The 144179-nt window shown below is 32.9% G+C and overlaps 1 protein-coding gene and 1 long non-coding RNA gene across 3 annotated transcripts; both read right to left on the bottom strand.

The window, feature by feature from the left end:
• Nucleotides 1–42867: 42867 nt before the first annotated feature.
• Nucleotides 42868–99816, bottom strand: LOC143249219 (homeobox protein engrailed-1-B-like). Of its 2 annotated transcripts, none has more exons than XM_076498696.1 (2): nucleotides 99124–99816; nucleotides 42868–45915 (listed from the first exon to the last, which is right to left on the bottom strand). In XM_076498696.1, exons 1-2 carry the CDS (start codon nucleotides 99470–99472, stop codon nucleotides 45587–45589), a joined length of 678 nt encoding a protein of 225 aa, XP_076354811.1. In that variant the 5' UTR covers nucleotides 99473–99816; the 3' UTR covers nucleotides 42868–45586. The 2 variants fall into 2 exon arrangements, with proteins under 2 accessions (XP_076354811.1, XP_076354810.1); XM_076498695.1 differs by having other exon boundaries at nucleotides 99115–99815.
• Nucleotides 69985–74890, bottom strand: LOC143249220 (uncharacterized). Its single transcript, XR_013027638.1, has 2 exons — nucleotides 74566–74890; nucleotides 69985–70206 (listed from the first exon to the last, which is right to left on the bottom strand). It is a non-coding gene; the product is annotated as an uncharacterized LOC143249220 (long non-coding RNA).
• Nucleotides 99817–144179: the final 44363 nt, after the last annotated feature.

Here is a 144179-nt window from a genome sequence, read left to right as displayed (position 1 = left end):
AAAAAAAAGGTTGAAATTTAATTTCATGTATATCTTAATGGATTGCCTTGAATTGTCGTACGTAAAGTAAGGGTGTAACATTGGATATTCACTGAAAATATGTGGTAGTTGGAATTACCACAGTCTGATCTATGAGAGGTGGAATATTGTTAAACTATCACTCCTGTTATTATCGCACAATATATCCTGTAAGTTGTTTAGACAGCGCGACACACTACCTTGTGTCTTGGTAACGATAGGACAAACACCGTGGTACTAGAGTATATATTAATATTGATACCCTAACCCCATGTTACAAGAGTACGTTTTAATACTAATACTATTTCCAATGTTATTAGAGTACATTTGAATATTGATACCCTAACCTTTTGTTGGTACAGGATTTAGGTTGAATATAAGATAAATAATTTTGATACGGAAGAATTGCAGAGAAAATTAATTTATTTTAAATATATACAGGTTGACAACGGACTCCATATTACACCTCATTTTTGATCACGGTGTAGAGCGGTAGCTTCTCTAAATAATATTCTGAAAGCGTTTCTCCAAATAATTTGTTTTATTAGTATTTCCATACCAGAAAACAAAAAGGAAAACCATGGAAAAGATAATTTTCTTCTGTAACACTACAATGTTCCATTGTACTTGCTACACTGACAGATATAATGCTTCGTCATTTCCGTCACTCTATACAATATAGTATATTTTGCAACAAACGCGACTGATCAAAATAGCATTTCGTCAAAACCCCAATTACCCTGATGTTCTCTGTTATTGAGCGAAAGGCGTTGTTGGTGGTAGTTGGTGATAGATTCGTAGTACTTGAAATGCTAGTATACAATCTTCTTATCGGAAACTCGTTTCTAGTTAGTTTAGGGTTAAGTTTTTATAGAATATATTTTCAGTCACGTTATGATATACACTTAATACTCTAAGACAAAAATACTGCTTTGATTATCTTGGTACTGTACATTGTATACGAGTTAATACCTAGTACACTACTGGAATAGAATAGTGTTTCAACCAAGGTTTCACATGGACATTGTAATCCAGACGACCTGCTGAAGTCGGTTAAACCTCGTTTGATGACAAGTATTTATTCTTCTTGCGCTGCTCTCACCTGAAAATCGGTCACAAAGTTTTCATGAATTAATAATCTTATTCTTAAATCAGAAAAAAAAACAACCAGAAAAGTGATAGGCTCACATCTCGTCTTTCTTTTCACAAAACGATTAGACAAATCACTGAATTTTTTCTCAAGGATGTCCTGAGTAACTTTACACAGTATTAAGTTTACATGTAGTCTCTCTTAACCGTGAAAAGTCTTTATGCGCGAAAACGATCAGGTTTCTTCGGGTGTATATTTTGTAATGACTTTCATTCTTATTAGAAAACTCAATCTTCAAAAATCAAATATATTTTTAAGAAATCAATCATACAAAAAACAAAACAGAAAACATTTGAATACATGTAGTTAACTAGTTAAAACAATAAGCCAAACAGTAATGGTGAGAATTGAAAGAAAGAATGATGATGGCGCTTTTAATTCAGTAACGAATAAAAAAAAAAACAGTTGTGAGAATCCATGGAAGCTCTTATGTATTGTGGTGTTTAAGATAACATTCACCTCCCAAAGTAACAGCTGCAACATTAGCGTTATGAAAAGTCAATAAATAATACAAATTTTGGTTGTTATGTAGTTTAAGTATTGTTAATGGTATTAAAATGTGATCATAAAATTTACGTCAAACGATCGAGAGATGGGGTGAATTAAAATTAAGCCTCGAAGAATAAAAACAAAGCAACCCCTCTCCCAGCATTTATCAATACAAACTGTTCCAACATATATATATATATTTATATTATTTATTTGAATAGTTTTATAATATGTCAAACTGTTCTTTTTCGGTTTAGAAGGACGTTTCGGGTTTCGTGTTGTTGAGTCATTTTAGAATCTCATGAACCACAAAGGACGATTGATTGTTTTTAATAATTATGTGTTTTGGATGTTTATTTCCTTCCTTTATTCCTTTCGATATCGTTTCGTTAACACATAAATTTAAAGAACTTTTGTTGGGATTTAACGTTGTTAAACGAACTTTTTTGTGTCAATTATAAGCGATATAAAACACTAGTATGTTAGTGATAAGTTCCAATCACATTTTTTGAGCAATAAGAATAATGACAAGACAAAATAGATGTGCCTACGTTTTTACACTTTAATTTATTTTACATCTTTTATAATTTCTTCGATTTCCAAATAAAATACGAAGCCTCATCATCAGCGAATGGATGGGTGTTGTCTTAAAACCGTGCAAGTTTTTATTTTTGTTAATTACTTATATCTACTAGATAAGAATGCTTACGTCTAATAAATTCAAGACGTTTACCCTTTATATCTGTTACGGCACAAAGCTATTCAATGAGCTATGTGGGGCGAATCCGCGAATCGAACTTCGAATTTTAGAGTTGTAAACCTTCAAACTTTTCGCTAAGCCTTCGGAAGAGCATACATTTTAAAATAAACTAGTTTTTTTTTCATTTATAATTGAGTATAGTATTAAGCTTTAAGTTACTAGAAGTATATTATAACAGTCAAGGATGTGTAACATTTCAGCTGTCTTTTGGGATGTCTTTTGGTACGTAAACGGTTTATTTAAATTGTTTCTGTGATCGGACATTTTATACTTGAATTGGGCTTGTAGTGGGAACGTTGCAGAACACGTTATTATACGCATTCTTAAGGCTTTTAAAAGTATTAATTCTCAATGACTCTCATTAGTGCGTTTGTGTGTTTTCTTTTAGCAAAGCCACAACGGGCTATCTGCTGAGCCCAACGAGGGGAATCGAACCCCTAATTTTAGCGTTGTAAATCTGTAGACTTACCGCTGTACTAGCGGGGAGCGTCTCATTAAGAAAGCCAATCATTATTAACAGATCATTATCATTTTTAAACACGACTTTGAAACTGCTGCTTCGTGCACGTCATTTAAACTGTTTTATTATTTATTCTTTTATAAGCATCACATAAATCCGTAAACATACAAAAACTTTCACACATACACTATGTAAAGAACTTTGTTTAGCATTATTCACGAGTTCTAGGAACAAAGCAAAACATACTTTGTTATGAACTAATAATAATCAAGGAACTAGGCAGAAGACAATGAACCATGTTTGATAACAAAATATTTTATGAATCAGATTGGTATCCATTGTTTTCAGAAGTTTTTATGCTAGAAAAATATAACGTTATTTTCAAAAAGAAAAATGTTTATGTTTAGCAATGCTGTAAATATTTCACAAGTACACGTGGTTGTTTACAGAAGTATCTATATCAGGAAAAAATTATAGTGCTATTTCTTAAAGATTTCCTTTTGTAAATACTTAAATTACCTACCATTAGTTTCACTTGATTTTATAATAACTGCTCAATTACTCACGAAGTTTCTTTCAAGAAAATGGGTCGGCTGTGTATTGGAGCTGGTATACAGAGTATGAATCTGTGGATCCATGGTTCGCGTTCCGTGCCGTCAAAAGAAAAAAATAAGAAAGCTCTCATTACTTTGAAGGTGTTGATGCATTATAAGACAAATGGTCAAATCCATCTATTCAAAAAGTGTAACGTAAGAGTTTATGACCGATACTATTTACTAATATAGCAGTTTAAAAGGAGCACAAAGAAAACTGTCACAAAAATGACTATGTGAACGTATACTATAACGTAATAAGTGCCAAAGTGTGTAGGTATAAGAATGATTGATTTATTGTTTTAGAGCAAAGCTACACTTGGCAGTCAGCTTTGTACTCCGGGATTCAATTCTGCTCCCGATGTAGAAGAATACTCGAAGAGATTTAAAATGAAGAAAGACAGGAAAAAATAATGGAAATATGTTGTGTGGAAACGACAGAAAATGATTGAATAAAACATGTTTAGAGAGGGGTAGTGAAACTTTTTATGATGTGTAAAATTTTATTATATGAATTACTAATTTGATCAGAATATTAAGATTTCGTTAATGGTATAAATAAGAAATGAAATGAATTTTTGAAACACTGCTATAAATTAAAAAAATAAGAAATTAGAATGTTAGATGAATTAGTGCTATCTGTTGCGATATAATAAAAACGAACGAACAACGTTTCGACAGTAAAATCTTAATGATTTAGAATAACAGGTCGATAAAAAGTGCATTAATGGTATCAGTGTTGTTCATAAAGCATTTTAAATATTGGTACTGGTTCCAATCTAGATGCTAATGACATTAGTCAAATTAAAAATATATCAAGGTGTTATGCTATCGAGAAAAAAGTAATATATTGTTTTTCAGATTATTGTGATTGCGCAAAATTGTCACCTTTCGGAAGGAAAAATTAATATATTTATATTTTACGTCAAGGTATTGCGCTATAAAGGCGTTATTTGGTTTAGAGAAGTGAATTATTTTTATATCGAAGTTTTTTCAAGAAAAACTGATAATATTTTATACCAAGGTTTTGTGTTATCGAAAAAAAAACTGAATATTTTCTGTAAGACCTCTTTTTTTTTAAGACTTACAGGTGTTTAACACAATTTCCATTCATTATATTTTGAAGAACATGAAATATATAATATAAAGCAGAAAAACATTCAGTTCACGAGTTCAAATGTTATACCATATTGTATTTCATATAATTATTCATGTAATAGCTGTAATTTGTAAAAGTAATAATGACAACAAATTAACCATGATCAATACATGTTTGTAAAATGCCATGTTAAAGTATAGAGTATAATAAGATAATTTAGGTGAATATCTACATAAATATTAAGATTTGACGTAACATGTATTCAGGTTTGACTTTCTTTTTTTTTTAACCGATCAATATTAGAACATTTGCCTTTAAATGTTAATTGGACAGATAGCTACTACGACTCTTTTTCGTACTTTAGTGTCTTTTCAGTTTATAAGAAGTGTTGACACAAATGAAGTGATGACAAGAATTTGTGACACTTGACATCTAAAGCTCGGCAAACAAGGATGTGTTACTTTTTTATTTCTGATCTATACAGTTAAATTACGTTTGATCAGAAATTGCTGTTAATTAAGCATTTTAGTTTCAACAAAATTTACATAAAAAACAGTAATCTTGTGATTCCTAGACAACGATTTGAACAAAAAATTCAAAACAGCTTGTTCATTCACTGAAACTAAACGATATTGATAAAAATATTTTTTTCTAATATATGTTCATAATGCTACTGTAAAAACATTTGTAAGTAGAAACTTCTGTACACACCTAATTGTAGTATTAAATTATAGTGTTCTGCAAACTATATGTGTGCATCTATACTTAAATATGAAGAAAGAAAATATAATATTACATTTGAAATATATTACATTTTGTTTGTTGCCTACTTCTTGTTTGCAAAGTTAATAGTTTGTGTAATATGTTTAGATGAATCATCGTGCAACGCCATGTTACCTGTATTTGTTTCTACTTTGAATTACTTTGATGTTTAAAATTAAAATTCCTCCTTTAAATCTGTAATAACTATTTCAATTCAGAAATTCAAATTCACAAGGAAGAAAATTTTGAATATAAGATTACGTTTCTTTAAGATATCAGTTGATATAGTTTGCAATTATTGACATAATTACAAATGAAACTTTTTAATTTCAATTTTAGAAAATTATATTATATTACAAAATTTCTCACACAATTTTTGAAGCTTTTTGTTAATAAAGTCAAACTTTCTTGTTTATAATATTGGATTTCAAGAAGCAAAATACATTAGTTATAGTGACATAATTATATCGTCTATAATGGGCCAGATTATTTCATAGTATATATTTTCCTCTTACAGTGATAGCAGGTATAGAAACTACATGATTAGGTATTTCTTAACAATTCTTTTATAATTTTATAAGCAGCAATACCATTTGAAAAGTTTTTAGTTGTGAAAAAACAAGTGATATATTGCTATTGTAGGATGTAGCAGACTGGTCTTTTGAATTCTGTAAACTATCAATTTTAGATATGTATTCAGTATTAAACGATAGAATGAGAAATGTTACTTATACAGTATATATACGTACAGTACTTACAAAGAGACGATAACTTGATATATTTCTTGGGTTGCTTTATTCAATTAGTAAGAAGGAAGGGTTTGTATATTATCATATCATTTATCTTCACAAAGATAACAACGTATTGACAACTAAACAATATACTTTTATGAACAAACACAATTTCCTGTCATCTGACTGTATCTGATTAATAATGGCGTGAGGGCAGTGATGCCAGAATCCAGTTTGTTTCTTATCTATCTAAAGAGGAACAACTGATTACACCTTATACTAAACTGGGAAAATCAATACATGAGACAACAGAGTAGGAGGATTTTGGTAGTTTACGAATATCAACCAGGGTTGTGGAAAACAAACGACGATCTGTTTATATGGTGAAACCTCATTAATCAAGCACCTTCCTGGACTGTGAACTTCAATTAACAAAATTAACCCCAATTACTTCGAATGTCTTGTATGTTGTATCGTTTGCTTGGAGGCTGCATGGGGAGAACAGACTCCTTTCATTCTGTAATTATATACATTGAACACGAACATATTTCACTTAGTTGCAAATATTTCCTGTGTGAAACGCGATTGCTTTGCGATCGTTCTTATGTACGGATTGATTAAAATTCTGTCCAATTTAATTATCCTCTGATGCATTTTCATGGAAAACAGGCCTTGCCATTCTCTGTCACTCCTTTGAAACATTGGGCGATCTTATGTTGTCGGATTTCTTCATGTATAAGAAAAGCTAGACCTCCCACAAACTGCAACGTATAAAGCATCATTGTTGTCTGTTCGTGATGAACTTAAAGCTAATGTTCTATATGTTTTTGCACTTCTGTAATCCGCGGATAAACTTGGAATTATTCTTAGAACACAGTTACTGTGAATGCACAGATTATTCGTTTAAATGTTATAAGTTTATTCTTACGGGATAATAATTTTATCTTATAACTTTTTACTAAATGTTATTTTCTGTAATTTATGGAAATATTATTATTGAACTGCACAGTAAATACAAGATATGAGGTTTAAGTACATACTATAGACAAAGACGAAGAATAATCAAGCAATATGAGCATTTTGTATCAATGTTTTAGATTGCCTGCCAATGATAATAGTGTATCTCTTCCATGCTACCTGCTAATAATGTTTTGTTCTTCACAACTGTTAACTATAGTACACTTTAGCAACACTGCTCCAAACCATAAATACCAGCTAACCAGTTGACTTCTGTTGTAATATTGCTGTAGATTATGAGATACCTCCTATCCAGTAGACTTCAACCGTAAAACTGTTCTTGACTGGTGGTGCGTACCTACAGTATGCTAATCTCTCAGATCATAGATACACTTAACAGTTCTCTAAACCAGCTGATACCTACCTAATCTTCAATACACTTCTATTCTAATACTTTTCTAGATCTTTTGCTACTTGTTAACATGGATACATCTACTGTAACACTGCTGTGGACCGTAAGATACCTCCTTTCCAGTAAATTTTTATTGTAATACTTCTGTGAATCATGTGGTATCTGCAATACAACCAAGACACTTCTGTTGAAAACATTGCTGTAGACCATGTGGTACCTACTACCCGGTATACTCGTATATCAATATTGCTGTGTACTGATATTAATAATAAGTGTTTTTACTAAGTTAACGTTATAAATTATGTTAGCTAATATATATTTAACATTATTTTTATACCGTGAACTAACTGCAAACAAGTCTATTCTTGTAGTACTTCATAATCATATATAATTTTGTTGTAGCATTGTTATATAACATGTTTTAATTGTTAGCTACTATGCCAGTACTATAAAGCACGAACTAGCCGCTAACTAAGATAGTACTTTTGTTGCAGTCCACGTGAAAACTGCAGTATAAAAAGTTTACAATTAAACAATATTGTTTCATCTTTGTTAGTTCAAAGACCAAATATAAACGTATTTGTCTCCGAATTACTTCTAGTATATTTGAACTAGATGTTACCATTATCATTCCAAACTATTTTAAATTGAAGAGATTTGTTACAACTTAAACGGTCAGCGATCCTGCTAGCTATCTGACTAATAATATTAGCTCCTCAGTATTGTTGTTGAAGTTTGTTTTGTTTCTTCGTTTGTTATTAAGCACAATGTGCTGTGTCCACCACGGGAATAAAATACCGTTTTTATTTTGTTTTTTTTTTGTATTCTAAACTTTCGTTCTTGTTGCAGAACTGAGTGTTAACTTGTATATTTTTAATGTGTTTTTAATAGTAACGTTTATTTAATTAAAACGCCAAAATTTGTTACTTTTACTTAAATCAAGATATAATTTGAACTATATTACTGTAAATACCATCTTTGAAAGCATGAAATAACATAAGGTATACGTACAGACTGCGTTTCACTGAAATAAAATATTTTATGGTGTACGTTAAGTAAAACGGAGTTCATTGTGTTCTTTTATAGCGCAAACCTACACAACAGGTTATTTGTGTTTTAGCGTATCCAATCCGTTGAAATTTAAAATATCGATAATTTTGTGATTGTTAATTATCACTGCTTTAACTAAGTGTATTGGGCAAATTAAACTTTATATATTTTATATTTTTCTTTTATCTCCGTGTGTAAAGAAAGAATACGCCACGATGTTCTGTGTAATTATTCAACCGCGAAATAAACTATTTTGATGTGTTGTGAGATGCGAGGTTTTTGTTTCGTTTGAAATTCGAATCGTTTAGATGTTGTCATAGTTTGTTGTGGTATTGTAGTAAAATAACATTCACTTCCGTTGTTTGAAATGATAACAGATGCTTTTTTTTCGTAAAATAAGAAATAAATTACCGACATTAGGCTGGACAGCAGGGATTCTGAAACGTCTTGTATTCAACAGACTAGCAGCACGTATTTAAAGTAGTCCAAGTTCTGCTATTCTGTTCCGTTGGAAACAAAGGTCTCCAGGTAATAGTAGTTGAAAACTGGCGGCGCTGCGATCTACATATAATTAGACGAGCGCGGACTCCCTGTTTTTCCACTGTCAATAACGTTAATGAGGTACACGAAATCACATTTCATGGGAAAAGGTTTCTGCACAAAAGAACAAACTGGATGAGAAACATGACTCGGTCGATTTTACTGACATTGGGAATTAATTTTCGTCCCGCGGCGCTATTGGATGATTGGTTTCATACACCTTTTCTGTGGATAAAACACAAGAACTCGTGTAGAGGGCCAACAAATGACTGAAACCATCGCAAACAACAACTTAAAACATAATTTCAAACTTTCAATCTATACATATAATATGTTAATATTTCAGATTTCACACAGATCTAACTTACATTTCCAGTTATGTAAACGAGAAAAAAAAAGAAGTAAAAGAACCTGACACGAAACAAAAACAAATATGTTGATTGAAAATTGCTGATCATAAATTAGTACAATATAGGTAATAAGTACACGTAATATGAAGGGGATATACACTTATGTGTGCATTTGTTTTTTGAGTCAGTGTATAGTTAAGCTGGGTGTATTTAGTACTTTACGAACTGTATTATTAAGTGTATGGTTTGGATAAATTTCAAGTACGAATATGTATCCCTTGACACTTTGAAACGTTTTGTAGACATAATCTTGCAAAAATGGCGGCCATTTTGTTGGTTGTGGGAACAAACCCATCTGTTCTACGTATTTGGAACGGCTCTCTTCGAGTGGCGGCAACCATCAATATCTTTGCCCAGTCTGGAATCTCTCACCTCTTGAACGATCTAAATGACATCAAGGAAAACCAACCATTCTATGGTATTCTTCAACCACGCTGTCACCTTTTGTATTTGCTATTTTTTACTAACTGGGTAGAAAGTCCAGTGTTAAGAAACATTTCTTGAAATTGTTGTTCCACTTCAGTGATCTGTTATACAGACGTATGTAGTGACAGTTCCTGTTATACAGACGTATGTAGTGACAGTTCCTAATCGTGAATGTAGTGACAGTTCCTAATCGTGAATGTTATGTTTGTTAATCATCAGTGATCTGTTATACAGACGTATGTAGTGACAGTTCCTAATCGTGAATGTTATGTTTGTTAATCAAATATATATGAAAATTAATATTTGTGTTGTCTTCCACCCTTAAACACTGCATTCGGGAATTACATTAAGATTGATGTAGTCTTTAAACCACTCACATTTGGAGTGAAGTATTATAATTTATGATATATATATATATTACATAAAGTTATGTATATTATTTAAATAATTCGAAATCTGACATATATTATATTATCCTTTTCCAGCATATTGCATCTCACATTTAGTTTTAAAACAATTAAGGCTTGACATTAATTATATTACTGTTTTTAGGCACATGTGGCCTTTTAGCTTTAAAATAACTAGGATGTGGCATAAGTTATTTTATTCCTTTTTCGTGAATTGGATCATTTAGTTTTGTAATATGATTAGGGCTTTATATAAGCTATATTCATTTCTAGGTACATTGGGCATTTTCTCAATTACTCATCTTAATTTATAGTGAACAGTTAAATGTGTTTGTCATGAGGTGCAAGATTATTAAGAAATGAAAAATGTTTGAAGCTTTTAAGAGGCTTGCAAGTTTTTTACATTTCTAGAGAAATGTTAATCTTATGAGTGAAACATAATTTAGTTTGAAAAACATATAGATTCAATAAGAATTTACAGTATTAAGAAACGAACCTTCTCCTTTCCTGTGTGTACTCTCTGTTATTAGAGTAATGTCACGGCCATAAAAATACTGAAAACTTGTGTTACTTTTGTAGAAATTTGTGAAATGTTTTAAAAGTAACTGACAGACCTTTATATTTGAAATAATCTGTTCATTGTTCTATATAAAGGTGTTTCAGTTCCAACAAACGTTAGTTACATCACAAAAGAAATTGTATGTTAGTTAGTTATTTTCAAAGAAATTTATTTTTTTTCAACAATAAGTGAGATTTCATATTTGAATAAACTAGTTCTAGAATCTTTATTTCACTTTAGAAACTTAGTGACGTGAAAAAATAAAGAAACATCCGATATTTGTAAGAATACAAACTTGGAGTTACTAGTTGGTAAAAATGTAAGGTTTCAAAGAATTAGTTCGTGAGACCTTAGAGTTTCTGAAAACTTACTGGTAAGAGCTTGGGAGCTAAAAAGAATAGTTGGTATGAATTTAGGGTTTAGGACTACTATGTAATATTTTGGATTTCCAAGAACTAGTTAGTAAGAACTTGGGCTTGCAAAGAATTATTTTGTAAGAACTTAAGGTTTCAAAGAGCTAGTCCGTAAGAACATTTTGTTTCAGAAAACCAGTTTGTGATGAAGGAATCAGAACTCCAGATGGCATATGCTTTTGTTTGTTTGGAAAACAATAATTGTTTATACTTATAAGAAGTAACTGTAGGACTGTGGAATGTTTTTACATTTACACTGTAAGTAACAGAAAGCAATATATCTTCTCACGAACATCAAAGGTATCTTCAAAATTAGATGAATGAAAAATAATCTCATACAATAAAGATTTGTATGTTAGTATAAGTACCAAAGACGGAATAAACTATTTTTTATTATATAACTTTCATGAAGTTCTAAATGGATCAGCAAAGCATTACAGTTTATCGTTTTTGTGAAACACTCAATGTATACACTTATAATAACATCAACGTAAAACAAATTTGATTGAGCAACTTGCAGCCAGTTGTAAATAGATCAGTGAAGCATTACAGCTTATAGGTTTTGGGATAAAATTTAACTTGTAACCAGCACAAAGAAGAAAACCAACGTGAAATTGATTTAATCCATCATTGAAATTTTAAAATAATGTTAGAAAAACAACGTCGAATTATCCTGACGACAGAAATGCTAAGGGTGAAATGTCTTTCCTTGAATGTAATATATTTCTCTAAAAACGTGAAAACTGAGAATAGGTTAGACTTGAATCGAAATTATTACAATCAGATATCTGCTACGACGTACTTAATGTCACGATTTAGATTCCATCTCACTGTATAGTAACGGAATCAGTCAGTTTGTAAACTTAAAACTTATTTATTACTACTTTATGTCGATTTTAATTGTCAACATCCAAGAAAAGGTATACCACTCCCTGAAGTTTAGAAATACTGCCCTTACTGCTAAAAGCTGTGACACAGATAGTTTGTGAGAAAAAAATAATTAAATTATATGGTATAGCATGGCTATGAAACACACTCTACCATGCCCAGATGTCTCTGGATAAAATTTGTGATTCTCACTAGGTAAATCTGTAACCATTAGGTAAGTATCTTAGAAATACAAACAAACACGTGTTTGGGGTTTTCTTTATAATAGCTTTATATTTTCAAAACGAAGATACAGTAACGTTGCCAACTTGTATTTGATATTTTCTGCAAGCTCGATATTGACCTAAAAATGCTCGAAAGTTTAGAATTACTACATTTAAAAACGTTGTATAAATAAATGTGTATATGTATTGATAATGGATTTGACCTGGTGTTTCATTTTGTTAATTTATTGTTGTATTATTTGAATAACCTAAAACCAGAATATTCAAGTATGGTTTGATGCAGTTGCCATGGAAACGACAGTTTTCTCATTTATTTATTTTTTTCTCCATTGCTGACTTTGTTGTTATCTAATGCGTTTCTGAGTGGAGCAGCTGTGAGGCTGGCGACTTAGAGCTACAACATCTGTACCATTCATACGTACTCCTTGATTGTAGCTGCTCATCCCTCGTTTAGTAACCGATGTTATGCGTTTTTAACCTTCCATATCTACTTTTACAAATAACAAAGGATGTTCACAAGAGCCGTATCAACAGATCCACAGAAGTCCATCCAATTTGCCTCTTAATTCCATTTTAATATAGCTTCGCGATTGCGTGCCTGCTTTTCATTTAAATTTTTATTGACCTGGTGTACTTATATATATTTGTACACACAGAGAAACACTCTTAACGTATCAAGTCTCTAGCAGGTTTAATAAAAGGAACGTAGGCTAAAATGTTAGATTTCTTCATAAACTACCGTATTTGTGCAATAATAATGTTCAAACGTGTCTGTATTTATGCAATAGAACGTAACTATCGTCTTATATGACAATGGTTGAGACATATTTGTCTTCATGCGCAGAAACATAACTACCCTCTTACGCAACAATAGTGTTGCAATAAACAAACGCATAAATAAGTATTAGGATAACAAAATATTTTCAATTTCAATATATTTATCTTCTCGGACTAATACACGTTAAAATATCTGTAAGCTTAAAAAACTTTTAATATAATACTTAAGCTGAGTGGTTAGTAATACCAGGTCAATCAATTCGTATTAGTACATTTCTAATTTCTGTGACAATAACACGATATTTGAGTCTAATTTCTCCATAAAATTACATTTTAACGCGATGTATCTCACACCTGGTAAAATCTACGTCTATTTATTGGTACGTATTGCTTTGCGCATTCGTATTTTGGAGTTGACAAAATTAAAACATTCTTTCTTCGTAAAAGTAAGCACAGAAGATTGGGAAGGAGATAGTGGTCCTACAGTGTAAATGAGGTGAAGCGAGAAGAAACCGTAAGGTTTATTTAATAATTGACATTGCTAGCGTTGCAAAATGTCACAATAAGTACCCTTGCTACAAAAGCCTCTGCTGGACTTCTCTGTGAAAAACGAAACTTTTCTGCACGACTTGTTCGCTCACGTCGTGTTGTATGTCTTATAAAAAGCGCTTGTCAGGACGATCATTGTGGCTCTTATTTTGGAAAAGTCATGGTTTAACACTACTAAAAAAAAAAACCAAAAAAAAACGAGACTGACTAAATCTATTTCAACTCGCTGGGTCCGCTGGAACGGAACTCTTCAATATGTTCACAACGCGAGCCAGACCTGCGTCATTGAAGTTTAAGAACATTCGAATTAAGCAGCATTCATAAAACTTTTTGAATTACCTCCTTAGTGCGAGAGGTCACACTAAAACTACTTCAACGTGGGTGTTCTCTTTACCCGGTATATTTATGACTGAAAGAGGGAGTTGCCAACCAAGCCGTAGCAAGGCAAACCTTCCTTCTCGCCAATGAGAACTGCGGTGAGTACAATGGAAGCCCGCCCAACAGTTACCGTTGTGTTCACAGCAGTTCACGGTCATGGCCATGTTCTGTCAGCTGGAATGCAGTCGGTAAAATGTAAACCACGTTTTCGTAATGCTTAACATCTGATGAACCACAAAATTTGCAATTTACATAAGAGAAACAATTAACCAAGGATAAATAATTATGAGATTAAGTAACATATGACATAACTAAGATGAAGCGAAGGAAATACACGTTGTGCCTGCAAATTTCATAGTTTGACAATGTTTCACTTTTTGTACAGACCTACTGAATAGATATTTTGTTTATACTGTAGAAATATGTCCTAAAATGAAGACAATGTTCTCTTTGATGTCATATTGTTGAGGAATTAATTGCACGTATCATTGTAACGAAATGACAGATATCAGTCATTCCATATGCTCCCAAGAACGGTTATTAAACATTATCTACAACGTATCATAACATTCCTATAATTTATACCACTGCATAATTCATGAAGCAGGTGCCATGACTTCATTCTTGCAAGGTATTCATAAAACAAACACTGTTTGTAAAATATTCATAACAAGAGCACTATGATATCACCACGTGTTCAAAGGTCTTTGTAAACTAAATATATCCGTGTTCTCTTAATATATTCTACTTATAACATCAGTGTTATGGTGAGACAAGTATTTATGGTACAAACGCTGTGTTATTATATTAACGTTGGAATACATTCATAATGTAAACACTGTATTATCACTTAATGATGCAATGTTTCTATGAAGGTAAAATCTGTGTCACTGTCTAGTGATAAAACCTATGATTGTCCTCTAGTATAAAGAGACACCATATGATAATGTATTTATTAGAAAAAATTTTGTGTTGTTCGATTAGCTTTTCAGAATTTATTTTAAGGATTTAACTTTTAAACTGTCACACAAACGATTAGCCCTTTATATTTTTACCTTGAATAACGGTTTTTACATTCTTACATAATTGATTAATGTTACATAGAATACTTACCTTTTAAACTCTTACTGAAACTGTTTGGTTGTTAGGTAGTGAACATTGAGTAGGTTTACTCCTCTATAGATGGTTAAACACAATAACAATTTAGACAGATTATAGGATTTCACTTTCATACGTGCGTATGTGAAATAAAACTCTTGCAAGTCCTTATTTATGTATTAGTTTACGTGATAGAAAAGTCATTTTACTCTATGATTGATGGAATACGACGAAGATCGTATTCCAGCTGGCTTGATGATACCTAGTATTAAGAAAAAGCTTCGTCTACATTGGATATAACAGTTTTGTTCTGTTTGGCATACTTTTACACTATTCTTTACTTTCACCCATACGTTCTGGTAATTTACATGTTATAGATACGAAAATAGATTTTTGTAACAGTGCACACAGAGAGAAAGTTTGATTAATCGTTTGGATGTAACCAAAACTTACAATAAAAGAAACAACCAACTACCTGTAATGTGCGAAATATCAAGAGAAGAGTGGCTTAAGTTTGAAGCAATAATGTTTCTAATTGTTTGTAATCTGTGAAATGTTAATAAAAGAGTGGTGTAAGTTTGAAGCAGTAATGTTTCTAATTGTTTGTAATGTGCGAAACGTCAATAAAATAGTTGTTTAAGTTTGAAGCAATAATGTTTCTAATTGCTTGTAATGTGCGAAATGTCAATAGAAGAGAGGTTTAAGTTTGAAGCAATAATGTTTCTAATTGTTTGTAATGTGCGAAATGTTAATAAATGGATGACTTGAATCTGAATAATGTTTCTGATCTATACGTTATTAAAATACATACAAATATTTATTATTTTACGAAAATGTAATAAAATGATGAAACTGAAATACTGTTGTTTCAAAGTGTTAGGATAAAAATACCAAACGTCTTTCGAAGGTTGGACTTCTCTTCATAAGGATTGGCAAGTATGCCTTCAGTAAAAGATACGTCCACTCTTCGAAAACTCTCTGGTTATATGGCTTAGTATTATTGTCTTTACTTGATTTGGTTGAAGTCCCTTGCTGGTACAGCGGGAAGTCTTCGGACTTATAACACTAAAATCATTGGTTCGATTCCCCTGGGTGATCTCAGCAGATAACCCGATGTGGCTTTGCTTTAAGAAAAACACACATTTGGTTGAACCTAAGCGTTTCCCTAACATTATTAGATTTAAAGTTGCTATAAAATTGTTTTATTTGTTCTTAATTTCCTCAGTGAAGAGTAAGAGCTTTTCTGTGTGAAAAACGGAAAAAAGAGACGGTTATCGTTTATTTGTGATTTTTTGCTATGTTTAGCACTTTTGTTAATCCAACGTTTGTAGCTTACAAGGTGACTTAATTATTTGTTGTTTCAACTCTACTCAGTATTAGAGCGTAAACAGTTGTTATTTTTGTTTACTCAATTTACTCAGCTTCAGTGAGTAAAATTGTTAGAAATATCTTGGATAAATGCGTCTCTCTTATTTACTTTTTACTTATTTACCTAAATATTACTTTATGGCCCATCATGGCCAGGTAGTTAAAGTAGGTACTCGACTCGTAATCTGAAGGTCGCGGATTCGAATTCCTATCACACCAAACATGCTCGCCCTTTCAGCTTTAGAGACTTTATAATGTGACGGTCAATCTCACCATTCGTTGGTAAAAGAGTAGCCCAAGAGTTGGCTGTGGGTGGTAATGACTAGCTGCCTTCCTTCTAATCTTACACTGCTAAATTATGGATGGCTAGCGCAGATAGCCCTCATGTAACTTTGCTCGAAATTCAAAAACAAACAAACAGACTATTACTTTAGTTGACTAGTCTGAATATTAAATAAGTAAACAGTATTCTACAGTTATATGATGACCCTGCTTAAGATGTAAAAATTTTAAACTTAAATTTTTCACTGTTGTATGTTTTATTCTATTTTTAAAACATTATACTTTTTACTCACATTCGGTTTAAACGTTATAAGTATTTCAACTTTTTCACAAATTAGTTTCTTTGTTCTGATCTTTGCAGAATATTAATTGTCACAAAATAACCATATCAATTGAATATTTCAATCATTCCTTGTTTGCTTGTTGTGGTTAATCTTAATCAAATACTTTTAGAAATGTACTTCAAGCTTAACTGAAAATACCTGAGGAATTAATACATAAGAATTCCTTAAACCAAAATATAGTAAACAATATCCAGGAGGCAAATTTAGTATTAAGAGTAAAAAGTAGAATCCAGAAGAACGTGTAATAAATACAGTCCTCGATTGGCGGATTCGTTTTCCGCATGTTAACATCAACATGACTTGATAGTTTTGGAGATAGAAGAAACCAACGCTCTATGTTACTTTCTAATTTAATTCTTCTTCAAATGTTCACATGTTTAGAATGGAGTAATCTTACAATTAACTACAAGTTATGCGTAGGAAGTTACATCCTTCTGTACGTTTATTTACGTCTTTGTAAATCAAGTTGAGTATCATTCTAACTTTGTATTTACATAAAAAAAATCGCTATTTCAATACATTTCCATTTTAAGTGTACTCTGATAAAAGCAAACAAATATATACAGTAACCACGTTCACACAGATAAATTACTTCATTTGTCCCCAGTAACTGGAACTATGTTCGGTAGTAAGTTGAAAAATATATTATTGTAATTACGTATTAAAATATGTAATTATCTTTCGATTACACTATAGACTCTCTCATTGGTTGAAACTAAACTACATAACATTTGTAGATGTAGATACAATTATTGTTACGCACAACAATACACAATGGACTGTATGTGTTCTGCCCACTATAAGTATCGAATCCTTGTTTTTTCAGTATTATAAGTCTTTATATCTATCTCTGTAACACCGAGAGGCCGTACAAATGCATTTTCACCTTTTTATAAGTAAAGTATTGAAAAATATTTAGCAATCAACAAAAATAAATGAACTCTAGTCAGAAGGCATTTCCCGGGAAAACAGTCAATGGAATGTTTGTTACTTACATTCCTTGCACTGAAACTATAAGACATCAGCCCAAGGATTACAGATGAGATTTTATACACATGTTTCTAAACTATTTATATATCATATTACTTCTGGGACGATGAGATCAATTGGTTAGTTATGGGATCAATGATAGCATTTGAGTCACACAAGAAACCTAAACAAAAATACTGTGATTATTGCATTTACTTCTACTAATCAATACAAGGTGTTTATTTCATCCAGTTTTTGGATTAGGTTTTTATACTACGCGCTGTAACAGGCAAGATACAATGTTCTCTTTTGACTACACATATTTGGAATGGTACGATAATAAGTCGATAGTTTATGAATTACACATTACATCATCTTTGTTGTGAAGTCCAAAACTTAAATAATGCCTCCATGTTTGAGAGATGGTGACATTAGTTACAGTAATAACCACTTTAAACCTGTTACGTAACAGCTCACAATGGGACTAAATATGGCTCAGTTTTTACCGTTCTGGACTATGGATCTGCGACTTCCGTTATTGCAATAAATAGATTAACTGTGCCGTGGGTGCATTATATATATGACTGTTCGGTTAGACAACAGATGTCCATGAGTTGATGGTGGGTGAAATTAACTATATTGTTTTGTTTGTTTATTATATTTCTCGTAAAACTATACGAGGGCTATCTGCACTAGCCGTCCCTAATTTAGCAGCGTAAGACTAGAGGTAAGGCAGCTAGTAATCACCACCCTCCGCCAACTCTTGGACTATTCTTTTGCCAACGAACAGCGGGATTTACCATCAGTTTCTAATGCTTCAACGGCTGAAAGGGTAAGCGTGTTTGGTGTGACGGGGATTCGAAATCTTGACCCTCAGATTACGAGTCGAGTGCCCTAACCACTTGGCCATGCCGGGCCTTACTCTCGTTTATCGCTTCAAAATTAAGGGAAAATTTTGTTCAGATAACTTTTAAGTAACAAACAAATTTTATAAAATTTTTATATTCTACTGCTAGGCTCAAAAGAAGATCCAAAGATAATAACATGCTAATTCATTCGAGGTGATTTTTTTTTATTCTATTCAAGGTTTTAGTAAAATTTCTAAACTCTCTTTTAAAAGTATATGTAAAACGAATGGTTTACGTTAATAAAATTATTATAGTTTGGGGTCCCAGGGGGAATCTCAACTCTGCCAAGGAACTCTAACAAAATATCATTTAATCTTTCTCTTTGAACGTAGCACAACTAAGTAACCTCAACTGCCCACAAATGTTCTACTATTTTAAATTAAACTGTTTTTAGCTTTATTTTTGAGAGCTTTAAAGTTGTTTTTTTTTGGACATACAAATTTTCATCGAATGTTATAAGACTTCCACAAGCGAAAAAAAAAAAAGAAAATGGTTTATCAATACATATGCTCTTCAAGGTGTTTACTACTACTACGTTTGTTTATATTCACCAGCCTAACCTCATAAATAACCGAGAGGGCCGAGCAACCATCACAATCACGTGCAAATGCAGTGATGCTACTATACAAATATTTGTTTATGCTATAAAATATTTCTATGAGCAATATTAAATATTGTATTATAAATAAAGTATGTGTTTGAAATTCAGGACTCATGCTGTTAAGGCGATGAGTAATTAGCAAAACCTTATAAACTTAATTAATTGTTTATCGAGTCTTCATAAATTTCAGTTAACTTGTACTTGCTTATAGCAGTGGTGTGTATAAAAAGACCAGTAGTTCTCAAACTTTTCTGACTCGGGGACCGCTTTTTCTTTACTTTGTTTAAAATTACAAACAAAGGCTTAATTATAAAAGAAAGATAAAGACTCAGTAGCAAAAATTCTTATTTTTGAGACTTATCTATAAATTCGAAGGATACGATTGTTATTTCTGGCACGATTGAAGTATATGTGGTGCTATTTTTGTCAATTTGTAGGGAAGAAAATACTGGCATGTCAGTGAAAGTAGAGAGTAAAAAGTGAGAAGAGTATATATATATATATATGTATTACAAATTTGGTGATATCTTATATTAATTGTATTGACATTAGCTCCATGCACTACAGTTCGAGAGTCCCTGGCATAGACAATTTAACCAAACAACTATTAAGTGTAGATATTGTACGAAATTTAATACAACGTGAATATAATTTTACCTTTCTTGTTTAAAGTATTAGATCGTACAAAATAGAAATACCTATATCATAATTATTTCGTAATACATGTGGTATACAATGAAAGCTAGACATTCGATCTTTTTGTTTCACTGTTATAAGTAGTTAGTTAAACCTTGAAATGTTTTATTGCTTTTGAAATTGTGGATGTCAGGATGAAAATATTGACCATCAGGGTCAAACTAATATTGGAGTTAACGTTAAGCACGGTCAATATTCTAGTGACTTTTGGACAGTAACTCTATTTGAGATACATGAGGGTCATATATTAATGAAGTTATAGACGGCTGAAAGTTTCTTGTGTTTCCTCAAGTTAAAACGAATAATTACGGTCTAGTACTCAGAAGTTTTTATTAATAATTGAAATTCTTTGTTGCTTCAAGAAACAAACACAAGCAATAAATGCATAAAACTGATACTTTACTGTGAGACTCTAGGAATCTTATCCTGTCCCCAAGTTGTGGAAATTCATCTAAGTACGTAATCAAATAGAAAACTAAAAACTCACAAGTTTAACCTGACAACACATAAAAATACTTTGCAGCTGCAAGTCCAACTTTGTAAGTTAGAAGAAGGACCGAGATGTAACCATCCAAACCTTACAACATAATAACTTCAACTTATAAATAACAGAGAGGATCGAGAAGTCATCAACTTAGGTAATCAACAACTTAAACTTATTAGTAACAAGGACTACCGAGAAGTTATGGACTTAAGTAGCCGTCAGTTTAATCTTTTAAAAAACAAGGAGAACCGATCATTCACTAGTTTAAAACATAGAAAGAAAGGCTAAGTATCATCAATCTGGCCTTATAAATAACGGGAAGGACTGAGCAGCCGCCAGGCGAAACTTCACAGTTGATAAGTGCTTTTAAGTCACTGTAGTAAACATTTTAGCAATAGCGTTGGCCTTCACATCAATGGTCGACAAACCTTTTCACATCATAAACACCTGAGAAAATGTTTTTAGCTTTTTGGAAAAATAAAATAAAAATTGGTTAAGGTTCCTGGGAACCAAAAGATGAAAGTTTAATATAACATGCTCATCGTTCGTTCACCTCGGGGGTTTCTTGCAGAGCTACAAACTTAATGTTTCCGACTCCTGGCACCCTTGCATTAGGGGGGATACGGGCAATTACACGTCGCTTAAAAGAAGTGTTTGATTGGTGACTTTACATGCGTGAAAGGAGGACGTTAGAGATGCTATTAAGAGTGGCAGGTTTACTGACAATCGTTTAAAAGGAACATCAGTGTATTGTGTTGACCCTTTGTAGATCTGTACCAAGGTCATGGTGATACAGACCCCACTTTTTTCTGAGCAGCTAACTGTTAGACAAATTATAATAATTTCTTGACTTTAGTAATTTAATTTGTGATCGAAGGTGACGGTTATTTGATAATATACAGTAGTGTTTCCCAAGCTTTAAGCATTAGTGTTCCACTTTTGAGACCGGTGTTAAGCAGGCTATGTCCAACTGCTGTTACATAATAATATAATAATGCACGTAATGTATAAAAAGAAAAAGAAAAACATGTACAGAAGCTTATGGACGTTATCAAAATCGTCCATTAAATGTAACTTTAAAGTAATGATCATTACATTCAAATTTGTATATGTACCTGGGATGATTGTTCAGTTTGAGGGGTGGAACTGTTTGTGACCAGACAGTAGAATAGGGATATCCTTGGCTTAAGGCTAAAATTTGGCTCCACGTCAAACAGACAATTTTGGGCTCAGAGGCAAAACATTTTAAAGCGAGTATCCCTGTTTATTTTCTGCCCCTTCCACTTACCACCGGTGGTACATGTACCACAGTTTGAGAAATGCTGACATACTCAAGAAATACTCTTGAGTTACATGTAAGATTAAGTGTTATTTGACATGTTAGAAATATAAAATATAAATCTATTTCTTTTTCTATTTCTTATTATGGTTTGGTGATAAACAAATGTAAACATGATATAGGTTTAACATGACTACATACCAGCACCATAACACTGATATAACTTTTCTCCCATATACATGAGTACTATACATTAAGATTATCATTTAGGTAAATAACAAAGTTTTATAAATATAACCTTTGTCGTGATGACACTTGTTATCACCGTGCACAGAAATTCCTTTCAAAACCTCTGATTAGAAAAAGCAACTTGAAACGGAAGTCATGCAGGGTAGTTATAACGTCAGATAAAACATAATCATTTTGAGACTTTGTAGGAAAAACGATTTAATCATTTGATAAGATAAAATAAATGTGAATATGAAGTTTTGTTTGCTCGAAGACCAAGAGATTTATTTCCAGCCCTCATACTCTTAGTTTTAGTGATTAGAACATTGAACGATTTAGTTAAATGTCTTTCATTGGGAAAGTTGAGCAATAAGAGCGCCCATTTCAGATTAAATGGAAGAAGGCTTAAATTTTTTTATAGTGAAGAATATCAAAGAACAAATATAATACAATAACTTGCAGAGTCTTATTATGGCGTTGCAAATAATGCTGTGTTGTACGTTAACACAATTATTTCGTTATTTTACAACCACGCAAATTGTGTCTTAAACATAAATTTGTGTGAGCCGTTACACAACTGATTGTTGTAATGATATAGATACACAACTTTTTTTCTTAACAGCACAAACTAAATCGGGTTTACTAACTTAGAAGTGTCTTTATTGAAATGTATTTCTGTGTTGTGAAGTCATTCGTTAAGATAAGTTCTGGTTTGAATTGTTTACTAGTAGCACATGGTGGAAATAAGTCGCCATGCACCTGAAGTAATTTCATAAGTAGTTTTTATCTAGTATTTGACTTTTAACTTATTTGATGAAATACCTTAATTTGCTAACATTTTTATGAGTGTGTGTAAACTGGGTAAAATTCAATAAAAAGACTGGGCACCAGCCAACTTATTTGTGTTCTATTTTGTTAATTCAATGGTAGTGTTGTTTTACATTTAAAATTGTGTAGCCAAACAAACACGAACTTATTTATTACACTTTTTACAGTGTATTGAATTAACACGTTGTTAACCTGCTTGACCCTGTTTTAATAAACGCCAAGTTTTCACTGAATAAGTTGAATATAGAACTTACTTAACATTATTTGCTTTTTATTCATCAAGATTAATTAGACACTGACTTTTTAAACTTTACTAGTCATCAAATTGCCGAAAATAATTAAGAAGACATAAGTTATTTACGGTCGATGTTCAGTATAACCAGACTGTGTTTGTTTATACTACAGTTCAACCTTGGTGTAATAAAATATCAAGTCTTTAGTAAACTTTAACTCCCTGTCATAATCCAAGGAGTGGTAGCACTGTTGGAATGAAAGATGAGTGAAAATGAAATCATTTAAAAATTAGTCACGTTGTATAATGTCATACACATATTTCAAAACCGTTTAAGTCAGACATAAATTACATTATATTTCTACCTTTGTCATTTATATGCCAACAAAGTTTTCCTCCTTGGTTATGTGGTTGCAGTTTCGTTGTCCGAAATGCAAAATTCCAGGATCGGAAACAAACAGACCACACACGTTGCATGGAATCAATCACAGTAAAGAAGGTCCTCGTTAAAACATTCACAGCTGCAGAATATAATCATTAGTTGAAACTGAAGAAAAGAGTTCATACACTTATAGCAGGAATCCCACTATTGCGTCCATCTGGGGGGTGCCATTTCTCTCAGAGGCGGGGACTTAGACTCTAGCTGCGCGTGCACCAGGAGGTGCAGAGGTTGAGCCAGCAAGGAGCATGTAATTATTCAGAGTAAGCAAGGAGCCTGTTTTTGTACCTCGTGTAAGGCTAGGTGCGATGGAAAAACACCTCTTCTCCCTGCTTCTTTAGAGTGACCGCCGTGGGCGCTTGGTTTCTGTACACACATTTCTAACGAAGAAAATTAATGTTCTGTACGAAATAGTTTACCTTTACTATTTTGCTCACTTACTAGAAACTGTTTATTAAGCGGATAATTGTTAAAGAAGTAGCTACGCAGAGCGAGTTACTCAATGAAGAATACACATATTTGTATTATTGATTAGGTGATCATAACCTTTTGACCGGGAGTGAATCAAACAACCTTTTGACCAGGAGTAAATCAAACAACCTTTTGACCAGGAGTAAATCAAACAACCTTTTGACCGTGAGTGAATCAAACAACCTTTTCACCTTCAACTATTACCAACACCTTAAGGGGAACTTATACATATAAAGTAAATTAACTAAAACTTCATATTAAACACCATAAGTTCGTACAGACTCCTTTAACTATTACAAATGTCTTCAGACTCCTAATACAACAAATAAACTAGATCATGTTAGGTACCATAAGCTCACACAACCACGTTTAGCTATTACTTATGTTTTAAAAGTGTTAATTTAGAAAATAAATGAACTATAACTTTCATATCATATATAATTGATGCATTTCTTTAGATTTCTATTTAAAAATTATTAAAAAATTAAAACCTAAAAGATAATAAATGTTAATAATAAAGAGCAATACCGTCATACCGTTAGTAACAAAATAAAAATATGAACTTTTTTACATACTAACCTTTTAGCTGGTAACATGTTTAATGCGTGTACCCACAAGTTTCAGCATTAATTGTGACTTTTTATTAAAACTTTGATGAAATGCGTTGTTGTAATTAATTAAAAAATGTCGTTACATTATTATCTATACAGATACATTATTGAAAACGGTAAAAAGAGGCATGAATAACTCATGTTGTGTGTGAACTATTATGATATATTGGCAATAGGGAAGTAAAAATAAAACATTGGGTGTGTGTTTTTCTTATATCAAAGCCATATCAGACTATCTGCTGAGCCCACCGAGGGTAATCGAACCCCTGATTTTAGCGTTGTAAATCCGTAGACTTACCGCTGTATTAACAGGGGGCCTTTTTCAGTGGAGATTAAATAAGACTGATTACCAATATAACTTCAATAGCTTTCTTCTTTTCTAGGAATCGAAATAATCAATATTTATTCCGCGGTGTTTTACTGAAGTTTTTTTGTTGCGCAGAGCTACACAAGGGCTATCTGCAGTGTAAAACCAGAGGGAAGGCAGCTAGTCATCGCTACCCACCGACAACTCTTGGGATACTCCTTTACCAACGAATAGTGGGATTGACCGAACCTTTTACACCCCCGGCAGAAAGGGCAAGCGTGTTTGTCGCGGCGAGGATTCGAACCCGCGACCTTCAGATTATGAATCTAGCGCTTTAACCACCTGGCCATGTCGGGCCCGAAGTTTTGTTACGGTGTCTTGTGTGTGTGTGTTTGTGTATGTTTGTTTTTGAATTTCGCGCAAAGCTACACGAGGGCTGACTACGCTAGCCGTCCCTAATTTATCAGTGTAAGATAAAGGGAAGGTATCTAGTCATCACCACCTACCGTCAACTCTTGGGTTACTCTTTTACCAACAAATAGTAGGATTGATCGTTACATTATAACGCTGAAAGGACGAGCATATTTGGCGTGACGGAGAGTGTATTAGGATCTTCCTTATAAAGTCACATCGGGCTATTTGCTGAGTCCACCGAGGGGAATCGAACCCCTGATTTTAGGTTGTAAAATCCATAGATTTATCGCTGTACCAGCGGGGCACGTTATGGTCTTATGACCTTTTGCTAACACCTAATTTAAATGAATATCTTTCTAAGAATAATGACTGTAGCTGGTGGAAGCAAATACTGTACAAAAAAAAAAAAAAAACATATTTAAAGAAAATTTTCCATTACAAATGGAAATTTTAACTGTTTACTTTAAAGACTTCTTATCGTTACATTTCTTGGAATTAAATGAAAATATAATCCAAAATGTAACAAAACCACTCAAGCAATAAAAGTCTAGTAAATCAAAAATCTGAGAAAAGATAACAGAAATAAAAAAAACAAAGATAAACTCCCATGATGCATTATATCAAACTAGTAATAACTTTATAACGGAAACATCCAACTTTATTTACTTTCAATTAAACGTGACCTGGCATGGCCAAGTGGGTTAAGGCGTTCGACTCGCAATTTGAAGGTTGCGGGTTCGAATCCCCGTCACACCAAACATGCTCGCCCTTTCAACCGTGGGGGCGTATTAATGTGGTGGTCAATCCCACTATTTGGTGTTAAAAGAGTAGCCCAAGAGTTGACGGTGGGTGGTGATGACTAGCTGCCTTCCCTCTAGTTTTACACTGCTAAATTAGGGAAGGCTAGCGCAGATAGCCCTCGTGTAGCTTTGCGCGAAATTCTGCTTGAAATATCTGTATCTGCCGAAAAATGTATCCTGCTGGTACAGCGGTAATTTTACAGATTTACAACGCTAAAATCAGAGGTTCGATTACCCTCGGTGAACTCAGCAGATAGTTTGATGTGGCTTTACCATAAGAAAAACACACACTCGAAAAATATTATTTTTCAAAGGGAAATTTTAAAAAAAATAAAGAATTTACGGCGTTATTTTATATTACTTGAGGTGTTTTCGTTTTGAAATTTTATAACTGTATTGTCTAGTATTTTATAAGTTATATCGTGTAATATTTTGTTACTTTAGAATTACATTGTTTCTAAGTGTTTTATGTTTAAACAAAATATAATTTTAGACAAGAACATTTAAAAAGTTACACAAATGACAAATTATTGGCAAACAAAAACTTTTAACGGCTTTACCTTTTGAGTCCTAATATATTTCATTAATGACATTTTTAGAAATTTGTAATGAGTACATACAACCCCTGACAATGTCATAAGTGTCCCTAATATAAATAATAAATAAACTAGGATTTAATATAATTGACGTGTTTCATTGTGTTATTGAGTATAAAATAAAATAGGTATATTTCATTAAAATAGAAATTGTACACAATAGGATATATGCTGTGCATATTTAAATGCACATCTTACATCTTTATTGGTTTAGTCAGTAAAATATATATTATATATTTTAATCTCAATAGAATTTACTTCATATATGTTCATACACCACAAGGTAGTGTGTACTGTTTATACTGACATCAATCTCGATAAACTGAGTGATATGCGTATTGATATACCTTGATAATATGTATTTTATGTATATTGGTGAAACTTTATAGTTAAACAAGCACGTTTACATTCTTGTATCTCAGTTAAATTTAGGTTAAGTATACTGGTAAGGTACGTAACGTGTACATTATACGTTTTCGTGTATCTTAGTAAATTGTATACCTTGTGACGTATCTCATTGGAACATGCATTACGTATATTCGTACGTTACAATAAAGATGTATGGTAATACACAGTTAAATGTACACTGTGTACATCATTTCATCCTGGCAACATGTATACTATATATATGTATTAATGTATCACAATTAAATGTGCAAATGTACCTTGGTGTTTCTTTGTAAAAGCTACACTATGTAGATTAATAAATTTCAGTAATATGTAAACTGTGTATACTGATGTATTCCAGTAATATATGCAATAGCGTATTGATGTATCTGTACAATGTATACTAGGTATATTGGGGTACCTCGGTAAAATGTAAACTGTGTATACTTATGTATTCCAGTAATATATGCAATAACGTATTGATGTATCTGTAGAATGTAAACTAGGTATATAGGCGTATCTCGGTAAAATGTAAACTGAATTCATTTATAACCAATAGGCCCAAACTCACTTTCAGTGCAGGTATTTATATCTCTGCTTTTATATTACTTTATTTAAAACAAATTCAAAATCGAAAGCGTGTGAAATGGCATTTCGTATTTGTTTTGTCTTCTACACCTTACTGCTCGAGAGGTTTTTCGTAAAATATCAGAATGCGTCAGTTGTGCTAGACAATAAGAGACAAAATATTCTGCGAAATGCTATTTATATGTACAATATGATACTTTTAAAAGCCTATTGATTTCTAACTCTTCGTTGGTTTTTGGCATTTAAATCAAAATTTTCAAGCACAGTTATGTTTCTGAATATATGTTCACAATGTACCTTGCTGTATTCCAGTAAAATATACACTGTGTGCATTGGTTAATCTCAGTATAAGATAAACCACGTATTTTTTATACTATATGTATACTTGTGTATTCTTGTCAAATATATAATATATTTATTACATCATAATCTAGTTTTATGTCAGTCATAACTGAAAGTAATAATTATTAACAGTACATTTTGTAATTAACTTCAATAGAAATGAATACTTACACTATAAATGTTTTTGCAAATGCTTTAAAGTTGATTCAGATATACAGTTAATTTTGTTGGTGTTTCAAGGTATTACAGGGCTTGACAAACTTCCGGATATCTGTACTTATATATCTATATTTCATAAAATGCCGTTATTTATTTCAAATTAAGCTGCATAGCCTCAGCACATCAGGCTGTTTATCGAAATTTCTGAATATGTTATGCTGCCGAACACGCTTCGTATTTTCAAATATGAATGTCTTTTAAGAGTGATAATCAATGCCATCATTCGAAAGTCCTTGTGACGACAAAGTCTGCTGGTTGTCTTTCTTCTCTCTGATCAGTATTTCAAATTTAAAAATAAGGAGAAGATATACCCGAATTCTAAGGGCATCTGATTTTGCAGTTTAATCTTCGGGTACATAAGTTACAGTTCAAGTAGAATATTTAAATTATTTATTTATTTATTTTAGTTTTAGTATACATACGTTTGTGTTTTGCATTCTTAATGAAAACACAACTTACGATGACTTACGTTTATACATGAAGCAAACAAATATGACAATATACTTCTTTAATTATTACCTATAGATATTTTAGACTGCGGACAAAAATTTACTTGTCACAGTATATGAATTAATACGATGTGTTATAATATTGTTTTTGGTTTTTTTTTGGCGGATTCTTTTAAATTATCAGTGAAAATAATATAACACCGAGAGTACGTAACGATAACAAATTAGTTTATTGTCCCCCTTTAATAATCTTACAAGCTTTAAACTTTGTCGTAACTTGTAGACCATGTTCACACCCACTATAACTGTTTTGTGCTAACACAAACGTAAACTTACTTGTATATTTTCCTGGCTGATTGGCTGAGTATAAAACGCTGACTCATTCACCACTAGTTAAAATAAAAACGCCATCTGACTGATTCACATTTGTGAAGATTTTCGAGACTTCTGCGCATATTGTTAAATGGCTTGTCAAAATAATGCTTTTGAGAGTTATTTACGTGGTTGTAATAATAGTTATAATTAATAAGTACTAATACAATTTTAACGTGATGATCTTTTCTGTCGTGTATATATACATCTAGCCTAACGCTAATGAATTTTGGAAAAAATAGATGACTCTTCAACAGCAGATGGAGCTTTTGAATTTATTTATTATTTTTACAAGGGCTATTAGATACAGAAACAATATACTTATGTGAACTGAAACACAGTTGATGTATAGTTTTGAAATAATAGACTAGTGAGTAGGTAGAGATATAGTCAACACCATCCAAGCCAATTTGTTGGCTTCTCTCTATGAATAAATAGTAGAATTGTTTTTGTTTGTTTCTTTTTAATTTCGCGCAAAGCTACACGAGGGCTATCTGCGCTAGCCGTTCATAAGTTAGCAGTGTAAGGCTAGAGGGAAGGCAGCTAGTTATCACCACCCAGGGCGAGCATGTTTGGTGCGAGGGGGTTCGAACCCGCAACCCTTAGATTACGAGTCGAACGCCTTAACCGACCTGGCTATAGTGGAATTGACCGTCATGTTGTATTGCCCCTGCAACTGAAAGAGGGGATATTTTCGGCAACGAATTTCAGACCCGCAATACGAAGACTACAAGTGAAGTACCCTAAGCGCCAGATAATGACAGATGTGATTTTAAGTCTTAGCTACTGAATTAAAATCATATCTGATACTCATCCCCACGCCCTCCAATTCTTTCTCTATGTATATATATAAAAGTGTAATATATTTATGCAGTAACAAATTATAAACAAAGCTACTTAAGTACAATTTATACATGCTGTTATTCACTATGCAGGGATTTCGATCATAAAAACGTCCGATTAATTGAAATCTGTAAAACTACCCACAATTAAAAACATTAAGAATTAGCATAAGCTTATTCAATCAGCAAAGTGGCTTCATAGAATCAAACGACGCCCCTCGTGTATTACGTGTAGTTCTACTAGATCACCTCGCCCTTTTTAATAGCACACGCCCTCCCTAAATGAACAAACCATGAAGTTTTACGACCGTGCTTTGTTTGAATTGTATGTGTTCTTAATAGTGCCTTGCCTATTGATTACATACTTATAATTTTCTAAGTCACAGACTTTATTTGAAGCCAGAGAAACAAACCTACACCAACTTTAAATTCCTTGGTTTAAAATATAATAAACCAAAATATTCAAACACATAACAATACGTACACAGTGAAATAGTTTTTTTTTATATATTGACTTTTATATGCCCACACATCAACTGATATTATGTAAACTTTATTATCATACTACGTTTATATAAAATTATATTACAACAACAAAACAACTGATACTAATACTAGAGCTGAAAACAAAGCTCAACGACACCACAGTAAAAAAGTTTTATTGATATTGTAACACCGATAGCATTGACGTTAATTTAGCAACAAAACTTTAATGATACTTTGGCAACAAAAGTTTTAATGATTCTGCAACAGCAAAAGCTTTAATGGTACTGTAGCAATAACAATTACAAAGCTAGTACAGCGACAAAAGATTCGTTAATACTACCAGAACATTGGTTGACCATGTACTTTTAAACTTTACAAGCTTTTTGGTTTGTTTTGATGTATTTTTCAAAATGTAAGTAAAACCTTCGTTATATATATAATTTTATACTTTTAAGAATTTATTTGTCTTATTTTTCAAATCACGAAAGAAAGTTTATTGAAATCACTATAAAGTTGGTAATTTTAGAAATTTCCTTAGTTTTATATGTTCATATAAACCCAAATATTTAAACACATAACAATATATACACAATGAAATAGTTTTTTTATATGTCAACTTTTATGTGTTCACACCTCAATTGATGTTATGTAAACTTTATTGTCATACTACGTTTAGGTAAAATAATTTACTTGGAAACCTATACATAGACAAAATTATATATATATATCCACTTCGTTTATATCTGCTCACATATGATACAGTTTTAACTAACTTTTATTTCCATTTTGTGTTTACATAGACTCTCAAATGTACTTAGAAACATAATAATACATTAGCAATAAAATCATTAATCATATATTTTGTCACATATATGTTCACACATTAGCTAATGTTAAGTAAATTTACTTGGAAACCTATACATAGACAAAATTATATATATATATCCACTTCGTTTATATCTGCTCACATATGATACAGTTTTAACTAACTTTTATTTCCATTTTGTGTTTACATAGACTCTCAAATGTACTTAGAAACATAATAATACATAAGCAATAAAATCATTAATCATATATTTTCTCACATATATGTTCACACATTAGCTAATGTTAAGTAAATTTACTTGGAAACCTATACATAGACAAAATTATATATATATATCCACTTCGTTTATATCTGCTCACATATGATACAGTTTTAACTAACTTTTATTTCCATTTTGTGTTTACATAGACTCTCAAATGTACTTAGAAACATAATAATACATAAGCAATAAAATCATTAATCATATATTTTCTCACATATATGTTCACACATTAGCTAATGTTAAGTAAATTTCCTTTTCGTGCTGTGTTCATGTACACTTAGAAACATAACAATATTTATGTAAAACCGTTGTTCATACAAGTACTACTTTTAAGAACGTAAAAAAAAAAAAAAAGTTGTTTAGTCTTGCCTAAACTTTCCACACTTTTATAAATCTAATAAAGGTGTATTAAAGCGTTGTATAACAGTATAGCAATGTATCATTGGAAGCGGAAGTATAAGTGAATCAAATATGCAGTCAGTTTTCTGAAACTAAAATATTGTTATTTATACTTAATTACAAAAGAAATTGACAGATTTTTAATAAACATTTCTCAATGAGAAAAATCTGATAAATTAAACTTTCACGTTTCCTAGAAACAATGTCATTATTTCATTACTTAATATTTTCAAAAAGATGTATTTCAGTCGTTAATCGCTTTGTAATGAAGACTATTTTCTTAAGTTGTTTATTTTCATTAAATTCACATTCATACTATAATCGTATAGTATACCTCAACTATACCATATCCACTGTGAAATACAGAATTTGAAAAACTAAAATCGTTATTACTTTGACGGTATTTTCAGGAACATTTACCTAAATTTCAGTTTTCGTAGCATTTGATCTTAAGTTCAAAATATATTTAACAATTTCAAAGGTAAACAATTCATCTGATTAATTTTGTAATGAAACTGCTGTGAATAGTTAAGTGATAGAAAATCTGAAAACTTCAAAACAAGTGTTCCAATTTCTGATTTACGTAGCAATTCAATATATTTATTTTTATATTAGTAACCTTCACTGACGTGTATGGGATCCTCCAATAACACTATGTAACAAAATTTTTACTTTTTCTTGTTCCAGGACAGAAAGTGTTATTTCCCAATTGCTTATGCCTAAAGTAAATAGAAAATACCTATTTTTCTCTTCAAACTTTGCTTTTCTGACCTGGGAGCATATAACGAAAACATGATGGGAGGCTATATTTGGGGGCCGATACGTGAAAGTGATTTACATTACAGTTGCAAATCTCGAAAAACTACTCACTTCTAAACATCTTTGTATAACTTCAATATAAATACATGTAAATCTTGATTCATATGTTTTTTATTCAGACCTTATGTAAATGAAAATGTGCAAATTTGCCCGTTTTTACATAAAAAATAGGTGAATTTCTAAATTTCCTTATCCAGGTCACAAAAGCAAAGTTTGAAGGGAATAATGACCATTTTCTGTACTTTTACAACATAAGCAATGAAGAAGTAACACATGCTATCCAGGAACAAAATTTGTTTTATATAGTGTAATGAGCGTCACGGTCGGTTCTGTTTTTTACTGTGATTAGAAGTATTAAATCTAAATTATCTTATGGAGATAAAATGTTGCTAAACGATATTTTCTTTTTATTCTTTGGAGATTACCGACTAATACTAATGTATGTATGAAACTATTTAATCAGCTCATCTTTTTGAAAGATTATAGAAAAACTAATAGTAAGTAGGGTTTTCCAGACATTAATGGCGATTCAAATGTCTATTAATTTTTATTAGAATTCCATAATAACACAATTTATTGAGCCTTATTATAATTCTAAAATCATTTGCGTATGAAATAATCGAAAATCTTAAATAATTTTTTCAGGGTTAAATACAAATAATGATACCTGTATAAACAGTAGTGCTCGACAGAACTGATCAAACAGTTCTTTGAAACTTGAAATAATCATCCATGTAAATATTCTAGAAATGTTCTTTGAAATATGATATTCTAATTGAAAAGAGATAGTTTTTCTCCAGAATGCTTGTCACATCCACTTGGGATGTAAGAAGGTTTTGGATATGTCATAGCTCTAAGAAAAAAATATTAGTGATAGCTTCTGGTATGTTGTTCTTAAAAACAGCTTTGATGGCCGAAATAAGTTTCAAAAATAATTTTGCTCTAATAATAAATGTTTTTTTAAGAAGGAAAGCAACTAAATTTCTTACATATAAAATATGGAAGATAAAGATAAAATAAAGAAACACAAGTTGATGTTTCTTTATTAGCAGTTAAAAATATCTTGCTAGCGATAAGATATTAGAATTGTGACCGATTAGACAAGGTTGGTGACGGCATTGTGTACAACTAGGTACGTTCTAAAAATGGTTTTGATTTTTTTTTTATTTCGCGCAGAGTCACTCGTGGATTATCTGATCTAGTTAATCATTAGCATCCACTGCCAATTCATGGGCCACTCCTTACCAACGAATAGTTACATTATACATTGACCGTTACATTATAACGCCCTTATAGTTGAAAGGGCGATCACGTTCGTTGATGAAATTTGAACCTTAGATTACGAGTTCAGCACCCTAATTTCTAGGCCTTATCAGGCTGCTTCTTCATATTGAAAAACTTTTGAACACTCAGTAGTCAGGTGATGTTACGTTCTAAGAGTACATTCTAAATACATACGATACTTTTACAAAATCCCTAGCTGCATGTCGAAGGAATGTCTTGCCTAATTCTAAAAAATAGGTAAAAGATTCAAGCATACTTAAGAATACTAAGTAATCACATATTGCGTTAGATAAGATGGTGTGGAGCATACTTTAGATTACCAAATAATCAAATTTCGTGTCAGGTATCGATTTATCTAATGATAACATATACATCGATAACAAGAAAAACAAGTACTAAATTGTGACCCAGCTACCTAGTAGCTGATCGATATGTATTATGAGACAAAATATCGGGATTCGATACCCGCAGTGAGCACAGAATTTATATCCAATTGTGTACATGTATACGTAACCGAAACAAAGTCAGAAACATGGTCTTTTTGTGACGGGGAGGGGAGGAATGTAATGATTTGATTCGTTAAAAATGCTTCATAAATACTAGTCTGGTGTTCAAAATGTCTGAAGTTAATTTCCGAGGCGAGGAAGTATATCGTGAAAAGGGGTGATTATTATACTATGTACTTAAGAATAGGTTACCTTGCTAAGAACCATTATCACCAAGACCAGGAGGTCATAGCACTCCAGGTAACTAGTACTGAGACTGTACTTTTAAAGCAGGCCTACTGGATGGTTACCGGCTCGATAATGTTCAAGGTGATCTTACAACTTATAAAAACACTTATAACCTATTTCTTTCACAAAATATTGATCTAATACAAATACATTAAAAGAGAAAAACAAATGTTTTATTAATTTTCAATCACAGTAAAAGTATTATTAATACGCTACAAAAAAAAAACGATAATTAATGCGATAATATTAGAGTATTACATGCACATACCCGGATGCAATTCGCAATATACAAGTATGTACGTGCGTGTTTGGTATTTTAGTTTCTATGCTACTGTGATTTTCACGTAGATTTGTATTAATTCTACTCATATTCCACTGCCAAAAATTCAAATGAAAGATACTTGTTAGATATGCATTAATTATCCTCCTATTGCACTGCCAGAAATTCAAGTAAAAGATACTTATTGGATATGTATTTATTCTCCTCCTATTTCACTGCCAAAAATTCATGTAAAGACTTATCTCATCTTTCATACGTATGTTTTGTAGTTCTTAATACACACATCCAATTTGAGAATTATCTCGTTTCAAATGCTTATTAATAACTTAAAGTTTAATATGAACACCATCGTAAAAAATCTTCTTTTCTTTTGTAGCAGAATCTGTAGTTTATTATTGTGATAATGAGTCGAGAAGTCTGAGTCGTTGTCATTAGCGAAAAACAAAATTACCTAACAACATAACAGTGCACTAAGAATTATTACTAACAAATCTAAAAGCGTCAAGCTAAGAAGTTAGCGTTTCCAAATGTAAGGTTTTTTCATGTACGTATTACAGGCTGTAATAACCACAGTGTCAAACCGAATAATCGGGAAACAGTTTAATGGTTTTATGCTGTTTTGTTTTCCAAACACGGGAAAGAAAAGGATCTGTCTTGATTCAAAATTAGGAAACGATTGTTCAACAAAGATCGTTTGTTACATGCTATAAAGAAAACAAGTGAACGAGAAAAAAAAAAAAAGAGTAATTTTTGCAAATAACCTGTTGAGAGTTTTGTTGTTGTTGTTTTTTAATTTTGGGCAAAGTTACACGAGGGCTATCTGCGCTAGTAGTCCTTAATTTAGAAGCGTAAGATTAGAGGTAAGGCAGCTTCTCATGACCACCCACCACCAATTTTTGGACTACTCTTTACCAGTCCATAGTAGGAATGACCGTCACATTATAACGTCCTCATGGGTGAAAGGGCGAACACATTTGTTGGGACGGCGGATTAAAACACGTCTCCTTCGGACTGGAACTCATGCGCCCTAACCACCTGGCCATGACAGGCTCTTGTTGAAAGATTTGTCTACATGTTTCGTAATTGAGATGTCTTAATCATTTTAGTCACAATAATTAAAAACCGATGCTGTAAACTTGTGTTATGTGCAATTTTATAAAAAGTTTTAAATGAACAGTATAGTTTAAAATTATGTATTTTTATAACACGACAAATAACACTTATATTCTAAAGTTATTTTATATTCAACAATATTATGACACCTTTATAGAATTGTAATATTATGATGTTTAAAACATTTTGTTATAAATTTTCTTGTATTACGAAGTTTGTTTATTATGAATGGATTACTGCTAGTAATCGCATTGCTAATATAGTATTAATATAAATTAAAATATAAAAAGTTCACTATGCATATGGTATACACATTATAAGTACGAACCAAATTCTCACAATTTTACACAATAATTGATACGTACATTAGATATATAATCAAAGGCCCACATGTCACTTGGTCTATAGGAGGAACATTATAAATGTAGATTAAAATTCCACACTTTCACATGGCGATTAATATGAAAATTATGAATATAAGTCAACAGCCCACACTGTTATTCGATACATGGTATGTACATCAGTTATATAAACCAAAGGCCCAAATTGTCTCTCGGCACTGACATATACATTATGAATATAAATCAAAATTTGCACAGAGAACTCTGACAAAATGTAGAAGCCCAAACTGAAAGAAAAAGAGAGAGAGAGAGAATCTAACCAGACTACAGAGAGAGGAAGTAGTCTAAGTATACTAGTAATGAGAGACAGAAAGGTTTAGAGTATGTATACAAGTATACAGAAAGAGAAACACCTGATCCAAGTGTACAAGAAGCGTGAAAAAGAAGTCTAGTCTAAGGTTATGAGCACATAGAGAGAAGATTAGTCTAAGTACACTGGCTTTGAGAGACACAGAACTCAATACTAAATCTATGAACAAACAGGAAAGCAGATAATTCTAGTGTAGACGTAAGAGCAAGTGAAGTAAAGTTTGTTCTGATCGTTGCACGAAGAAACGAGACTTACATCCATTGACGTTTCAGTTTTCTGGATGATTTCCTTTTGTTTGACTTTTGCTAAAAAGAAAAGTGTTTTGTGTGCGACTTGTAAAAGTTTGATTATGACTTCACGAGTTATAGTCATTTACTTTCAGTAGTCATTTACTTCAATTTCTCGCTTTGAATCTCCTTATACTGTGACAGTAACTTCCCTGTCTGTCAGTTCTGTAACAGTGAACTGCATAGAGCCATGAAATTCACAATGAAATAATATAACTGATATATATATATATACACATTGTAGTTTTATATGTGTATGTATTTCAAGATAAACTTTTCTTAAATAAGTGGTGAAAGTCTAGTGCGTCTGGAAGAAATTCTATCATAAGAAGTACAGTTTTGTTATAGAGAGCATGAGTTATATGCACAAGAAAACAACGTTCCAAGTTGTAAATTCATAAAGCTTATATTAGCACTTGCACACAACTTACGTTGTCTCGTGTAAAGGCTTATTTTGTCGTAAGATAGTAAAGGTTAACATATTCGATTCATCTCTCCAGTAATGTGCATGAATGGGTCAATAATTTGTTATTATTATCACAATTTGATATCCCTGTGAACAGGACTATACAGACAAGTACGTTACTTCCATAAAAGAGGATGGCAAATAAAATAGGATTTTATTTATTACTTCTTACAAAATGGTTACAACAGATGACCTTTAAGATGTTATTTGTTACTTCTTACAAAATGGTTACAACAGATGACCTTTAAGATGTTATTTGTTACTTCTTACAAAATGGTTACAACAGATGACCTTTTAGACTTTATTTGTTACTTGTTACAAAATGGCTACAACAGATGACCTTTAAGGTTTTATTTGTTACTTCTTACAAAATGGTTACAACAGACGACCTTTTAGACTTTATTTGTTACTTGTTACAAAATGGCTACAACAGATGACCTTTAAGATGTTATTTGTTACTTCTTACAAAATGGCTACAACAGATGACCTTTTAGACTTTATTTGTTACTTGTTACAAAATGGCTACAACAGATGACCTTTTAGATTTTATATGCTACTTGTTACAAAATGGCTACAACCGATGACCTTTAAGATTTTATGTAACGAATTTTACAAATAAATAAAAACACTCATTATTCAACTATCACGTAATTACCAAGTAATAATCTCCAAGTAATTTTTGACATATGGAATATAACGACGGTGGTCTGCATTGTACAAAGGATCCAAACTAGATATTACTGTTTTATATTAGCATTTTGATAGAATTTATGGAACGTTGCAACAAGAACGTTATTGCAGCTATTCTTTCAAGTTGAACCAGTCAGAATACAGTTAAAATACAATGATAGCTATGTGTTCTGGGATTGACAAAGTAATGACCTGAAAGTCTTGTATAAGATCCATCAGACTAATATGAACGCAGAGATAATCTACACTGGTGGATACTACTTTAAAATTATCAACAGAAAATTATAAAGACAATGAATGTCTACAAATACGTAGAATATATTGATAATTAAAGTTTTATATTACCAACATCAATTTTTGACATGGATAAACGAAGATAAAAAGTTATTTCTATTTCATTTATCTAAATCACATTTTCATCTGAAGAAGCTGATAAAAGGAATTCAGTATATAGTGCAAATATTAACGTTAAAATAAAGAAATGTGAAACATTTTATTTGGAGGTTGTTGGTGCTGAATATTACCTATACAATAAAAGAAAATAAAGTATATTACAATTAACATTGAATGAAGCTGAGTATAATGTTATTTCTTGAAGCTTATTAAGAATAAAATCTGAATAGTTACATACAATTATCATCCAGACTTAAATCACATACTGGGGCGTTATCGTCTTAATCTGATGTAATTCTTTATCTACCCCCCACTCAAACCTTTTATTATTATATCCGTAATCCCACAATAATAAAGTTTTTTTTTTGTATTTTAGATAGATCTTATTGCACAGCTTCGTGACATCCTTCTCTTTTGATGTCATGAACTAATTTTAAAACATAAAAATTAAACCTTTTTGATATTACGCGCGAACAAACTATTTACTAAATCAAAATCATTAGCTGTTTTTATATCATTAAGAGCGCCTAATATGTATGAGGAAAAGTACTTAGACTACAGTATTTGTTTGTCTTTCACCTTCCAGCCCAGCAGACGTGTCCCAGCAGATATTCAATAAAAAGCCTACTGGAGAACTAGGAGACAAAAGATACATAAAAAATGCTATTTTACACACTCATAATTTGAGATAGGAAATGGACAAAGTAAAACAAATTAGAAAACTGGTTGCTGATTTAGTCTGCCGAACAATGAGTGTATTTGATCTACATGTGTAGTCAATTGTTAGTGTAACAATGTTGAGTAATAATTAGTGTAGAAGAGCGTCGTAACAAGTAGCACACCTGGACAATGTTTACAAATAGATGTTTTCAGTCTATTTGTGTGAGGCATAGCTGATTCAAAACCCATAGTTGCTTTCTTCAGCTGGCTTTTTATGATTTAAAATGCTATAATTTACCGTCAGATAATTATATGTCCAAATCTTATTGTAATTATCCTCCCTCTAGATATACTCTGGTTTATTGTAATTATCCTCCCTCTGGATATACTCTGGTTTATTGTAATTATCCTCCCTCTAGATATACTCTGGTTTATTGTAATTATCCTCCCTCTAGATATACTCTGGTTTATTGTAATTATCCTCCCACACCCTCTGGTTTATTGTAATTATCCTCCCAAACCCTCTGGTTTATTTTATGCAGATGTTTACTCTTTCTCTCTCTTTTTTGGGCGTTCAACTTTTATCTGTCATTTTCATTGTGATGAAACGAAGCAATCAAAATGTAAATGTTTTTAACTAGTATGTTGTATACAACAGACATGGTATAATTTTACTTCAGATTTAAACTAGAGTTAATATAATACGTAAATATCTCTTGAGCTCATTTCGGTTGGTATGTTATATTAATCTGTAGACACTGCATTAATTAAAGCCTCGATTCAATTACAGTCATGATATGTTAGTTAATAGATATTTTTCAATAAACTGGATTAACACATAAGTCAGCGACTGCAGACAGAATATTAAGACAATTAGAATGAACTATTATTTCGAAGATATCAACGATAACTGACTTTATGATATTTTATTGAGTTTTGCTATATCTAATGTTGACATAATATAGTTATTAATACTTATTGTTACTAAATTGGAGTTTAGCACTATTCATTTAACTTATTTTATTGTGAAGACAACTATTCTAAAAACAAAGAGCTCTATGCGTTAGTGAAGCGTTTACCTCTGTAAATAAGTGAACAAAGAAGTTTATATGATATGAAAATGTATACAAGTACACACACTGACCAATGCTTTTTTCGTAGATTGAACAAGGTAAAGAGGTTTTCTGTTATAAAAAAAAAAGTTTTACGATGCCGCTGTATCGTTTTATTTCCATGACCACGTGACGATAATAACGACGAGAAACATGAGCAGCTTCAGCTTATCGACGCTTGTCAACGTGTGAGGTCTGACGACATCAGCTGACTTCTTTAAACAAACTCTTGTCCCTTGATGAACTTCTAATAGAAGGCTTTTCCTGCGTAATGGAGAAGAATGCCGAGTTTCCCGCGTGAGCCTGGTTACTTTCAGAACTAGTGCTAATTAGCCGCAACTCCTGTAGCAGTAGTAGACTAAGAGACAGGACATGTTGGACAGTAATTTGACAAGCTTCTCTGTCTTGTGAAGTATGACACCATTAATAACATGGAGAAGTATGTGTTATAGGAAGGCAGAAGAAAATGCGAGTTCTTGATTTCACTACTATGACAGTAGAGACATCATGTTTGACTACATATGTGTCCTAGAGATAAAAAGAAACGTTTTCGGAACATAACTCAAGGAGGGGGGGGTGTAATTTTTCTTATCACCTATCAAGTCTAACATGACGTCGCTTCATTGTAAATAACATCTTTGTTCTATCCGATTTTGTCATCCGCTATGTCAAACACTAAGTGTCTCAAATAGCTTAAAATGAAAAAAAAAGTTGTCGCTTACTAAAGGATTTATTTCTCGTCATTATTGAAAAAGCAATAGTTGTAGTGATAAAGATGGAAGTAATGTATTTAAAAATTGTTTTAGAATTAGAAGTCAATATGTTCGACACTTACGACGAACAACATTATTTATTTAAAAACTAACAAAAATAAACCTCTTGAAATACTGCTTTTGTAGTGATCAAAACTAAATATATTGTATTTAAAATTAATATTGGAATTGCCTTTGTTTGTTTTATTAAGGTGCAATCTGCTATGTTTGAAACAGTGAATGTTAGCGTTGTCAGTTCTGAAACCAATCGAGACTTGAAAGTGTTCTATTACTTAGTAACCTAAAATTCTCAATTCAACATCACGTTTGATTTTACTTGTGATATCATTTGCAAAAATTCCACTTCATAGAAAACGTAAAAAAATGCATATCTTTTAAATATACGAGAGAACATAATGCAAGGTTGAGAATGCACGTAACATATTAGAGACACGTGCAATGAAAACTGCCGAAAATGAGTCGGGAAAAACTGGTTGACATAAAACCTATTTATATATTTCCTTTTACGAATTACATCTCATATAGAGTATTTCTCAAAGCGTATCCATAGATAAGTGGATACGTATTTAGTAACTCACTGAAATCGCACGAGTTATATATGTTTATAACTCATTATTTAACTCACATGTATCTACTTTGTAAACGCCATCAATATTATCGTAATTAATGTGAATGTGACTAAAGTTTACAGTTATTAGTGTTAGAGACCCTTGCTACACCTGAAAAAGAAAAGTTAACTATTCGAAAGCGTTGAAGTTTGTGGGTATTTTGAAATATCCTTGACTTTTTTGGTCAATCCTTTGAGGTAATTATTTTGTCATATCTATTATTTAAGAATGGCAAAATAAAAATAACCTTTTTTAAGGTATAGCGAATTATCTACACTAGTTCGTCTACCTACATCTCTGCTAATCCGACGTAATCTTTTCAGACATCTATTGTAATTTTATGGCATGTTACACTGAATGTAAATTAGCAACACGATGAATATTTATTAAGTGCAAGGTTAGAGAAAACAAATTCAGAATGTTTTCTGTGTTTATATACTAATTTTCGTACCATTAGCATTGTTTTCATTAATAAAAACCAAACAATACATATTTCGTAACACTTATCACGTATGCAGTTATTCATAAAAAATCATAAATGACTGCTTTTCACCTATGTGTTGAACGTTTAGTGTTACTGTATTAACCAGAACATTTCCGGATGTATAGCGAGCTAGAAATTGTTCTTTATTAAATAGGGTTAAGAACTTTTAATTTTTCTTCAAGTGAATTTTCTTGAGTTGATTTGAGCTAACGCGAATGATACTCAAATTACTAATTCCGATTATGCTCATTCGAAAAACACTTAAGTGAAAACGTTTTACAGCACTGAAAATAGTTTATTTCCATTTATCAGAACATTTTTTTTTTTACATAAAACTCATATGTACACTGAAACGTACAGAAGGTGACTGCTATACAACAGGTGACTTCGTTATAAATATCCGTAGAAACAAAGTGATAATAAGAATACAGGAAGCGTATATATCAGGCCCACATTTTTTTAGGTACTTCTTACTAGCTTCGTGGAACTTGGAGAAATAAACTCGTTTCTGCTTTAGATGCAGGAATATGCTTCATTTGAACTCAATTTAGAATGTGATAACAAGTATTTGAAACAGGCAAAGGTAACCAAGACTAAAAATTAATAAAGTTACGTGAACACATTAAATAACTATGTTTATCACCATACAAAAAATAAAAATGAAAACATAAAATTCCGTAACATTTCGGCAGAAATGTTTTGGAAATGTTTACAGCAGTCTATAGTTTAACGAATATTATTTTGAGAAGCCTTATAGAAAAGATGAAATATTTTCTATAATACTGAGTTATTTATTAGAGTGCACGTACATGTGTTTGTTTGTTTCAACCTTAAGTAAGTCGAGATGAAAGTCTTGTAGTGTAAATCAAAGTTTCACGTAGCATTCTTTTATTTAACTTTGAATGCTTTTCTTCCGTTATATATATGCTTGAAAAATATAAGGGGTTGTAAGTTTCTCTGTCTATATGTATTTATCCACTAAATATATTTTCATTTCTTCTTTTCTTTCTGATGTTAAAGTCCAGTTTATTTTTCGCTCCTGTTTTTGAAGACCTTTTGTGGTCCATTCATTCATTTTCATTATAATATACTTAGACCTCTTATACTGAGATTAATAACAAAACTATTATAATTTTTTTGAGTATTTATATATGACATCGTTGTCAGGTTGAATTTGAAATAAAGTTATCATACTTTTCTCGAGTATTTATGAGGCTGTCGTCAGTTTACTTTTTAGACTTAACTTCATTAATTACTTTATTGTATAATAAGAAAATATTAACAAAACTAAAACACTTCTTTTTTGAGCCGGTAGACATCTCAGGCTGTTTTTATACTTTCTGGTGGCTAGTCCGGTTACACTTATTGACAAGGAGACGAGGGCCTACCACTAACGTAAGTTGTCATTGTTTTGTATCTACCTTAAATTATGGCAATATTCTACGAAGAAGAGTGTTAATTTGTACCTGCAAGTTTTATTTCAACCAATTAATAAATATTCAGGTGTGATATTCTGTTTCAAAGTAACATAAAATAACAACAGTAGAGATAAAAGCTGGATGTTGTGGAAAAAAAGATATATTGTTGACACCATCAACAATGCAAAAAGACCTAACTGCTGGTGCCACACTCTCGGTCAAACTCTGGTATGTTAACTTACACTTCATTTGATCAGTAAATCAGTGTTAAAAATTGCGTTTTACTGCTTCATAAAACGTTTTGGATAACATAAGATTGAAATTTTTGCGAATGTGTTATCCTCAAGACATGTTTATTAGAGGGCCCGATTATTTTCTGATATAATTTGGTGGTTTTACAATAACATAGTAGCGCGCTTGTTAACCACGGAACTTCAAAATGTCAAATTATTTCGTTCCTTTAATGAGTTTAAAGCTAAAACGTCTACATAAGTGATTCAGTTTCTTGTCAAAAAATATAACCAATTAGTGAAGCTTAATATACTGAAGGCTAAATGTGCATGGCACAGAATAAAGACAGTGAAGATTAAGGTCAGGGAGGTTTAACACAAGCACTGATGAAAACAAACCAAACCAAGGAAGACTTGAAAAAAAATATGAACATAGAGCCCTTACACTCTTTAAACCAACTAATTCTGAGATTATTTAGAGATAAAAAAAATCTGAAACTCAATAAAGTAAAAGAAAATTTTTTCTTGTGCTTCAGATTTTTTGGACAAAGTTATGTGAAGAGTTACCTGTGGTTCCTAATTTTGAATTCATTAACTAAAACGAAGATAACCAGTCAACAGCAACCAAATCTAACTCTTTGTTTTTCCCTGTCTGACCGAACAGTGGAATTTATCTGACAGTCAGTCTTTTTGCAGAGCGCGTTTTTTACAGCAAGGGGACGCGAACTCTTAGCTTTACATCCCGACACGCTAATCTCTTTACCATATGCGAATCAATAAAGTGTAGCAAAATCTGCACACGAAATACGTATTTCACCAATTGACTAGCTCTTTTTATTTTTGGCCCAAACAGAGCACTAGTCAGCTTTTGTCATTTGGTGGATGCCAGTCGAGAGCTAGATAAGATAACATCTAATGGCAGTACAGTATTCCATATACAAAGAAGCTAAGTTCTTAAGAAACGTCAATATATATATTTGTGTGTATGTGTGTTTATAAGGTGCAAACTCTGCAGACACCTTAGCACTTAATGACTTAGATACTCGTAGTTATGACAACCGTGTCCTAATATACACTAATGGTTGTTAGTTAAAATCATGATGAAGTTATGGGACGTGCAGACTGGACGACGAATATATATAATTTGTTTTAAATAATCGTCACCAGTTTCAGTCCTGAGAAAATGTCAAAGTGCTGGAGGGCGGTGACGTCTTTTCCATGTCAAGCGACGAGTGCTGAGTTTATAACATATATGAGCAGAAGGCCAGTAAGCCAAGACGTCAAATCGTCTTCATAGGAATATGTACAATTAGGTATGTGAGATATACGGTATCTACTTCCCAGTCTATGATGAGTCAATGTCATTATCGTCCATGTCATCACGAACAGGGATTGTTGTATGGTTGTATAAACCTTGGGCCATTAGCTGGATAGCCAGTGTGTTCGGATGACCAATGGCCTTTTTGATCTTTGCACGTTTGTTCTGGAACCAAATTTTAATCTGAGACTCGTTAAGTTGTAGTTCACGAGCCAGGTCTTGTCGTCTTTTCTCTGTCAGGTAACGGTTTTCTTGGAACTCTGCCTTAAGTCGGACTAATTGGTCTGCTGTGAAGGCCGTTCTAGGCCGTTTCTCGTCAGGCCTCTTTTCCTTTTTCATCCTACGAGACCTGGGCCCTAGTTTGTATAATAAATAAAAAATCGGTTATATTAGAACTGATACAAAAGCAAGTCAAATGCTAACTTTTAAAAATATTCAGACGTTGTTATGATTCTCTGGGAATGCAAGAAAACGTTATGATCATTTTGACTAGCATTCCTCAATAAACAAAAGGCTAGGAACAGTTAAATCACAGAAGAAATAAAATCAATACGCGAAATTTTAATCATAAATCTAATTCTTAGAGTAGTATATTACTAAAGTTATTGTCTGGATGTTGTTAGCCAGCTAAGCTGACACTTAGAATAAAATGTTACCAAAGTTTATTTACTGTATGTTTTAGAATTGTAGATATTTAATCTGATTCTTAGAATGATGGAATGTTATGTTACCAATATTATTGGCTGTAAGTTATTAGTCAGTAAAGCTGGTGGCTGAATAGTTTGAAATAACACCCAGTTGACCTAATTTTTACATCTGCTATAAAGCTACAATGTAGGATAAGAGGGTTGTGTTATAACATAACCAGTTGAGCCTATTTTTACAATGTGGCGTTGCAATGACATGTTATTTAGCGATATACTGGATTGTACGAACTATTGTCCTGCTAGTTTTGTCGATTCTTATTCACGGGGCTATATTATTGGGACATTTACCTGGATTACTTCGAATATTATTATATTAATCCTATTCTCAGCTACAATGTGATGATATCCACAAATATTAACAGGAATATTAGAGAATGTTAGCACATTTAGCTCTTTTGTTTTCGTGAAATGTGGTATGATATTTGTGAATTCAATTATTTAAGCTATTAGCGTAAAATACCATGCATATACTTATTACCCTATAGTTCTTTCTTATATACGGTCATTCCTACTTATCTTAAATTACAAGTCTTTTGACGTATCATATTTTAAGTTTTTAATAGAAATAACATGAACATTTCTGTTTAAGAGCTCTGACTCTCCTCTTCCACTATTTGGTTGGTTTTTAAAGCTATCAATGTATTTCTGATATTAGTAGTACTTTTCTTCCAATTATATTGTTATTACGAAGAAATTATTTCATGTAGTCTTAACATTCAAATACAGATAAAACGACTTTTTACTTGTGATTGATTCATTTGTTTGCGAACCTTTGTTATTTCATCTATCATTCCATTCAATACTTCACACAATAAAAATAAACATTGTTTAGTGAACGAAATACATTTTGACAAATCCGCTGAAGAACAAAGATTGATTTAATTCCAATATAACTTTTAAATAACTAAGAAGAGCATTCAGCTTATCTTTATAAAACTAAAATCATTTTAATACGTTACTTAGATTTAAAATATCAACAGTTATTACGCTAAAATGTGATTTTATCAATGCATTTATAGAGAATAACTCTTATTTTTTGACCATTGAAGTCATTCTATGTAGGAACATAGCAACTTCGTTCTTCGAATGTGAATAAAACACTCCTCACCCGATAAAATTCTGATGGATTACTCTGTTACAGTGTCTCACTTTACACTGTTTGGTTTCATTTAAAGAGTTGAGGTGAAAAATATATATGGAAGAATCAATTCCATTTCTTTCTCCTAGGGTAATTGACCATACTCAAATTACCATAGAATAATAAAAAGAAGACATTATATTTTATTTACATAACAGTTTTATTAAGCCAAACTTAGAGACCTTGAGAGAAATGAAACACGAACTTCTTGTATTTGAAACGTGTCCACCAATAATTCGCTCACATGTAGCGGATAGTCTAATAGAATCCAACTTTTGTTTTAGCCACGCGAATAACAGAAGTTTCAATCTATTAGTTTTTATATTATTTTTAAAACAATATCTAACCAACATGTAAATTAACAAAAGCTAATGTCGTCTACAAGGAAACTCTTTCCGTTATATTCCCTATTGAATGTTTGTTTGTTTGTTTTTGAATTTTGCGCAAATCTATACGAGGCCTATCTGCTATCCCTAATTTAGCAGTGTAAAAATAGAGGGAAGGTAGATAGTCATCACCACCCACAGCCAACTTTTGGGCTACTTTTTTACCAACGAATAGTGGGATTGACCATATGTATATAATGCCCCCACAAATGAAAGAGGGGCGTGCTTAGTGTGACGGAGATTTGAACCCATGACCTTCAGATTACGAGTCGATCGCCTTAACCACCTGACCATGCCGGATGAATTGTGAGGTATACATATGCCCATTATAATGTAAATATACTTTGAAAACTAAATATGCTTTTGTTCAATTCGAGCAGGATGCGGTTTGTACACGAAGTAATTTGGGTTTAAAATTTGATATGTTAAGTTTGTAGAATAACATTTGTATTGTTTAATTTATGCATTTTGTGGGTTATATCTACAGCATACATGACATAAACAACATCAACCGTTATGCTGACAGGTAGATCTTGCAACACCATAAGTTATTTACTCCAGGGTGGGTTATAGCGTTCGACTCGTAATCTGAGGGTCACGGGTTCGAATCCTGATCGCACCAAACATGATCGCCCTTTCAGCTGTGGGGGCGTTATAATGTGACTGTCAATCCCACTATTCGTTGGTAAAAGAGTAGCCCAAGAGTTGGCGGTAAAAAGTGATGACTAGCTGCCTTCCCTCTAGTCTTACACTGCTAAATTAGGGACGGCTAGCGCAGACAGCCCTAGCGAAATTCAAAAACAAACAAACAAATTTACTGCAATGAAACTTACTCGGGTCCTTGTTCAGTTTTATCTTTCTTTACGTGGTGTTTTGTATGCGTATTCTACAATGATAATTAATGCAAACGTAATTCTAGTATAAACATTATCAATTGCAAAATAGAAATGATATTTAGATTATTAATATTAACTTCTGAACAAAGCATGCAACCTATATAAATCAGAACTAAATATATAAGCACCTACTAATAAGCATCGCTAATTAAATATAATGTTCAAATTATATTACTTATTATTATTAGAATGCATCATTTCACAAGTTGAGTACTTTCGGTATTAAAAAATATCTACAACTTTAAACCCGATAATATCTAAGAAGGTTAAGCCAGTCCAGGATGTTTAGATTAGTCCTGTTATTATGAAGAAATTATTTCAAGTAGTATTCACTGACATTAATAGTGTTGGTCCTCCTGCCCGATAAAGATACATATAGTTGAATACTAACACCCAGTATGTGTATTACATACTAAAACGAATGTCCTTTCCTGTGTTTGGAAGAATTTTTTTCTAGTAAACTAATCTCCCATTTGTAATCAGTTTATTAGTGTAGTTTGTCGATAGCTTCACCTCTTTGACACTGATGTCACAAACGAACATGATATAGCATAAAAGGAAAGATTAAAATATGCCATATAATAGAGTCGCATATGTGTTAGAAACAATACAAAACATGATAAACACACATAATATAATAATTGAATTTGCATTACGTTACGACAAAGATCAGAACGCTCATCTACTATTGAATATATAAATGAGTGAATGACTCTAACAAAGGGAAAGAAAACTGAATGTGCCAAATGTATTTAGTATACATCAAATTCACTGGAGAAAAGTTTGATTCAGCACATTTTGGTAGGGAACAAATGTGTCACATACTCTCCTATATGTGTTAAAATTTGCTGAATCAAAATTTCTGCAAAATTCAGAGATTCTTTAGGTTGTCTGTTGTCATTCATTACATGTAAGTGTACGTTACTCTATAAACATTGATGAACACGTAATCATTACATGTAAGTGTACGATACTCTGTAAACACTGATAAACACGTAAAGAGTAGAACTTTAAGTACGATTTTCAAACGTTAAGGGAGTAGCAAGGCAGCAGAGTTACGATCTGTAACACTAAAGATTATGTGTTTGGCTTCTCTTTCATGCCACAAGGATTGATGTTCATACGCCGAAGCTGCTAAACGTAAATGTAATTCTTCAAAAATTCATATTCTAAGTGAGGAAAAGTAAGGAGACCCTACCCCATAATAGCTAGAGTTACCCTCTTTGGCTGAAATTTGCCCCACTCCTCAATGCAGAATTATTTCAGCTGTGAGATGTTTGAGGGGTTTCTTGCATGTACAGCCCGTTTCAAGTCACCCCACAGCATCTCAATGGGATTAAGATCTGGGCTTTGACTCTACCATTTCAGGACTCTCCACTTCTTAGTTTTTAGCCAGATCTTGGTGGATTTACTGGTATGTTTTGGGTCATTGTCGTATTACAGGGTCCAGTTCCGCTTCAGCTTTAATTTTCGTACAGATAGTCTCACATGATCCTCAAGCACCCTCTGATACACAGTAGAATTCATGGTGGATTCTATGATTGTGAGCTGTTCAGGTCCTGCTGCAGCAAAGCAGCCCCAAACCATGACACTTCTACCTCCATGCTTCACAGTTGGTATGAGGTTCTTTTCCTGGAATGCTGTATTTGGTTTACGCCAAACATGTCCTCTGTTCTGGTGTCCAAATAATTAAATTTTGACTCATCTGTCCAAAGAACATTATTCCAGAAGTCCTGGTCTTTGTCTACATTCTATCTGGCAAACTTCAGTGTGGCCTTGATGTTTCTCTTAGAGAGCAAAGGTTTTCTCCTTGCACACTTCCCATGCAAGTTACACTTGTGCAGTCTCTTTCTGATTGTAGAGGCATGCACTTTCACATCAACAGTAGCCAGAGCAGTAGGTCCCGTGATGACATGTTAGGGTGTTTGGAGACCTCTTTTAGCATCTTGCGGTTTGTTCTCGGGGTGAACTTGCTTGGACGACCAGACCTGGGCATGTTGGCAGTTGTTTTGAAAGCCCTCCACTTGTTGACTATTTTCCGGACAGTGGAATGGCTGATTTCAAAATCTTTTGGGTTCTTTTTAAATCCCTTACCAGACTCATAAGCTGCTACAACTTTCTTTCTGAAGGCCTCACACAGCTCTTTTGCTCTCACCATGGTGCTCATTCTCACTTCAACAGTCAGGAGCACACCAAACTAAATGTCTGAGGTGCAAATAGGACAAGCTTAATTCAAAATGCTGAGTAACGATCTTCTAATCATGTGCACCTGGTGTGATACATCTGTGTGTGAGTTGAACCATTTTAAGTGGGAATAAATGTGGGGTGTCCTAACTTTTCCTCAGTTAGAATATGCATTTTTGTAGAATTAAATTTACAGAAGATCTTGAAAAGTCTTTTATTCAGTTTTAATTGTTTAGTTATATTTCTATAATCTCTCAGTATTGTTAAAATTGAGATTAAATATCTGTATATCCAAAAATGTTACAAAAATACAAGTGCTTTCATAGGGTGTTCTAACTTTTTCACATAACTATATAAAGACAGAGGACACAACATCTCAAAAAACGGATTCTTCAGTGTTTTCACTGGAAGAAGAAAAACCAGTTTACAGAGGTAATGAGCTCTGGAACCACATTAGAAATTAATCTGGAACACTGCTGTTATCCGCAAATAGTGACGGAAGAGAACCATTTAACTACAAAAAAAAAGCAAGATGCTCTCATTCGACTATTTACGTGAAAAATCTCCTAATACGTCTCCATAGCACTTTTTTGTGCTATTTAAATATTGTTTTGGAAGTGAACGCAGTGGACAGTTCATGGAAATATTTTCAAATTGTCTTGTCTCTCTTGGTCTCATCGTTTTTCTTAGAAGCTTGTTGCAGTAGCACGTGCTGTGCTATACAGTAATACTTAATCATGGCCATCAGATTGAGCAAAATCAAGTGGAAAAGAACTTATGAGAGCAGCTCGAGAATTTAAATATTGTTTATTTAATTTACATTTTTTCGACATCTTTTAATACGTAGTGATTTACCAAGCTATGCCTTCTGCATGGATTGAACCCTGATATTTGTTTTTATGTTATGAACCTTCAAAACACCTAACCTTCGGAAGAATAGTTCTTAGAAATTATGATTAACCATATTGTACCATGTGATGTACTCTACGATTGTTTACTTTAACTGTTTTCAAGATATATTTACCAATTAAATATGGCACGGCATGGCCAGGTGGTTAAGGCCAGGTTGTTTTTTTTTATTTCGCGCAAAGCTACACGAGGGCTATTTGCACTAGCCGTCCCTATTTAAGCAGTGAGAAGGCAGATTAGCAGTGTTAGACTAGAGGGAAGGCAGCTAGTCATTACCACCCACCGCCAACTCTTGGTCTACTCTTTTACCAACGAACAGTGCAATTTATCGTCGGTTTATAATGCTTCCACAGCTGAAAGGGCGAGCATGTTTAAAGTGACAGGGATTGAAACTCCCTCACTCCCTCAGATCAAGAGTCAAGCGCCCTAACCACCTGGCCATACTGGGCCCAGCGTTATGATATTGCAGTTGTTCCGTTGAATCATTGACAAGCACAAAAAAGGACCAACCAAGCAAAAACATTGTACTTTTAGATCAGAGTAAGACTTAATGGAAAATTGGTCCCAGCTTCAAATATTATTAGACACTCTATCTCTATAATTTATTTTTATTTTTACCGAAGATGTTGGTTTTCTAGAAAGGACTACTTTAGAACTGTAGATTAACAAGAGAGACGGTTATATAATACAATCTGAAAACACAAATAAAATATGGTTCAGACAAATTTATGTCAGAAGAAAAGGATGTAAGAGAAATGTATATCTATATACAGCAACTGGCATCACGCAAACAGTTACCATTTACACGCTTTATAATTAAAACGCAGATGTGCTAATGGTATAATATATGATATATACACTGTATAAGAACAAACCTAGATAAATGCAATAGTCATTATACTAAATTAAGGTATACTAGAAACAGATTTTCCGAATATTTATATGAAAAATATTTCAGAACCAAAAGTTCAGGTAATAATGTTTTTCCATACACATATGGTTTAACTACATTGTACATCGTTTCACCAGATATCAAGCAATTCAATATAATATGCTTGTGATAAATATTATATTTTGTTTTATTAGAATGTGAAATGTTAACTAGTTACTTTGATTTCAGACAGCCTGCACTTTTGAAACCAACCATTTGTTAACGGCTTATTAAATTTCTCACGTAATATGCCTCTTTTAGCGCAGAAACACGTTCGTTTTCAGCGCGATATTTTTTTTTTACGAAAGAAAAACGTATTTTTTTACTAAAATTATAGCATCGAAAAATATTGCGACTTATGGGCTTCGATAAAACTGACTATATGATAATTGTAATTTACTAAAATTAATTGGATTTATAGTTTCCTCTTTATTCTCAGTAGCTGTCACAAAGTAAGAATAAATACCATCTCAGAGAATGACATCGTATGGTATATTAGATTGATTTTAGTGAAACATGAAATGTTGACGATTAGGAGAGACATTGGTACGTATAATATTAAGTTATTTCAGCTGATAATTTGACCAAATTAGGTACATAATTGTGTACCTAATTATATAAGTATGAAACAACCCTTGGTTATATTAATCAATTTCCTAACTTTTGTGTATATGAAAAATTGTTTTCACATAATTTGTTAATTTTGTATACAACACAAAAAGATTACAATATAGCAATAATAAAACAAGTTGAATTATTATAAAAAAATAAGAAATGTGTCATGCATTCTTATAGAATGTGTATAAAACAATAAAATATTCTGCTAAGAATGTATTAGAACGAAATGGACGAATTCTAATATATCATCTTTGCTTTCACCGACTGGATCAAGTATAACATCAACCAATAACGGTTCAAATATTATAAAATACGAACACTAATACGTTTGGAGTAAATAGCGTCGACAGCAAGTCGTAAGTAACGCTTATAAAATTGTTTAATTGGGATTCAAACACTTCATGATATAACTTCCGGATATCTTGGACTTAAATTCCAAATAGGCATTTTTTTTTCTTATACTGGAAACTGTTACTGGATCAGCCTAAGTAGAAGTATTTAAAATATTCAAAATAATAAAAGTATGCTCCTACATTGAGAAAAATTACGTTCACTTATCTTTTACGATAGCACAATAGCCCTAAACATTCTTTACTCGGGTATATATATGAACATAGATTGAAAATGAGAATTATCACATCCGGGGTAAGGATTAGACGGATATGCTGAAATGTTATTTTGAAGTGAAGTTTGGGAACATTTACTTAGTAATGGAAAATGATGTGTTTAGATAATTGTAATAATACAGGTTCTATATTACTACTTTGATATCATCGCAATATAACTGAATGAATGTAATCAAATTATTTGTTAATTTTGATATACAATAATGTTATGTGATTATGTTGTATTTCAAATGTTCTGAAGAATAATTGTTAATGAAATATTTTCGAAAGTATTTTAATTTGTATTTCATCAGTAAGCCAACTGCCAGCTAAATTAAATTAATATATTATTATTATTATAGTTACAATACATACAAGAGCTCTCTTGGTACAGTAAAATAAATATTTGCTATAATTACTATGGATACGAGTAAACGTGTAAAGTTATGTATACGACTTTCCAAGCTGCTTTGAATTGATGACCAAATTTTTAAAACATTTCATGACTTAGAAAAATTTACTTCTGAAACAAACGGTATAGATGTAAAACGCTAACACACACACACATACACATACATATAAATATTGGTGTAACATGCTGATATATAAAATGATATATACACACATACACTATATTATAAACATGCCAAGAAAGTTACTTACATTGTAGTAAAATTACCTTTCACTTTTAAAGTGTACATTATTTCGACAGAAAATAAATGGGCACAAAGTATTGTTACGCAGCACTGATCTGACCATATAGACAATACGTATATATTAAACATTCCTTTCTCTTTACTTCTAACTACAAGCAGATGTTTAATAATTCCAGTGGACGAACAAGAAATACCCATTCATCAAGTAAACAGCTGCCAAACGAACTATTCTCCAGTGTCACCCAAGTTCCGCGGCTGTTTCTGTCTGTCTCCATCAGATAAAATGGTAGTTTGCGCCATTTGACCCCACCACCCAAGCGGGAGTCCATCAGCGGTAAGCCCACCCGGCATGATGCAGATCAGGGTTTTAAATCTACGCTCAAACTAAAACTCTTGCCTTAGATCACCTGAAATTGACATAATTTAGGGACTGTGTTAGCCGCTAGGAGATAAACCAGTTTGGTAGTTTTCTCGTGCGACTTCAAGTGATTTTGTGTGCTAGTGTTGACCAAAACAGTTGCATGTAATAAAAAAATCTTAATGCTACATATGACGGTAAATATATCAAGTTTCGGTTGCTTGAAATATAAGTTAAAACAACGTCAGAAAAGGCTTAAGTGAATAAAAAAGTATATATATTATATTTTTAGTTCAAAGCGAGTTGTAAACTTCTGATCACATAATAAAGATACGAAGAGTTTAAAAAGTGCATAAAGCACAATATTTCTTTGTATGGGACTAAGAAAGGTAGTGTTGAATAATATAAATCAAAATATATTCGGTACTATTAACATCTGTCAAAAATAGGTCAAACTTTTTTTTCACTTACAGGTTGATTTTAAGTGTATTATTGATTCTATAAAAGGAAGAATTTCATTCTAGTATCAACAAAGGTAATAACTATACAAGTTTAGTTGATCAAATATCAGTAATGTAAATTTTTGGATTGTGTTACGAAATGTATATTAAACAATAATAGATGTTATCAGAAATGAATCGTAAGTTGCAACATATGTTGCCTATAGAGGGTAGGATTCATTTTTTAAATACAGGATCCTTGAAAAGTTTACCAACTATTTCACGACAACTCATTAAAATTAGAAACAGAGGGAGTGAAAAAAAGAGCTAATCTATGTATTACAAAGCAACAAGATTATTTCGATATACGGTGTTTCTTTGAATACAATAAACGTTGAAAACAAAATAATGCAACATAGCTAGGATGTAAGTGGAAGTAAGGATGAAGGAAGGGGAAGTAAGGAAGAAGCTTTAGCAGACAATACGCGATTCAACGGTTTAGAACTTGAGTGTTGCTCACGTATAAGGAATCGGAGCTTTAGAGGTATTAATGCAATTTAACTGCTCATTTTAAAAGACTTGATAAATGAATTAAAAATATAATTACAGTGGTGACATGTACTATATAATTTAAATCTAATTCGAGCTATGTTGACCCTGACCACGTTGTGAGCTTAAAACTTAATTTTCTAAAAGTTTATCGTGTCTTTATTAAATTCACAATAATTTTTTGTTTATCAAAAATAAAGCAAAAAATAAGGAGAGGAAAATATTTTTAATTAACGTTTTGAAGGCAAATGTTTAATGTTCCAGATCTAGACTGAACTACAATAACTAGTAAGTATTCTTGTTAAACCTTAACAAGTGTCGGTTGCCGTTTCACAGGCTTTTGTGTCACGTCGCCTTCTCAGGAGTTTCCTAAAAATAAGATAAATAAAAGCTACATATTCAGATTGTTTGAACATAAGCACAAAGCTATAGAATAGGCTTCTGTGTTCTGCCCACCAGGGGGATCGAAACCCGATGTTTTGCGTTATAAGTCCGAAGACGTACCATTGTGTTACTGAATGAAACATATTTAGCTCAGTGATGCATATTTACATTCATAAAATCCTCCTATTCTATAGAACTGTTACTGTTTTGATCGAATTTAGGTGATAGAAAAAATGGATCAAAACTTCAGACTGCATCGTGTAGGATTACTTTTATTATATGGTGTTTTTATAATGCCCACACGCCTGAAAGGGCGGGCATGTTTGGTGCGACCGGGATTTGAACCTGCGACCCTCGGATTATGAGTCGAACACGTTAACACGCTTGACCATGCCGGACCTTAACAGTATGCATTAAATTTAGAAATTATACGAAAATCCTCCTATGTTTATATGATCAGCGAAAATTTAAATGATTGAAATAACTTGTAAATAAAGGCAAGGAAATGAAGTACAGAAATAAGATTTATATAGATAACAATGCTTATTCAAATATTTTATAGTATTTTTACAGCTAACGTTTATTTAGATATTAGAAAACATAACGTCAGTTACAGACGTTTTCAGATTTCTTCTAAATCTCATTGCGTCACTCTCAGCATTTTGTAGGAAACAAGAAAAGTAACTCGTATTCAGATGTATCTCCTACTAAGGCAGTCAGTAAATGGTATGATAAACTGTTGAGTGTGAGTTCGAAAATATTTGCTTCTAGATAAGAGGTAAATCACATAAGATTAGGAGATATAGAAATAATACGTGCACATAAGCATCTATAGGAAGACAAAATAATAAGAATGGAAAACCAAATATATAGGTTTCAGGCTTGAAATTTCACGCATAAGAATGAACATGTGAAAATTTTTACCTTTGAAGATGAACACGTGGAGATACATATGTATGTCACAGAACGAACACATTTGGTCGTAGACATGAAAATATCTCTGCATGAGCTTTGCGTTTGAAAGTAGTAGATACATAGAAATATTCTCACGTAAACTTTGTATTTGAGAAAAGAAACATGAAAATATTTCCATATAAGATTTGTTTTTGAGAGGTGATACACATAAAGATAGTAATACACGGACTTTGTGTTGAGTTTATAAATACATGGAGCTTTTTTTTTTACAGCAAACACACAACTATATTTCCACATAAGCCCTGTGTTTGAGAGTATAGACACGTGACGGCATTTCAACATGAGTCTTGTATTTGGGAGTACAGACAAATAGGGATTTTTTTTTTTTTTTTTTTTACAAGACCATTACATTCAAGATTGTACGCACGGAGATAAATGGTACACCGGAAAAAAGTATTAGTTTGAGCCTGCGAGAACTAATAGCTTACAGAAAACACCCTGACATTTTTCTTTGTGTTGTTTGAATAAAGGTTTTAAAGGTAAACACTTTTCATTTTACAACACTAAAATTACAGGTTCGATCGATACGACGAGCACAACACATCGTGCAGTGTGTATATTTGTGTAAAATATATTCATGTGTGATACAACTTCATTGACCTTTGTGAAAGAGATATAAAAATACCTGGAATTTCTCTAATTCTTCTACGATTGGGGAATATAACTTTTATATTGTTAAAAGAAGAGAGTTTTCAAGCTTGCATTACCTGGTTCAGGTGAATTTTAACATTTACAATGAAGCTATAAAAACATAATAAAAAGGTATACACTTTTCGTCGTGAAATGCTGTTATGTTTTTATTGGACCGTAGCAGCAGCTAAGCAAAATATCTCGTGTCGTATTTGTGAAACCAGCAAAGTAAACTAAATTACTTTCTCAGATGTAATATAAATATAATGTTGTTGTCATTCACTCGTCAGGGTTATCTCTTTGTTTTTCATATTGGTTGATAGCTTTGAAAAGTTAGTGCTAGAAATTCTGATCACGGGACGCAGCTATTCACTTTCTTAGAAAACGGGAGGTGGAGGTAATATATCTTAATATGAACAAGCTCTTGGCCGATCAATAAATACCGAGTTGGAGAGCTAACTAGTACTGTCACACGCCACCTCATATATTTCCTTAAGGTAGGTATACCCCACACCAGGTAAACTGAAGCACAACCGTCTAACAAGATATCAGTTAAAGAAAGATTTTGACTGTGAGAACTTTTCCTCATCTAGTTAGATATTAAAAGAATAAGATTCTAGATTCATAGATTAGATATCGTACAGAACTAGAATTATGACGTTGAAAGTCATGTAGATATTACCCATGTATAATATTTCGATAAGGTAAGTACATCACACCAGGTAAACTGAAGCACAACCGTCTAACTGGAAAATATTTATTAGGGAAAGATTTGACTGTGAGAACTTTTCCTTGTCAGACCTTAACTCTAAAAAAAAATCACGGGAATCGAAGCTTGGCACGACTTGGTTGCTAAGTGTAATATTGATATTAATATTAGCAAATAAATTTTAATATAAAATACAGCATAATAAACATGACATTAAAGTAAAGATTACGTTAAAAAGTTCCATTATTGACAGTAAATTTTCCCTATAGTCGTAAACAGTGATAATCAAGGTAGTGGTTGTGTATAGAAATAACGTATATTACGTACAATAATTTTTAGGAAATGCGTGACAATATAATACAGCAAAGCAATTTCTAAATTATTTAACAGGTTGCCATGGAGACAAAGTATTATGCGCTGTTAAGGACGATAGCGGTATAAAATCACGCGAACCCATTTCTGTATCCAAACACCAGGTGTCCGTTAACACGCTATACATCGGTTTCCAACATATCCGTTAAGGATAATAACTAAATGACTTATCCACGGTTTCCGGCAGTCTATCTTAGTTTAAACGTCCACAGACAATAATTATGGGTAATTTTGTAGAGCGTGAAACAACATGTTTTTGTTCGCGATAGCTCACACGACTGTCAACTAGAATTAACATTCATCACACATGCAACTAGTTAATCATTCATACAACACCCGACGGATCTGTTAAAGGTTATTCATCTATCTGGAAACGGTTCTAAAACAATTATACCCATGTCTACTGATAACCTGTTCGAGTGTCTTATTATTTTGATTATGTATGAAAATGTATTTCAGTTTATCATCAGAAATATTTTTTTAGAAAGTGCTTTATGAAATAAACTTGTCTGTAAGAAATAGAACTACACAGTAAAACTGCCATGTACGACGACTATACCACTATAACAATATTCTGAGTGATCATGTCCATTGTAAAACTTAAAATATGGAGGAATTAAAGGTTATAGTATTAGGGAAACTTACTTCTCTTTCACGTGCACGTAACAAAAACAAAGAGATTCAGATATATATATTAAAAACGCAAAGTATGACTGGGAATTGACGAGAATACGAAGTTGTTCATTAAGAGAATACGTGACTGATTCTTTCGTATGTAATAATAACATTGTGCGTGCCTTGCACGCACCGGCTGCATTAAACTGTGCTACATAAAAATGCTGCTTAAACGTCACTTCTCCCAAGTAGCTGATATTAGGCTAGTTCGTATTAATTAAAAATAATGTTACTTTCGCTGATGTTCGTCGTTGCGACTACTCTTACTGGCTGCAAGTCGACCCGTAATAGAAACAGTCTTATTTCAGAGGAGCAACACATAAATAGTAGTGCAAGACGTTGCGGGGACAGTTAGCTTGCATTTAAGATTGCGATTCGAAGCAAGCTGAAGAACAACAACAAAAATTAATAAATCATTTTAACGTGAGTGGAAATTAACCATGGAATTTATAACAAGTGAATGCAAAAATAAAATTCTTAAAGATGGAAGTTAATGAATGCTTTCATGAAGTAGTTACTCAACATAGTCAACAATGTTGTCACTGCTACAAAGGTTTCATAAAACATTTCACTTGTTGTGGGTCTGAAACTGAACTATCTGATGTCTAGAAGAAAATCAAATTTGGTTAAATACTCAATAATAATCTCTGAATCCTCAAAGTACCTTTTTATTATAATAACCGTAAAACCTTAATCTAACAACAAACCCGAAATTGTATACCTTAAAAATCAATATACATACAATGCAATAAGGGCAATGCAATATTAATAAAGTTATTAAAAGGTAAATGAGTAGTTAATGCAGTCTATCACAGCAGTTAGTTAATATATCCGACATCAAAACGAAGGAAGAAAGCAGTACAAGTATGATTGTCTTTTAAGAGCATAATTCATGTTAACAATGTCAAATGAAGTTTCTAAGTTTAATCACATTCGTAGAGCATTCTTTACAATATAGAGTGTATAAGTTTTGCTTGCTTTGAAGTTTCGTCTCAGCTTACATAAAGACTATCTGCTCTAGCCGACCCCAAATTATGGAGTAATAAATTAGATGAACGACAGCTAGATAACAACACTCGCTTCGACTTAAAAGTTAGATGACATTTTCAACCTCAATTTTCCAGATATCTCACACACACAAAATGAGCTTATTGGTATATCAATATCACATGCTTGCGAATTTAAGTTTTATAAAAGTTTTATTAGCTTTAATAATTCTGTTACGCAGATTTCGAAAATAATATTAATTTTATGTTTTCAAGAAATTTTTTTTTTCAAATCTGGATGAAAAACTATTACTTAAACCAAATTATTATTTCGTTTACCACAATGGACATTTTTTATCATTATGTTTGGATTCTAGTAAGATAAATAAGATACTCACGTCGAGATTGGTCTAGAGAAATCTATAGCCAGTAGTTGTCAACGTTTTAATCATAACAAAATGTGAACATATTTCAATGAATATTATTCATTTATGTAAAAGAACATATGACGTTATGTGAAAAATCTTTAAGCAATGGAGAGAAATAGATATTTTCGGATTCAGCGTACAGTTATTAACGTAGAGCATGTAAAGATTTCAAAACAATAAAACTGTTGTAGGCCTATGTATTCAGAAGAAGTCATACACTAAACTAGTCAAAGCATTTGCAATATTTTTAGCAAACAACACTTTATCCTCCTATTTTCATGTTATTAAATATTTGACATGAATTACGTTCTTACCATAACTTAGCTTCACTTTCACGTCTTTTTTATATATATAATTTCAGAACAGAAAATGTCTTAAGCCTTTAACATCCTAAAATATATGAACAAATATTTGAATATTTTCAACCTTAAACATTCTAATTTAAGGCACAGTATATTTAATAAAAGTGAGTTTAATTAATTAATGCTCCACTGTAAGATGCAATATCAATATATGTAAAGCACAATTAACAGTCTGTCTGATGTCTTGACGTCAGAAGTTATTCTAAATAGCTGGATGAAATAAAAAATAATAATTAATTTTCGTAGAGGGTCTCAGTTGGAAGTGGACGTACCGTTATCCTCGTGAAGCAAAAGAAAGCGCCTCGCAGGTTATTCTCATTGAATAACGGTATTAATTTACCATATACTATGTTCAATAACAGTGTATTCTTATAGAGCAGGGTCACCAAACTACGGCCCGCGGGCCAGATCGAGGTCATTTTGTCCTGCCCGCCAGCAGCTAGCCGCTTGGAAATAGAAAGAGACATTTCATCAAATGTCCGACTGTCATAACAAAATAAATCACACCGATGGTCTCTTTAAGCTGGCAAACACAAGACGTTATGATAAAAAGAAACAAGGCTGTCACGCGCAATTTTATCCAATAGTAAAATTCTTCATTCGTCCTTGCTGCCCGTTTATTCATATCGAGGCACGTATCTATGAAAGCATTAGGATTTCGAAAACAAGTACACACTTAACCCTCGTCCTATCGACTCGTCTTGTAAATTCAGCGGGCTAGGGTTACCGCTTCAGCAAGCTCATTTCTCTTAGTAGTCGGGTTATGCGCTTTTCGTAACTCGTTCTTGGGTAAGTGTCGTGGCAAACGTACCTTTCAATATATTTTGTTTGTGCGTTCTTGGACTAGTACAATACTTTTCTCACAGCGTTCTGTTTTTCATTTTTAGATCCTGTTTTGTTTTTTTTCACCCATCGTTATAGCTGCTTTTAAAAGGAGAAAAGTGGACTCTGAGTGTCGTGCTTTCAATGAAGAATGGGGAGAAAAGTACTTCTTTATGGAAACAAAAAACCAGAAAGCTACTTGTGTGATATGCACCGAAAGTGTTGTCGTTTTGAAAGAGTACAATCTTCGGCGTCACTATGAAACAAAACATCTATCAACATATTTGAAATTTTCAGGAAAGTTCCGTTCTGAGAAATTTAAATCCATGAAACGTGTTTTTGAATCTCGAAAGAATCTCTTCACGAGAAAGTTTGCTGAAAATGAATCTGTCACTCGTACAAGTTACAAAATAGTGCATAGAATGGCAGAACGAGGAAAGCCTTTTACCGACGGCAACTTCATCAAAGAGTGTATGATGGAAGCAGCAAATAAGCTGTGTCTTGAAAAAGCCAATTTCTTTTAAAGTATCAGCCTTTTAGCGACTTCAGTTGTACGGAGAGCAGAAGACCTTGGAGAGAACATCGCATTACAGATACGCCAAAAAGCTAGAAACTTCCTATGGTATTCTCTGGCACTGTATGAGTCTACTGATCTCTTGAGTACGTCACAACTTCTCTTGTTCTTTCGTGGAGTTAATTTGGACTTTCTGATCACGGAAGAGTTGGCATCAGTTTGCAGCATGCGCGGAAGAACAACTGAGGTGCATGAAATTTTGCAAGACTATAACCTTCAGTAGAATCAGCTTAGAGGTATAACAGTTGATGGAGGAAAAAACATGGCTGGAGTAAAGAAGGGTCTGGTGGGGCTGATCAGGAAACAGTTGGAAGATCTTCAACTCCCAAGCGCTCTATTCATACACTGCATCATACATCAGCAAGCACTCTGTAGAAAAGACTTAAATATTTCTTACGTAGTGAAACCAGTCATTTCTGTAGTGAACTTCATTCGGGGCCATGCACTTAATCACCGCCAATTCAAGGCATTTCTTTAAGAAATTGATTCGGATTTCTGTGACTTGCCTTATCACACGGCGTTGAGGTGGCTCAGCTTCGGTAAAGTCTTGTCTCGTTTTTATAAGCTGAGAAGAGAAATAGATATATTTTTTATCGAGAAATATAGAGCCGATCCACTTCTGTCGGATCCAACCTGGTTGTTAAAGTTGTCATTTTTGGTTGACATCACATCCCACATGAATGAATTGAACTTGAAAAGGGGAAGAATAACCTTGTCTGTGATCTCTATAGAATCATTAAAGGATTTCGGAGAAAACTGTCATTGTTTAAAGCACATTTGAAAGGAGGAAACCTCTATCATTTTCAGTGTTTCAATGAGTTTCATACTGGAATCACAGAAGATGTCAACCTGGAGTTTCAGAAAAAGATTATTGGTGATTTAAATAAGCATTTTTAGAGAGATTTTTGGATCTCGACAGAATCGAAAGTGACATTCTCCTCTTTCAGAATCCTTTTGATTGTGTCATTGATGACGTGCCAGTGGAACTTCACCTGGAGGTTATCGATTTGCAAGGAAATGACTTGTTGAAAGCAAAACACAGAGAGGGACAACTTATTGAATTTTACAGCTGCATACCTGAAGATGATTTTCCAAAGCTGAAGCAGTTCGCATCTGGCATGGCATCAGTGTTTGGAACAACTTATGTCTGTGAACAAGCATTTTCAAAAATGAAGTATATGAAGTCGGTACATCAATCAAGGTTGACTGATGAACACTTGAAAGCAATTTTAATGATTGGATGCAGCAATTCAAAACCGAACATTGAAGACAAACGCCAATTTCATAAATCTCACTAAGTTTTTTGCGGCTTAGTAAAATTCAGATGTGTACTCACTATGTGCGATATGACAATTGTTTTTGCTAATGTCACCTTCTTTGATAACCTTTTGGTAAATAAAAATGTTGGTTGTATTTCTGTTTGTTTTTTTTATTATATGTGTGTATTGCATGCTACTCCCACATGGCTAATGTGGCATCCAAAACTTAGTGTTAAGTCTTTTACAGAAAGCTTTCGTTCTAGCTTATGAGTGTTGAACATAATGATTATGAGTGATGACGAGCCCGTTTGGGCTGAAAACACTTTACATAGAAGAGCGAACAACGTTTCGACCTTCTTCGGTCATCGTCAGGTTCGTCAGGTGTTCGTCACGTTGTTCGCTCTTCTATGTAAAGTGTTTTCTCAGCCCAAACGAGCCGTTTTTGCATATAAATAATGATTATGCGGCCCGCGGTTCTCATTCCCCAAGTAATCTGGCCCCCTGTGAAAAAAGTTTGGTGACCCTTGTTATAGAGTAATGGTTCTACTTAACGATATAGCATGTTTAGTAAAATTAAAATTTGATTGAATAACAGTTCTACTTTATGATGTAGTGTATTTAGTAAAATGTAATTAAGTTATGGTTCTGTGATATGATATAGTGCATTTAATAAAAACGAGTTCCGTTCTACTTTATGATTTGGATATTTAATAAAAGTAGGTTATGATTACAAGCTTGGTGCTATTGACTAGATAGCTACTCTCCCTCTAGCTCTCCCCCTTAGTAGCATGTCTGCGGAATCACAACGCTAAAATCTGACTTTCGATACTCGTGGTAGGCAGAGCAGAAATAGTCTATTGTATTGCTTTCTGCTTAAGTACAGACAAACAATATACATAGCCAGGTGGTTAGGTAGTTTGATTCGCAATCTGAGAGTCAAGGTTTCGAATCCCCGTCCCACCAAACATGTTCACCCTTTCAAACGTGATGGCATTATAATGATACAGCCAATCCTACTATTCGTCAGTGAAAGAGTAGCCTAAGAGTTGGCGATCGGTGGTGATGACTCGTTGCCTTTCCTCTAGTCTCTCCCTGGTAAATTAGAGACAGCTCTGCACAAATAGCCTTTCTGTAGTTTTGCGTAATATTCTAGCACATTCTTTATACAAAAGTAACAGTCTTTACTACAGGCTAAAATTTCGGTTTTCATATGAACGGTTTTATGTATTACATGCTTCAGTATAAGATAAGAAACACTAACGCTGATAATGTCCTTGAATGTTTAACACTTTCAAAAAATCTTATAAATTTATAACAAATACAGGTAAGTTAATGTACAGATTACTGTAAAATGTGCATATATTCAGAAGTATAAACATAAAAAAAACTTCGTAGTCAGGTATACAAACAGTTTCACGTATGGATTCTTGTAAGTATAAGCGTTTCATTGTGCCCTTAGTAACACATATAAACTTATAATAGTGAATATGTAACAGATTAATTTAAGGGTCTTTTAGTGAGCTACGTAAACGAATTTAGACTTACACTTACATAACCGTTGCGTTGTACCTGTGGTGACCTATGCTAGTCACAACTTAATATAATGTAGCACTGATCCTAAAATTTGAGCGAATGCACATGCCGAGGAAACTCTGTTAAACATTTCTTATAACCTTCAAGTTGAGCACAAGACAAAAGTATGATGTCCCAATCTCTGAAAGTACACTTGTTTTCATATATGTCATATGTATAATTAGAGGAGTGGTAAAGAAATCCATAACATAAATATTTTTAACACCATAACTTTACTTAGGAATGACAAAAACGTGAAAATTAATACACGTGCTCTTTACATACGTTCTCATAATTTGAATTGTTTAAAATTAAAAAAAAATCTTTCTCCTTGTCTTGTTATGAGTTTAATTACTACTAACGAAGGGTTTGATAAAAATTAATTATCTTTAGCTCATTAAAATTACACAAAATCTGCAAAGTTTTTACGCGTATGTGTGTGTAATTTAAAATAAACATCACTTTTAGAAAATAACATTTAAAATTCCTGGTTTGAAATATATGCGTTTGAAAATTACGAATTACTTTATCAAGTACCAAACCACAATGTAAGGAAGAATTTGAAAACATGAAAAGTTGAGGATAGTGGTTGTTGTTGTTGTTTTGAATTAAGCACAAAGCTACACAATGTGTGCTCTGCCCACCATGGGTATCGAAACCCGGTTTTTAGTGTTGTAAGTCCGCAGACATACTGCTGAGGCACTGGGGGGCGAGAGGATCGTGGTTACAGCAACGGTAAGTATCTCACTTAAATTTGTCACAGTCAAAATCGTTTATTCTAAATTACAATTTGATTAAAACGCATGGTCTGTATAAGACTACAGAACGAGCTAAACTAACTTATAGATATTCACAAATATAGAATTTTTCTCTAAGTTATGGATAGAAAATATTTAAAATATTTTATACGACTTGTAATACTGTATATAAAACAATGACTAAGTAGTGTACAAATAGCCCCTTCTGACGGATTTTACTGAGTTATTGAAACTACTGTAACCATAACTGGAAGAAGCTTTATTGCTTTTTACACAGTAAACTAGAAAAATACATCTGAAAAAGGTAAAATAGATGAGTTCTTAAAATTATAATGTATTTTGGAATTTACTTTTTTATTTTACTTTTGAGGTTAATCTGCATGTTATATTGCAAAAAACTAAGGAAACGTTGTATGCTTTTCATTCAGTTCCAGTTAATTATAATCAGCTTTGTTGTTTTGCCCTGTTAACCTTGGCAGACTGTGAACTATTTATCAATGTCAAGAATGCTGTGGAGAATGAACTAACGAGTGATTATTAATTATCATGTGAACATGATTATACAGCGTTTAGTTACCAATAAGTTTCGTCAGTGAAGTGAATATGTGCTGACGAATGTTAAAAGTGGCTATATCTTCTATATGGTGTTAAATAGTTTGGTATATCAAAGCTGCATTAGTTTTATATGTCAAATTAATGTTATTTTTCGATGTTACTTTTCATACCTAGCGTAGCAGCAATATATTTAAATCTACAAGTCCACTAGACAAAAAAATTCTGATTACATAAATATTTTTACTTTAAAATATAGATACCACTTTAAACTGATGTTTCTACACATGTATCCATCTATTTTGATATAAAATATAGATCATAATTTCCTTGCTTTAAAGTGAGATTTATTTCACTTTGAAAACATTTTCAACATTCCACACATAATATAAAAATAGTGTAATTAAATGTGTCATTCACTTCAAATGTTTCAATTACGACCAAATAAATCAAAAGGTTAACATATATAGAACTCAATTATAAATATAGCTACCCAAGGGTGGACAGAGTACAGATAGCCCAGTGTGCATCTTTGTGCTTAATTCCAAACAAACAAATATAGCTTTTTTTTCTGGCTAATATACTTGGCATGACTGGATTACGTAGTCAACATTCTATGACTATTTTTATTTCAAAAAATTTACGTTAACTCTTTTAACACTAAAAACACGCGTGTTTTATTTTGTCTAATAATTTTCCGCTGTCTTTATTCATTACATTGTTTAAATCCTACACTAACTTATTTATATTGGTTAACAAAAAGAAATAAAAAAGAACGAAATAACGATTTAATGTAAACTTAAGTAACTGAAACATTTCACCATCCGAAACAGGTACGATAAAAAGGGAAAAAATAAGATTTTGACACTTTATTTTATGGGTGTTCATTGTTCTTTGCTGTAGCGGTTAATAATAACAGCTATTTCAAGAGATAGAACGTAATAGCTCCAATCAATTAGCTTTAAAGTAGTGGATTAGGATAGTATTGGGCTGCTGGAGCTCTCAGTTAGGGTCTTATCGCCTTACAGCTGCAGCTATTATTCCATTATCATCCAATGAAACGTGAATTTAATCCTCAGATTTCAGCTTGGAGAGACAAACATGACACCTCAGTTAAAAGTACGGTTGGCTATAACCTGGCTTATCTGGCATGCAGCCCAGCTCGTTGTGGGCTAGGCTTACGTCTCTATAGACACCGTGAAAGGGCATTTTCACAGGCGATTTTGGCCTCCATAATTAGAGCAAAAGTCGGTCTAAAATTGAGATACGCGAGCTCCGGGAACATAGATCATCGTAATCGGGCGCGAACAGCACGTCTGGCCAGTGCGATACGGCATCTGGTTCGCTGGTTAACATACACCACGGCCCATTAATTCACTACCAGACGCTGAGCCTGCTTGACACTCAAAAGGCCGTGTTTCTTACAAGAAACCCGTTAAAAGATACTTCGATAACGTCAAACGTACATGTTAAGTACTACATGTTAAGCCTACCTCTTCATACATATACGTAGCGGCACTTATGAACAAGTATTAATCATTTCAGGTTGACAGCATGTGGAAAATAATGTAAACTTGAATCAGAGCACTTACTCTTCTCTGTATTACGTACAGCGTCAACATTTCAGAGTTTCGTTGCTGGCGTTTACTGACTGATTTTAGAAATGCAATGTAATTAAGCAATGTAGAACTGCAACGTTCACGTAAGCTTCAATACATTCACAACAATGCATTAAGTTTGATAAATACAGTTTTTTTTTCTAAATAAGAAACACTCTGTTGTTCAAGTATAAAATTTGCCATATGTAGATGAACATTATATAAGAATATTTGTGGGAATATCTACGTATAAAATAGTAATGGAAATCTGCATTTTATTGGCTTATTTCCTAAAAAATAATTAGATAAAGAAAGGGAAATCTATCAATCTATAGTTATTTCAGACAAGATTAAGTTCTGTCTTTTTCTGGTTTGCATATAAAGTGGTTGTAAATAACACTAACAACATATAAAAGAAGTCACATTTATTTCAATGTTCACTGTTCTTATGTAGTGTTCTTTCTCCTTGATATAGTGCAGCCCCCCTACACAGCGATACATTGTCTTCGACGATGAATGATATGTGTACATATAAATATACATATATTGCAAATCTTTATTTTTTCAGCAACAGAATTATTTGGCTTTAATATTTTTGTTTTGTTTTTTAAATTAATACAATTTTTGAAACTCCATGATTTGTTTTTATTCGTTATATAAGAACTATTATAGCTTCGATATAAACAAATGCAGTTTTTTTTTATATTAAAGAGTAATTGTTTATTTCTTTAATTAAGAACAAACCTAAAAGAATGGCTGTCTGTGCTGTGCCCGCTACAATGATCGAGCTCCTAATTTTAACGTTAAAATCACTCAAGCAATTGCTGAGTCATCATGATATTAAAATAAAGTTAGTAATATATATTTAAACACGTGTTCGTGTTCATAATTTGTAATGATTTTAGGTTATGTATTTTATATATTACCTTTAGAGTTGTTGTTTTTTTTCCTATCTACTTTCACAAAATATTTACTATATTATTTTAATTAATATTTCTATAAAACTGTTAAGGATTCTGACATGGGATCTCATATTTTGCAGCCATATAGCTTTTGTGTGTTCACAGGGTCTGCAATTTTGGGAAGGCAGTTTCCACTTTATAAGATGTATTTTTCCACGAGTAGAAAAAGCTATGAATGATTTATTTTCAGCAATGCTGGACTTTCGAAATAAACATTGCGCTTGGAGTTTTTTAGGCATCAAGCATTGACAAAGTTTGAAATGTAAATCACAACATACCCCCTGCTAGTACAGGGGTATGTTCACGGATTTACAACGCGAAAATCAGGGGTTCGATTCTCCTCGGTGGGGTCAGCAGATAGCCCGATGTGGCTTTGCTATAAGAAAAACACACAAATCACAACATCAGACCGACAAATGCCAGTAAAAGGTACGTATATTCTCTGAATTTTATTTATTTCAACACAAAGCCACACAATAAGCTGTTTGGACTTCAACATTGTAAATCAGTAAAATTCCCTCTGACCAGTTGACAGGAGTCTAGGTGAAAGCGTTCCAATAAAAGGTTTTACAGCACCATTTATACGAGTCATACATAAGGTTATTTCCAAGGTTATAATAGTAATAGTTCACTTGTATGGACTGGCACAATTCTGTGGATAAAAATATCTAATCAAATCTTTCATAACATAACAAAAGACCGTTAATTTTTATTGTATGTTCTCAAAACATCCAAATGATGTGCAACGTATGAAAAACAAAATGTGTCTAAAGAGTAATTCACCCAATGTTTTGTGATATTTCTAAGAATGTACCTAAGTTAATTACACTAAGAGTAAATAAGTAGTTATAATTACTATACATAAATTGTCTTATATAGACATTTAACCAACCAGTAGTTACATTTTAACGTTTTTTTATGTTCTGTTTATAAACAAAACATCATATTACACTGCGGATGTTCTTCAGTATATTAAAACTTTAAAGATTCGTTAGAAAGAATAGGGGTTCATTCGTGTTTGAAGAAGAAACAGCGCCAGCCACACTTTAAGCGTATCTTTACAAGATTCATCAGAAAGGAGAGAGCCTCAGATATTTATTTTAAAACCAACAACAAAACAACATCGCCAGCCAAAGTTTAAAAATACCTTTACATCATTCGTCAGGAAGAAGTAAGAGAAGGGTTCAGTTGTGTGTGTGTGAAGAAACGGTGCCAGCCGACGTTGCAGCATACTGCTACAAGATTTATCAGGAGGGGAAAACGGAGATTCAGTTTTGTGTCAACAATTTTCAGCCAACATTTAGGCACAAGAACAATTTTTTAAATTTACCCACGACGTTTCTTTCGTGTATTGCTCCTGCTATTTGTTTAATACCATCGTTTTGTGTGAGAAGTCCCAGAGCCTGGATCATATTGTTGTAGTTTACTCGTGAAACGTTTTCAAATGATCACTGAAATTATATTAAGCTGTATGCAGTCTTATATTCTACGTTCTATCCAGTGTCCTTATATGATCACTCTATGACTTTATATAAAACAATGACTACACCACCTTAACCTCCTGAACAGTTCTGCCTTCAGCTGCGTCTTTTAATGCACTTGATGTCATTAATGAGACAGAAATGTGTAGCTGAATTTTTTGTTCCTTCTAATATTTAACTTAAATTTGTTTCTTATTACTGTTTCATTTCAGTATTGTTTACAAATTATGAACAAGAAAAAGATTTTCGAAAAAGAAGTAATTGTAAGGATGGCTAATATCAATCATTCAAATACAATACAAACAAGATTTTCGGGATGACATTTGCATCATTCCTACGTAATAGCACAGGCACACAGTGTAGTAGAATGTTTACAAACAAAAATAGGATAAATTAAATTCAAATATCATTGAATATTTATATATGTTGCTATACGTTAATTTTTACCTCTGTTATTATGTAAGAATGATGCAAATGCCATCCCTGCTATATTGTGTGCATTGTTTTTTGAACAATTAATACTAGTCATCCTTACAAATACTTCCTTTTTTTAAATAATTTCTTTTCTTGTTTCTTAATGTAGTGTTTTGATAGACATAGGAAGGTTGTATTTATCTATTATTGGCTGGTTATTCCTGTTTCACACTGTACTTAACTTTCTTAAAGGAACAAAAAATTTTATAAGAAAGCTAACTTCAAGGGATAATTATAACATCGCTTACAATAGAATTATGATTTTTGAAAAAATTATTAATAATAACTGCAAAAGCGGATTCTGCATTTAAAATTATGTCACTTCGTTGAAATTTGTTAACACCACTGTTTTAATTTCTGAGTTGTAAGAAGCAGAACAAGAAATTCAAACTTTTTGCTATGACATTTTCATATCTTGTGACTCAGTCATTACATACATACGGTTATAAAAGGAAACACTGTCTAGTATTCTAAAGTTCCGATGAACTATTGAGGAGATATTTAAAATGACATTTCAATGAACACTCCAAGTCATAGGCAGTGTTACTTCCTACCCGATAACTATAACTAATAGAACAGTAATCTTTATTTCTATATCGACAGGCATATCATACTGATTGTTGTAAATGTATTTAACAGAATTTTAAAAACTTAAAAGTGTACTTATTTTTGGTCTTTGAAAATAATAGGTGACGCCCTTTGTTGGCGTTAGATTAACAGTTAATAATTGATCATCTTTAGTTAACAGAAGCACTTTTTGTAAAGGTGTTGTCTTAAGTAATTCTGGTTAAGTGTACTTCTTAGCTGTTGGTGAAAGCAGTATTGTCATCTTAACGAATTACAGTTAAACGATTAGGGGAGTCTATAATATTTGCTCCACCCCTTTCATAAGCACAATTCATATAACAGTAACTAGCCTCTTCACTCCCTCTCTTAATATCAACAATAACAACAACAAGATACTTAAATGATTGGTTCTTTAAAAATCCATTATCTCTTAGTGTTTTCCTTTTTTTTCGATTGAAAATCACCTGTTCTCTTATGTAATACATATTTTTATTCACGTGATCATCAGGTGTTTCTTTATCTTATACTGAATTTATTCTGTTCGTGTTTTTACGATAAGGTATATCAGGTGATAGATAGTCTTGAGAAGATATCAACACTTTAATTAGGTTCATTCATGGTCACTAGTCACATATATAAGAGTAATTAGATGCCTTTAAACAAAATTTCTGGTAATATGGTAGGTAGTTTTCAGCTGTTTCAGTAATAAACAGCTCAGATAAAAGACATATTTTGAATTTTATTACAAAAATTGAAATCAAGCACTACCCTTGTTCTTTAAGAATGATTTATAATATATATTTTGAATTAGAATATAAATAAATTGAATCGATTGGTGTTTGTGCACATTTAAAATGGACATTCATTTATTATTAAGGCTAATATTTGTTTATAATTTTTGACTTAAAGTAGCTGCTGTTGACATTTATGTGTATTGACATTCTCCTCACTTTTAGCTTTTGGGGTGTTATAACCATGACACTCAGTGTTGATGTTCGGTCATTAGTCAAGTATGTGAATGGGGCTTTTTAGAGTGTTTACCATTTTTCCTCTCGGTATTTTTCTATTAAAGGTGGATATGCCTGAATATTGGGGTCTATTATCTGCCTGTTTTGGTAATGTGTCATATAAGGTACCGCTTAGGTTAAAAATAACCAAATTCCTCTAATAATTAATATTATTTTTTGTTTATAACAAGTATTATAATATACTATGAATAATTTTTAACGTTGATAGATATATATCTATAAATATTCTACAAACTGCGTTTTCTATTAATAAAGGAAATATTTTGAATGAATGTATGAATCAAAAACAAAAATACTGCTTTCTAATGTCATTCAGATCAGACATTTTCAGTCCCTCACTTTTCATGGAATACACAAAAATATACTCGTTTAGTTTTGAAAATAATATAATGCTACTTAGTAGCAATGCTACTGTTTCATATTAGATAAGGTATTCGACTCGTAATCTGAGGTTCGCGGGTTCGAATCCCCGTCACACCGAACATGCTAACCCTTTCAGTCGTGAGGGCGTTATAACGTTACGATCAATCTCACTATTCGTTGGTAAAAGAGTAGCCCAAAAGCTGGCGGTGAGTGGTGATGACTAGCTGCCTTCCCTCTAGTCTTACACTGCTAAATTAGGGATAGCTAGCGCAAATAGCCCTCGTGTAGCTTTGCGCGAAATTCAAAACAACCAAACATCCTTTAGTAAATATGTGATAAAGCTCTATTTTGTTGACTTTAAAGATGCACAACATAAAACTCAAACTCTAATACTTCACACACGTTCCTTTGGATTTAGAAAGGCTGTGCTCACCATGATTATATGAAACAGATATCCTGTATATTAAATGTACTGAGACACTTACGTAGTTGAAAAGGCCATGTGACACTCTAGAATTGTTTGTCTCAGACATTTGTAGACGTTATTTTGTTTCCCAAGTTAATTTTTTGTTGTCTTTTTTTTTAGAGAAACATTATATCAATGGTTGCGTTGTTTCATGTTTTAGCAAATATGATGAAAACAGGTATAAACATGCAAATATATGTTAGCCGAAAGTATAAAATTGCTAATGTCGCTAGAAAAGCTGTAATTGTAAAACTTTGTGCAATAGTGTGAGTCAATTTTTAACAGACGTTCCTCAGTCAGTAAAAGTAATTTCTCGTTAAATACGAAATATTACATCATCATAAAGATTACAGCAAACTCATTCAGTTTTAAAGTGGTTGGAGAAGGGATAGTATTATGTTCAAACACTATCCTGTTCTGGAAAATTGGATATAAGACTGAATTGCTTAACCAAAAATGCAAGTGTGAAAAAGTTATTTTTTACTTGCAACCTGGAGAGTGTATTAGTGCATTGGAGAACAAGAAGGACTAAATAAACAAAGTAGTAAAAAGAGAAAAAAATGAATGATAAATACTATCAAAGAGTAGGCTCAAGTATTATAAAAAAAACTGTGTAGTTAACATTTTTTTACCTGTCCTTCCACTCACACTTTACAAACGTAATGACGGGGTTTCAGCGTGCTCATTGTTTAACCTTGGAGTCGACTGGCCACACATGTTGATTTAACATGGCGGCTGTTGAAGGTTAGATGACTAGCTGGCTACCCAGACACAATCAAATAAAGAAACGCTCGACAAATATGACATTTTTGAAGATGTGGCACGATAACGTAGGAGCAACATATAGATCTCCGGTAGCTACTGGACGAACCAGCACTAAATAACTACAGCAAATTACAGTTACCATCAATGTCATGACATTCAAGTCAAGCATAAACTCCCACCATCAAGAGTGAGGCCGAGAAAAATGTAAATTCTAGAATAAAACGATCCCCTAGCGGCAAGCGTGCTTTTGAATTTTAAACTTATTGTGTGTTAACAACGTTATGACAAAAACATTTTGCTTAGTTTTTATCATGTATGTAATAACTTAGCTTTGCACACTATTAGAAAAAATAAACTTACAATACAATCTCATTGTGCACTGATAATTCTTTGTATGTGTCACGAAACTGATCGTAGATATTATGCCCCTCTTTTTATATTAATAATCCTTTTTAAAGTATTGTTAAACTGATCATAAAGGTTCTGTCCTTTGTTGTACTCGAATAATTCTTCTACATTGTGAAACTGATCATAAGCGTTTTAACCCCCCTCGTAATGCAATCATAATCTTTTTTATGTATTAGGAAACTAATCGTATATGTTTTGTCCCTCATAGTACGTTCATAGAGTACGTTTTCGTACGCCACAGCTTTCATATATCTAGTTGTAGCGGATTGTTTTGATTTTACTTAAATACATATTTAAGACACTCAGTAAAACAAAGTTTTCATATTGTATTGTTCTATCTTCGTTTTCATTAGTTCTAATATTATATGGTATACAAACAATGTGTACTTCAATGGTTGTAAATACACACTTCAAAGTTTAGTGTTTGTATTATTACACTGTAAAAAGTAATTTTGGGGTATATAATTAATTACATTTTTATAGTTTAATATTAATATTCTTGTAATTATAAAGTGTAATATTGGTTTCGATCTAATTACATTTTTCATAGTTTAATATTAGTATACTGCTGTTATTCTAAACAAGAAATTTCTTGATGTCGAACTAATTATAATTCTCATAGTTTAACGTTTGTATTGTTGTAATACCAAAACCAAGTGCATTGCTGGTATTTCACTGTGTCGGTATTTGGGTATTGATGTTAAATACCCAGGAGGGTCAGGTAAATTAGACCTCTTGCTGGTATTTACAACCTAGTAGGGTCTTAATTTGAAAGTCGCGGGATTGAATTTCGTCACCAAATATGATTGGTGTAAAGGTTTAGTATTGAACATGGGATGATACTTTGCTCATTCAATTCTGTGCATCAAGGCCGGATTAATATTAGGTTGAGGAATAATTCGTGAGCGTTTTTAAATAATTTCATTCAAGCATTACATGCAAGACTATACAATACTTCAATGCATGAACACATTACACCCGAAACATTTATTATGATACTTTATTTCATGTAATACCTAGGTATATAGTAGGCATTGTTTTAAACGAAATTGCAAGAAATTAAATGCGAAAAGCAGATGGTGTCGAAAATGCTCGATTTTGTCCACTTGACATTCCATTTAATGAGCTGAAAATGAAAGCAAAAATTAAAGACATATGAAAATCAAACACACCATCAATTAGAGCAAAAAATTATCTACCAAATGACATGAAATATTTTGCGAAAGCGTTTCATTTATGAATATATTTTTTAACTTGAAAAAAATGCTCACGAATTATTCCTCAACCCAATAGTTTTGTTGTCCCTATGCTTTTCAACTTATAGAAGCCCCCTTGAGACAAAACCTTTACGTGCAATACATTTTCTAGTCATAGCTTGAGGCTTTCTAATTAGTGTGAAACCCTGGGCTTCAGCCCGGTAAGCCCATGTCTTAATCCGGAGTTGTTGTGCACGTTCAAGTTATATTAGAAGCTGTTCATGATTAATGCTTTTATAGTTAGTATAGAAACTGTATTATTTATATATCAATCTTACATAGTTTTGTTGACGTTTTCGCCTTCTCAAGTAAATTTGTTTAATTTTTATTCTAATTAATTTTTATGATGTATATCCTCACCAAAAAAACGTATACATGTATAGGTACGTGTTAATAAGAAGTACTGGTGATTTAGAGGCAATCAATTCGATTACTTCAAAGCAGTGATTGAGTTGGTTATTTCCAGATTCAGACTTTTGCTACGATTAATTTTTTTGTTAAACGAAGGATTGGATGTAAATATAAGGTGTTATATAACCTTTCCAGACAAGGTCAGGTAAGAACAAAGAATAGTAATATAAGAGTTAATCGAGATGCACATAAAACATCGTAAAACAAATCAAATGAGGGGTCAGACTTTAGTTGTTGAGACAACCAGTATATGTTTTAAAGCTAAGTCGGTTCGCAAGTCTGGCCAATTTACCTTCCCCTCCCCTCCTCCCAGTGGCACAGAGGAATGTCTGCGGACCAACACTGTAAACCGGGTTTCGATACCTGTGGTGGACAGAACATGAATAGTTCACTGTGTAGCTCTTTGCTCAACTTCAAACTAATCTAAATAAATATACAGAGTAATTTTATTACGTATAGGTTTTTCTTTTACGAAATCATAGGATGTTTTAATTCAATTCAAAAAAACGAATAACTGAAAGACTGATGTAAAAATCCTACTTAAAGTGCTGTTTCATGACGGTTCGATTTCATAAATAAAATAAGTGTGAAAGTGTGGATCGCATCTAATACCGTATGACGCAGCTTTACGCATGCTTAGTCAGCGGCTGAACGAATTCAATCTATGATTAGTCTCAGAGGTCTATATGACACCGGGATTCCACACTGATGAATCAAACCATACCGGCTGAGTCGGGTTTCTACTACAATGTGCCGGTGTAAAAGTCGTGAACACTAACAAATGTTCTCAAGCAGAATCGGGACAGAATGTATTTCAGAATCCTTGCAATTTTTTTGTTCGTAAAATCATCCACAGGATTAGTATACTCACAGCCAAGAATGTATTAACATACTGTTAATATAAAGCAATTCAAAGTTCGTCACGTTCAAAGGTGACGTCATCAACGTCTATTCCTTGGAGCAGGAGAGACATTGTTTTTAACGTGTAGCGATTTCAAAATAGGCTAACATATGTGTATAGGCATGTAATAGCGAATGAGTAAAAACTATCAATACATCACTTATGTTATACCACGTACTTGACAAGAACTTATATCGTACAAAACGTAAGACTCAAACGACTTCACACAGTTTTTTTATAAATTTATTACTTCATACGGCTTGTAAGCTCATGTGTCTGGATACTTATGTTCAAACAAAAACAAAATAAGTTTGCAGGGAATTATTGCAGTTGATTCATAAGCACAAAGCTGCACAAAATGCTGAGTTGCACTGCGCCTGGCAAAAGGATAATTATAACTTAATAAGTTCCCAATCAACCTTACCACTGAGCCAGCGATAATTAGATTTAATTAAAATATATTTTAACTACAATATATATTACGTGACGTTGTTGCCTATACTTGTGATATTTAATATCATAAATATAAAATACCCTCGTTTTACTGAAGGACCCGAAGCCCTCTAAAGACTGATAGAAGCTCCTTTGTATTGATCAAGTCCCTCTATTATCTACAATTGCTCCTATAGCTACCCTAAGAGAAACTGTACTCATAAACAAGGTCTGTTAGGTACCTGAGCACGAGTGTCACGTCTGATCCCTTTAGTTTGTGAGTGAGGATACTGATATATTTTGAAATATAACAGCTTGTTACCCAGTGTCGTTACCAGATTCAGGTTGAGTGACACCTACTCCAGAGCTCCACCATGTCTGGGTAACATTCCGGGTGCAATTCAACTTCTTGATAGAGAGCTATATCTACCACATTAGGTACGTACTCGAAAATAAACGCCTTGAAAACACCCGTCTATAGTCTTGAGTACTTTTACCAAATTTGGTTTCGTTAGTTTGTGATAGTGTGTGTGAACACATTATTTCAAAAATGGTACCCGCAGGATCCCGAAGAGGACCAGGAACATAAAGTTCAATGCCAGATTCAATCTGGCAAAATGTTCAGCGAACATTTACTCTTTAAGTTTAGTTGACATTTCTAGGGCGTTTTAGTTTCTCTTTGTTCATCTTAGTAGTGGGGTACTCCATATAGATAAGGACATTCCCTGGGCCACCCTGAGGCTCATAATACATCTAAAACTGTAAGCATTCGCATTTAAAAAAATAATAATAAATAATTTCACACGCAACTTGAAGTAATATAGGAATACATACCCAAAATACGTATCTGTAAAAGTTTATATGGTACTGTGTGCATCTGTATGATTCTTTCAAGAATTAATAACATTTATCTTTAAATCATGTCCAATAATTTTGCAACAACAAATTATTTTGTATTTGAATCACCCTTAACAACAAATTACATGTTAACGCAATCGGTAAACACAAGTAACGAAATTAAAAGCTGGAGTACATTGTTGTTGTCGCAGTAAACTAAACACCCAAATAGTTTTTATTACAAGACAAAGAAATTGTGTCAATTTTTGTACGTACTCCATGAATTACCCTAAATAACATACGCAAGTCTAACGGGTCGACGATTTTAGTAAAGTGGGCCGGGCCAAGGCGGACTGACTCTATAGACCGCACGCAGGCACATTGATGGTGGTCCCAAGTTCGGAGCCGTTGGCAAAAAGAGACGCTAAAAAACCATAATTATGATAGACTAAATATGACAAAACATAAAAAGCAGCACAAAACAAAAGTGTTTCTTAACATAATAATTGCATCCCGAAACCTTAGGTAATAAATACAAATATCCATGTTAAGGATATTGCTTTTGGTAAGTATACCTCTGATTGTGGTCAGAATTTTTGTCACCAGGAAAAAGTAGCTATGTATATAACCATATAGACAATGTTATCTCTGTGTAACATGAGAGCTGAAAAAGGTGAAGAAAACATTTTTCCAGAGTAAAACACTGAAATAGACCTGTTTCTAGCTTAACCTATGACATTCCTGGGATTAAGGCCGAAAACATGGATGACAGCTAGAATATAACTACTGAATCGACTTTTTAAATTGTTTTCTTCTCTTATTTTTACCATTACGTTAATATGGATACATTGATTAATTTTCCCAACTAATGAATTAATGCATTCTAACTATTCTTAAATACTATTATTACTTTTATTTATTTGTTTTGCTATTGCATGTTACCAATTCAGAGGCTAATATTTAGTTCGGGTTTATGTAAATAACGAAAGTAATCGCACATTTCCATATGATCAAGTTGCACATTTATCTATGGTTATATAACGACGAGAGAGAAAACGATATTTGAGTAATTGTTTGTTTGAGTTTCGTGCAAAGCTACACTTGGAGTATCTGTGCTAGCCGTCTCTAAAGAGAAGGCAACTAGTTAGCACTACCCCCACCAATTCTTGGGCTACTTTTCTACCAACGAACAGTGAGATTGACTGAACAAAATAACGCCCTCACGACTGAAAGGATGAGCATGTTTGCTGTGATGGGAATTCGAACCCGCGACTCTCAGAACGCTCGAACCACCTGACCATGCCGGGCACATATACAGGGAAAAAATTGTAACATTTGTTCTTCATCGCTGATTGCTGGTTTTGTTTTGAAAACCTCAGGAATAAGGTTAGCTTCTTTATCTCGCCAAAGCTTCATCGCGCGCAGTATGTCCATGTGTTATGCTTCGTAATGACAATAACCTACATAATAAAAATGACTGATGGAGGCCTTAGATACAAGTGTTCGCCTTGTATGTTTCTGTCATAAATGTTCGAAGTTTGTTTGAAGAAATAAAAACGAATTGAATCGGTTAAACACAGTATTCTCTAACAGTATAAGTGAAGAATGTCTGTCAAATTGAATACACTCCTAACAGCTTACATTTTGAACTTACTATTGTACGGTAACGTATCAGTTATGAATCAGTTAAGAAATTCGTACATTTATTCCACACTTGACTGAAAATAACAAGTTTTTTTTTTCAATAATACGTGCGTCGAAGTTAATACTGATAGCATATATTTTATAAGCTAAACAGCCACCACTAGAAAAAAAAACGAACAAACAGTAATTTCATCTCACTGACAGAGCAGATAGGTAATAAATTGAGCAATTGAGAAGAACACCAAATCTTAAGGTTTACTGACAGCCTTACATGATATAACAAGGAAGAAATAACTGATGAGAATAAATTTGATATTAACTGGAATGTCATATTTTGTTACTAGTTTTTGCCAAATGTTGGTTATGTTTCTATTGATGTCGGGAATATATGGTATGCAGCAGTTTATGGTTTCGTGATTTTTTAATTCGTGGAATATATTTATTTTTGGTAGTTGATTTTTCTTTTTGTCTAGGTGTGTGTGTATAATGTTTTCATTATACAAATTATACAAAATAAAACAATACTTCATCAACATCAATAAGTTCTCCCCACAAACCGTAGAAAAAATAAATATATTCCACGAATTAAAAAATCACGAAACCATATACTGCTGCATACCATATATTCCTGACATCAGCAGAAAAATAACCAACATTTGGCAAAAACTAATAACAAAATGATGAAAATATTTCCTGTATTTCACAGATACGTTACTTTTACGTAAATGCTTTTAAACCTTTTTTTTTTTTCTAAAATACAAATCTCATGAAACTCGGAAGCACTTTTGTAAAGCCTGTATTCATAGCAACTCTTCTCATGTAGTGGAGGAAAATTACTTGAACCACATTACTCGGATAGTGTCAGATTCATTAGAACTATCAGTTATTTTGATAACGTTTTAACAGAATTTTTCTTCCTTCTGTAACACGAAGAAGTAGCCATACAATTTAAAACTTTCAGTGATAACACCCTCATGTATGAACTCCTGGAGGGCCGCGCCTCTCTACCGCAACCTGTTCTAACAACACGGAGTCATTTCAACAGATTAGTAGCAGTCCCTCCTGGTGTGTTACGTCTTGAAATTAATATTCTTTGCCCTAGGTTCGATTTCACGACTGATGATAGAAAGAAGTGGAGAGTATTGGATGAAATATATCAGTACTAAGACCTTATATCACATTTATCGCTTACTTCAGTAATGCCGACAGTAATCTCAAGCTTTCGTTTGATTTTTTTTTTTAAACTATTACCAACCAAGTTAATTATTCAGAGTTTTATTATAATGTTATTGATCTAGGTGACAACAGATAACCTCATTATGATAATAATCTGATATATATAGGTATATATATATATATATATATATTACAAGCTTAATAAATAAAATAACTAATATAAACATTTAGTATTGTAGTTTATTTCTTCATTATATTCTTATAAGAAAAATGGTTCATGAGTGTAAATGGTGTTTCTAAAAATAGCTTTTACTGACAAAAGAATATTACACCTACATTTTCAAATCATCTCTCTCTGGCCCGGCATGGCCAAATGTGTTAAGGCCTTCGACTAGTAATTCCCGTCAACCCAAACATGCTCGCCCTTTCAGCCGTAGGGGCGTTATAATGTTATGGTCAATCCCACTATTTGTTGGTAAAAGAATAGCCCAAAAGTTGGCGGTGGGTGGTGATGACTAGCTGCCTTACCTCTAGTCTTATACTGCTAAATTAGGGACGGCTATCACAGATAGCCCTCGTGTAGCTGTGCACGAAATTCAAAAACCAAACCAAACTTACGTACATATATATCACCAACTTGTTGGATTAAAAGACAGGCCTTCTCTGCAATAACTTCCTTTCGAGTCTAAATCTGCTCATAATAATTTTTTTTTACCTACCATCATGACCCAACTTGAACAAAAGAAGGGGCCTGGCTAACTAATGAATGAACATTTGTTGTATAATTATTATCGATGCTATATGTGTAGCTACCAATAGGTCACCATTTTTGTTGTTGTTGTTCTGTTAGGTCGCAAACACAATCATTTATTGGCAGCGCCTTTTTTCACACCTAAGGTGTTATTGGTTAGATTATTTATTAACTATAATTAAAATGATTTAATAAGTTTCCTTTCTAAATACTTGTAACAATACTCAGATATTTTCGTATAAGAGGTATTATAGTACTCAGGCTCACATGTAATTAAGATCAAACTATAGAATGACCTATCTTCACTGTGCCCACCGCGGATTTCTAGCGTAATTTTGAGATTTACCACTGAAGGACAGAGTACTAAGAAAACCAATCTTCTATTGTGCAATGACTTTGCCAACAGTGTGTGTTTTTTTTTATAGCAAAACTACATCGGACTATCTGCTGAGATCACCGAGAGAAATCGAACCCCTGATTTTAGACATAACGCTGTATAAGCGGTGGACTTGCCAACACTTAATAAAATTTTGACTTACTTTTAAGAAATTAGTTATGTGTTGCATATAACGTTAGGCTTATGTTAACCTATTAAAATTATTTTTATAAACAAATAACAAAGAATGAAATTTGTCAGCTATCTTCAAAAATACAACTGTATAAAACTTCACACAAACATATTATCACGTCTTACTCCTTCAGCAACGTCAATAATAAAAATTAAATGAAACATACTGACTGAATCTACAAATTTTTTCGATTGTAAAATAATAAGCACCACATTCGAGTAAAATTTGTTTATATCCTAATTTTGAACGTACTGTATCTAGAGGACACAATCCTCTCTTAAGGATCGCAGTTTTATTTTCTGGACATTTTTTCTTCAAATATTATGTTATTCTACCATAAAAAATTTTCTTGATTTGATTCTGAGTTCAACAATTAAAGAAAAGAAGGAAAATTTTGGTCTTTTAACTAATTTGCGTAAGAGATTCAAGCTCTAAATATTAGAAAACGTCTCTTTTATAGGGTTCAAAATTATAAAGCGAATTAACCATACTAAAAGCCACACTTCAAACACGTCTGAAGTTAGTTATTAGTTATTTCTGGTGATCTACAGGGTCAAAGACGTAACCCTTTTAGTTTTTGAATTTACATTGTAATTATAATCTATCTCATCCATACACCCTCGCGATAATTATCCTAGCTCATAGACCTATAAAATATTACCCATCTATCTTTTTTTAACTTTCCGTGTAAGACTTACGAATGTAATCCGTAAATAATATGCGTATAATATTATTTTAAAATTATACTTTATTTTTAAAAAATATATATATTTTCTAGCTGTCGAAATCACTTTTTGATACTTATTTAATTTAAATGTGGTTTATTCCAGAATAAAAATAATCACAATTGAGATAAATTACCCATAGTTTATCTGCAAATTTTATATGGGAAGGACCTAGACTAAAATGAATTGAAATATTATTAAAATGCACAATTCACATTTTGAGATAGTTTGAGTAAAATGTTTACTGTTTAACTAATTCTAATAACTAAATTTCCAAACTATTGGGTTGTTCAGAAATAAATGTCAAAATTCTCACAATGACATATAGAGGCTGAATATTGAGTAACTTATCGTTGGTTGGTTAGTTTAATCCAACGTTTGGCGCTTACAAGGTGTCTTAATTGCTGGCTGTTTCAACTGTATTCACAATAAGTTTCGCAGCCCTCAAAGCAGCATGGACAAGAAGGACTTTCGTCTGATTTACCTTTATGACTTCAAATTTCTTGGACGAAAAGCTACCGAAACTACACGGAACATCAACCAGGCTTTCGGCCATGGATCTGTTACTGAACTACATTTCAGAGTTGGTTTCAAACGTTTCGACATGGAAATGAAAGTCTTGAAGACCAGGAAGGTCGTGGAAGGAAACCATCCTTAGATGAAAACATATTAAGGGAAGCAGCTGAGACAGACCCTCGCACAACAGTATGTGACCTTTCAGAAAAGCTAGGCAGAAGCAAATCAAGCATTGCCAACCACCTGAGTGCGATTGGAAAGACAAAAAAATTAGATAAGTGAGTTCCGCTTGAATTGAGTGAAGACCAACAGAATCGGCGTTATGAGACCTGTCAAGGATGACGCTCCAAAAATTAAACGAATTGGGAATCGAGGTTCTGCCCCATCCACCTTATTACCCAGACCCTTCCCCTACAGACTTTTATTTTCTCAAGCACTATGACAACTTTTTGAACAATAAACGATTTCAAAACCAGGCAGCTGCAGAAGAAGCTTTCAAGGGACTCATTGACCATAGAAACTCTGATTTCTATAGCAGAGGCATAAACAGCATCGTTACATGTTGACAAAAGTGTGTTGAAACAAATGGTCCTTACTTTGATTAAAGCATGTTTTACAACACTGGTTTATACTTTTCCAAACTTCGCAGTTCAAAAACGACATTTATTTCTGGACAACCTAATATATTTGTTTATGCCGTCTTCGGGACAGAAGAAAGACTGCCAGTGATCTCAAGCATGAGATAAACGACCATGTATCAAATGACAGAAAAGTTTCCCATTCAACGAAAATGAAATACTTGGTGGTGATACTGATGTTAAGTATTTTCGTTTCGGCAGAAAGAGGATTGCCACTGATCAAAATTTCTTACTACCGCTTAGTTTTGGATATTACTTTAAACGAATTTAATCTTCCAAGTAAATAGAGAATTATTTAAAGTTAAAATATATATGTATGTAGGTATTATAAAACTATATATTTAACTGTCTGATGTTACATATCTCATCTAATCAACATTCTAATGCTTGTCTGTCTTTAAATGTTAAGATTTTTTTCTTTTGATTTGGATATCCGCGTAACACCATACAAGGGTTAGCTGCTCTAGACGCCCCGAAATTTGAACTGATAGGCTAGAGGGAAGATGTTGAGTTATTTTAATGAAACTGAAAGATTTAAGCTGTCACTTCTATAACGCGCACACAACCCGGAAGTGCGTAGTGTGCTTCTCCCGTATGGTAGCGGAATGTGAATCGTGAATTTTTAAATTTACAGCCTCGAATGTTAATCACTGGTATACGCGTAATCCAGGACTTTACCTGAAAGCCATATATATCAAAAATAATTTTCTAACTTGACTGCATTAGAAAAACAACTGATTCACGAATTAAATAAAAATAAAAAGTATTTTAGTGTAGAATATGGATTACAAAAACATGTTTAGTCTATACCGTGATCCTAATAAAACCATGTTGATTCTTAGTTTCCAAACAGAGTAAAATGGTGTAACACGTTTAATGTTTGATGACTCCGATTCTTCTGAACTGATATAAAGAGCAATGAGGTGAGCCACACAATGTTAGATAATTAGTCTGTCTCTGATTTCAGATAATTAAAAATGTTTTAATACATACATTTTTGTGCATGTATGATGCGTGTATCAGGTAACAGTTGTAAGTGACCTAGAGACTCAAACAAAGAAAATTATTTATATCTATCAATATATATATATATATATACACAATGCACACATCTAGAACTAAAAATTATTATCCAGAAGAAAAGACGACAATTAAATCATAAAAAAGATTAAGAGGTTTCTTTTCGTTATTAAATAGAATAAATATGCGAGCCTTAAGTCGAACATGTCAGGTATATTAACAATAACGTAGACACAAACTTCACCAACATTAAACCTGTTTTAATGGGTAAAACTGTAGAACATTTCGGACAGTTTAACAGAAAGTTCTGCTTTGTGATATTTTGGTATATTCCATATTTACATAGACGTAGAAGGTGAAGGAAAATGTTCATATTTTAATACGTAAAGCTCTAATTTACTACATGTATTGCAGCTTATTGAAATGTTTATTAGGGTGTTATCGGGTCAAATACAAGGACTTATTCAATAGATTTTAAAGATAGAATCTAATGTTTAATACGCTGCTATAAACAATACAGGCTTAGAGTTTCTAGTACCCTAAAAAGAACTTTACTGACATCAGTATCTTAAGTTCAAAACTAAAAAAAAAAAATTATTATAGCTTCTTCACAACACCGGAGTTTTCTAAAACACAGAAACATTCAAGGTATCCATCTCCAACTCCCGTAAGTCGTAATAAGCATACTAATGAACAAAGTAAATAGTTTTTGGTTAGGTTAACGTCATTTCTTCACAGACAGAGAATTAAAAGAAACCTGTGACGAAGCACCTTGTTTATATGCCCTGCGGCCAATTTCTAAACGCACATAGAATCTTGGTGTCTAACTGTGGAACAAGGATGTGGCGAATCCGTTACAACATGGGATGGGAAAATAAGTTAAACTGAACGTTTAAATTCTGGTTTCTACCTTTATGTTACCGGAAAACTTCTGGTAATGTGCAAAAGCCTTTGGGGAAGTTGTGAAAGCACTCTTTGTTAGCTCTGAAAGAACCTCTTCACGTATTTGTAGAAAACTGGACGTAATTGTTCTTTGAAACACTGACCGCGATTGTTTCCAACAATGGCATGATTATGAAACACCCCGTGCTTGGTCTTTGTTTCTCCCTATTCTATGCGACGTGTGTTATGTTTATTTCTCACGTGATATACAGCCAGGTTCTTACGACCAATCATATATCATCCCCACGTCAGAGCTTTCCTAGCGTTTTCTTTTTATTTGTATAATACACCTTTATCTTAAACAAACTGTACTTCCTATAATTACACAGACAAAAGTAAACATTCCAAGAAATATATTACATTTTATTATCTGTTCCAACTAAAAAAACAACAGATAAACAGCTTAACATTTGCATGTTTCAAAATTGCTTATTGCGAACAGTTTTAGAGAATTATTTTATAAAATATGAAAGTTCTGTCTAAATAAGTGCTTAATTTATAGTAAGTATTAAAAACGCATCTATTTAAATATAATAGCGCTGTCTATCGTATGTCCACGTAGCTACTTCGCAGGTTTATTTGGTAATTGCGTAGGTGCATACAAATTTTCAGTTTGTACTTGACGGTTTTTACGGGAGTTTTTATAATTGTTAACACTGCTCCACCACTGTTGCTAAATCTTCACCAAGTTTGGCACGAAGGTTTGTTGGATCGCTATAAAGATACATGTAAAGTTACAGTTTCATGTTTTTTGTTCTGCAGTTTTTATGGGCATTTTTCCGTTGTTTACAATTGCATATAAAGAAGTCAGCTTTTCATATGTTAAGATAATATTTCATTAATCATGAATTTACATAACTTTCATACGGGTACTTCAGCTAGTTATTTATATAACAGAATCAACGATATGTATCCACTTAATAATTAGGTATTTAACTTAAACATATCAGTTACCTAGCGAAACCACATTCAATGTTGGGTTTTGGAGCAAATACTGTGATCGTGCTGCTTTTTGTGAAAACTACATGAAATTATATTTATTTTTCATCAGTAGAAAACTGAAATATAAACTATTATATTTTTCAAGTAAATCTTCTCAGTATATCATATTGTTTAATGTTTAGTAATTCAAACATACACATAAAGAAGGAATTACGACATGATACTGGAAGATGTAACAAGATAAATCTTGACTATCAGGGTAATGCGTGTTGAGTTATTTCAGTGTGTTACTATTATAAAATCTGCACGATTGACATGTCATTTAACTTTACAATTTTTAGTTCGTCATTTCATGTTATTGACACAAATTACAAACTTACAAAAAAATAATCACAGTAAAATCTCACCTGTGATTAAAAATTCCGTTACTTACTTATATAGAATAGTGTGATTCCATTTAGTAACTTCCAGCCTGTCATTAAAAATCTCCAGCATTATATGAAACAATGTATTGTTTAGCTACCCTCTTCCCAACTAGCATCAGGAGTTTTTTGTGATAACGTTTTTAATTAACTTCCTGTCAACAGTTTACACCGGTCATACTGGCTGTACTTTACCACTCACCAAGACAAGATACCCTAAACTTTCAGCCTTTGTCTATTATAAGTAAATTAAAAACAGAAGAAGTATGCAGATGTTTAAAGGGTTTTCGTTTATCCCCATTTCTCTTACAAAAAGAAGCCTGCAGCGAGACGAATAATGTTCAAGTTTAAATCTTAGAAGGAATTCATAAAATTTGCACTTTAAAAATTTTAGTTAAAAGAAACACATCAATTTTTATTTATTTATTTTTTAAAGTGCTCGCCTTCCCTTTAACCATCCTTAATTTAGCAGTGATAGACTAAAGGGAAGGCGAAGAGTCAACATTGTCCAGCGTTAGCTCTTGGGCTACACTTTTATCAACAAATGGTTGGATTGACCGTCACTTTATAACTCCTCCATGGCTTTATAACTCCTCCTAGCATGTTCGGTGTAACGGGTTCCAGTTTTATTATTAATTTATTCATTATTACTTCCCACAAACGCGATTTCTTAAGCGAGATGAAGGTTTACAATAATCTCCCACAAAGCATTGTTTGTCTTCTGTCAGAACGCTTTTCTTTTAACTTGGGGGAAACTCAAAACTTCTTAAAACGAGAAAAAAAAATGCCGATATTTTTATTTATTGCAATGAATTATCAACATACGTGTATATTAAACATATATTTGAAATATATACATAACATTAGCTTTGTTAAACCTTGCGAAATATTTCACCTTAGATAATATTTATATAATACATCTTTCTAACGTGTGCAAACATAGAATTATAATCTTTCTTTTAACTTTTTCAACAAAATGGGCCCGGCATGGCCTAGCGCGTTAAGGCGTGCGCTTCGTAATCTGAGGGTCGCGGGTTCGCGCCCGAGTCGCGCCAAACATGCTCGCCCTCCCAGCCGTGGGGGCGTTATAATATGACGGTCAATCCCACTATTCGTTGGTAAAAGAGTAGCCCAAGAGTTGGCGGTGGGTGGTGATGACTAGCTGCCTTCCCTCTGGTCTTGCACTGCTAAATTAGGGACGGCTAGCACAGATAGCCCTCGAGTAGCTTTGTGCGAAATTCCAAAAAACAAACAATTCAACAAAATTCTTTACAGATAGAAAGTGTACTAAATACTTAATTTTAGTATTTACATCATTTTACAAAGGTAGTGTATGCTCTTGCATCGATCGTGAGAAACACACGACATAAAAAACATATATAAAGATGATAGAAAATCTTAATAATAACGGTTTTGTAATTAAGGTTCAGTGATCAAAATATGCGATAAAAGGAGTTATAGTGTATGTCGAGCCCAATATATAATTTAATAATACTACCATACTATTAGAAGATGAGGTAATACGTAGAACACTTTGTATAAGTAAACTTGTTCGTAGTTTTGAAATATTAGGTAACTATTACATTGTTGTATCGAAGCTGAGCACGAACAAATAAGATAACTGTGAAAAGAAAATAAATACATTATTTTTTAAGTTCTTCCTATGATAATCCGAATTAATTATGCCTATTACCATGTTTAATAGTTAGTTATTCATGTTGGAATGACAAGGTATACGCACCATTCAATCCAAAACTACTGGGCTCTGTATAAATTATTCAAACATGAAATATGGTATCCATTATAGAAAAGTTTTGATGAATGACAGTATATAGACTCTACGTAAATTACCAACTTTTACAACAAGAGATGAGATTATTACCGATGACTGACGTTAACCTCTGTTAAGTGTAAATATAGATTATTAAACACAGTGAGAAGTAACTAAACTACCAACTGATGGAAGTAAAAGTAGTGTCTTTCTTATATAAGCCTAATTTAATGTGATTGAGTCGAAAATAGTGATATGCAAATATTCATTGCTTATAACAGACATGTAACTTTGAAGATGTTGTTGTTTTGAATTAAGCACAAAGCTATCTGTGCTCTGCCCACCACGGGTATCGAAATCCGGTTTTTAGCGTTGTAAGTCCGCAGACATACTGCTGAGTCACTGGGGGGCAAATTTGAAGATAAAAAAAAAGATATTATAATTCAAATAAGAAATTTTACTATGGTTGGTTATAACAAAACTCGAACGTACCCTTGTTCGTTTGTATACGTGTTAACGTGATAAAATTGTGAGAAACGCAGTCAATCCAAAGCATTCGTTCTTTTTACTTTTGCAGTTCGTACTTACTTTTCTCGTATTATAGCCGAATAGTAATAGAAGCTTAATTTTTCCAAACTGAAATAATTATTGTTTAAAAGGGAGTAACGATTATAATAGCTGTTCAAAGATATGAACCTGTAACCTCAGTAAAACATCTAATAGCCAGAGTTTAGTTTATAAAAATCAAATTTCTCAAAGAAGTATCTATGGATTACAAGCAGAAAAATACACCTCAAAATATGAAGAATATACATAGCTTTATAGGTATCAAGACAGCGAATGTTTACACTTAATTAAAACAATGTGAAGTTTAACTGCAATCATGTATTTCCAAACAATGAGTTGAACATAAATTTTATCTCAAAATTTTAAAATTATAACAAAGTTTCTCCATAAAGAACATTAGAAATTTGCTTTCCATCTACCAACAAATACTAATTTCGAAATGATTTCACCCTTCAACATCCAACACATCACTGACCATGAGAAAAGCGTGGTTGTTTGAGAAAGAAATACAGCATCTTTCATACTTCGACCTTGAATTTATTTAGAATGTTCAACATTGTCTAAAGCGTCAACCTACCGAGATTGTTTGAAACTGACTCAGTGGGCTGGGAGTAATTAACCAACAGGTTTTACAAAAATAGAAATAGGGTTAAGTTCAGTTTTGACTCCCTTAGGACATTCTCCACAGTTCCTAGTGTTTACATACAAAGTTTGGTTGAAATTGGCACAATAGGCTTACAGGAGATAGGGTGCGAATAAATACACAATTCATCTTTATATAGATATAGATGACTCAGAAAGAAGACACTTCTATTAGAAACAGATACAAAATATCAAATGTAAGTTATTATACTAAACAACAGATATAAATTATCATAGGAGAAATATTTTATTGAAGAATGAATATGGAGCATCACAGGTATGTGTTTTTATTTAAAAACAGGTTCGTAATATCGCAAATTATACTACTGAATGATATAAACATATATTTTTATATTCCAGAACACACACTGAATATCAGTTTCATAAAGTGTCGTATAGCTTACACGACATCTATATGTACACTTCAAAATTTATTTACGGAAAAACTTGCTTGCTTTTAATAGATTTTATAACTTATACTCCTTGATAACCACTACTGCTTACATAAATTTTGGTCATCACTATTGCCTATGTACACCTTTATAACCACTAGTGTTTATATACACCATTATCCTATATACGTCTTGATAACCATTATCCTATATACGTCTTGATAACCATTATCCTATATAAACCTTACTAACCACTACTGCTTATAAACATCTTGCTAACCACTACTATCTATATACACCCTACTAACCACTACTGCTCATAAACACCTTGCTAACCACCACTATCTATATACACCTTACTAACCACTACTGCCTATAAACACCTTGCTAACCACTACTATCTTTATATACCTTGCTAACCACTACTGCCAATTTGCACCTTTGTTACAGAGCCTTTGGTTTTACTGACACATTTTGTTCAGTCCGTTGTATTCATACATTTTCAATAATAACATTCAAGCTAATCAAATGTAAGTTCTCAGTATAATTCTGCAGTCAAAAGAACATAGGTTAGATGTATTTACTCGTTGAAGCTTTACAAAATATGATTTTAATTCACTTGGTAGGCAACATCCATCCTATATAAATGAAATAACGTTTCACACTGTTCCACTGTCTAATAAAACTGCAATGTAAATTTTCAACATTTCCATTTTATTTTACTGTATTTAATCAACAATGATATGATTAATTCAAACATTCTTTAATGTGATATACGGGGTACTTAAATGTCTTTCAAAATGCTTCACGATTGTTCTTCAGTGTGAACAAACCTTTAGTGGTTAAAAATTCATCAGTGCCATAAATTTTTATAGTATGTCAAAAATGTCTTGGTTTATCTCTATTAGTATGACAACATTTAATTAGTGTATTCACTTTTTCTTCGAAATAAAAAAAACACCGTTTAAAACTTTGTGACGTAGGTTTATGAACGTCAAAAGGCTACACGTTTAAAGTAAGTCTAATCAAAATTTATGTAACTCTGAAGTGCCTGAACGTGTACTTTAAAGTTATAGACTTCTGATATATATATATATATATATGATTAGAATTATAAAATTTGTGGCATATAATATTTCACACAATAATTATTACAGGTATTTATAATGAGTAAATCCATTATTAAAACTGTAACTGTTCCACAAAACTGAAAAAAACGAAAACAGTCAGTGCTTCTGGCTTCTATGGTAATATTTATTGTATACATTAGGTAGAAAATAAAATGAAATGTTCTGGGAAAAACCAGTTTCTTTCGATGATCACATATAAGTTTTGAACGATTTATATATATATATCGGCAAACCAATTAACAATGTAAAACTACACTGTATTTTCTCGCACATGTGTATGTTGTTCTTACCCTATGTTGTTATAAGAATTAGAGTAACTCTATGCTTATAGAAGGTTAAAAAGCAATCATATGGCTGTTAAACATCCGTAAGTTCCAATTATAGAGAGAATATCACTGAAGAGAATAGAAGCCTAATGGGGAAGAGTCTTTTCCAAGTATCAGAATCGGAGTGTTGGTGATAAGCAGGTTGGGTATCAAAATATGAAAAAAATCTATTTATTATACATCTGTAACCAGTTCTACTTTATAGACGTAAGTAGATGAGCACCAAGTATCAAGAAATCTACGACAAGTATAACAAATTTCTGTAAGTCAACACATACTAAAATATTCACAAACAGGCTTAAAAATATTTATATTTACACTTTGTAAAGGTATAAACTAGAGGCTCGTCTAGGAATATGTTAAATTCCTTTATAGCTAAAAGCCACAACTGAGTTAACATTATTCTACAACACTTTATTTATAATTCAAAGCCACAATGTTAAAAGTTAAACAAATTCTACCACGTTATATTAATATTAGTGAGAATATAGGAATTGTATTATAAGCTAAAAATTAACTCAAAATAAAAAAGTAGAGAAAGAACTTTAGCTCTTTCTCTTTTATAGCAAATAAAGAAAAAACATTTTTGAAAGATCAATAAAACGTGTCGAAATATATGAAAAGATTAAAAAAACAGTTTCGGAATAGCCATCATCTTGAATTACTGGCACTTAAATATTCACCATACATAATCGTTATGAAACAGCTCACGTATTGTTCCGGGTAAGATTTTTTGTTTGTTTGTTTGGGAATTTCGCACAAAGCTACTCGAGGGCTATCTGTGCTAGCCGTCCCTAATTTAGCAGTGTAAGACTAGAGGGAAGGCAGCTAGTCATCACCACCCACCGCCAACTCTTGGGCTATTCTTTTACCAACGAATAGTGGGATTGACCGTTACATTATACACCCCCACGGCTGGGAGGGCGAGCATGTTTAACGCGACGCGGGCGCGAACCCGCGACCCTCGGATTACGAGTCGCACGCCTTACGCGCTTGGCCATGCCAGGCCTCCGGGTAAGAAACAAACAAGAATTTTAATTTACAGATAATGTATTACAGAACGGGCTGTCGAATTGTTTGAGATTTATATTCGAAATTAATATTACACGTGTAATGTTATTTGGAAGTGAAGGTGTATTATACTTATAGTTTCTAATAAAACTAAAATAAAGGTGCTCTGTTGTTGTTTTTTGTTTGTTTGTTTACTGAGTGATGATTTACGTTGTTTTACCTGATGGACATGACGTTTTTCGCTGTGTTGTTAAAAATTTAATGCGGTAATTTTATCATATAATAATTTCCACATGCTTATATGACATATTTACAGCGGTTTTCACTTTTCTTTCCTGTTTTGAAGATTGCTGTGATGGTCATAACCGTTATTTTTACGTATAATTATTTCGCTGTGTTAATTAATTCTACAGGTGTTTAGAAATAAAACTTCTTGTTTAAAATATCTTAAAAATAACTGTCTTAGAAGAACTAAATTGTACCAGAGACATACTGAATATCAGAAGTTTCATTTAAAAAAATTGGACATGGTGCAGGATGTTCCACACACTCATAAAAAAGAAGCTTAATACGTTTTCCTTCAGTATCATTCAGTATATTAAGCCCACCCCAAAACGAAACCACTATGAGCATCATCTTTATTTTTTTGAAGAGTGTTCATTGATCCTCACAATAACCTAGTATTGTTGAAAAATGGAGAAACCAGAGTACAAAACATAAACCATATTCACGTTTGTAGTTTGTTTGCTTCTATTTGTTGGAGATTATTCTTACCTCATGGACCTGATGCTGAATTTTAATATTATACGACCACAAACTTGCTGTTGAATTTCGGAGCGGAATAGCTAGTTTTAGAAAAAAAAACCGTTTTAAGGATGTAGTATGATATAGCTTTGAAATATTGTGTATTATATTCAAACTATCCTAAATAAAACTTATAAATAAATAGTGATAGTGTGTATCTGGAATGATTTTTTTCCCTATGGACAAGTAGGTTTAAATTTTAATCGTTTTAAATCATCAGTTTGGTGTCGTCGAAATATAGACGAAATATAAAATCATTGCTAATTTGCGAGAAACACAATTCAAGTACTCGAAATAAACTGGTTTTAAAAGATCCTTCACTTTATCCAATTTGTTGTTTGTTTGTATTCACGCATAAAGCGACACAAAGGGCTATCTGTGATCTTTCTACCGCTGGTATCGAAACCCGATTTCTAGTGTTCTAAGTCCGCAGATATGCCGCTGTGCCACTAGAGGGCCTGTGTTCAAACTTTCCTAAGTTAAACATTATTCTCCATGTGCTTTTGATAAAATTTTGTTCACCTATTAAAACAATACTTTTTAAGATAAAATATTTTCAAATATCGGACTTTATTTATGATTACCTTTATAAATAATTATAAGTGATCTACTGAAATGTCCAAAGCTCGTACATATCATCCAATAAATATGTTTATATTTTGTTTATTAAATTCAAGTCAAAAATAATAAAAATAAACTCAGAAAAATAACCAGCTTTTTAACTATAACGGTTAATTATAACAATCTTGAAATTATCAAAGAATTGTATAATCTGTAAAATTTCTTAACGTGTAATCACACACACACGCATAGATATATATATATAATATTATTATATTTCTGATTCGATTTCGTTTCTGCTTAGTGTCACTTTTTCGTCCAGCATTGTTTTTCACCGTAACTGACTTGTGTTTGATTGTATTTTATGTAAACCTATTTCAGTGGTTTTAGGCACACGGACTTTATTAAGCTTACTTTAAAACACTTTCTATAAGCTTACATTTTGCTCTTCTTATAACATTTTTGTATTTAAACTTTCTACGAATCTTGGCAGAATCACTCAAGAAGCTATTGTGTTTGTCATGAGAAACAATAGTTGAGGTGATTTTCCGTCGTATTCTTCAACAGATGTAGTATATCGTTTGATAAAGCTAGGTCAACAAACAATGAACACATTATCATGGTGACAAACCACGAACCCTCAAATTTACGGTTGGAATCGTTATTTACAACGCCACGACCGACATATTTCTAACTACGTAACAAAATAAAAACTAATTAGATGTAAATTCATTCACGCGCCTTGGTAACGGTTTGAATATCGATGTTGACAGTTTAACTTATGTCTGAAATAGTATTAAACATTACGTTTACGTGAAAAATACAAAACACGAAAAGCGAAAACAAGCAACAACTTTCAACGCTGAAAGAGATAAATGATTTGAATATTTTTCTGTAAATTATTAGGTAATTAACACCTAAGACAGTAAGTAACAATTTACAATACTGAAAGAGATAAATGATTTGAATATTTTTCTGTAAATTATTAGGTAATTAACACCTAAGACAGTAAGTAACTATTTGCAATACTGAAAGAGATAAATAATTTCAATATTTTTCTGTAAATTATTAGGTAATTAACACCTGAGACAATAAGTAACAATTTACAATGCTGAATGAGATTAATAACATTATAATTGTTGTATAAATTGAAAATTATTTGAGCCTTGTCCTTTCCGTTGTTGGTATAGTTGTATTTTGGTATCTGAGTTAAGAAGCTTCTTTTATTTGTAGCTTATTTATATTGGCGAAACTAGAGAAACCCCGTTTCACGATACTATTGTGACTTTAGTCATGTATGGTTCGATAGTTTTAATTTTTGTTGTTGTGAAGTGATGATTTATTTATTATTATTTGTTTGTATTACCTTGTAATGATTCATAAAATCGTTCTCCACTTTTGTGTTACACTCGAGTGAATAAAAATATATTTTCAAGATCATAAAAAATGATCAAATAAGTGGCTGAAGTTATGTGATGATATAAATATTTTTCCTGTACATTATTTATACGTTTTACACCCGAGTGAGTAAAGATATATTTTAACGATTTTTTAAACAGTTTTAAACAACTTAATTCTTTGATCGTGTAACTTTCTCCAATGCATTGTGTATACGTGTTACACTCGAGTGGCTGAAAATGTATTTTTTTAAAGTTGTTTGAACAGTTTTAAAAACTTGGTTATTTGATCATATAAATCTTTTTCCTATACATTAAAGAGCTTTAAGTAATATTGTGCTAGAAACGAAGCTTAAAAATGGAATAATTAAGACAAAGTTCAAATTAAACCATTCTGTCGTCGGATACCAAATTATTAGAACTTAACACATTTTCCATTTTATTGCTTCTATTAACTAATCATGAAAATATACTACTCCCTCTAAATTCTCACCACTTCAGAAGTATTTTTTACATTGTCTAGTCTTCTTTTCATTGACTTTACTTTATTACAAAATAAGTACGTACGTTAGATACATAAGACAAGTGTGGAATCAAAGCTTTGAAGTCGAGGTTCCAAACAAATTAGGGATGTTGTTCCCAGTACATAAACGTGTTTGTTTCTGATAAATTCCAACCTTTCTGTCCCCCAGTGGCTCAGCGGTATGTCTGCGGACTTACAACGCTAAAATCTGGGTTTCGATACCCGTGGGGGGCAGAGCACAGATAGCCTATTGTGTAGCTTTATGCTTAATTAAAAAACAACCAACCTATCTCTATCATATTTAAGTCATCCCATAAATCAAGAAACAAAATTTTCTTCTACATGGTTTCCAAGAACTTATTATCCAAATAATATCAGTTTTTGAAAAATATAGCGTTAGTATCAATATCACTAAACATATGAAAGGTTATTGAAAACTAATATATTTAAACATTCCGGGTATAGTCTTTAACTGTAGTAAGATCTTTTAGTTTTGATAAGTCGTACTATTTAAATATTTTGCTTTCAATCCATCATTTTTTGCGTTTAACTATTTAACTTGTCGTATGGGCCAGATAGTATTTACATTAACAATGAAAAGTCAACCATGAAGATATTTAGTCTAAGATGTTCTACGATGAAAGTGTAAAACAATAAAAACACTGCTCTCACTATTAGAGATTGTTATTTTTGCCTATATCATTAACGTTACAAAGTTTTTCATGAAGTTTTGTCGTGAGCTATATATATATATATATATATTACGTTCACTTTCACTATACACTATTAGTGTGAAAAAGCTTTTTATGAACTTCTCTCGTGAGCTATAAATATATATCATGTGCCCTATCACTATAAGCTCATAACATGGCAAAGTTTTGTATGAAGTTCTTTCATACACTATACCCAGTCGATTATTACTACTTGCTATTAGCATTACAAAGTTTTGCCTGAAGTTCTGTTGCGAACTGTATGTCCCATGTTCACTACCACTATACTCTACTAGCCTTATAAAGTTTGTATGAAGTTCCGTTGTGAGCTACACTCCGTTCGCTTTTACTACATACTATTGACATTACAAATACGCTGTGTTGTACGATACACCCCGAGGTTTGCATCAATGTTTCTTTTAATCTAAATTAACATATTTTAAAATTTTTCATCCAGTATATTTCCATCAAAGAGATATTCACGTAAAGTAAACCATAATTTTGACTTGATAGACTAAAGAGAAATATGTCAGAAGAGAACGTTTATCGCCAATTCTTGGGCTATTTTTATTAGACCAAATGGTAGGATTTGACTGTCATTCCTATAGCTCACTCATCATCAAGATCAAAACACCTTTTATGGCAAGGAATCGTGACCATGGTTCTCCTGTTTTAAGGCCACGCCCTGGCTCATAATTTGAAACAAAACCTTACAACTTCATATAACACATAAACTGCAAAACAAAACAAAAATCTAAAACGCTTTTTGTGAACTAACTTGTGAAGACTATTTTTTTAACGAGCTTACGTGTCAAAAATATTGAAAATTTGTCATTCAAACTGTCAATTTTCTGCTCCTAAAATTAAGGGAAAAGTCGATCAGCAAGAACTGAGAGCTACGTGTAGTTCATCTGTGTATCCGTGATGATGAATCATTCTAGCCAGTCTGCTAGTCCTTCACTTACATCTAGGAAAATAGGAATAATAATCACCTCTCCTACCTGAGGACGGCCTGTCCGAATACCGAGTACAGTACACCCAAGCCGGCCACACCAACGGTGCCATCGTTTTGCTAGGACTCGGAGTCTGAGAGGACAGAGTTTTGCTACCTCCAGTATTCTCAACTTGACGATCCTCTCGAGCATGCCGACCGAAGTCTGGGGACAGTATTTTTTCTATCGAAAACTTTAATGATCGGGCTATACCAACGGGTGCAGCGGAATCTGATCCTTGGCTTCCGGGAATTGGCGTTGGAGGCAGCCCTTCCCTCTTATACTCTGAATGCTTCTGCAAGTCTTGGGGTTCGGGACTTCTGGCCGTATTGTGTGGATGGTCAGTATCTTGAGCCATCCTGTCAATCCACTTGCACACTGCAAGCACGCACAGTCCAACTTTTACGTTTGTCTGAAGTTCTCTATTTGTTCAGTCACCTCTCCATTCCTACAATATACATTGATCAGCTCCCCCCAGCGGCAGATAGAAAACCTAATCAAGTAACAGTGGCTGCGTGAATCTGCCTAATGTGACCTTCTATGGTCAGCTGGTGTCTCATGTCCTCTTTTGACGACAGTCCTGTCCGCTTTTTATATGTATTTATCGTTGAGCCATGAGTCGAGCTGATGTAAGACAGTCATTACTTCTTGGAGCGGCGAGCAACAGCAGTCGCTCTCACTGTAGCCCTTCCCATCTTTCCCTTAACTGCCTACAACCACCAATCACTGCATGAGCATCGCCGGCACCGAGCTGGTGTTGGTTGATGTTGTGGAAATATTAGCGCACTGTAGAAGGTGGACCACGTAGAATCATGTTTTTCGTTGTTCGTGATGGGATAATTTTTCTTATCGCTTTATTCTTACGTCACTCTCTAGAGCCGTAAAATCTATTTTAATTAGAAAAATAAACTAGCTATATATGAGGGTTTACTTGGTGATATGAGGCATTAGATTGAAAACTTTTCTATGTAAGGTTTATTGCAACTAACTATAGATAAGTACACCAAGCAAGATGAACTGTAGCATGAGAATAGAACTTTCCTGTACTCTACTTGTATCTACAAACTAAAGATAAATATTGATTATGAGGTCTGGTAAACTGTAGCATTAGAGTGAAACTTTCCTGTACACTACTTGTAGCAACACGCTAGAGATAAATATTGATTATGAGGTCTGGTAAACTGTAGCATTAGAGTGAAACTTTCCTGTACACTACTTGTAGCAACACGCTAGAGATAAATATTGATTATGAGGTCTGGTGAACTGTAGTATTAAATTAAAACGTTTATACGCACTGCTTGTAGCAATAAGTTAGAGATAAAAACATTAAATTTGGTAAACTATAATATTAGAGTCAAACGTTTCTGTGCATGAGTAGTGACAATTAGCTGGAGATGTCACTTTTGGTGGACTGTATATCATACACAGCACTGGAGTGAAACTTTACTCCACAAGCTTGCATAAGCGAGCTAGAGGTGAGAATTTCAAACTTGGTAAATTGTAGCATTTGAATGAAACTTTTCTATACACTTCTTATAACAGTCAGCTAGAGAGAGATGAGACTGTTGAACTGTCACTACATAAATAAAATATTTGTGAAACGTCTTTGTTTCCTCGATTCTATAATTATGGAGTTTTAACAGGTAGCGACGTCCTCGAGTATTAATTAAACTGTTAAACTTGGAGAGCTAAAGCACTGGAGTGAAACTTTGTTATATGCTTTGAACATATAGATACGAAAATGTCTAGCTTGAAGAATTGTAGTATTAGAATGAAACTTTTCTATACAATGCTTATAGCAACCAGCTGAAGCTGAATATTCCAAGGTTGGTGAGCATTAGCATTTAGTGGAAATGTATATAGATTGTTAGTAGCAAACAGATAGAGAATGGAAACTTAAAGTTAGCCAACTGTAGCATTAGAGTGAAGTTAATATTTTCTATAAATTGTTTGTAGCAAACAGCTAGAAAAAGGGGACTTAAAGTTGGTCAACTGTAGCATTAGAGTGAACTAAAAATTTCTATAAATTGCTTGTAGCAAAGAGCTAGTGATGAGGATGTTGAAATTAAAGGACTGTAGCGTTAGAGTGAATTTTTTTATTCACTGCTTGTAGCAGTTACTTTCTGAAGGATACGTAACGAAAAGAAAACAGGGATTCATTACGAAATTTTAAATATAAATTAAAATAATAAACTAACAGTAGATAAAAATATTTGATAAATAATCATGTATATCTAACTTTAATTAAACACTATGTCTATAATTCTGAGAATTGTATCATGTTAGTGTGTACTTACATTTCATTATAAATCTACATGTGTTAGAACGAATATTTGTTAAGCATTATGAAACGTTTAATAAACACTGTCATCTTATACAGAAAACACAAATATTTCAAATTTTACAAATTAACTTTTACAAATATTGTCTGAGCATTGTTCACAATCTCTGCTACTCACGTGAAGTCCATCGACTATAAATATAATTTAAGGCATATTTTCTGTTGCACTGTTGAAGTTACTTATATATACGTAATATTTATATGTATGTTTATTTAAGCACAGAAGTGTTATTTTCCAACATGTTTTTAAATCAATTAAACAACAAATATTAGATTATTCCTTTGCAGTTTTGCACACACGTGTCATATTACCGAATATCACTTTCTCTGCTGCATTTATAGATAAACAAATCTCCCAGTGCAAGGTTCATGTATAGATAGATACATAATAAAAGTCAAATAGACACAATTTTTAAAATTCCTTTAATTATATGAAACTTCAAGCTGCTAGCTTTGGAAAATATGAATGTAAGTTCGTTATTTTCAAAACGCATATGTGGTTGTTACCAAACTTTCAAGGTTAAAAGAAAGGTTATGAAGTTCTCCATATATTAGTGAACATTATATTGTTCTAGAAATAAGCATTCAGTTCAATTAATGAATAATAATAATTTTACGTTCACTAAGCGGTTAATGTTAAGGTGTAAAAATATATACTATATTCATAAACCTCACATATGACTGAGTTATTTCATTATATTTTACAATAAATAAATCAAACATATTTTTCATTCTAGTTTTAGTTGTATATCACTTTCAACGCCTATTAAATTCATTCTTTATGGTTAAATATACTTTAAATTGCTAAAGTAGACTAACTTATTTTTGGTGAAATAAAAGCACGATTGCATGTGAAATAACAACTCATTTAAGCTGATTATAGCTTCATAAGGCTAAATATTTAATATAAACAATAGCATGTAATCAGTGTTTACAAAATGCTGATTACATAGTATGGTTCTGTTTCACACTGTAAATCAAAGTATATACCATATTGTTGTTGATTATTGCATTATTGTAGGGAAAAACTGTAAAAGCCATATTAATATAACAGCATATGTATATAATTATTAGTGAAACATTGGTAAATTAAAGTATATACTATATTAGTATTGTTTTATTGCATTATTGTAGGGTACAAAGGTAAAAGCCATTTAATATAACAACATATGTATGTAATTATTGGTGAAACATTGGTAAATCAAAGTATATACTATATTAGTATTGTTTTATTGCATTATTGTAGGGTACAAAGGTAAAAGCCATTTAATATTACAACACATGTACGTAATTATTAGTGAAACATTGGTAAATCAAAGTATATACTAACTGGTGTTGTATTATTGCATTATTGTAGGGAACAACTGTAAAAGCCATTTAATATAACAACATGTGTATAAAATTATTGGTGAAACATCGTTGCATCATTTGGTTTCATCAAATCTCTTTAGAACAAAATGTTCGTTTTTGAACGTATATAAACAAAACGGAAACTTATCAAACAATTTTTAAGAGCAGTAGAAATAATTTAAAATGTTTTCTCTTGATAACAGCCGTAATCTTAGAAATGTTTATAAACTGTGTAGGCGTTTTTTAAAAGAAGCTTTTTTACAGAAATTAGCAGCATGCCGAAGGGCAATTAAAATAAAGAAAGCGTGTTTATTCATATAATGTTCTGCTTAACAAATCTTTACTGTGAAGTGTACATCAGGTGTTCCTTAAGTATTCCACTATAGTTTACCTATAGTTACCTATAGCATTCATGTAATTCATATCACACATATCAAAAAAAAAACTTTAAATGAACTGGTCTTCCGTGTGGCACAAGTGGTGGCCCAGTAACTAGCTCGTCCGGACTATGAATTCCAGGAATCCTGGATCTAGTCCCGTTGCCGCAAAACAAGGGAACTCCGCACTTTGAGCTACAGTCAAGTCCTACTATTCGATCAGACAAAAGTAACTCATCAGTTCGCTGTGGTTGCTATTAACTAACTACCATCCCTTTACTCTATCAATTCAGATATTTTTAGAAGCATACATAGATAGCCTTCGTGTAGCTTTACGCGAAAATTGTAAAACAAGAAAACAAACTGTTCTGCGTATTATCAATTTAACACTGATTTGTAACCTACTTATCGAACTTTAAATCCCTGTCACAATACGCTAACTTAATCCATGAACTTTAGGATAAAAAGGAAACTTTTTTATGTTTATGGATAAGAACGTGTATGTTAACAGATAGAAGGTTTTGTAGAGAATGATAACTGATAAAATTTAGAGGAAGAGCCTCACTTCTTGCTAATAGTGAGAAATATCTAGAATTAAGAAAAGGAAAACAAACAGGAAATAAATAATCCACAAAACTCCTAATAATGATGAATTTCATTCTTAACGGTATGAATGTGATAGGGAATGTCACTGATTTTCTTTCAGACTAATTTCAGAAAATTCTTAGTCACTGTCTAATTATTAAGGAAAATGTTTGAATTTCGTTGAGAGTTTATAAGTGAATTTAAAGATAAAATTACACTATTGTACTTCAAGTTGTTGAACACATACAACTATTCCACATATGGAGTTGAACAATAACTACGTTCGATGAAATGACTATTACAAATAATTATGTTCATAACTTGAAAAGTCGGACACAAACAAAAGCTAGGGACGTGGGTAAAACACGTCAAAGATATTTTGGAATTGGTGTGTGTATGTTTTTTTTTATAGTAAAGCCATATCAGGCTATCTGCTTTCTCCACTGAGAGGAATCGAACCGTTGGTTTTAGATTTATAAATCCGTCGACTTATGTCAGCACTAGCGGGGGAATTTGAGAATTAGAGGTCAAAGTTCTAAAGTCTTTCTTGCTGTTTTTATTCAGTTGTTATCATTCTATAAAATTCTATCAACACCCATCCTCTGATTTTATTGGGTTTTTTCCTTGATGGTCGTTTGTTTGTTGTTAATCACAAAGCTATGAAACGGATATCAAAATCCAAGTTTTAACGTCCAGATTTACCGCAAATAAACCACATATGCACAAACCAACGGGTTTTTCTATGTTATTATTCACACTATTCCCTGATGGTTAACTTGTGACTGCTAGTCAGTAGTTACAACTTCAGAAAATAATGAGCTTTAAATTACGACAGATAAAGACAGAAAAAACTTCAGTATAATTACTGAACCAGAAGGTCAAATAACAAACTTTGATATGAAAGTTGTAGTTCTCCTCTAGTACAGTAGTAAAATTACGGATTTACAAACGTACAGGCAGAGGTTTGATTCCCCTCTGTGGACTGCTGCATCCGCTTTGACTTTCCTACAAGAAAATGTACACATGGAAGTTGTATAATATCCTTTTAAACTCTTTGTTTTATAATACTATATTTTAACCCTGAAATATTGAAAAAGATCTCTGAAAAATGTGAAAGTTTAAAAGGAAAATGTGCCAAGAAAAGTGTTGTACAGTTTGACGTATTTGTGAAATAATTTGTAGCTCAGAATATAAGTCATTGTAAAAACTGATATTTCTCTATCAATGCAAGTGTTCTTTAGAAATTTCTTTTTTTATATGGACAAAAAAAACTTACTTGTCGGTGCTAAGTTTCACTTACAAAAATGTAGATCAAAGTTTTGAAAATTGTTTTTACGACACATTTATAAATAACGTTAGTGTATTTAATTTGACTGCATGTAAGTGGACTCTATGAGTGAGATCTGTGTAGCGTACTCCGTGTAAACGTAAGTAAGAAGTGTTCGACACAACCACTCTACATCATGTAAGTCATCCATCAGAATACTGCTAGATCCACAGTTCGTATTGTAAAATATTTCAGCACTATTCTTGATGAATAGTTGCTGATTTTGTAATATAGTGATAATCGGTTCTCTTAGTTTGTACGTGTGTTGCCAAATAAGAATACAAAAACAGACAGACGAGCAATTATTTCATAACTGTTTTCTATGAACTGTGAAGGAGAGTGAGAAATGGGTGTTCTTGTGGGAGCTCCATCTTTTACATCATTTTCGAAACCTGTGTCTAAGGTGTCTAGGTGTTTAAATGTCAGTGCGTGTCATTTATAAAAGAAAACGATGGTAGAGGATTTTGGTCATTAGGCCAAACTATTCCAACAGGATAAAGGTCCTTGCAACAAAGTCAAGAGAGCCCCTCTATGGTTTCTAAGAAACGAAATCAATGTATTAGAATGATCCATTTAGATCTCAGATGTCTTTACACATGAAAGATTTTTAGGACCATCAAAATAAATTAATTCCAAAGATTATGTTGTATCATTCCAGTAGTCACCACCTGATGGCGTTTGTGAAATACAGGAGACGAAGTCATAACAGGTTCGTCAGAATATCGCCAGCAGTTCCTCACACCTCGATGCATTAAAACAACAATTAATAGGAAGTTTGCTATGATGTAGATGCTTTTGGTATATCAGTATATGGTTGACATATTAATGCCCAACTTACAGCTTGAAATTAAAGTATTGGCGAAAAGAAATTTTGACTACACGTGCTTTATCTTTAACCCTCAAATATTTTGTTCATAAATCATTCCCAGCTGTCGGTAGCTGCAGTAATTCACTTTAACGGAGAGTTTTGTAATTTTATTTTCCTCATATTGTTATGATCGTTGTAAAAATAATTTAATTTTGTGGTTTTCTATTTCCAGTTTCTCTATATGAACATAATCATTTAGCCTCAATGAAATTGTAATGTAAGTTAAACTTTTTCTCTGAAAGTTTACACCAATTAAGAAAATTATACGAACTAAGTCATATCAATACAGCCTCCTCAGGTTATCATTCAACTCCTAGAGATCCAATTATGTACTGAAGGCTAATATATCCAAAAACTGGAAAAAGAAGATTAAATCTTTGGCTAGGATCAAGCCCAAAATGGGCATATCTTTTACAAAGTAATGCATTCAACACTAAGTATAATATTCAATCCTAAAAAAGAACATAATGTAATGTTCTCTATTCAAAATTTTAAAAGTTAAATACTTTATTTTAACATCTTAAATTATTCGAAGAAATAATAATATAAACAATTTCTAAAGGTTCATAACCGACATTTATTTAGTATAAATTTATCGTAAGTCAATAACAAGTAAGAAGGAAAGGTTAGAGTTTCGTGACCTAGACTTGAAATACTCAACAGCGCATAGTCTATAATAGGTTTGGTTTCTTTTGAATTTCGCGCAAAGCTACACGAGAACTCTCTGCGCTAGCCGTCCCTAATTTAGCAGTGTAAGACTAGAGGGAAGGCAGCTAGTCATCACCACCCACTGCAAACTCTTGGCCAATCTTTTACCAACGAATAGTAGGATTGACCGTCACATTATAACGTCCTCACGGCTGAAAGAGCGAGCATGTTTGGTGTGACGGATATTCAAACCCGCGACCCTCATATTACGAATCAAGTACCTTAACCACTAGTCCATGCTGGACTCTGTCTATAATAGTCTCGTCTGTATGCACATCAGGGCTTTTTCTATACATTGCTTGTTAACGAGTGGTAAGATGCCTTTCACACTTAGATACTAATTTCAGATCCTGAATTCCAGATTCAATTCTTCCATTGAGCAGCATGTACTTCAGCACAGATCGTCAGCTAAATCCGCATATTAGACAATTTACCGCATACTTTGGCTGGAAAAGTGTTGGATCGCTTAAAGCTGGACTTCAAATGTCTCAAAATATTACCCGTCATTTATAAAACTCCTCTCATCTTACTTTCTATAGCGATGTGCAGTGTGGTAGACGAATCATAATATCAGCGAAAAAGTGTTATCTCACATTGTTGTCACATTAAAACCTAAAAGAAATATTGTAACCAAGTGGTTTTGGAGTTTTTTAGATGCATGCGACTGGGAAATAAGTATGAAAGCAAACAATCAGAGACGTCGAAAGCACCTGGGCCAGGTTCTGACCTCCTTTTACCCCTAGCATGTATCACACTCTCATCTTTAAAAATTGCAATTCTCAGAAATGTTCATCACTCATCTATCAAAAGAGGAATCATCTTTCAGCCCTGTATGACATGTTTTATTTTACATGGGCTGGGCTGCTCAGTTGTTAGCTTTCTAACACGAAACAGTACGAAGTAAAGTGATACTACCAGCACTGTTTGCTTCGAAATATAGCCAGTGTCTCTGTAGATACAATTTGGGTGTTCATTTAATAAATGTATTTTGTGCTGGGTCAGTCCTATTCCTGGACTTCGCTCAGGATATTGGCGACCGTCAACTAGACTGATTTCTTAACTTCTGTTTGTCCTGATATCTTTTAATTAACCAATGATTTGTCTGACTATATGCGTACATTTTCATCAAGTTGATCTGTGACAGATATCTTGTGTTTTCTGTTCTTTTCACAAGAGCGTATATTATCCACAAACTCAACTTGTGAAGCAAAGTGCTTCTCACAGATGAATCACACAGTCGCCAAATATTATTGAAGTGAAAGGTAGAAACGCCAATTGTACCTTCTTTTGTTCAGGAAACAGCTACGTTAAGAAGATTTGGTAGGAAAACAGGCACTTGAAGAAGAACATTGAAACAATAACTGATTGTACTTGTTGCTATTTCCAAACTAGAAAGTTATGAGTTACATTACTGTTTTAAAAAATCAAACTATTGTAAGATACGAAGCTACATTTTTTACCACTTTATTTAGAAACTTAAACAAGAAATTACCTCTTAAACGGCGGCCATCATCAACTGATGCTGCTACCTATAACATTCCAGCTGTTTAAGAGTAAATGTAAGGGTTTCGGTTAACGTTATAAACCTGACAATCATTTTTGAGGTAATACAGTTTTATTAAACACCTTTAAAAACTATTACGCGAAGCTACATACCATTTTAAAAAAATCACGCTGAATAACACTGAAGATATACATTTTTTTATTCTTTCTCTGTAAGCAAAAACTACATGCCACTGGGTGTGTCTCAAAATGATTGTTTTATTAAATCAATATTTCAAAAAAAAGAAGACAATACAATAATGGTATTTTCTCAATATTGACGAATAAATCATCTTTACGATAAAAATCGACAAAAATCAACAAAAATTAATTGGTGCAAATTTTATGTTCGTCTTTGTAGATGCCATAAACGCAAAATGCAGAGAAATTGATCATTATCAAGATATTTTAAAACTGTCTGTTTTATTTTTAAGACCTATTCAACTTTTTGTTTATTTCAATTAATTTACTCATAGTTTCATATCGTAATGCCTTCAAATGAACTCAATACCTACATTTGTAATGCGAAATTATCACAGCATGTCTTACAATAAGTTTTATACTTCCAAAATACAAAGTTCAAATGAGATTGATCAAGAAAAACAATTCATTTCACTCCAGATTTCCCTCAATTTCAATACCACTTTTTTTTTCTTCTAATAAGCTTAATAGTATCAGAAGAAACGTAGTTAAAACAAACAGTACAGATGTTAAAAACAAAAAGGATTATAAATGTTCTGTCAATAAAAGCCTGAAGAATAAACGACTTACAAAATTTATGTGAGTTGTCGTCCTGAATTTGAAAATACTTCGGCAGTTGAGTTAATACAGAATTACTGGAGTTATTTCACGTAGGAATTTTCTTCCACAGTCTTTTCTCTCCTTCACTTGGTACGTTTATGAACCTTCATCGCTAAAATCTGCGATTCGATTCTTTCTGAGCAATAGAATGCAGACAGATCATTGTGTACCTTTCCGTTAAAATAACTTTCGTCTCTTCACTTTTTGTTAGTTCCTACACTATTCAAAGAGTCAAAATCAAAACTAATTTGTCTTACTTTTTAAAGCTGGAGATTATAGATTCTAGATACCTAGATTTTGTGAATATTCCTCTAACTTTTAAAATAATAGAGAAGGAAAACTTTATCCCAGTTGATATCTATTATTTTCTGTTGTCTTTTATTTTCAAATAAGCAGAACATAAACTTATTTTGTTTATTTCTTTAGATTTAAGCCAAAGCTACACTATGGGTTATTTGTGCTCTGCCCACCATGAGTATCGAAACTGGGGTCTTGCGGTGTAATTATTTTGTTTTTGTATTTAACGACTAAAAGTATACAACCGAAAAAATGTTGTCAGAGAACTTTGGTTCGTTTATTTATTATTGTGGCATTTCTTTTGTTCAGCTGACACGTAAACAAAGCTTCGTCTGAGTAAATGCATCAGTTTTAGCTTATATAGAACTGTGTCTAGTGTGACGTAGTTATAGGATAAAGCTATTTTGCATAAGAATAATTATGTTCTGTAATGAGAGTAATTTCAGTTTATTACCGGTACATTGGTAGTGTTTAGAATCTGAAGAACAAGAATTTACTGACAACAATATAACATGATAGCCAACAAAACTGGTAAAAAAAAACTGTTACGATAAACCACCACAAAATCACCTTGAAAAATGATTTGCTGGTACGACGTACTGACACAGACATTTTTTTCGGTACTATATTGTAATTTCTGCATTCATTTTGTGTTAAGCAAACACAGATAACGTTTTGTTTCTTTTCTTCTTTTCATCAGTTACCATAGTCGTGAAATGGAAAATGTGGTCTATCACTTATTATTCGTCCGGCTAGTTCTAATATTCAATTATATGCTTCCCTGGGTGCTGGGTAATAACGGTGCTGCCTTGCATGCATTCTTGAAGGAATCGGTTCAACCTCAGTTTTAGCGTGGAATAAAATTGTGTGCTACTCTACACGACTAGCAACCAGATCACAAGCTAGACGCTCACTGACCTCTCGATGCGTCACAGACAACTATGTAGAATTCGCAGGCGGTTTCTCGCACTGATAACACGGTAACCACAGCTTTATCAACTCATTGCTGTTTTATTGTTACAGTTAGCAATCGCAGTACCAAAACAAGCTGCAGTAATATCACGTGTCATTTGTGTAACAGTTCTTATAAACATGTATATATACATATAATGTAAGCTAAAGGTATATATCTACCATAAATTGAAAAGTATAGTTAATTCTCTGAACTTGAAACAACACTTATGCTAGGTTATTGTTCTTAAAAGCCTGTAACCACAGTCAAGGGTATTTCAGTAAGGAGATTCTCCACGATGATCTATAATCACTTCTTTTTCCTGATTAAGTATAAGATCAACTACAAGCTCAGAGTTGAGTAAGTATTTTCTCGAGTTATGTAAGTTTATGTTAACTCGTCCCACACGCTAAACAGCACTACAAACTGAGTGATGTCTCGCATCATATTACATTAAACATTGTTTAAGCTTACGTCGAAATGACTGTTTTCCATGCATTAGCATGTAAAAAGCATTATAAACAGGCTTACTTAATATACATTCTAGAAAGTACTGTTTTGAGGTTTCTTACATTAATTCTTGTCTAACCTATAGCGACATGTATGGCTGCGTCTCGTACACTATAGTTTGAAAGATATGAGTTTTGTAACCGATATATTATTATATGTTTATTTTAATACAGATATTTTTAAGTTAAATTTATAATTAAAAATGCATGTAACTTATATTCTTAAATATGTATTGCGAAATTCCCGCCTATTCATTAAACTTGTAGAAGATTCTCGAGTGTAAGAATCAACAATGTACTAAGTGTGCATGTAAATATCAGTGATTGCCAATATTATTATGTAGCTGAAATTTTTTAGAATCTTGCCTAACGATTATAAAAGGTAACCATCGCAAATCAGGGAGAGACAGTGTATATTGATGGTTTGCTACATTTGATGCACTATGAACCTCGGATGCTATAATTGTGATTAACGCTTATTAATTGGGAAACTACAGATATTTGACCAGGAACGTTTATAAAGTTCGAACATCACAAATCTTTTAACTTCAGTGAATTATCATCAGACTTTAATATTTCTACGAAGACACTTTATACCTTGAGCGGTGAAAAACTCACGTGTGATCAGTGAAGCGCTAGTTAACTACCCTTTAAGTGAACTGTACCGACATCAACTCAAAGTTAATTCGCTCGTCGTGAACACTCGGTGAGATATGAAGGAAGTTTAGGATCGGCTAGAAGACTCAATATTGTTTATAAATTTGTAAAACTTTTGTATATAAATCATTATTTGTTATAACTATTTGTAATAACCGTTATAATAAACCGAATTATTGTTTGTATATTAAAATATATGTGTTGGAAGAGAGAAACTGTGTGTATCATTCTTGTTGGCAAATATCGTTAATTTGATACCTCTTGAGGTTTAATTAAATTTCAAATCTAAATTTAACTCAATTTCAAGCTATTTCTGTCATACGTAACGTAATAAATTGGAGGCTCGTTCGAAATAAATTATAGTACGTAACATTTAGTACGTGGAAAGTATTGTTTCGAGCTATATTACTTTCACTTTCGAATAATAACTTCCGATCAAAGCAAGCTACTTACATAGAGCGAAACTATAAATCAGTTTGTCCGTCATTATAGCTCAATAAACATGTCTTCCACACATTTCTACTTATAATGGTTGTTGTATTACTTCGGTTCCCTCGTCGTTAACGATATTTCGGTCGTAAACTTAAAACAAACCGCACACAATACTACAAACCAAGTCACTTACTAAATAGTAAATATTGCCTCGCGTAACATCACACTCTTTTGCAACTTATGTCAATACATGTTACGAATTGTTGTGTGAAAACGCACTAAAAACTGGATTTCATCCATTATTAAAGTGCTGTCTCGAGTTATATTATAGTCTAAAGTTATATCAACATAGCCGCTTCCCATACACTTATTGTAAAACAACATTACAACTTGAGATACTACAAAGTAGTTTTGTCATACATTATATTATATTGCTGTGTAAAATTATGGCAACATGGCTGTGTCCCAGAGTTTAAACGACACATGAAAATGAATTACTTAAAATACAGTAAGTTATATTGTATTAATTCTTGTCTAAACATCTTCTTACGCACTAGCACATAACATAAACACCAATATAAACGAAGTTATTTACTAAAAAGTAGATGCGGTTTCGAACTATAACACACACTTGGATAAACTTATATCAACATGTTCCTCACAATAAAGTTTAAGTGAAACTGCAAACTGAATTATTTAATACACGGTGCTATCTTGACTTATATTACAGTCTTTCGTAAAAAATATAAACACATCGCATAAACTCTTGTTTAATCAACTCTACTATTTTATATACTTATGATACATTTAATGTTGTCTCTTGTTTAAAGAGCCACAATCTAAGTTTTTTCCCATACAGTAAGAGCTATCTCGTTTTATAGTACAATATTTTGGCAACTTACGTCCGTCAACACGTCCTACACACTACTGTTGATTCAGCACTAAAATCAGTTACTTACTAAACATAAGTGTTGTTTCGATTTATGCTACGCTATTGGTATCTCGTGCCAGTCAATAAATATGTCCTTCACACTAGTGTTGACACAATACTACAAACAGTTACTCACTACACATAAGTGTTGTTTCAGTACTAAAAACAGTTTGTTACTCGATATGAGTTCTTTCGAATTATATTACATTATTTTGGTAATTTATGTCAGTCAACTCATCTTAACGCACTATTGTTGGCACAGTACTAAAATCAGTGAATATAACATAACCTACATCAGAATGACTGTGAATCACATACTAGTGGTTAAATAGCCCAACTACTGAGGTACCTATTACACAGTGCTGTCTCGAGTTATACGCACTATTGTAGTAATTTATGATAATCAAATCGTTTCACGCACTACAGTAAACGTAGAACAACAGAGTTACTTACTACACCTTAGATACTTTCTCGATTTAGATTACATTAAACATCATGTAAACTTATGTCATCACGTTCAATACGCTCTTGTTTAAGCAGCACTAGAAAGCAACATACTTACTGTATAGTATTTGCTTTATTGAGTTATACGATATTATCTCTTGTATAAACTAATGTAAACACATCCCACAAACTATTTATTAAAATGCATTACAAAGTTAGTTATCTATTACACAGGAGCTGCTCTCTTGAGTTACATTACATTAACTATTCCGTAAACTTTAATCAACACTACAAAATATATCACATACCATACAATAAATGTTATTTAAAGTTATAATGCTTTAACTCTCGTATAAATTTATGCCAACGCGTCCTACCACACTATTGTTTAAACAGTACTTTACACTGCATTACTTACTTACTAGACTAGGAACTCAGTTACTAACAATATAGTAAGTGTCTTCTCATATAATATTACACATATGTGTAAGGTTATGTAAACACTTCCCGCACACTATTTTTTAAAAGTACCTTAAACCAATTTATTTACCATTGCTCACTGTCTCAAATTATACTATACTACCAATTACGTAAACTTATGTATACACACCTTACACACTACTGTGTAAATAACAGTATTAATTGAGTTGTTTAATGTAGTGTAGTGCTGTTTTTATCTATATTATGTTTCATACAAACCTATGTCAATACATCCCACATACTGTTGCTTAAATATCGCTTCCTTTTGAGTTACTTGATTCGTAGCAAGTGTTGTCTTGAGTTATAACAGAATGACGTTTTTGCAAACTTATGTCAACATGTCTCTCATAATCCTGTGTAAACAGTACCTTAAGCCGAATTACTTATTTTACGTTAAATGCTGTTACGAGATGTATTACAATGACTATTGCGTAAGCTTATGTGAACACTTTCCGTACTCTATGTTCTAACAACACTACATACAGAGTTTATTACCATACAATAAACGCTATCTCGAGTTACATTACATTAACTGTGTCGTTAATGCACCCTACAAAATATTGCTTAAACAACTCTAAAAACTTAGCTTATTGTACATTAACTGTTACACCAAGCACATGCTTATGTGGTTGTGTTTTATACAGTATTGTAGAAACAGCACTGCAAAGACAGTTACTTATTGCACAGTACAGTAAGTGGTGTGTCGAATAAATATTTTGTGAAAACTTATATGAACATGATTAACACACTATTGTTTTTAAAAGAAACTCATACTGATTTACTTACTGCCCAGTAGTGCATATTCAAGCTATATTACATTAATTATTTATTATGTACACATTACTGTTTAAGCACTTAAGGTTTGGTTTGAATTTCGCGCAAAACTACACGAGGGTTATTTGCGCTAGCCGTCCCTAATTTTGTAGTGTAAGACTAGAGGGAAGGCAGCTAGTCATCACCACCCACCGTCAATTCAGGGATACTCTTTTACTAACAAATAGTGAGATTGGCTGTCACATAACGACCCTACGGCTGAAAGGGCGAGCATGTATGGAGTTATGGGGATTCGAATCCGCAATCCTCAGATTACGACTTGAATGCCTTAACCACCTGGCCATGCTGGGCCACAGCACTAGGAACTGAGTTAGAAACTATATTTAAAGTGATATTACACATTTTTTGTAAACTTATATAAACACTTCCTGCACACTATTTTTAAAAGAAGTACCTTAAACCAATTTACTTAGTGGACAGTAAATACTGTGTCAGTTTATAAACGTTTACTAATACGTTCTACATAATGTTATTTAACGGCATTAAAAATCGTGTTGTTTGCTACACAATAGTTTTTGTCGAGTTACATTATACTAGCTTTTGCTTAAACTTGTGAATACGCCTCACAAATTATCGTTTAAAGAACACTACACAGTAAGTATTGTCTGGAGTTATTTCTAATTTAGAGTTCTTGTTTTATCTTTCTGTTCTTTTAAATTATATTTATTTAAGTTAATGTAGTTTCATTATTTCTAAACTTCCACATTCTTATTATTTGTTTCCCTTCCAGTGAATCATCAGTAAATCTGTAAGCTTACAGCATTAAAAATCAGGTTTTAAAACTCGTGATGGAGAGAGAACAAATGACCCATTGTGTAGCTTTGCACTTAAGGAACTAAACTAAACTTGTTATTTGGCTAAGTGTTACCAAAATATTAAAATTTCCTTTACAATTTAATAGAAAACTATACTGACTTTATACGAAATATTTTAATAGCTATATTTAATATGTAAAGGTTGTATATTTGTTTCACGTTTCTGCCATATTTTTTCAATAACAGAAATGTGTTGTGTAAAAGTTTATGTGTATGTTCATATCATAGCAGCTGCTTGTTTACTTGACTTGGGTAGCAGGAAATCAGTTTTATAAGTACCAGTAATTTTAAAGCAATATTTACAACTGCTAGTGAAGAAACTCTTTGTTACAGCCTTTAGGCAAAAACAGAGTGATATGAGAACGAAGTTACTCTGAAGAAACTAGCAAATTAATCAGTTAATCACAGTAGTGTAATCACCGGTTATTTTCCTTTACCTGCTTCTGTCAACAATAAAAGTCGCTTTGTTCACTTGATTTCTAACCGAAAAATTCGGTTTCGACACAAAGACCTTCCCTAAGTCACTTAAGAGTGATTAACATTGACTCAACAATCTTTAAAAGGCTTAGCTAACCTTGGCAGAGAACGCTATTCCTCCAGCAGCGGATAATAATAGAACTAAATACACCATTATCCTGTGAATAAGGAGCCACTGATCGGTTTATGGCTAGCTTCAAGCAAAGTTTCAATCGAGTTGATCTTAAATGAAATGTCCCACAGGACTTTTGGGAACTTTCAAAGAAGAAGACAGTGTGACGTCTTGATTGGTTGATCGTCTACTAACAGCTAAAACTACGAAATTAAAGAATTACGAAATATACAAGCATTGCTACCTCAATCAGCTCTTCACTTCTATATATGTAAACACATACATTTATGAATACCTTTCTGATATCAGTTGTTTTAGTATCTACAATAACACTTAGATTAAAAATACAATATAATATACTAGCTTCTAATCTGGTAAATTCAACAAACACAGAAATAAACAATTAAACAATATTAGATACGTGCTATATATTTCAAGAGTGATTGTCTAGGCGTTTTTGAGTCCATTTTGTGCTTTGAGATTAAATTACAACTTCGTTTGCTGTACCAGTACCACTTGTTAAATAGCACAAGTATCTATAATGTTAAACCTTTATCTCAGTTTCTAGTGGTTAGGGTATCGGGTTAAAGATCTGAGGTAAAAAATGTGATTATTATACTTCACATATTGGGAAGTGTGTGCATCATAAATTTGATAGTCAGTTCCGTTATTCTATTAAAATTAGCTGCTTGGGTGGCTTGTGCAGACGATTGTTTTGTCTTATTTCTGGTCCACAGGGACGGCTATGCTTGAATCACAGAGATATGTGATGTAGCTTTTGAGCCCATTGTGTGCATCACTCATTTGCATATTTAATTAAATGTATATGTTAAACATTTATTTAAGTACAAGAAAAGTGTCATATATAACGAATTTCAACATTTGAAATTAGTTTCGAGCTGATTAGAATTCTGGCAATTTGGTGTTAAACCAATTGTTTAGGCCCGGCATGGCCAAGCGTGTTAAGGCGTGCGACTCGTAATCTGAGGGTCGCGGGTTCGCATCCCCGTCGCGCCAAAATGCTCGCCCTTACAGCCATGGAGGCGTTATAACGTGACGGTCAATCCCACTATTCTTTGGTATAACAGTAGCCCAAGAGTTGGCGGTGGGTGGTGATGACTAGCTGTCTTCCCTCTAGTCTTGCACTACTCAAACAAACAAACCAATTGTTTATAGGATAAATACTTACTTTAAAAATTTCTTCATCACCCATGGATATAAAATGATAAATTAATTTACCAGTTACTTTAATAGATAAAAACCACCTAACACAAAATATGATTAAGCTTTGATAGGCGATTTCAGTTCATGAAAATGTCAAAAACAACTCGGACCATGTAATTAAGGTACGTGTATTATTTAACAGGTATTTTTAACATTTTTATTGTTATAATTCCAGAGCCACAATTTTTATTTTTATTATTTATGTTAAAAAATATTTGCGTTAACATTTTTCAGGATAATCTTTATTTCTGATCTACCGAACAATAGACGAGATAGAGTCAGGGGATTAGAGTACACGGACCTTGTGTCTGAGAGTCCATGGTTCAGGTAACGATGCCTCAAAATTTGCTCCACAATTTGAGGCTTGGAATGTGATATAACGATGACAGTTAAACTCACTGTCTAATAAGAATAGCCAAAGTCGAATTCGTCATAGGTATGTTTTGTTTTGTTTGCTTGGCATCTCTTTATGTTATGGTAGAAGTTTTATGGTTATTTGACGACTTGTAGGAGTAACCATTAGTTTCAAAACTTTCAAAGCTGATCTGACTTTTTCAAAGATTGAAGAGAATGTTAGTGAGCAACAACAGCAACATAACTTTATACATCTTCACACGAAGAGCATGAATAAGGTAGTTATCCCAGTGGAACCCAGTCTCTCAGTTTTACAGTCAACGAGGACCAATCTGCTAATGCAGACACTGGAAAAGAAGAGCAAGTGACAGTCTCTAGTAAAATAAAATTTGTAAAGCTTAATTTTTTATTGTATTTTTATTTTTGTCTTCAGTAGTTTGCAATAATTATCTCCAACCATCATTTATATTATGAAGATGCGAGTATAATCAATATTGACTTCGAGTTAACCAGTTTTATTTACTAGTTCGTATGAGAAATGTAACAAGTATTACCATTTATCTTGACAACTTTGTAATCGTTATTTTGAAGTATCATTATGTTATGAAAGTATGAATGTGTTAAGTTCTGGTAACTTGACAATAGGTACCTATATATTTTTACATCTATTTAAGAACTGAACTACAAAATTATACTATATTTTGAGAATACCCTTCTTGATCTTGAAGATTATATCACCTATATGAACTTTAAAGTAAGGTGTTACATGTGAACGTTTATAGTTTTATGCTATTATACTTATTATAAACTTTAAAGTGGGTTTTGTGAAATGTATTGCTAAATACACCGACCTTTCTCAAAGGTTTTTTATTCGATTGTGTTATTGTATTGACATTGATTTATGATTGTTTAAAGGTTTCATTATTTAATATATCAATGCTGAATTATTGTGCTTGTCTGCCTTTTCTTTGCCTATCTTTCCATATAAGTGATCTTCACTTGCAGAACAAGATGCCACTGATACATAACTATAGATATTAGATTCTATAGTAGGCTTGAGAACAAGCTTAAATTAAAGGGAAGAATAAACACGTGGAATGTACCAGGTGTTTTGTTCTTTTGTAGTTTAGATAGATTAAATTTTTACATTTTCTAAGAACTTTAAAGATATTTACTTTTACACTTATTTGGACACGTTCGTCCAAATATATAGAAAAAATCTATTCCATAAATGTGGCTATCTTGCAAATGTCCTAGTTATGCAATTAATAGGTCATTACATTTTGATGTTGCTGAACCTTCCCATGAATGTGTCACTGGAGGGTTGTTTGGTTTAATATGATATAATTTCCGTAATGAAATCAATTGTGGAGATGGGTATCAATGCATAGAGACTATGGTCTTCTTATTTCCACCCCCCGATGTAGAGGGTTAAGTTCACGATTAGATAGCTATTTGTGTAGCTTTATGCTCAATAACAAACAATAACTATCCTATTTACACTCGGCGAATGGCCAAGTGACTTGGGTAACCAGTGAACTTTGGAAGGAACAATCATATTGTGGTCTGTATTTACTGGATAATTTTTACAGTAATTTTGAAATTGATTAAGGATCCAAAGAACATTTAAAATCCTACCACTCTCTCTCTCTCGGGATTTGGGTAATCATATGTATCCTGGAGGATCAGGTGCTCTTTGATCTCTTCCTCCTTCATTTACTTATATTGTCATGCAGTGTTGGTTGGTATGGCTACTGCTTTAGGGTCAGAGTGGGCTGAATTTCTTCGACTCTTTTTCAGGGCAACGTTGATGTACTGGGTTCATACATTTATAGATATTATTTGCCCTATCAGTAGGAAGTTCAGTTTGGTGCTGGCCTTTTTTTTTCTTAAATATATATATATATATATTTCATTTATTCATTTTTATGTTCAAATATATGTTGATCAGAGAGAGCTGTTTAGGACTATCTTCAACATGTTTGAGGTACCTGTCTAGCTCACATAATAATTCATTGTTCATCCATAATTTTAAAATCAAAATACGTTATTGTACTATGTAGGAGTCTCTCTGGTATGGTTGACATGCTTGAATATTTGTGTATGAATTTAGATGATGTTTTTCTGGGAACTCTGTATGCTGTTGTGAAGAGTGAGATTCTACTAATTAGTTTGGTTTGGTTTGTTTTAAATTTCGCGCAAAGCTACACGAGGGCTATCTGCGCTAGCCGTTCCTAATTCAGCAATGTAAGACTAGAGGTAAAGTAGCTAGTCATCACCACCCACTGCCAACTCTTGGGCTACTCTTTTACCAACGAATAGTGGGATTCACTGTCACATCATAACGCCTCCACGAATGAAAGGGCGAGCATGTTTGGTGTGACGCGAATTACGAGTCGAGTGCCTTAATCACGTGTCAAGCCCTAGCAAGTAGTACTGTCCAGCATCTTTGTGAATTTGTCAAGTTTAATTCTCGATGTATTTGTTTGTCTGTTTGAAATTAAGCACACAACTACGCAATAGGCTATCTGTGCTCTGCCCACAAAGAGTACCGAAAAAACCGATTTCTCTCGTTATAAGTCCGTATACATACTCCTGCACCACTGGAAATGGGTGGTTCGATATAAATATTTGTATTTATTTTGTTCAACATTGTGTTCAATTTCTTTTTCAACTCATCCGCAACAAAGATTCAGTTTACATTGTGCTTAGCTTTATCTCCCGTTTCAGCTCGTATTGTGGATTGTTTGTTTGTTTTTGAATTTCGCACAAAGCTACTCGAGAGCTATCTGTGCTAGCCGTCCCTAATTTAGCAGTGGACTAGACTAGAGGAAAGGCAGCTAGTCATCACCACCCACCGCCAACTCTTGGGCTACTCTTTTACCAACGAATAGTGGGACTGACCGTAACATTATAACGCCCCCACGGCTGAAAGGGCGAGCATGTTTGGCGCGACGGGAATGCGAAGCCGCGACCCTGAGATTACGAGTCGCGCGCCTTAACACGCTTGGCCATGCCGGGCACCGTATTGTGGCTATTATTATTACGTGTAAGGTTATTAATGTACCTGAGAATACCAGATACTAACCTGTTAACCTTACAAAGCATAATTAACTGGTATTTAGTGTATAGAAAAGAAACTCACGCATATCAACTATTATTTAATAAAGTTAATCTCAAGAGACATTTCTATGAATATTACAAAAGTAACGTAAAATGCTTACAAAAAGTAATTATTTACGTCTATCCTGGGTTGTGGGGATTCGAAGTAAATAATTTCAGGGTAACACATTTCAAAAACTTTAAAATATTTAAATAAATTATTGTAGGTTTCCAACCTTAACACAAAGACAAAACTCCTATTATCTAACAAAAAAATTAATTAGCTATGGAGCCAAATCTCGTGTAAAAAATTCCAGTTAAAAAACAAACGCAAACTTATATAAACAGGACCAGGTTTCTACATGGCTAAATAGCTAGCACAAGTACAAACTTTAGTTTTTCTTTCTCTCATCACTTGACTAATGTTACCATTTCATGTAAAACCATCTTCCCAGATTGTAAGAGTAGGAGCCGTTATTACAAATTTTCAATTACACAGATATTGCTCTTCAAACATTTAGCTATGAAATTCAGAGATGAATGCATGCATAAATTTAAATATAATCAAACTCAAGCATTATGCTTCGTATTTCTACTCTTATGATTAAGCCATGATAGTATAAAACATAGCTAGTATAATAGGTAATAGTTATGCTAGATAAGAGTCTCCTTTCTGTTTCTAATGTTTATCAAATATTCATATTATTGCATTAAATCGATTTCTCACATCACTTTTGTGATTTTTAAAAGTTCAACTAAGAATAATATTGTTTAGCTTCTACTAGTCCTACTTGTACCATTAATTTCCAGTGAACTTAATTTCAGTTTCCTTGAACCTCTATAGCATCTCTCTCATTATTCAAATGCATGTTGATTGAATATAAACTTCCATCTCATAACGTGCTTTCTCTTCTACTTTAAAGAAGCAAAATCTGAGAACAGGCGTTTGTTTCAGCCATCTGGTCACTTTTCACACAAAACTCACTAAGGCTTCAATTAATTTCGAGATTAGTAATTGAGTTTTGCTTCGTTTGTCTGGACTAAACAAATCCATTATAATTTAGGGCATTTCTACAATTTAGCTACATGCTGTATACTATTACCTCCTTTACAACTACATTTTGTAATATTGTCCAGTCTCTAACTGGAAGTAATGTAGCTTGTCTCACTTTATATCATTGAGCAATGAAATAAAACGTTTTTACCAGCATTAAATATCATGTGATATATTTAATATCATAGACGTATAATATGAAATTATGTAATTCATATTTTTCTGAAATTTCTTTGTTTTCAGTGATCTTAACATCGCGTGTTTTTTTTTGTGATTTTTGAGAGTTCCACCGATTTGCTACAGTTTTTAATCCCAATAAGTCTGATTTATGGAATTGAATTACCCTGAGGTTTTTCCCACGTTAAAATATTTAATCGTTTGATTAATTTACAACTTCTTTTAAACATCAGAACTACTTTATTTATCGAATTACCCAACATTTTTCATCATTTTAAAACATTAAAGTATAGTTAAGTTTAAAGAAATTATTCGATTTATTTAAGCGAGTTTGTTTTGTATTTCTCGCAACGGTACACGAGAGTTATCTGCACTAGCCGTACCTAATTTTGCAGTAAAAGACTAGAGGGAAAGCAGCTAGTCATTATTACCTACCTTTAACATTTGGGCGTCTATTTTAATAAGGAAGAGTTGGATTGGCCGTATCATTACTATGCCCCCACGACTGAAAACGTTTGGTGGAACGGAGTGTTTGAACCCGCAACCCTCAGCTTATGATTGGAGCGCTCTAATCATCATCTGGCCATGTCGGGCCGTTTAACTAATCTACGTTAAACTCTTCACTACGTTAAAAGTCAGGAGTAAATTGATTAATTACTGGTAGAATACGTTTTGAATCTTAAAAAATAGGTCTGCCTCATGTAACTTGTGTACAGGTATTCCTTTGCATGTAAATGATGAAAATGTAAAGAATTGTGGAAGAAGTAGATGTAATCAACCTCAATAAGTTTCCTTGGGTGTGTATTTTTTTATTCGCTCTTACAGGACTAAATTATATAAGAAATCACAGAGACTGAAAAATGTACCTTTGTTTTCCTTTTAAACACTAGAACCTGGAAACAACACCTCTTGATTTCAATAACTTTTCAGCTACTCAAAATACTCGGAAAATTTTCCACATAGTGACTCATCCACGTAACCCAAAGACTTTTGAAATATAACTTTAATTCAATACCTTATTCAAATCCTCAAGAAGAATCAGAGGAGGATTTTTGGTATGTGATCGTGTCAACCCAAACGAGCCGTTTTTGCATATAAATTTCTCAACAAGTGGGTTTCTCGACATCACTGATTAGCTCATCTCTGTTTCAGCTATTTTCCACAAACTTCTTTAATCTAACAGAAGACATTTTTGTAGTTTTTTAGTTATAGAAATCTCTCGAAGACAACCCCTTAACAAGTCAGAATAAATTCTGTAAATGAATTTTTTTATAAAAACGTACTTACAACTTAAAAACATCTACTGTATAACCTGTACTCCATTTATATAATAATTCAAATTTTAAGCGGTAGAAGGCTGAAATAATTTATATGTTGTACATCAATACTTACTCTTAGATTTACTGTCAGTTATTTAAGGCATCTTTAACATATTTAACATACGTTAAAGCCATTTTCTTTATACACTTAAGGAAGCATATTTATAACTCACATTAATATACCTACTGGTTTCATGATATAGAAAAATGTTTACCAACATTCTTATAAAAAGTATTTTGTATGTATTATAATGAACAACATTTTATACCTCTTTTCTCAAAGTAATTGCATGTTTAAGACTTTTCTTCATTACTGGATATTCAGCGGAGAATTTGTAGACAAGCCTAGTGATTTAATAATGGGTTTCGTCTCTTCAGTAAAATTTATTAACAGTACCGTCTACAAATTTAATGGCGATGGTTTTATAGTCACTGTAACTTTAGGGACAGCTTTGGTGGGTAAAGATATTAATCAATAATTTGTTGTAATTGTATGTACACGTATTGTAGCTATTGCGTCAAGAAATCTATACATTAACTAAAGGTTCTTCTGTCGTTATTATATTAGGCTCGGCCAGGTGGTTAAGGCACTCGACTCGTAATCTGAGGGTCGCGAGTCCGAATCCCTGTCACACTAAACATGTTCGCAAACAAACAAAATATTTATTATATGATGGAAGTTCTATTAGGGAAGGGTACGTTCTTTATTTCTTCTGTTTGTTTTGTTGTTGTTTTTTAAATTTCGCGCAAAGCTACTCGAGGGCTATCTGCGCTAGCCGTCCCTAATTTAGCAGTGTAAGACTAGAGGGAGAGCAGGTAGTCACCACCACCCAGCGTCAACTCTTGGGCCTTTATTCTTTCTGCATATCCATCTAATAAAAAGACAATCTAAGAACTCGTGCATTTAATAGTGATTCTTCTTTTATAATCGTTGTTTATTGGATGTTGTCTTTGGTAAGGAAACCATATATTTATTGACGTTTATCGTACGTTTAAGAATATAATTCTTTCATGATACCCTGTATTTGCTGATTATTCTGTCGGGGTACTTGTATGGTAGATTTGCATACATATTTATTACCATTTGCGTACTGAATGGCGATATTTATTAGTTTCTGCATATTTAATCAATTAAAATATACAGGGATTCTTCTTCAGTACCATCAGTATATTTAATGGTAATTCTATAATACTAATTGTGTATATAATGGTGTCCCCAAGTGGCATAGCGGTATGTTTGCGGACTCATGTTGCAAGAAACCGGGTTTCGATACCCGTGGTAGACAGAACACACATAACCCATTGTATAACTTTGTGTTTAATTAAAAAGAAATAGAGAGAGAGGTAGTTCTGTATGCTTTAATACTTTAAACATGTTTGTGTTTCGGTATCTATGTCCATATAAATAATGCGCTTGCTCTTGTCAGTTTGTCTGTCCGTAGATTTCTTAATCAAACGCTACAAATATCAGATCATTAGAAAGACTTTTATCAGAAGAGTCCAGATTGGCTCTTCCATTCAGAATAATTTTACCTGTTGTTGTTGTTTTTTATTTTGCAAAGTCAAACTTCTTAATGGAACGAGTATGGTACATGATGGCACAAAATCAGTGTCATCACGACCCGGCATGGCCAAGCGTGTTAAGGCGTGCGACTCGTAATCTGAGGGTCGCGGGTTCGCATCCAGGTCGCGCCAAACATGCTCGCCCTTTCAGCCGTGACGGTCAATCCCACTATTCGTTGGTAAAAGAGTAGCCCAAGAGTTGGTGGTGGGTGGTGATAACTAGCTGCCTTCCCTCTAGTCTTACACTGCTAAATTAGGGACGGCTAGCACAGATAGCCCTCGAGTAGCTTTGTGCGAAATTCCAAAACAAACATTGTCATCACGTGACGATTGGTTTTGATTAAAACTTTATTATTTTTATTTGCTAAGTATTTCACGCAAATAGCATTTAATTCGCGTGTAATTTTCTAAGAACAATTATCATTACACTAAATACAATTTCTATGGGCTTTCTCGACTTATATAGATTTAAAATACGCATGCGCAGTTTGTTCAAAACTATATGCCCATCTCTTTGTGAACACGTATTGAGACGTTTGTGCATACTGAACTAAGCTTGCCTTCATTACAATTTTACATTTACTTCAATTTGCAATAATTTAGATGAGAGTTCGTTTCTTAGACTGTTATAAACCTACTTTTCCTTGAGTACAGAGTTTATATATTTTTTGTTGGTTTCTTTCTTTCGAATCGTAAAACCCTGTCATTGTACACTGAACACTCACTCATAAGTGTTTCATATAATCTATACCACTTAATACATACCATTAATTTATTGCTCACTTTGCGTGAAGCTTTGTTAATTTTGTAAATTTGTTTGTCTGGCTGCTTACTATTTTTTCAAGTAGAGCAAGATTTATAGATCGTTAGTAACGCATAATGCTTCTGAAAAAGCGTAGCTTAAATGCCATCTATGAAAATAGTGAGAAAACCAAACCGGAGGCCATGAAAACTATCGCAAATGTTTAGCGGTCGCAACTGTTGCATAATATTTCACTCTGTGATACTTGATATGTATATTGGTGGTTCTGTTATATCCGTACGTTTAAATATTGTTCTGCTATTGTAGTTATCAGTTGATGGTTGGGTATCATTGGTCATGGTACATGTACATTGAATAGCTTTCTAACTCTATTCATGTAATTGTTAACATACTCATTTCGACTAATTTTTCGTTTCTTTTATATATATTTCATTCGTTTTTCAATATTATTGTGCCTTCTAAGTTAAAAAATGTTTTAATATATTCAGTATTTAATATATTCAACTGAAATATATTCAGTTGATGTGATTATAAAATGAAATTTAGACTTCAATTATTATGAAAATAGTTTTGAATAATCGACGTAACACTATGTTTGTTTAACTTTAAGAATATTTCTCTTTACTGTGTATGTAAAAAGAAAAGGTAATGTGGACGATCTTTGTAAGAACATACATCAGCAGGAAGAAAATGAATTAAATATGGGTTCTTTTCAGTTACTAATTTAACGCTAATTGCTCTCCCTTGCATTACGTTCTTTGATAAGAACATGCCGCCAATGAAAATATACTCTGTATGATAATAGCTTTAGTGTCCTAGTCACGTTGGAAATTTGTCATTCACATTTGATTTCACGATAACACTACGCTTGGTTGTGGGTTTCCACTTGAGCGGCATTCTATCCGCATGCTTTCCTGTTGGTTATGCACTGTCTCTGGCCGCTGATGGCCTTCTTCTGCACAGCCTTTTGGTTGCTCACAATGCGTTATCACCAACCTTACAGTTTTAAGCAGTCCCAGGAATGCAGATATCAGAAAAAAAATGGTAAGACTTTTTTCACGGATAAGAACACAAAAACTGCCGTAACAAAACTTAAAGATAAACGCCATTTTGTGATGGTGGTCATTAAGGACCGATTCTTAAAATGGTGAGGACAATTTATTTAACGCACGAATAAATAGCAGATATTTTCGTTTGTTTTTTAATTCTCCAACTGGTTATAACGTCGCATTAAACCTTTGTTTGTAAGTGATATAATAGAATGAGAGGAGTAAATCTCCTCAAAGAAGCGATTCATTAAAAGAATCAGTTGTTTTAATTGAATTGAGAGTTGTTAATTATGGAAAAACTGGTACATCTATAGGAATATTAAAGTTATATTGCACCGCTAGGTGATACATCGTATTGAATTGTTAAAAATCTTTAGAAAAAATGTTCTTAAAAATATGACATTGAACAAGAGGTGAACGTTGTGAGATAAATACGTTAGTATCCCTGATGATTTTACAACGCTAAAATCAGGGGTTCGATTCCCCTCGGTGGGCTGAGCAGATAGCTTGATGTGGCTTTGCTATAAGAAAAACACACAAAACACAAACACCCTGATGATTTTCTGCAACATCGGTTGCGTTTAGTCATTCGAACCTAATCTTGCAAATCGTGTATTCCTTCAGGCAGCCAAAGGATGAACAGTAGTAAATAAAATCCACTCGGCTGCAGGTGATCCCCTACAACTTAGTTTCCGCAAAGATAATAATATTTATTAATAGTGTCGCATGTGGTTAGTGGCCTTCTCTGTTGAGTGCTTGATTGGAGAATGTTTAAGTCAAGTAGGGCCGAAACTATAATTATGGAAATCACGACAGGACTACAGGCATGGCTCGCACATCACAAGTGTGACCACCAAATGGACGTACTGCCCAAGTTATAGTTGACTTCCGTTAGAAACAAGCCGCCATGAATGAATTTACCTATGAATAATGTAGATTTTTTGGGCACCAGGGTAGTTGTAACGAACCGAAGTAGAGATTTGGACCATTAACGGAGACTATTAGTCTCATCTTGACCTACCAAAGCTAACCAGGAATAATTGACATTTTCGATTTTAACAGCTTATAAAAACATTGACTTGAGGTACGTCTGAACTTTTTGCATTCAAAGTCGATATTATTCGCAATGACAACTTGTCAAAAGTTACTTGAAGGTGAAATATTTTGGTAGCATATCAAGGCTAAAAAACGAGAAGAAGGAAGCTCACTGACTGCACATATTACTGACAAGGTCGTAGTGTGTAAAATCTCTGCTGCTGTAAGTCAACATCATAAATTGGGGAAAACTTCAATTTCTACACTTTTAAGTAAAACATGTTACAACAATTCTGGTTTGTATGAAAATTATTTTAAATATAAGAAAGACAACTTGAGTTGACAATTCCACAAAAAGACTTTGTTCTGAATGTTACTTCTGTCTTCCTTGACGTTGACATTTACAGCTTCATAGGATATACAAAATCATTCATAAGTCAATCTTTAAATGTGCATAGGATTTGCAGGTACTGGAAAAATCGTACCACAGAGGATACACACAACTTAACAAGTCCATCTCTAACTGGCATATAGAACTTGAGAATCTTGTACTTTAAATACTTGTTCTAAAGCTTTGTATCGCTTGTTGAGTGACAAAAGAGTTTAACAGACAACTTGATACACTGAAATGGTATGGCGATGTGAGCTCCTTTGTTTCTAACTTATGAGAAAGGGACTTGTTGTAGATATGAACATTCTTAGTTCCTCTTTACTTGAACCAACCTGCTGCTAATTTCTGTATTTCATTCTCTTTCTCTAGGAATATTTTTTCATTTTATTCTGAAAGCGCTTTCTATAGGGTTCAGTGACAATTGTTTGTTGATTTTATTATGGTTAAATCTTAACATTCTTTGAGTTGATATACAAAATATCTGCTTTAACACAAGATACAGTTGATATACAAAATATCTGCTTTAACACAATACACAGTTAATACACAAAATATCTGCTTTAACACAATGAACAGTTGAAACACAAAATATCTGCTTTAATACAATTCACAGTTGATACACAAAATATCTGCGTTAGCACATTGCATAGTTAATAACAAAACATCTGCTTTAACATAATGCACAGTTTTCTATTAGAAAGTGTGACCTTTAATAACCTGCTGTATATTACAACTAACATTTCTCTACCCTCTTTACTGCCAATGAAACGAAACTAGATGGAATGAATAGTTTTGTTTTATTATTGGGCTAAATATCTACAAGTAGTGAATTATGTATTTATGATAAAAATAATTGCGTTTTTAATGAAATCATTCTGTCTGTCATATGGAGTGCAGTTTTTATTAAGACAGCTTTTGACTCCTGATATATAGTATTCCTTTGTATTCTACTCTCGTAGCAGAAATACCATTCAAAATCTGAAATTAGTTATTCGGTCTTATTTATGCGTATTTCAACAGATAACTTCCTTACATGACATAGAGTAAATTACTCATAACTTTCATAAATCAGAACTGTCCAAATATTCTATTTTTATAGAAAACTCTCTTCAGTTTACTAATGTCTTAACTTGTAAGAGCGAGTTCTTATAAAACATCAATATATGCATTTTCAAACAACAAAGCATTTCACCTCCCTGATGTCTTAGTTTATAAAACGGATGACGTTGATACCTAAGTACATGTAAGCCTCGTTACCTCTGTTCTTGCCATTAGAAATAATATAAAATTTGATCAACAATTCTTACACTACCTTCAGACTTGCTGTAATTCGGAATTCAAGAGGTCTTTTACAATGAGGTAGTCAATAAGTTTATTTCTATAACTTTATATGCTTATATAAACACACACATATATATATATATACGCTATTCAGATCTATCAACTTCAATAAATCAAATGATGTTTATTTGAATAGCAGCATCACTTCAGGGCGAATCATTTTCAGAACAATAATTGTAAACAGGATGTTTAAAGACAGAAATTATAATAAGCATGAGTTAAATGTGTATTAAATCACACAAACACGATTGGCTAAATGGATCAATAATTATGAAATAATAGTCATGGTAAGAATCCTCCATAAGTTAATCATATTAGTAACATTATCATAATTAGAAATACAAGTAAATGGAAAATAAGATGAGGAATGATGAAACTTGCATGCTGTCTTGTGAAATTATAGAAATATCTTTGTAAAATTTACATAATTAAATGTTCATTAAAAACCGTATACAATCTTTAGTAATATTGCACATCTTTGTAAATATCTGTAATATACATAAAGGTACAAATGAAAACAAAATCTTAAGTTGTAATTTTTGACAGAACGATTTACATATAAATGGTCAGAAAATATAATTAAATATAGAACTACTGAATTAGTGTTTTAAGCCGATTGTATCATATTTAGTCATGTTCAGATACATTGATCCACTTCGTGAACGTCATTTTCGTCTATCGTAAGGGACTAGTAACGTGCTCACTGGTTCCACTTTGTGAAACATGACGTCATCATCCTTGATAACACCATTGTCTTTACCCCTTCCCTTCCTCCTCCGAGGATGATATGCGTGTAGCATCCCATAGCGGCATATAACATGGTTCCTGCCCTTGCTACTCACGGGCATTGAATGTGATGCGAGATATGAGCTGACTTGCAAGGAGTTATCTTCGTAATCTATATATCGATGTTTGTCTGTTAATGCTATGAACTATGTACTAGCGTTTTTAACTCCTTCACTTGAAAGTAATTGTCAAGATGATGCTGGAATTGTTCTTTGAAAAACCCAAACTATGTTTACTAAGCAGAAACAGTCTTGATGAAACTTTGTAGAATAGACGGCAACTGCCTGTTGTGGAGACACAAGTGTAGAGGACGACGTTTCGAAAGCCTTTTGTTTTCAGGTCAATGTATGTGTAAGGTGTTGTCAGTTTTTATAGTGTCCTGGTGAATTGTGGAGAGCGTGCTATGATTGGAGATATTTCCTGTGGATTCAGCCAGTGGTAGCCACAGGCTACTCACCTCTAATCCGGAATCTCTTCTTAGTAAAGGTTTAATAGTGTTAATATAAAATAAGTCTTTGATTTTTCTTGTCTTGAAGAATTTGTCTGTATCGATGATTCTGGTTTTCTCACGGTTTATTCTGTCTCCAGTTGACGTGGCGTGCTCTGCAATGGCTGAATTTTGTGTTTTCATGAGTCTTGTACTATCTTTATGTTCTATTATTCTTGTTGCGAGTTTTCATCCAGTTTCTCCAATGTATGTATCATTGTAGGAACACGGAATTTCATAGATGACGTTTTTAATATTCTCTTTGGTAGGTCGTTGTTTGTTTTTTACCAGAATGGACTTTAAGGTATTGTAGGATTTCCAACGGACTTCTATGGTGAATTTCTTGGCCCGAGCGTCTTTGAGTTTTTCACTAAAATTTTACAGGTATGGTAGGTAAATGGTGGTAGTGATGGTGACTTTCTGATCTTTTATTTCTGTCGTGGTCTTCATCAAGGAGTTTTTGTTGAAGAAGAAGGTGTAACCACTCTGTTTAAAACTCTTTTGATCTTTTGGCATTCTGCTTCGATTGATGTCTTATCGCAACTGTTATCTGCTCTTTTGTTTAGGCATTGGATTATACCACGTTTTATCGAGGTTGGATGATAGGACTGGAGTGTAGGTATCTGTCCGTGTAGGTGGGTTTTCTGTATACAGTTGTGGTAATTTATCTTGTTTGTTTGCTGATAAGTACGTCAGGAGACGATAAGCTGTTTTGTTCCTGTATTTCCATGATGAAATGGATTCTTTTGTCTACAGAATTGAGATATTCTAAGAAGGCTGGTAAGTTTTCACGACCGTAGGGCCAGATAATGAAGGTGTCGTCGACATAACGTCTGTAGAAACTTGGTTTTATAGGTGTGGATGAAAGGGCTCTTTCTTCAAAGTCTTCCATGAAAATGTCTGCTAGGATTGGAGAGAGTGGTGATCCCATGGCTAGATTATCTGCTTGTTCCTAGAATTCCTCGTTGTATTAGAAATAGGTTGAATGTAGGTAAATAATTGTTATTTTTGTTATGGCGTCTATTTTCATATCTGTTCTGTGAAGCAGAGAGTTGTTATTCAGTAGTCGTTGTCTGGTGAAGTGAAGAGTTTCTGAGGTTAAAACTGGTAAGTAGGTCTGTGACGTCAAAACTGACCAGAATATCCTGGGATTTGATATCTAGCTTTCTAAGTTGTCCTATGAAATCTGTTGGGTTTTGAATGTGATGTTCAGTGTTTCCTCGTAGTGGAGGTAAGATAGGTACTAGTTAGGTAGCTAGTTTATGGAAAGGTGAGTTACTAGCACTGACAAGAGGTCTTAAAGGCATATTAGGTCTGTGTACCTTAGGTAGTCCGTAGAACTGAGGAGGGAAATTTTCGTTGGATCTTAAGTCTTAAACATTGTTTCTTTAGTTTGTTCAATGTTCTATTGATGAGTCTCTGTGTCTTCTGCAGGATCATTGGTGATATTTTTATATTGGTGTTTGTCTAGTAAATGTTTGATCTTCGTATCACATTCGTTGACGTTTAGGATGACTATACTGTTTTCTTTGTCTGCTGGTAGAATCCTGATGTTGTTGTCTCGTTTCAGATGGTTCAGGGTGCTGCATAGTGATGTTCGGTTTTGGTTTCTTGGCATTCCTGAGAATGGCGTAAGTTTGATGTCGGAATTATTCAGCCACAGGGTTGGGGAGGTTTTGTGCAGCAGATTCTAAGGTTGCAGCTGTGTCAAAAGTTGGAACTGTGCTAGGTTGGATGGCGAAGTTTATACCTAGGTTAAGGATCTTATTTTCTGTAGCATTTAGTAATCTCGAACTGTAATTGTGAACTATGTTTATAGACGTAGGATTATCCGTCTTGATCAGTCTGTTGAAGTTTCGAACTTGTGTCTTCTTGATGTTTTCTAGGTTTGATGTATAGCGCTTGTTGTAGAGGTTTAGGATATCTAGTGTACTAATGTTTCTGGAGAAAAGTTGTTGTAGCTTAGTATATTGTATTCCAGTTGTATTGGTTAGATGGCGCTTCTTCCGTCTATGTTGTTCTATATGCAGCCTGAGGAGATGTCTGCTGGTATTGTCGTTGACTTTTTATCTTAGTAATTCTATGAAATTCCGTGTTCCTGCAACGAAACATACATTGGAGAAACTGGATGAAAACTCGCGACTGGAATAAAAGAACATAAAGATAGTACAAGACTCATGAAAACACAAAATTCAGCCATTGCAGAGCACGCCACATCATCTGGACACAGAATAAACTGGGAGAAAACCAGAATCATCTGGAAGACAAGAAAAATCAAAGAATCTTTTATATTAACACTATTAAATCTTCACTAAGCAGAGATTCAGGATTAGAGGTGAGTAACCTGTGGCTACCATTGGTCGAATCCACAGGAAATCTTTTCAATCAGAAACAGTGTTAATCTAGCCAATCATACCACACTCTCCACAACCAACCAGGCCACTATAAAAGACCGACAACACCTTACACACACACTAACCTGAAAACGAAACGTGGAAGACTTTCGAAACGTCGTCCTCTACACTGGTGACTCCACAACAGGCAGTTTCTGTCAATTCTATAAAGTTTCATCATGAATACTCTCCCTAAAGAATCTATCAAATGAACAGTCTTATTAGAACTCAAATCTTAAAGTAATAATTTTGTTAATAACCCTTCATGATAAATGAGGTACAAAGGTTACTTGTGACGTAACGGATAATAGTTGGTCCCTTTTACTAACTAATTCTGTATTATATGTTTATCATTAGGCGTCTTTTAATCATGTCACAGTAGGATGTTCATAACACAGCAGGTAACATTCCGTTATTTAAGAAATACATAATGCCAGTATGTTCATACACCAGCAAACACCTCATTGGTCATTAACGATATTAGATAAAGTAAACAGAAAGTTCAGTAACGTAATAAAATATTATTACGTCATGGAAAAGTATATGATTCATTAAAGGCTGGTTTAGTCACTGCTAGTAGAAATTCAAGTTGACATACGACACATTAAAATCAAAATTCAGGTTAAATATTACTATTATTCATGCATTATTGTTATGCTAAAAAAATAAAGGTTAAATTTTGTGCTGTTGTCTCAAAGTAAGATAAGAAATTAGTGATATTTTTTTGTTGTGTAAACAATAGCGATAATTTTTTAAATGTAATAAACAACCGAAGTGGTCTCCAACTTACAAATGGTTAAAACGTTGAGGACTGAGCTTAGACCATTGATTCACGCGCCGGACTATAGACCTCCGAGACTTCATTTTGTGTCTCATTGCCGTCAGATATATGTTGTTGGTGTGTTATAAGGGTAACTGTCAAATCTCACTATTCAGTTAGATAAGAGTAGCCTACGATCTGAAGGTAGGTGTTATTGACTCACTGTCCTTCTTTATCTGCTCAAAATGGGGTACAGCTAATACAAAAATATTTGAGTAGCTTTGCGTTAATTCTGAAAACAAACAAACAAATAAGAGGTCTTGATTTATTATATACTTCTTCACACGAGCACGTACACTGAGAACGTGGTGAGCCACCTGCTGACGTTACCTGCTTGCAACTCGTGTGTTCAAAAATGTGTTCATAATATATGAAACATCTCGTTCAGTGAGTGTTTAGAACCAGCAAATAATCATTCACCGTAAAACAGTGATCTAACGTATCATTCAGTTGATAAAGTACCAGCTTATATTTTGATTTGTGTGTGACAGACTAGTATGGAATGTGCAATCTTAGCAAACTGGTATGGTTTTATCCCTCAGGACCTGAGCTCTTGAATAGGAATGCGGTTACCATTTTGACATATTAAGCCCACACTGATTCGTGCTGCCTATAACACAACAACCGATACATTAAACCTGAAGCAATGCAACGTTTATGGGTCAAGGCACAACAAGAATAAGAGTTACACAGTCAATAAAATAGGATTTCATTTTGTTGAATTGTTTAAAATATGATTTACTCAGTACTGGAAATACGTTGATTAGAAACAGGGATACATTGTTCGTTTTCCTCACAAGCAACCTTTTACTTTTGGTTTCGCTTCATTATATATAAAAAAAAAAGTAGTTGTATGGTATATACAAATATGTAAGTATTTAACACAGATTCCACCAAAAGCCACAGAACTATAATATTTCTTTGATATATATATATATATATCAGAAAGTATAGATTCACTTATGAGATTAAATACTATGAGAAATATATCCTTACATAATATCAAAACATTCAATCAACTACAAATATGTAAAAATATATGTATACATTTCTCTCCTTGCGTAATATCAAAATTACTTGTTCAAAACGTTAGCTTTAACTCGTGGAATTTTCAATTTTTTACAATCCTAATAACACTAAAACCATAAATGGAAAGGCTTAAGGGATATTCTCTTCGCTTTTCTCACTTGTAAAATTTAATGCCTTCTGAAGTATTCAAATGATTAACATCCACAGTCTAATCATTTCATCACTCCATACATTTTACTGTCTGTGTTTCTTTCAAGCGTAAGACATGCTACAACGTTTGCTATTTATATTCTTTCTAAATATGAGGTTTATTACTTTTATTCTGTCCAAACAGAGTAACTCTAACGCTAAAATGTGTGTTCCTTTTAAATATGAGTTCTGTTACTTTTTTCACTCTTTCCAAACAGAGTAACTCTACCGCTTAAAATGCGTATTCCTTCTAAAGATTTGGTGTATTACTTTTCACTCTGTCCAAACAGAGTAACTCTAATGCTTAAAATGCTTATTCCGTCAAAGATGAGATCTGTTACTTTTCACTCAGTCCAAACAGAGTAACTCTAACGCTTAAAATGCTTATTCCGTCAAAGATGAGATCTGTTACTTTTCACTCTTTTTTTTTTTTTTCAAATAAAGAGAAAGGAACTATTATCACACATATTCCTTATTCCATTCATTTTTTTATTTTAAGGAACGGAGCATTATAGTATCTGCCTTCGTCTCTTCCAAAAGTAAATTCCACGATTTACTATTTATTTTATTTATATATACAATACAGTAATATCTTATGTCTTCTAATAATTATTTCTTACATCCTTCTTTTATGTTCCCTCCGTTGATATTGCCAAACAACTGGTATATCTGTGCTTTTTAAAAATATATATATTTACCATTTTTATTCCTTCCAAAGTTACAAATAGATACGAGGAATCCCAGATAAAACGTATCAAATCCTCAAAAGTTAAGTAAGTCAGAAATATAAGGCAAGAAATTAATTGAATTTTTTTTAAATGTAAATTATTTCATAATATTTAACAGACAATATGTATAGTATATGAAACCATTACCCCAGTAATGCAGCGGTAAGTCTGAAGGCTTATAACGCTAAAAATTGGGTTTTGATACATGTAGTGGGTACAGCACAGAAAACCAATGGTGAAGTGTTGTGCCTAAAAAGACAGACAAACATTCCAGTGATATAGTAAAGTAACTTACACATGTTTAAAAATATTATGTTATCTATTACTTTTATTTCGTTTAATGTTGAATTTATTTTAACATTGAAAAATCAAAGTTACTAACACTTAACGCTATCAGTACTATCAGACTCTACTTTATTCTACTATTCGAACAAGAGAGGTGTGTGCTCTTAAATTTACAACTAGTGGTTACTTTTGAAGGCACATCGATCCATAATTCATTTTAATTAAATGATATATAACCTTTTTAAATTTATATTGATTAATTGGATATTTTTTCTATTTATTTTATTATTGTTTTTTATCTCTGTTACATTTCATTTAATATAAACCATAACACATTTTAATTCAATGTCAGGTTTGGAAACATATGATAACGCTATATAGGGAAATAATCATCTCTGATTTACGTTATTTATTTTAACGTATGTGATATCACGACCAATGAAGTTACGACAGTGCCATTGAATGAAAAAGTTTAAATAATAAGTTATGGTAAACGTGTTCGTATATCTTACATAAGGTGGCATTATGAGCATTTATTTAGGGTACTAGGAGTAAACTGTGACGTCAGATGATAATAAAGAATACTGCTAGTCCGTTCTCTATAATTAAAGTCGTACATCATCAAAAACTTATGTTCTTCTTGTTAAATAATTCGTACAGTTCGGAGTTATGACCACGTGTCTGCCTCTGCTGTCTTCCGCCCATTTCATTAAAAGACAATATCACACTTTACGTCTTTGTTATAATATCAGCTTCAAAAGGAATTAGACCAGTTTTGTACAGTGTGTGTGTGTATGTTTAACTGAAAAGAAGAGGAGTTAATAACACTGACAGGAAGTTTTAATATGTTTGTGTTCGTATTTGTTGAACTCTGATTCTATAATCGATAGTAAATGATCTTTTAAACTTTAGTTTGCTGGTAAATATTAGCTTATTCTGTTAATCAAATACAAAAGAACTGTTTACCTATTATATGCATTAAAAGATCTGTATAGGTTTGTTGCAGCCGACTGGTTAGTGTGATGAGTTGAAGGTTCAAGATGTAGTATTGTTCAACACACTCCACACTTTCAGTGTAGAAGTGATGGTTAATCCTACTATCAGTGTTAGACAAAACCAATCGATCCTCCACTGAGACAGCAGAAAGTCTACGGATTTACAATGCTAAAATCAAGGGTTCGATCCCTTCAATGGACACAACAAATAGCCCTATGTGGTTTGCTATAAGAAAACAAACACACGCACAACTATCGTGGCGATGGATTTCCGCAGATTGGTCGACTTCCTTCTCAATATTTAAACATTAAGATGATTATACATAAATCCTCGGGACCAGTGACTGGTTGTTAAGCCCGCATGTACATAACCTGCCTTTGTGATTGGAAAGCTAAGTTCCTATTTTCAATCTGTCACGTTAATCTAAGATGACAATTGCTTAGAAGGATCTATTTAATTTGCCTGTGAATTATATTTATGTTTAATTTGCTATTTCTTGCAATTTTGTTTATGATGTCGAAATGTACATTACTTGTTACAGTTTTTGTCTATAAGCGGCCTAAAAACGTCGACACGATAACCAGTCATAGGTGCTTTTCAGAAGCCAGATGTATCAAGGCTACTGATGTTAGGTTAGTAACTGGTTCCATTTGAGGTTTTGGTACTAGCACTATTGTTTATGAGTTATAAGTAAGGGCGTTTAGAAAAATACAGGATTTTATTTCCTGTAAGCTGGAAAGGAAAGAACCAATATGATGTTGTGAACAACAAGAAAACTTTGCTTTTATATGCAGTTACTGAATACGTGTGTATTATATATGCTAACCTTTAATTTTACTTTAACACAGCATAGAAGTAAATTCCTTGAAAAAGAAAATAATACAATACAGCCACAAGATATATGCACAGAAGAACATAAAAAAGAAAAAAATAATAATCATTGTAAGTTACTAATACCGATAGTCTTACCTGAATATTAAACATAAAAGAAATTCACAGGCTGTAAATTACTTCTGACAAACCAACAGAGCATGTCTTACTAAATTATGTCATTCATCTGTCGCTTTTTCCGAGCAGCCCAAGTTCTGGTATGCCTCTTTAAGAATCATGTGATCCACAGCACAATCTCACTTAATCTCACAGTGAAAGGCTGTTCCTATTGGAACTTTGGCTGGAGGAGGGATTGAAGAAACGCAATTGTCTAGGTCCAGCAGGTGGATAAGGCATGATACGTTAAATGATAACGTACGATAAACTTACTGCAGTCTTGGAGTAGATCTTTGTGGAATAACATTTATTTATTTGTTCTGTGGTAGTTCACTCTGAAGATTTACACTTGTAAACCAAACTTGGCCTCTTGATGTCGTGTACTGTCTATAGGTTATTCCAGTCATTCAACCATTATCTTTTCTTAACACTACGTCCTTCAAACGAAAGGTCCTAGTGCATGCATCTTCTGGTGTCTTCCATAGGCTTCTCAGAAGTTATTATATAGTAGAGAGGCTTACCTCAACAACTACGTTCAATTTTGCTAGATCTGTCTCTTATTGGTGGTAGATGTGGTGACGATAATAAACTTATAATATCCATTCAATATCTGAATAAATTATCAAACTGGTATGTTCGAAGAGGCGATATCTTTATATGTTAAAAATACAACTCAGTTTAGACTTTCATGATCAGAAACTAACCCTTTAGAGTTTTGTTGTTTCACCCTCATGTCTGCCTCATCCATGAATGAAAAGAAGTATTTCCATTATCATTCTTTCATTATATGTATTGGGAGGTGACTCATTAGCCCGATCCTGACTTTATAATATCTGGTGCAATGAGGACAAGGTGGATGATGAGCTCTGATGGTTACTTCTCATTTCTTTACGTGTTGCACGCTTGTTCTGGGCTGTGGATGATGAGTTCTGATGGTTACTTCTCATTTCTTTACGTGTTGCACGCTTGTTCTGGGCTGTGGATGATGAGCTCTGATGGTTACTTCTCATTTCTTTACGTGTTGCACGCTTGTTCTGGGCTGTGGATGATGAGCTCTGATGGTTACTTCTCATTTCTTTACGTGTTGCACGCTTGTTCTGGGCTGTGGATGATGAGCTCTGATGGTTACTTCTCATTTCTTTACGTGTTGCACGCTTGTTCTGGGCTGTGGATGATGAGTTCTGATGGTTACTTCTCATTTCTTTACGTGTTGCACGCTTGTTCTGGGCTGTGGATGATGAGCTCTGATGGTTACTTCTCATTTCTTTACGTGTTGCACGCTTGTTCTGGGCTGTGGATGATGAGCTCTGATGGTTACTTCTCATTTCTTTACGTGTTGCACGCTTGTTCTGGGCTGTCAGAACACCATGTTGTTCAGATTTGTCTGCTCCATTCATGACATTTTCCGACAAACATTTCCCAGGTATTAGAATTGCATACACTGAATTGCAGTGAACATAAATTCAACATAAAATTGCTCTCTTTACTCCTGTATATCAAATTGCTGGTAACATATGACATGCATAGACAGCAAAACCCAACACCAAGTAGGTACTGTTGGCTAAAGTTATCACAAGACCCACTAAACGTTATTAGGGGACGATTAGTAATTAACAGAGAAATAAAAATATGGACAACAAGGAGTGCACAACTTATTCCTGTAATACTCTCGTGTTCTGTCTGTCATAGGTTGAAAATTTACTGTACCTTAAGGTTCGTTTAGAAATATTTGCTCATGATATTTTGAAAACGAAACCAAATCTAAAACTAGTATTACACACTAATTTGCATTAATGTAGTGTTTTATACACGTACTCTGAAAGCAAGTCCATGTGGATGTGCTTAATGAATAGCATCTTAGGCACATGACGCTTGACAATTTGACTCTCTTTCTTTAAACTTTCCAGTAGTGCATTATTTCAAACATAATGTGTTTTAATGTACACCAATATATTAGTATGTGCACACTGGATTCTATGTAGTTAATAGCAGATAAACACATGTTATACACATTCATAAATGACTACTGTTACAGTTACAGCTGCTACACGAATCATAAAGCTGCAGCTCATGCATCATGAAAGCAATGTGTATGGCCTGAAGATAATAACATTGTTAACGTCATATTAAAGACATATATACGTATATAATGATTTCTTTTACCAAAGCTAAACATTACATCATCACTGTGGAGATTCAGAAGTTTATCTCATCGTATGTCACAGATTTATTACAAACTTTCTATTATGTGTTGTTTCCAGCAAGGTGTTTTTGATTCCATATCGTTTATTATTGTCAATACACATCAACAAACCACGGCAAGTAAGAAAATGACACTCTTTAGTAACCAACATTAGCTTTAGGATAGCAACTCTATTATTCGGAACAAACTTATACTTAGAGAATCAACAAGATTCTTTGAAATACATGGTGGTAGTTTTTCTCTCTAAAACAGTGTTAAGAAATAATTCCCTTTACAGTAATTCCACGGAAACTACTTTAACAGTTTTTTTATCACCTGCATGTACTCCGCAAAGCCATGTCGAGTATCGTTATTTACGCTATTTTTAAAGCTAATATTACATGACGCTAAACGCTTTTTAATTCAAATAATTTCATAAGACTTAGCAATTTCCTGTGTAAACGTTGGCATTGAATAGTGAATAATAAACGATCACGGCTACGATTCTTCTGATAACTTGAGCCAAAAATTGCTAATCTAATTTGCTCGGTCTAGCGAATATTTATGTTTTCACACGTGCTCTCACCCCATAGTTTTACTGCTCTAAATCAACCGTCTTTAATTCGAATTACAAAATAATTAAAAACAATCCATTTTTACTCTTAAGTGAAACTGAATTAAAACTTTTATGTGATAACTCACGTCACCTTTTGCGTAGGCGTACGCAAACATTTTGGTCAAAACTGAGCGTTTTTGTTCAATAACTTTACACGTGTGACTTACATTTAATCTGCATTTGACTCCTAATTGCTGATTGTAAACATCCGTCAGTTTACCAAAGTTGAAAAAATAAATCGTGAAAGATAATTATGTTTTTTGTTAAATTAATTTTGTATTTTCAGTGTGACGAAAAAGAAATAGGAGGGAATTCGAAGGAAATTGAAGATTTTATATCTCATGTATTTCTTAATGGACTGCTTTGAAATGTAAACTAAGAGCTCAGTAAGGCGTATCTCCTGAAAATATGTGATAGTTTAGATTACCATAGTTTCAGTTACAATGCAGGTTGTTTTGGTTGCACGACACACAACTGTATATCTTGATATATACTTTGTATAAAGATGGGTTCAAAATTATCATAAGTAAAAACTATATTACAATTCAAAGAACGTTTGTTCATATCCTAGTGTCACACCTCTAAACATTAGAACAAGGATGTTTTCCGGCACCACAACCATGCCAGATTCCATTCAGCAATTGAGGGTTTTGGATGGACAGTCCTTCTGTATCCTACAAGACAAATCATGTACCTAAATAATGTTTTTATTCAATTGGATTTATAATAACACAATCGCGTTTTATTGAACAGATATGAAGAACGAAAGAAATGCATCATAAGTAATAGGATCTATGTTGGATAACGTGGTTGCCTCCGATTTTTAGAGTGTTCGTTGCAAGTATGTTGGGTGTAATCTGATGTGGCTTACATACAATAACTAAAATATTGCTGGCATCTGGAATACACTTCGTACGTTGTTTGCAATCTGAGTTGAGCTTGACAATCGATATCTGAATCATTTCGTACACTCTCTATCTGTGTTAACAAAACCTAATTTCGAACTGATAAACAAAATGTAAGTAGTTCAACATTTGAAAACATTTAATAGAATAATAAGATTTGACTGTAGTTCTTGTAATCTACCCGATGCTTTATACTACAGAGAACGATTTTTTTCCTTTTCCTTTTTTAGTGTTAAGACAACAGGATGAGAAACACGAACCTTTGGATCTATAGTCCAACATGCTAACCCTTGGATCACGCCCGTTCAGCAATACTCTACTTGTTAATCTGTACAAGTACCTTTCAGTTGTTCCTTTTTTCTAAGAATGCTGCAAATTTAACAATATGTAAATATTCCACAGTATCTATCATATTCAAACTTCTAATACTAATATTTGTTTTTCGATTTTGGAATATAGTATCGATGTTTTGTTGGTAATATTCCCATTACGGTCTTTTGAATACTTATGAATTTGATATTAATATACTCTGTTAGAATTGATTGCATGTTGGCTAATTTATACAGCAAAATGTAGTCGAGTTTACCCTTTTCGTTGTATTAAGATTATAAGAAAATACCATTCATATAGCATATATCTCCAGTTAATTTTCGTAATAGCATTTTAGTGACGAGTGTTTATTACTTTCGTTTATCGATACGCTTTTGCTCTATCTATTTTGTAACGAAATCTCGAACGGTTTAGTGAAGTTTATTTTAAATCTTTATTGTATCTGAGATCAAGATTTCAGATAAACATAACCAACGACAAAATGGCTGACGGAAAAATTGAAATCTCTTGACTTTTACTACTAGTAAATGTACTTTGTAAGTATGTCTGGTAGAAATAACTTAAGTAAAAATAAAACAAAAATTAAATCTAACTTATCCTGCTTGAACAGAGTTAATAAGCTGTATACATTTATATGCTAAAAGCTACCACAAAAAGTGAAAGGTATACTGAGTTTAATAGAAATACCTTTCCTTTGTTAAGACAATATACAAAGGTTGCCTTTCCATTAGTTTTTACATGATGTAGGGCTATTTGTTTTCTGAATAAATAATCACTCTTAATGATATTTCATGCTATATTATAACCATTATTCCGCTCTTCTGGAACCGGATATAGAAATCGTGTGAAACTACATATGGCTCTTTATGGTCTCCGTAATAATAATCGCTTATATGTACATCTGCCTGACTGATCAGTTAACTGTTTGTTAAGATGCGCTTTTAAGTAACTTTTATAGCTCGGAAATACGTGTTTTACTTATTAATTCTCTAAAAACTATAAGATATCCAAGTTTAGCAGCCAGTACAGTGTCATAGGAGAAACTGCATACTTGCTACGTAGCCGGTTGTAGTATGGAATGTAATGCAACTCATTCTAATGTAATATATAGACAGATATTACTCTTGCCAACTGGCTTCAGTGGCACGTAAGTTTGCTTCACATAATCTCGATGTTCTCACTATGTCCACATTTTACCATACTTCCTGCGGTTACAAATAACCGGTTTCTACTCCTCCGTAACAGCAGGTATCGGACTGGATACTACGAGTTTCTCTCGCCACCCATTTATTCACAGCTTTTTTTCTCCATATCCAACGTCAATTTGTGTCTAAAGTGTCTCAGAAATGTGTTAGCTTCAATAGAAAGTTGAATGGAGTTGACTTTTCCTATGTAAAACGAATTCGTTTTTAAAACAATATTTTTGATTGTGTGAGATTAGGACCTGATTAACAAACATTTAAGCAATTTTTCGTACTGTACTAACAGAGCATTTTGCTGAGTACAAGTACCTATGTTATGTACATAAGTTAGTTTCAATATATATGTAATAAAACACACCAGGAAATACACCACAGACGTTGCTTTAAAAGCTGTTCAGGAATAAAATCAACTACAGACAGCTAACAAAGCTTTCTTTTAGTAACAGCTTTTATTGCTTAGAAATAACCTTCTAACTTGGAGGATCTTAAAACTAGCGGAACACTGATAAATAATCATTACGGTTCCATTACAAAATAGTCTTAGTGTAGTCCAGTGGGTAGTTTTTGTTTTTTTATTTTACTTAAGCACAAAGCTACACCACAATAATCTCTCTGTGTTATGTCCACAATGGCCATCTAAATCCGGTTTTTAGTGTTATAAGCCTTCAGACTTACCGCTGTGCCACTCGGAAAGGAATGGGGATAATGGTCAGCGTGCCTAACTGTGGACCTCAGGTTCCGTGATTCGTGTCTTGTTAGAATAATAAAATTAAATAAGAAAATGATGAATGAGAAATAAAACAAACATTCCACATGTTAAAAAAATGAAAATAATATCCCACTATTCTGTCTGATAAGAATTGACGGAGGTTTCTGTTACTATTTGCCTTGTGTATGTTGAACAACAAATCTTGTTCAA

This window comes from Tachypleus tridentatus, chromosome 4 (genome assembly GCF_004210375.1).
Source record: "Tachypleus tridentatus isolate NWPU-2018 chromosome 4, ASM421037v1, whole genome shotgun sequence".
NCBI classification, from domain to species: Eukaryota; Metazoa; Arthropoda; class Merostomata; order Xiphosura; family Limulidae; genus Tachypleus; species Tachypleus tridentatus.
This window is presented reverse-complemented; position numbering and strand designations above follow the sequence as displayed.

What these genes read in the sequence shown, in the direction of transcription:
- LOC143249219 (XM_076498695.1), bottom strand. Translation starts at nt 99,472, where the DNA reads ATGGCTCAAGATACTGACCATCCACACAATACGGCCAGAAGTCCCGAA. An exon ending in GCCGTCCTCAGGTAGGAGAG is followed by an intron (nt 45,916 to 99,114) that starts GTGATTATTATT and finishes TATACAAACTAG; the next exon opens with GGCCCAGGTCTCGTAGGATG.